This window comes from Panthera tigris, chromosome D1 (genome assembly GCF_018350195.1).
Source record: "Panthera tigris isolate Pti1 chromosome D1, P.tigris_Pti1_mat1.1, whole genome shotgun sequence".
Lineage (NCBI taxonomy): Eukaryota > Metazoa > Chordata > Mammalia > Carnivora > Felidae > Panthera > Panthera tigris.
The window spans coordinates 109,839,549-109,978,856 of NC_056669.1; the positions used below are offsets into that span (position 1 = coordinate 109,839,549).

The following is a 139,308-nucleotide window of genomic DNA, read 5'->3' on the forward strand; positions in this document are numbered from 1 at the left end:
CAGAGCCTGGAGCCTGTTTCGGATTCTGTGTCTCCCTCTCTCTGACCCTCCCCCGTTCATGCTCTGTCTCTCTCTGTCTCAAAAATAAATAAACGTTAAAAAAAATTAAAAAAAAAAATAAAATAAACAAAAAGTTTATTTATTTATTTGTATGTTTGTTTTGAGAAAGAGAGAGAGAAAGAGAGAGACATGGGAGGGGCAGGGAGAGAGGTAGAGAGAGAGTCCCAAGCAGCCTCGGCACCGTCAGCACAGAATCTAATGAGGGGCTCAAACTCACAAACCACGAGATCATGACCTGAGCCGAAACCAAGAGTGGGATGCTTAACCGACTGAGCCACGCGACCACCCCAATGTGGCTTTCTTTTTATTTCTGGCCTGAAAGATGTCCCCTACTTTCCTGCCAACTCCATCATGGCTTTAAAAAGTTGTTTTTTTTTTTTTTTTAAACTAATATTGCTTCAGTATTTTTAGGTGTTCTGTTTCAAGAGGGGCTCTCTGGATATCTAGCCTGTCATTTTGCTGGAAACGGAAGCTCTGACCACAGTTTTGCTTTAAAAATGTCATCTCAGGGACACCTGACTGGCTCAGTCCAGGAATTGTGTGACTCTTGATCTCGGGGTTGTGAGTTCGAGCCCCATGTTGGGTGTAGAGATTACTTAAAAATAAAACCTTAAAAAAAAAAAAAAAAAGTCATGTCTGCATATGTGCCTAGAAAAAAAAAAAAAGACTGGAAGGAAATACATAGCAATGCTAACAGCAGTGAGATCTCTGTCGTGAGATTATACATGATTTTTATTCTCTTTATCCTTTCCTATCTGCAGGGAGCATGAATGAATTCTATAATCAGAATACAAAATAAATCCCATTAACCTCATTGGAACCATAAGCATTGACTCTGAACCTGGGCTCCTCTCTCTTCTTTCAGCCTCACTGACACCAGCCTGAACTATAAAGATCATAGGGGCTGCCCCAGGCCATTCTCACGTTCCTCAGTTTATTGGGGCTGGCAAGGGGAGAATCCTGACTGCATCCCCGCTGCCTGCCCATTGACTTGCCCATGGCTGAGGGTCCTGGGCCACCGGGGAGGGGGGCAAGGCAGGCCGAGGGTGGAGTTCTGCCCAGTTTTTTCCTAGGTAATCTGCAAACCTGCCCGGGGGGGAAGATGTGAGGAAGGACAGCCATCAAAGTGTCCCTCAGCAGTCTCCACCTTGACTGAGGGGATTCGGGAGAAAATTGACATCCCTGACCCTGCAGAGGTCACTTGGGCAGCCCTTTGTGCAGGACTTGGAGGGCGCCGCCCCCACCCCCACAAATCCCAGCCCCTGGGGTCCTCGGCTGATGCAGGCTGTGGCTCCGGGCCAGGCCCTCAGCCTCTCTGAGCCTGTTTTCTTATCACAAAGTGGAGACACCAGAGTGTCCCTGGCGGGGGTGGGGGTGGGGGGTTGGCATGGGTGCTTGGTGGCTGCCACGCATTTCTAGATGTGTGGGTCCCCGGTGTCTACCGAGGAACAACAGGCCCTGCTTGTGAAAGTCGTGGGCGGACCAGGGAGACTCAGAGCCTCCCTGCCCTGAGGAGGACCCACCCAGGTGTCAGCAGGTTCCAGCTTGGATGCCCAGGACCCTCCTCCAGGCTTAGGCCAGGAAGCCCAGCCCTGGTCCTTGCTGCTGACCCGCCAGGGTGGGGGTGGGGGTGGGGGGGGTCCCTGAACCCTGCCAGTAGCACGATGTGTGTTACCCGGTTACCTTACTCCCCAGGCCAGCACCTGCTGTCATCCCCATTAACACCTGTTAGAAAACTGAGGACCCCAGGGGTTCAGCAACTTGCCCAAGCTGGCATTCCAACCGTGTCCACCGATCAGGGAGCCTGCGTTCTGTCCTCTTATCTTGACAGCGTCAGGTATGCGTGGCGGTTTCTCCCGGAGGTGCATCTTCTGAGACTCCCCCCTCCTATCGCCCCCCACCCCACCCCGATTTTTGCCGAGAGCGGTGTCTTTGGTTCCCCAGCGCCAGGAAGAGCCAGGCAGGGCAGGATGCTGCTGCCCCCTCGTGGCCGCATGGCTTACTGCAGGTCCGAGGACGCGCCGCGCCCGGAGCGCGGAGATGCCCGAGTCCACCTGGGCCCCGCTGGTCTCAGCTTCTTCTCCGGGGAAAGGACACAGGGCCTTGCAGGCAGCAGAGATAACGCGGTCTGCAGCTCCGTCCTTTGCTCGTTGAGGAACCTCAGGCAAGTCACCCAACTCGTCCCTGGCCTCAGTTTCCCCTGAGGGAATAAAAGGGGCATAAACGTGACCCCTTCCTTGAAGGGCTGTTGGGAGGCAAGTAGGGGCTCCGTGGGGCTCCTGGAGAATCTAGAAAACCAGCTTGAGAGAACTCGCCCTGCAGCCCCTGGCACAGGGAGAGCGGTGGGAAGACGTGTGGGCTTCTTTCTCGCAGGGAGGAAACAGCCTGGTACAAAGTCCCAGGCGGTTTGTTGACCGTGGGGCCGGGGCTTGCGCATCAAAGGCGCCGGGTGCCCTTGTCCGCTGCCCGCTGTGATCTTTGGTCGGAGAGTTACGGAAAAGCAGGAAGGACGTGGGATCCTGGCCTGGGAGGGGACGCTGGGAGGAGGCACGTCCTCCCCGCCCCCCCACCCCCCCATCATTGCCAGGCACGCCAAGCGTCAGCCTCTCGGCCGCGCCTGCTGCTCCCCATAAGGGCCGAGGGCCAAGGCCTGGAGAGGCGCAAAGGCCTGGAGAGGCGCAGGCAAGCCCGGGGTCTGACCCTCCGGCGTCGTGAGGGGTCCGTGTCCTTGCTGCCCTGATGCCCCAGCCAGTGTATCTTTAGGCTCAATGCCAGGCCCAGCCCTCCTGCTGACCCTGTGAGGCCACTGCCACCAGAGCCTAGAGGCGGAGGCTGCTTCTAAGACCTCAGCAGGGTGAGGGAGGGGCCTTCCTGGGTCCACACGGACCCAAGACCCCCTAGGCGTGTCCTCAGCCACCAGCAGTCCTGAGACCTGTACCCTCCTCCACCTCCTCTAGGCAAAGCCTCCTGTCCTGGGCGCCTTCCATGGCTTCCCTTCCCATCACCGCCCCTGGGGTGTCCACACCTCAGGATCCTACTGGGATGGAGTATGTTCTGCAGGAAGGGAGGGGCTGAGACCCACGCCGTGTCTGAGCTCGGGGAGAGTCCCCGAGACGACGCACAATATTCTGTCTGTGCAGAGCCCCCGTTAGAGGGGTCCCCTGTCGGGTCCTTGCCCCTGCGGCCTGCCGGCCTACAGGTCCCCTCCCTCCTGCGCACCCCAGACACCGGCTGCTCCCGGCCCCAGACCTGAGAGTCACCATTCCATGCACACACCCTTCTGCCACCAGGGGCACCTGGCCTCTCCACGGCTGCCCGTCCAAGCTGACCCTTTGCGAAGGCAAGCTTCACCGGATTCACCCTCACTGAGGGCTGGCGGGGCCTTCCTCCCCCCACCGAGTTTCTGCAGCACCTCCTTTCTCTTTACCCTTCTCTCTGTCCCCACCTGAGCCCGTTTGGCCTCGCCCAGTGAAAGGTGACCATAATGCTTGCAGGAGGGCAACAGCTAGACAGAGAGACCCAGGGCCTGGGAGGACAGTGAGCAGCCTAGAAGATCTGTGCCTGGCCGGGTTGGGGGAGGGGATGGATGCCATCAGGAGAAGCTGGCGGGAGCAGGAGCCATGGGGCACTGGGGAGCCATAGAGGGTTCATGCGAAGGGAGGGCCACGGTCAGACGGGCATTCCGGGACCCTCGGGCTGGTTGTGCTGACAGCCAGATTGCAGTGGGCAGAGCCGGGAGAGAGAGATGGGGCGGGGGGCCGCGGTAGCTAGCTGTGGAGAAAAGCGACGCACCGGAGAGCCGTGCCTGAAGCCGGGGAGTGTGTGGGCAGGAAGGGCCGACCGGGAGAGGGGAGAAGCGGAAGAGGGGTGGGGGGAAGATTGGAGGCGACTCAAGGAAGCACAGGAGGGAGGCCTGGGGTGGAAGAGACTGCGGACTTTGGGTTGACACCGGGAAGGTCATCGCGGGGGCAGGATCCAACGAGCAGGAGGTGAGGACAGGAGGCGGAGAGTGTAGACGGTGGGTTGGAGAGGCTGGGTGGCTGAGGGGACTGACAGGAAAGAAGGGGAATGGTGAGATTTGGCCGTGCTTTGTTAGGAGGGCAGACTCCGGTTTATAGGCAGAGCCGGGAGATGGGGAGTGAGGAGGGGTCCTGGCGAGAGGCAGGGGCCTGGGGAAGGAGAGCCGGTCACTGTAAATTGGGGGGCGGGGGGGATTAGCCTGGGAGGAGGGCCACGGCAGGGCCAGGAGACCTGGGTTCGAATCTCAACCTGGCCATTTTCCCACTTAGGGCAGGTGCCAAGGCTGTTCTGAGCGGTGCTGTCTGTCTTGAGGGGTGGAGTTCATGTGGGACTTTCCACCCCAGTTTTGCCTGATGTCGAAGGCCCCAAACAAAACGGTAAGCGCCATCCTGCCTGGGGCTCCAAGCTTTGGGGGGCCGCCGCTGCACCCCCTCCAGCCTGCCCATCCCCCACAGCGGGCATGGTCCCTGCTGCTCACCCCACCTTGCCCCGGGCACCCGGACCCCGGAGTCCCTGCTCAAAGAGCACAGAGCACGGAGTCCAGGCTGTGCGGGTGCCTCCCTGGGGCAGAGGTCAAGGGACCTCACCTGACTCTTGTCACCATGCTCCAACGTAGAACTCTGAGGAATCCAAAAAGTTCCTGCCTTCCTGGTGCCAGGAAGGTGTGTTTGTCCAGCTAGGAGGATAGAACACTCTATATTCTATATAGTCTGTGGGCTAATTTTTAAATTTTTTTTTTTTTTTTTTCAGAGAGAGAGGGAGACACAGATTCCGAAGCAGCCTCCAGGCTCTGAGCTATCAGCACAGAGCCCCATGCAGGGCTCGAACCCACGAACCGTGAGATCATGACCTGAGCCAAAGTCGGACACTTAACAGACTGAGACACCCAGGCACCCTCTCCGTGGGCTAATTTATAACTTTTTTTCTTCAGTGACCACCCATAATTTTATTAGGTTGTAAATTTGCTAAGGTTTTGCCACATTTGCGAAGAATATAAATAATGAAGACATTTGGAGACAATAGGATGTTTCTCCATTGAATAGTTTGGAAGCGATCTCCTGGGAAAATTGTCCTACATACACATAGTTTGTCAGATCTAAAAAAAATACTCATAATTCTTAATATCATCACAATTATTTTTCAAGCAGGATATGATCGGTTAGGATATCTCTTTTGCCTCCTTCTATTTAGGAAAATTCTTCTACTTAAAAAAAAAAAAAAAAGATGACATCCAGGGGCACCTGGGTGGCTCAGTTGGTTAAGCGTCTGACCTCGGCTCAGGTCATGATCTTGCAGTCCGTGGGTTCGAGCCTTGTGTCGGGCTCTGTGCTGACAGCTCGGAGCCTGGAGCTGCTTCGGATTCTGTGTCTCCCTCTCTCTCTGCCCCTCCCCCACTCGCAGTCTGTCTGTCTCTCTCAAAAATAAATAAACATAAAAAAATGATATTGATGTGTTCAAGAGGGGTTTTTAACTTTTAGGTGGCGGGCACGGCGTGGGGCTTGCTTTGTCCGTTTGGCCCGGGTGCTTGTGGGGGAGGGCCTCACAGAGGGGAGCTTGGTTTCACCAGCCCTAGGGCAGCTGACTCGTTTCTGTTTGCCCAGGACCTTCCCAGTTTGTGCCCTGAAAGTCCTATGTTCTGGGGACCCCTCAATGCCAGGCAAACCGGGATGCCTAGTACCTAATTAGCCCACTGCCTGCCATGAGAGCACAAAGGAGGAGAGGGCTTAGTAGAAAGAGAGAGAGGCTCTGAGGTGGGCCCCTTTCATCCTGAGACAGGACAAGGGGGCTCCGAGGAACCAGGGGACATATGTCCCTGCAGCTGGGTCTAGGTGGGGGGACACCACAGGTGTCTTGTGCTTGTTCCATGCCTGATAAATGAAAGGCCAAGGCCATCCCTGTAGCTGCCTGGCCAGCCACAGAACTGGGCAAAGTCCTATGTCCAGGGGTCAGATGGCATCTGAAAAATAGCCAATGTGCCCACAAGGAGCCCGAGATAGAAAGAACTAACGTTTGGAATCCCCAAAGCTACAGGCCCCCAGTCTGGTCCCAGGGACACTCGTCCCCCCCCCCCCCCCGCCAGCCCTTTCCCTTTCCCGCCCCCATGTCCTTCCCCCTGCCCCCGCCCCTACTCCAGCCCTGAGGAGGAGAGCAGAGGCCAGCTGGAGGAGGGGAGAAGCAGGGACTTCGAATAAACTTCCGTTTTGATCGTGAAGCCAGGCCTGGCATGGCAGCTGCTCACCGACGCTGTTTTGGGGCCAGAAGTGACCCGAGGACCTCAGAGAGTGACCAGAGAGGTGTGGCAGCCTTCCGGGGTTCCAGGCAGGGGCCCTGCCCCAGGGGCCTGCCGCGTGGACTGGTGGAGTCCTACGTGTTCAACTACGTGCACATTGCACGCCTGGCCTGGGTTGACCCCGGGTGCGCGTGAGCTGCTGTGCGTTTCCAAATATCTCCCCAAGGGCGCGCGAGACCGGCCACCTGCGGAGCCCAGCGGACACGTCTCCAGCCCCAGGCCACTCGTATGCAGCAGCCATGCTTGGCCCTGGCCTTCCGCTCACTTCCTCCTCTGCCTTCAGGGAGCCCCTCGCTCCTGGTCCCCTCGCCTCTGAGCCTGGAGGCCCCAACATGCGGCCTTGGACTTCTCTCGCCTTCCACGTTCCTCTGCGATCGTGGCTTCAACGCTGAAGAGTCCCACCTCTCTGCGCCCAGCCCAGCCCTCCTCCCTGATCCCCAGACGCTGCCCAGTCCGCCCCTCGGGACGCCACGCCCTGGGGTCTCTTGTCTTTCGCTCACCAACACTTCCAGTCTCAACGAGTGCCAGCCCAGCCGCCCAGGCGCTTGGGCCAAACGCTTTGACGGCATCCTCGACTCCCGCTCTCGACCTTGGTCCTGCTCTCCGTGTCCTCTCTCCCCGCAGAGAGATCCAGAACCCTACCGCCTCTCACTGTCTCCACAGCTGCCTTCCTGGTCACCACCATCTTGAACTTGGAACCCTCCCGCGGCCCCTCCGCTGGCCGGCTTGGCTCCTCTCCTGCCCCCGAGGCTCCTTCCCGCGTGGGAACAGAGGTTCCGTAACATGGAACTGGAATGCTGTGTTCCCCCCCCTGCTCCTGGCCCTCCAGTGGTCCCCATGTCACTCGGACGAGATGGCCTCCAGGACCCTGCAGAGCTGGCCCACTCCTCTCCGACCTCGGTTCTCTGTGCTCGGCTCCTCTGGCCCCTCTCTGCGCCTCTGGGCCTGTGCCCTGGCCTTCCCCACCGGCTGCAAGGCCCCCTCCCTCCCTTCCTCCAGGTGTCTGCACAGATGTTGCCTTCCTAGTGAGGCCTTCTGTGCCCCTTGACCCTCTTACCCTGCTTTATTTTTTCCAGAACAGGCATCGCCGTACGACTCCCCGGAGCACGGGAGGAAAATGTGTTTACAGAGGACCAGAGAGCAAACGTTTTACGCACCACCACCTCTGTTGCAATCCCTCCACTCTGCCATTGTGGTACGAAGACAGTTGCGAGATGATGCCCTGAACAAGCCCTCACCTCTCTGACCTCAGTTTCCCTCCCTGTAAAATGGGTTGGAGAAAATTAGGGTCTGTATTCATTGCCCGCGGCGGCTGTAACAAACCACAGACCGGATGTCTTAAAGCAGCAGAAATGTATTCTCTCGCAGCCTGGAGGCCAGAACTTTGACATCCAGGGGCCTCCGCTCCCTTCCAGGCCTCTGGGGGAGGACCCTTCCTGCCTCTCCCACCTTCTGGGGGCTCCAGGCTCTCCTTGACTTGTAGCCACACCCCTCTCCTCTCTGCCTCCGCCTTCTTCTCTTTCCCCTCCTCTTCTGTCCGTCTCAAATCTCCCTCTGCCTCTCTGGTCTAAGGACAACTGTCACTGCATTCAGAACCCACCTGGATGGTCCAGACTCTTATGATCCTTAACTTAATGCCTGCAAAGACCCTTTTTTCCAAGTACGTTAACATTCGCAGGGCCACCATTCAACCTACTACAGGTGTCTTTAAGGTGCTTAAAAAGGCGAATGAAATCAGAATGTCAACCTCTTCTTTTTATTTTTTTATTTTTATTTTTTGAGACAGAGATGGTGCAAGTGAGTCAAGGGCAGAGAGAGAGAGAGAGAGAGAGAGGGAAATGGGGCTCACCCAAAGCAGGTCTCGCGGTGTTTTACCCCGAGTGGGGCTCAAACTCACAAACCTGAGCTGAGGTCAGATGCTTAATGACTGAGCCACCCAGGAGCCCCCAAACGTCACCTTCTTAATCTGCAGTGAGAAGGAAAGCAAGGTGGACCAGACACTGGCATGGCCGAGTCGAAAACACGGTCCCCAAGGACCCAGGTTATGCGGCTGCTGAACCTTCAGGAGGGCTGGGACTCAGGGCTACAGAAAGTGAGGGCTGGTGACAGCTAGGGGAGGGAGGAGGGGAGGGGGGGAGTGACACGGAGCCAGTGCTGCGTACCCACCCTTGGGCCCTGTCTTGGGTCCGTGTTAATCACGATTCCCATTCGTGCAGGGCTTTAAAGTCTAAAGAGCATTTTTTTCTGAGTCTTTGCTTATTTGAGGTTCATATCAGCACCGAGAGATAAGAAGTCGACCGGATAGCATCACTCCCATTTCATGAATGAGGAAACTGAGGCTCAGAGAGGTGAAGTCCAGCCTTCACGCCCTCGCAGCCCAGATACCTCCATAGAAACCACGCCCACTACTGTCTAAGCCGTCCAGTGCCCACCCCCCACCCCCATGCAGCCGTGGCTGCCTTTCTTCACCGCCCTGTGCCTGTGCAGGAGAGAGGCCCGCGGGGCTCCGTGGACGTCCCCACGGCGCACCTCTACCGAGCAGCCCTTGGGAGGATGCCTGTGGCTCAGAGAGCCCGGGGAACGCTGGGAATCCGGCCCGAACCTCTGATCACAGTGGCCAGGCCTCCCGGGCAGGAGGGCTCTCGTGCCCGGAATAACTCTCTCCAGAGTCAGCATGTTCCAGCCTGGGAGGGAAACCAAACAGGCACTTTCCCCCGAGTGTCACGGGGCTGAGATGTCATCCCCTGATGGGCCCTAAATGGACCCCAATTGAGCCCCTGTCCCCGGAAACGATTAGCCCCGACAGGTGCCGAGCCCCGTTACCTCATCTGGATGGAACTTGCATCTGAGGGGCGAATTGAGAGCGAACGCTTCCAAGTGTGAGGCCTAAGAAAAGGTCGGCGGCGTGATGGGCCGTGACAGGCAGTCTTCTGGGGGAAGTAGGAGCTTAGCACGTTCTCCGGTTGCTTCTTAACATGAGTGAGGAGTCTAAAAATTACTGCCCTTGTGATGTCGGCATTCTGCAGAATCAAATAGTGATTAGTTCTCATTTGTTCTTTGCAAACGACTTTTCTCAAGGTTCTGATAGGAGTCAGGCAACCTGGGATCTTGCTCTGATGCCTTAAGACCTGGGGCTCAGTCCTTCCCTTCTTGGCGGGGGGTGGGGGGTCTCTGGTGTCTCCTCCACCGCCGGCATCTCAAGAGTCAGCACAGGAGACCGCAGGGCACGCAGAACTGGCCTCTGCCGCCCCTTGACCTACGTGGCGTCTTCTGTATTGACTGAGTTCCTCCTGCTCGGAGAGTCAAGCTTTCCACCTCCCTCCCTGAGAATAAAGAATCTCTAGGTCTGTCGGTCTGCTGATGCTTGGTTCATTTTCCTTTCCTTACGAGCTGCTCCTGTAAGTGTCCCCTTAGCGAGCCCCTACAGCGGGCCACACTGAGCCCTCCTCCCCAGAGTGTTTAGCAAGACCCATTAGCTTTTCCTAAAGCATGTCCAATCCGGTTCCTTCTCGCCTTTCATGAGCCTCCCCGCCCCGCTCCCCGTCAGTCCAACCCACCGTCTCTCCTGGCTGCTGCCATGGTGCCCATCTGGTGGCCAGTCCCCCCTGCCCCACATCCCCTCGTCCCTCCTGACGGTCCTGTCCCTACTCAGCAGCCAGAGTGCTCCTTTTATGATCGTAGGTCAGATCTTTCCACTTCTTTCTGTCGTTCAACAAACATTTATTGAGCACCTACTGTGTACCAGGCCCGAGTCTAGACTCAGAGGGGATGTATGGGGAACAAAGCAAATGAAAATCTCTGTTCTCTGGAGCTTCCGTTCTCCTGGAGAGCAGAAAGGTGAGTAAACAGTATGTCGGGTGCTGGTCAGAGCAAAGGAGAAAGGTAAAGCGAAGATGTGGAACAGGAAGTGTTTGCAAGGGTGGTGGTTTCTGGTTTTCAAAGGGGGCCAGGGAAGGCCTGGCTGAGGAACTGAAGATGCAAGGGAACAAATCGTGTGGACAACTGGGGTCACAGAGTTCCAGCAGACAGAAGAGCACGTGCAAAGGCCCTGAGGCAGGAGTGTGCCTGCTGTGCTGGAGGACAAGCCAGGAGGCCATTGTGCCTGGGGCAGAGCGAGGGAGAGGAGGGACAGAGCATTAGGAGGTTGGCGAGATAAAGGGAGGGATGCGGCCAGATCAGGCCCTTAGGTGCCATAAGGCCTTTGGCTTCTTTTCCCAGATGGGAGTCACAACAGGTTCTTGAGCAGAGGAGGGAATGTGGTCTGGCTTGTTTCAACAGGCTCACTCTGGCTGCTGTAGATGAGGCTGAAGGGGGTCACGGCAGGGAGTGGGAACCTCGGCAGGGTGTGAGAGGGGTTGGTAGTGGAGGGGGCTAGAAGAACGAGGGAGTCTGCACCTGGCGCCAGGAGAGGCAGCCAGGCCCTGACGTGCTGTGCGTGGGGCCTACATGAGGAAACAGCAAGGGTGTTTGCTACCTAACTGCCCCCCCCCCCCAATGGCTTCGCATTGGTCTTGTGATAAATTCTTGACTCCTTTTCCAGGGCTGGTATGCGCGGGGCCCCAGCTGGCTTCTCCTGAAGCCGCATCTGACCCTTTTCACCCCCACCCGCGGCTTCTGTGGCCTTGGCCTTTGTGATCCCTCCTACAAGTCCAGCACCCAGGCTGGCCCCTGCCCAGGCCTTCGCTCCTGATGCTGTCTCCGCCTGAACGGCTCTCCCCACCGCGCGCCTGTTCCCGGCTTGTACCCTCAGTGTCCCTCCCTCCCTCCCTAAGTCACAACGTCCCCAAACATTGCAGCCCAACACCACCCGTGTTCCATGGCGTTTCCTCGTAATCTGTTAAAGGTGTTCCGGTCTTCTGTTTTAAATTTATCTGTCTCTTGTTTATGTTTGCCTCCCCCTCTGGAACACGAGCCTCAGGAGGACGGAGACCGTGGCCTTGACCAGTAGCTTTGTAAAGTTGTCACAAACACACGAAGAGTGCGCACACCCTTGGCTATGTGGGTGTTCATGTGGGTTACAGCCGGCTCTCTCAGCACCTGCGAGGTGGGCACAGCTATACCCCTTTTCTAAAGGAGGAAAGACTACCTGGAGGGGTTACGTGTAGATCTGCCCAAGGGCACACCTGGTTCCAGGAAGCAGCAGATCTGGAGTTGGGACTTGGGCCCAGCAGCCCCAGGGCCAGGGCTTTGCCCCCTCTCCCCGCCCCCCTGCCCTGCGCCCCCAGGGCCCAGAGCTGAGCTGCGGGCTCAGGGAGCACAGAGCCGGGAGGATGGGGGTGGGGTGGGGGCTCCCTTCCATGTTTGCTTTCTGAACCAAAGGAGAGGTCTACGATCCCAGAGGGGCGGGAGGCATATTTGGAAGAACAGTGTGTCTGCTGCTTCGTGTACCGTAACTAATGTAGAGGGGATGTATTTGGTGGAGTAGAATAACCCGAAGTCCACCCCCACTCTCAACCCCTGCGGCTCGAGCCTCTGTCGGTCCTCAGCCTCTGTCTCTGACGTGCGGGCTCCCTCCTCTTCCCTCCTCTGCCCTCCCCGGCAAGAACAGGTGTCTTGGGGCCGGACCCCGCCTGGGCGGCCGCGGTCGGTCTCGGGAGAGCGCACCGACCCGGCTCTGGGCTCCCGGCTGCCCCGCCGCGTGCCCTTCCCACGCCCCGCCCCCCTCCCGTGCCTCAGTTTCCCCGTCGGTCGAGGCCGGGTCCCGGTGGCTCCACAGGTGACCCACCTGCTTCCGGAACTCGATCGGAGGCGGGGGTGGGGGTGGGGTGTGGGGGGGGTGGCCCGGAGCCCCCCCCTCCCCCGCGGGCTGTCGAGCCCGCGCCGACCCCGCGCCCCCGGGGAGCCCCACGGGAGGCGGGGGCGCGGGGAGGGCCGCGGGCCGGCTCCGGGGGGCGCCCGCGGGAGGGCGCGGCGGCGCGGGGGGCGGAGACGCGGCGCGGCTTCCGCTCCCGCGCCTCCTCCCTCCTCCCCCGCCGTCCTGGTCCGCGGCGCCCGAGGGGGGGAGGCGGCAGGCGCCGGGAGCCGCGCGAGGAGCCGCCGCCGCCGCCGCCGCCGCGCCATGGAGCCCGAGTGAGCGCGCGCGGGCCCGCCCGGCCCCGGACAACATGGAGGCGGCGCCGCCGCGGCTGCTGCTGCTCGCGCTCTGCTGCAGCCTGGCCCCCGCCGCGGGTAGGTGGGCGCGGGCCGCGGGGACAATGGCCCGGCGGCCAAGTGCGCGGCGCGCCGAGGCGACTTTGCAAGTTGGGGGCGAGTTGGGGCGCGCGCCGCGGGTGCCCGGCGCCCGGGGGTGGGGGGGGGAGCCGCGCGCGGGCCCTTTGTCTCGCCCGCCCGGGCCCCTCCCGGGAAGGCCGGGCCCCGTCCCGCCGGGGCGATCCCCGCCCCCCCACCCCCACCCCGGGGCCGGCGAGCGGGGCGCGCGGGCGGCGCCGACCCCGCCAGGTGCGGCGCGGGCGGGTCCTCACCTGCCCGCGGCCCCGGGGCGCGCTCGGCGGTGCGGCCGCGTGTAGCCGGCCGGGCGAGGCCGCCCTGGGACCGTGCGGACCCCGGGCCGCGGGGCCGGCGCACGGCGGGGACTGTCGGCCGGGAGACAGGCCTCGCCGCCCTGCGTCGCGGACTCCTCGGCGAGCCCGTTTCCGATGGCCGCGCGGCTGGCCCGCCGGCCCCGAGAACTGATCGAAGTTGCACAGAAAGTTCTCAGACCCGGCGCCGGGCGGCCTGGCCTGTCGCGCCGCCCCGTTTCGTCGGCGGGGCTGTCGGTTTCCGAGCGGACCGACACCTGCCGGGTGCCCGGCGGACCCGTGGGGCCGTTGCCCGCCCCCCTCCCTCCTCCCCGCGGTGGCACCCGCGGCCGGTGTCCACGCCGGGGGTGGCCTCGTGGGGCCGCCGCGCGGGGTGACGTGGTCGCGGAGCGCGGCGCGGTCGGGAAGCGCGCGGGTGCCTCACTTGTGCACACCCTGGGGGGCAGATCGAGGGCCCGGGGACCTTTCTCTGCAACTTTCGGTGTGTCCCGAGGGGTGGAGTTGAGGTCAGGAGGGCTCAGGAAACTTAAGCGTTGTGAAACGCTACACATGTTCTTTTAATTTGGAGATTGCCATGTGGTTTTGGAGCAAATCTCTCGCTACCTAAATCATTCTCTTCGGACGTGAGTGTTTTGTTTTTCTGGAGTGTGGCTGGCCGCCTTGGACGGGGCCACGGAGTCCTGGGCTCCCCGGGCTGCTGTGTTGCTGCCGGTAGCAGTTTTTTGGGGGGTGGGGTGGGAGCGGGTGGCTCAGGTCCCTTTGTCTGGGCCTCTTTAAGGCAAACAGCTGTCTCCCTGAATATTTCCAGTGTGGACATTGCAGGGAGGTGTCCCGGCCAGGCTCTGTGGTCACATTTCCCAGGGCTGCAGCCCCTTCCCTGAGGTTTGGGGGGGCGTAGAGGGGACGGTTTCCTCACGTCCGTTTGCCTCCCAGCCGAAGCCTAGAGAATGCCGGCGGTTTCACCCCAAATGTATCTCCCTCCGGAGCGGGTTTACATTTCTCAGCCATGTCTGATACCAGCAAAACAAGGTGACGACAGAGCAATGACAGTATCTGGGCAGCTCAGACCAACGCTGCTGCTTTTCTTTCCGGAAATGCCTGGATCACGGAGGCAAAAGGTTTTTTTCTTTCTTTTTTTTTTTTTTTGGTTGGGGGGGAGATGTTTGTTTTAAAGGTGGGGTTTCTCAGCCAGCCATAGTGCTTTTCACTTCGGTGCAGTTTGGGATTTCCTGTCCCTTTTGGGGTGACGTTGCTGGAGTCGGATGCCTGCCGTTTTGTGGTTCAAGCCCCCAAGGGGAAGGAATCACGTCTGTGGAGTTCAGTCGTGTATGAGGCAAAGATAGAGTTGATCATTTTTACATTAGGAAGCATGTCAGCATGAGGGCTTTAGATCCCCGGCTAATGTGGCAATCCGATCCCAAAATGGAAGGAGGAGGAAGCACCCTTTCTGCACCACTGTCTTGACTGTCCCCGATTTCTGCGTTGGTCCGGAGTCGAGCCAGTACGCTGGTACCTAATTATTTTTCCTGATTGCTTCCTGTTGCAATTTGAAGCTGTGAGCCCACGGAAATGCCTTTGTTTTAGTGGGCCCGGTGCTGGGAATGGCTTTCCCCGGCTCAGCTCCGCAGGCCCAGACCGCTCCCCTCTGGCCCCACAGCACTTGCTGTAGGGACCACCTGTCCAGGACCCCCTCTCCACCTCCCCCCACCGCCCAACCGCCTGTGGGTGGTTCCTGTAGATGCCTACTGCCCGGCCCACTGGAAGGGCCCAGCAGGTGGGGGCTGAGTTAACGAAAATGCTGGGCGGAGGCCGGAGGCCACCGAGAGAGGAGCCCCCGCCCTCCCCCACTGCCGCTGCTCTTCAAAAGCAGGGCCCACGTGCTTTTTAACTCTCCCCTTCGAACCCAAGAATGTACCCAGTCCACCGGTATGATCCCACATTTGCTGTGGAGATCCTGTCGCATTTGGAACCCATTTAATTTCAGCTGCGCTGTTTCACCGCTCAGGCATTTAGCAGAATTTGCACGCCGCTGGGGGTGGGGGTGCAGTCAGGTGAGGACTCAGCGAGGCTTCCTGCCCCGAAGCGAAGCGTGGGGGCTTTGGGGTCAGACCAGCCTGCGTTTACGCGCTCGGGAGCTGTTTGGCTTTGGACGGCTTCCTTGGCTTCTCTGTGTCCAGGGTCTTCGTCTGGTTCTCCCCACCCCCCACCCCAGGCGGTCGGGACCGTCCCCGGCCTCGGTGTGAGACTGGTGGCAGCTGAACTGCATTGCCTCTTGTCTGATCGAGTCCTTGATCTTTCTGGCCGGGACGTCCAAAAGCCGTATTTCCACAGTCTGGGTTTTTCTTCTGCAAGCGACCTTGGGTATCTAGTCCGCTGTCCTGACTCGCTTATTGCCGCAACACTGGCTTATTGTCTCTTGAGGTGATTGACACGGTGGACGGAGCCTGAGTACTCAGGGTCTGTCGTCAGCCTTGGTGGTTGCCATGTGGGGGAACTTGCGCCGCTGAGCCCACCTTCGTGTCCCTCAGTTTTCTCTCCTGTAAAATGGGATAATAATACTTCTGACCGCTAATTCAGTGAGTTAACGCCTGCCTGGCACCTGGTCAGCTCTTAGGACTCTTTGGCCCCCGGTGCCGAGTGAAGCGCGGGGCTAGAATGGTGATGAGTGTGCCTTTGCTGTCAGAATGTTCTGCCTCCGGGGGCAGACAGGCACGCAGAAGCTGGTTGTGCAGCTATGGGAGAGGTGGGCCCAGGGGGGCTTTTCCTCACTGTCTCTGAGTCCCGTCCTCGAGGACCAGGTGGTGTCCTCCCCCGAAAGAGGCCAGATCATGACGCAGAGATTGGACGTGATCCAGAAGGCAATGGGAGCTTCTGGAAGAATTTAGTCCGGGGGGATAGGAAATGCAGGCTGGAGCCAGATCTGTCCTAGGTGAAAGGTGATGAGTTGATTTTTTTTTTTTTTTAATTGCGGTGAAAATCCTGTAATATCAAATTAGCCTTTTTAAAGCATACAGTCCACTGCCCGTAAATACACGACTACACTGGGCAACCACCGCGGCAGTCTGGTTACAAACGTGTCCACCTCCCCAAAATAAAACCCACACCCGTTAAACGGTAAGTTCCCATCCCCCACCTGCCCCCAGCCTGCTGTCTGTCCCAATGGAGTTGCGTGTTCTAGATGTTTCATATACATCGTGTCATACGACACGGAGGCCTCTTGCGTCTGGCTGCTTCTGTGACCGCGTGTCACGTTTTCTGGGTGCTTCCGCCCATAGATGGATCGATCTTGGTTGGGGACCTCTCGGCAGGCGCGGGCCGCGGTGTCCCGAGTGGGGTGTGGAACAGGGCAAGCGGTTTCAAGGCCGGGAGGGAACAGATTTGTCCTGAGGTCCACAGCTCGGTTCAGAGACGTGAGAGCTGGTGGCCGAGGCCGGGGCCAAGCCAAGGGCCGGTGGCGGCCTCCGGGAGGGGCGATGCCGAGAGGTGGGCTTAGCGCTGTGTTCAGTATTGCCAAAGCCCTGAGAGACGCTGGACATTTGTGGCCTGTGCGGCTTCTCGGACAGTCACTTGACACGCTCTCGGATCGCGGAGGCGCTGGTGGCGGTGAGGGGCCGCGTCGGGGGCCTGCTGGCACATTTGCTTAGAAAGCAGTGGTGTGAGACAGGCGCCCTGGGGGCTGTCCCGGGGACAGCGTGGGTCCCAGTGTGACCTGTTGAGACAGTGGCGGGGTCCCTCCTGCTACTGTGCCAGGCTGGTCTCTGCTTTCTCTTCAGCCCTGGGAGTGGTTGGCTAGCTCTTGGCCTTGGCCTCCGTTTCCTCACCCGCAAAGGTGAGCTGTGGCATCTGGCTTGTGGGGTTCAGTGAGCCAGTGTCCGTGGGGAGCGGCCAGGAGGCTCTTCTCCCAAGACAGGCCTCACTGGGAAGGACATAAAGTCCCGCCCTAGGTTCCCAGGTTTCCTTTCAAAGTGCTGGAGGGCATGGTCAGAGTCAAGGTGAGACCGCCTTTTGGGGGGGGGGGGGTTGGGAGGGCGGCCAGGAGCGGTGAGACCTTTGAGGGGTCTGGGTGTGGCACGGGCTTGTCCCCGAGGGGTGCCTGATAGCCCTGAAGCTGGCTGCTGACCCTTCCCTGGCAAGTAAGGGTGTCGCGCTCCCCCGAGCCATGCGGGGCCCTTGTGCATATATGTCCTGCCCATCCCTGAGCAGCCCCGTCATCTGTTAACTGGGGACGGTTAACCCTCCACGACCCCCCTCCCTGCCGCCCGCCGGCCAGGGGAGCGCTCACCTCACACTCTTGGGGTGGCGGCAGCCGTGTGGCCCCGGCACCGCAGGTCCAGATGGAGTCCGTGCCCAGAGTCACATGTCCACTGTCCCGTGTCCTTCTTGCTCGAGGTCTCTCTTCCCCTGGGAGGTTTTCATGGTGAGGTCACGTCTGAGCCCTTTGGCAGGGGTGGGGGGATACTGTACTTTCTGGGTATTTTCTTACCCGCTTCTTGGTTGGTATTTAGTGTATGTTTCTTGCTTGCCTTGATGTCGTTTTCTAGCGTTTAAGGGGAAGCAAAGGTTCGCTCAGGGGGGAGAGTGGTTTTCAGCCTCTTGGGGGTCTCAGGGGCGCCTGGTTAAGGCTCCTCTCCCTGGCGGGAGCCTGTGAGAACGGCACACGCACACCGGGCCCTTCCCTGTGGGGCCCTGGGTACACTTCCGTTCCATGAACCTCAGTTTCCTTTTTTTGTAAAAGGAAACCAGCTGGCCCTAAACTCTGGAGGCATTTTCCCGCATGAAGTTTTCCAGTTTTCTCCCTTCGGGGGTCTTTGGGGCGCGGGGGTGGTCTCCTGCAGGGAGGGCCTTGTGTGCCACACTCTCTGGGCTTGCTGCTCCCTGCTCCTGTTCCACTGGGCCGTGTGGCTTCCCTGAGGGTCCTCGGGGTCCCCCTCCCCCTCCTGGGATCCTGCACTGTCAGGTCTAGAGTATGGTCTCCCCAGCTCTGCCCTCCCGGCCCATTTTTCCCCCCACTTTTATTTTTATTTATTTTTAATTTTTATTATTTTAACATTTATTTACTTTTGAGAGACAGAGAGACGGAGCATGAGCGGGGGAGAGTCAGAGAGGGAGAAGGAGACACAGAATCCGAAGCAGGCTCCAGGCTCTGAGCAAGCTGTCAGCACAGAGCCCAATGGGGGCTCGAACCCACAAACTGTGAGACCATGACCTGAGCCGAAGTTGGCCGCTCAACCGACGGAGCCACCCAGGCGCCCCTCCCCACTTTTAAATGTATGATTCTGGGGCGCCTGGGTGGCTCGGTCGGTTGAGCATCTGATTTTGGCTCAGGTCACGATCTCGTGGTTCGTGAGTTCGAGCCCCGCGTCGGGCTCTGTGCTGACAGCTCGGAGCCTGGAGCCCACTTGGGACTCTGCGTCTCCCTCTCTCTCTGCCCCTCCCTTGCTCACGCTCTCTCTCTCTCTCTCTCAAAAAAACACAAACATTAAATGTATGATTCAGTGGCATTAATTGCATTCACAAGGGTGTGCAACCATCACCACTGTCTATTTCCAGAATTTTCTGTTACCTGAAACAGAAACCGTGCCCGTGAAGGGGGTCACACCCCGTCGTCCGCTGTCTACGGCCCCTGGTAACCTCTCTTCCGCTTTCCCGTGGCTGTGGGCCGGCCGGTGGTCCCTTCCTCGTCTTTGTGGAGTCATCCCGTGGTTGTCCTTTTGCGTCTGGCTTATTTCACTCAGTGTGGTGTTTTCGGGGTCATCCAAGTTGCAGCGGGTGACAGAACGCCGTTCCCCTGTATGGCTGAGGAATGTTTCCCTGTTCGGAGAGGGCACGTTGGCTTTGCTCGTCTGTTCCCCTGCTGGCTGGGGACACCGGGCTGTCGACGCCTCTCTTGTGAACGATGCTGCTGAGGACGCGGCTGTGCACGCCTCCGTCTGGGTCCCTGCCTCCACTTTGGGGCGAGCGGCCGGACGTGGGGTTGCTGGACCACGTGTCAGTCCGGGCTTGAGTTTTTTTGAGGCTCCATCAGACTGTCTCCTTCAGCGTGCCGCCTTTTACAAGCCTAGCAGCGGGCGATTTCTCCGCATCCCCGTCACCTCTTGTTTGGTTTTGTTTTCTGTTTTGCTTCCGGTCATCCTGGTCCCGCGTTGTGGTTTTGATCGGCGTCTTCCCGATGGCCGATCGAGCGTCTCCATACGTATTTGTTAGCCGTTTTCTTTCACAAATACGTACAAGTATTTGCTTATGTTTTATTGGTGCAAAAAAGATGATGTTATTAAAGCAAGGGGACAGGACCCATGGACAGGGAGAGCTGCCGATGTCTACGGATACTTAAATGCGACACACACACACGAATACGTAGGAACGGCTGAACTATGTACCGCGGTTCCTGTTGCTTGTTTATTGCCTATGACCAGACCTTTAACACGTGTTGTAGCAAGTGGATTATGTGATTTTGAACACAGACTCCTATTTTACACATAAGCCCAATCACCGTCTGCCTGTGGCTGTAGCCTTTTTTACTTGCTAACATATCTTCAGCATTTCCTGTATCTTTACTTTCAGATCTTTTAAAAAAATTTTTTTTAACATTTATTTGTTTTTGAGAGACAGACAGAGCACGAGTGGGGGAGGAGCAGAGAGAGAGAGGGAGACACAGAATCCGAAGCAGGCTCCGGGCTCCGAGCCGTCAGCACAGAGCCTGACGCGGGGCTTGAACTCACGAACCGTGAGATGGTGACCTGAGCCGAAGTTGGACCCTTAACTGACTGAGCCCCATTTACTTTCAGATCTTTTTAAAAGCTACGTAGTATTTCATAGTGTGGATATAAAGTAAATAAATAAACTTAATAAAATTGAGTTGTTCATCTTTCTCACTGATTTGCAAGAGCTATTTATTTGGCATGGAGAGTAACTCTATGTTATATTTGTTCCAGAGTCGTCTTCTGATCTGTAGCCTTTCACCCATATTTCTGGTGGTTTGTTATTGTAAAGGCATTAAGAAGTTTCACGTAATCAAAACTCTGGGTCTATTCCCTTAAGCTTTCTGGGTTTTGTGCTTTGTTTCTCTACCCCCAGATTATAAACACCTCTTCCTTAATTTTTTTTTCCAGGACTGTTATTGTTTGGTGTTTTGGTGTTATTGTTTGGTGTTATGTTTCGTGTTCAGACATTGGTTTATCCAATTTTGGGGAGGTATAACGTGTGAGGTAGGGATCTGGACCGTCCCTGGTGTGCCCCTATAAATGGATAGGGAGTTGTCCCAACACCTTGACAGAAAGGCCCATCATATCCTCATTCATTTAAAATGTCACTGACACTTTCATGTGCAGTGTCCACAGATGGCATGGCTCCTGATTCTGGGACCTTGTGTCCTGCTCCGTTGACCCGTTGGTGTCTTTCTGTACCAGTGTGCTCTTTTTTTTAAATTAAGTTTATTTATTTACTTTGGGGGGGGGGGAGGAGCAGAGAGAGAGAGAGAGGGAGAGAGAAAGAATCCCAAGCAGGCTGCACACCGTCAGCACGGAGCCCGACATGGGTCTCGACATGGGGCTCGAACCCACGAACTGTGAGATCATGACTTGAACCAAAGTCGGCCATTTAACCGACTGAGCCACCCAGGCGCCCCTCCGGGGTGCTGTTTTAACCTCTGTACGTAGCATCGTAGTGTATTTCAGGACTGATGATGCAATTCCCCCCTTCATCGTTGTCTTCGGAAAATTGTGTTGACTGTTCCTGTACATTTATTCTTTAGTGATACGCTTCAGAGTCAGCCTATCAGGTTCCATCCTTTGAGCCCTTGATCCGGCGACGGTAAACGGTGACGCCGGACGGGTGTCCCAGGGCTGGGCTCGAGCAGTGGTCTTCGACAAGCAAGCTGATCCTTGGCTGTGGAAGTAAATTCACAAGGAGCCAGCCTTCAGGTTTTTGCTTCCTGTTTGCACGTGGGGTGCTTCCGAGGTGACATTTGTGCTGGACGGCCTGCGACGCTCCTGCTTCTGGGCTCCCTCACGCCAGCAGCCTGCTCGGGAGACAAGCTCTAATGCAACTAATTCCAGTGTTAGCCGGGAGGCGAATCTAATTACCGCGTAAATTACTGCTCCCCTCCCCTGGTTCCCTCCAGAACAAAATGTGAGTAACTTTAATTTCTTACCTGGGCTGCACCCCTTTATTAGCCCAGATGGGGAGGCGGTACCTGCCTAGCCAAACTCTTAGGAAATTGCTCAATAGGGCCGCCCGAGCGCGTGGCCCCGGCCAGAACATGTCAGCCGGGTGCCTGGGTGCCTTCCAGACTGTCCACGGGCAGCCGGGTGCCACCTTGGAGTCTGCCCTGCCAGGTGCAGGCCTTCTCCGTGACCCAAGCGACGTCCCGCTGCAAAGCGGCTTCCAGCAAGATGTGCTCTCGCGTTGCCCTTGCGGGGGCAGGCCGTTTCTCTGGACTTTCCCCCGAGCAGACTCTGTGCGGAAAGGGGACTGGAGCGGGCGCTGTCTCGGACCCCCAGGAGTCCTCCTCACCGAGGCTGGAGCGTGCGGCTCCCTCTGACGCCCCTTCTTCCTCTGCGATGCAGGCCCCGGTCTCCGGGTGCTCCTTTCCTCTCCACCCGCCCCTCCCCGGCCTCACCTGCAGGCCCCCCACAGGGGCGGGAGACTACACCAGCTTCTAGCAGGTGTCCGGGAGCCTCCCCCTGCCCGTTTACCATTCACTCCGGCCAGATGACGTCTTCCACGAAAACACCACCAGTTTCCCAACATCTGAAGTTGGAACTTTCTGGCCTGCTATTCCATGCTGCCCCCAGGCTGGCTTTAGCCCCCTCCTGTGCTCCCCCGGGGGAGTTGAGTGCTTCTCCAGACGGATCTGTCTCCTCGGAGTCCGGAACCTTCCGTGGCCAGCCAGCCCGAGGGGGCTTGGGGACACAGGCTGTCTTCACGTTTGTCCCTCCACCTGCTGTCTGGTGTGGCGTGGATGCTTACATGCTCAGGAGCTGTCTCGGGGTCCCCAAGGCCTCGTCTGTCCAGGGAGCAAATCTTACCCGTCCTTACTTCCTCTGGCCCCAGATCTGCAGCCTGGTAGGCTCCCACCGCATCACGGCATCCAGCGCTGCTGTGTTTCCCAGGGTATAGAACACCTGTCCTCCGTAACAGAAGGCTCCTGAGGCCAAGCGTGGGACCCACTCCCCCAATAGAAACCCATATTCCTGAGGTACGGACTCTGCGAAGGCCTGTGCTTCTCGAACATACTTAACCGTAGAGTCCTGTGTCCATGAAATACCTACCCTCCCCAGGGGCGGTTTGTGCGGGCTCTCGCGGTCTCACCTGTGTCTGCGCAGAGTTCTTTCCCGAGGCCAAAGCAGGATCGGCTCACAAGAGCTGAGATGCTGGATCCCTAGGCCTGCCAGGGAGCAGGCCCAGCCCAGGGGACTTAAATGTGCCCTCCTGGCCCAAGAGGTGTGCGGGGCCGGTCAGCTGTGGCCGCAGCACTGCCTGTCCCTGCAGAGCAGGTGACCACCTGGCGTGTGTCTGTGAACAGAGCAGCCCCAAAGCATGTCTCCCTTTCCCCGGCCCCCCCCCCCCCCGACCTGCCGGGCTGGGTACGGAGCGCCATGTCCCTAGGGAGGTCTCTGCCCATGTGGCCCCCACTGAGGCTTTACTCGTTCTCATTTAATCCCTACCTTCTTTCTGGGGGCTTCTGTGCCGCCAGCCCTGGAGTGCGCGGGCAGGAAGGTCAAGACCAAAGAACAGAACAGAGCAAATTTCGTCCATTTGGCTTCCATTTCTAGTTTTTAAACCATTTTCGCTTTGTTTGGAAAGATTGTGTCCTTTGAGGAAAGCACCTTTGTGGAATAATAACCTTTTCTGCTTAACTGAGTGCGGCCATGCAGGTGGCCCGGCACGGCTGGCTGGAGCTCTGGAAAGTCTGCCAGAAGCAGAGGCTCGGGGTTCCCTTTGCCCCTCCCAGGGACGTCTTCACTCAGCTCTTCCGCACCGAGAGCACCTCTCAGAAAGACCTGCTCAGAACAGGTCTCCAGCCGGGCTCCTGCATCCCCGTGTGGCCCAGTTCTTGAGACCTCTCTGCACAGCAAGGCCTGCCTGGGGCCCCACCCACCGGAATGGAATGTGGCCAGAGGTGGGAACCCCCCCACGCAGGCTGAGCTGAGCGATCCTGTTAGGGTACTGCCTGGCCGGGGACTGGTGAGAGAGGGTTTCCACGGTCTCCCGGCATGAAGTCACCGATCTTCTGGATGGCTGGCGTCTGGGACCTGGAGAAGTTCAGGGTTTTCCTGAACCTCACTAGCTTGTGTCAGCAGAACAGGACGAAGAGGCAGGCGGGAGTGCAGAGTTAGGAACGCGTTCTGATCCGTGTTCAGGGAGATCCTCCCTGTCAGAAGTGTCAGGGGACACATTTGCTTAATTGTCCCCCTTCGTCTCTTTGTGGGTGTGGGGAAGGCAGCTGGGCCTCGTTTCTTCCTGTCCGCCTCTGTCTAGTACCAAAGGCCAGCTGGGTCACCGGCGAGTACCCAGGCAGGTCACCCCACTGTCGCACTTGTGGCATGGTGTGTGTGTTTGTGTGTTTCCATCCAGCACCGCCCCCCGCCCCCCAGGCTCCCAGCAGAGTCTGTCTTGCGCCCCCCTCCCCGGGCTGAGAGCCTGCTGCGCCCAGACTCCTTCCCTGCTGGTCCCCCAGGTTCGCTGTGAACAGCTGAGGGGGTTGCCAGAGGAATCCCAGCAGGGAGCCCCCCGGGGCCCTGGGGGCCTGGAAGCCCCCCCCCCTCCCGGAGGCGGCCGCCTCCACCTGTTCTAGCCCCGCCCACATTCCTGGCTCTGCTCTCAGCTCTGGGGCCTTGGGCAAGTGAGTTAACTCCTCTGGGCCTTAGTTTCCTCACCTGTTGGGGTAATCGCCCGAGGACGTAACGTGGCTGCAAAGTGCTTAGCACAGGGCTGGCTCCTGGTGAGTGCTCAATAATTATTATCTATTAGGGCTGTTATTACAATCATAATTGTTATTCTCCGGGGAGAGGGCCCTCGGGGGGATTCTGGAGTCAGGTTCAATTCCAGCTAAGCAGTGGCTTGGCTGAAACCATCTTAGCTCAGGCTCATTAGAAGGTGGAAACTGTTTTGGAATAATGGCCATATTGAGCCCGATCACTCTGAATTTGCCACCTCGCCTAGGTAAAGCCTGGCAGGCCTGGGCTCCGGAAGCCGTGGGGCTGGGGAACAGGTGCACAGGGCTGTGTGGGGCGGGATGCTTCCTGGACCTTTGCTCTGTCAGAGGTGTGGCCAGGGGGCATTTTTGCTCTGTGCCTTCATCAGGAGCCCCCCCCCCCCCATTGATTTCTAGGTGTGGCCAGCACACCCCCTGCCTCTCCCTCCCCAGAGGAAGTTATTACGGACCCCTATTTCTTCTCTCCCTGTGCCTGTCTTCCGACAGCCTGCTCACTGGCCCGCCTGGCAGGCTCTGAGGACCGGGGCTGGGGCGACCTCTCCAGTGCGGTGGGCACCTGGCCGGCCAGTACTCCTCTCCGGTCCTCTGTATCTGTCGGTCTTCCCGCCCCATCAGCTTCTCGCTGAAGGCAGAGGAGGGAGTCCGGGCACCGAGCCTTCCTTCCCCCTCAGGTGAGGTGCCTGTTCCATCTGCCTTCCCCGCCCTGGGCTGCGGATGGTCAGTGCCTTTGCCCTGGCCTGCTGACGGGGCCCTGTGCCCAGTAGGCGCTCTGTGATTGGTGAGAGAGGCTGCCCTCCAGCCCGTGTGTCAGGCCGGGTCTCTCACTGCCACCTTCCTCTCTGGCAGAGGGGAGCAGACCCCACAGCCCTGAGCTTCTGGCCCTCCCTCCGCACCTGCCCTCTGGCCAAGAGCCGAGGTGGGACCTGCCCATCCCTTCCTGGGCCTGAGCTGGCTTTCCTGACTTCCTGTTGCCTCGAGCCCGAGAGTAATTTAAGCCTTTAGCAGGTGCTTCTGTGTGCCTGGCCCAGAACTAGGCCCCTGGAACAGGATGAACGCAGGCAGGCAGCAGCTCTGTCCTCATGGCTGGCCCAGGCCAGACCCGGGGCGGGGTTAGAACTGCCCCTCAGTCAGTAGTGACTGTGCCGGAGGTGAGGTGTGCAGGGGGGCCCCTCTCCACCCCGTGCCTGTTACCCGGGCCTGGCTCCTGTGCTATACGGACTCTGGCTTCCTCAGTATTGGTCACTCCCTCTCCGTCCGGCACGGTGGCCTCTCTCCCTGCCGCGTTTGCCTTCTTCTGTCTGGCGGGTCCTTCTCACACCAGCCCTGGAGGCAGGGAGGCTAGCCATGCCTCCCTGGTCACAAAAAGGCTCAGAGCATTGACCTACGTGTGGGGAGAGGGGAGAGCCGGTGAGGGGCAGGCACCCCTCCCTCCACCCCTGCGCTCACTGCTCAATGTGTGACAGGGACGTTAGGCCCCGTTGTGAGGGAGACATTTAGCTCCACGCGTAGAGTCCCTGAGGCACCCATGAAGGCACTGGGTGGTCCCTATGAGGGATTTGAGTGTGGATTTGCATTCTTGGGTTGCTGTGTGGGGTGTGTGTGTGTGTGTGTTTTAAAAGTAGGCTTCACGTCCAGCGTGGAGCCCAGCATCGGGCTTGAACTCAAAACCCTGAGATCAAGACCTGAGATGAGATCAAGAATCCAACGCTCAACAGACTAAGCCACCCAGCTGCCTCTGCTGTGTGGTTTTAATACTTGGTGCGCCCACACCCCCTTCCTACAGATGGGAGCGTTGAGTCTGAGGACATTCGGAACCCTGTGTGGGGTTGCCCCGGGATGACCGGTGGGGGCCTGGGGTGGGAGCCCCAGGGGTGAGCAGGAGGGGCTGCTGACCCACCAGCCTGACCTGCCCCCCACCCAAAGCCGCACTCCTCTGGGACCTACTGGCTCTCGCTGTGCGAAGCCCCAGGCTGCTGGTGCACCTCTCTGTTCCGTTCCTTCTCCTCCCTGAGGACAGAGGGGTTGTCCTGGAACAGACAACCCGGATGTGTGGTCAGGTGGTAGAGGGGCAGAGGCTGAGGGGCTGGGCTTCCTCGTTGGCACGCGGTAGGGTCACCGCAGGGCCTCGGGGGCTCGTCTGACCCTTCTGTGGGGAGACCTGGGGGTCATTCAGTGGCCCCATTATGCAGAATGAATGAATTTCGAGTACTTGTCACTGATTAGTGGAGGGTGACCTCGGGCAGGTTACCCAGTCCCCCTGTGCCTCTGTCCCCTCGTCCGCTTACCTAGGGCCCCTCCGAACCCTAATTTTGGGCTTCTCCACATGGTTATGATCCTCTAGACCCAACACATAGCTGGTTCCCAGGATGATCAGAGCTGGTCTCCGGTGCCAAACTTCATAGGGAGCCCCCAAACCTGCATAAAATATTCAAGACGGAGAGGTTCTGGCTCTTCAAGGCACGTCAGTGCCCGGAGAGGCTTCCGAGAGGCTTCAGCAGGGACCAGGAGGCCAGAGGCTAAACCACGTGGAGGATGGTTCTTGTCCACTCCGCTCTGCCTGGAACAGAGGTGTTGAGAGCCTCAGGTCTTTGGGCTGGCTCCTGGCAGCCGCCTCGAGGCCTCGGCACCCAGCGGGCTGCTTTTGTTGCAGGAACAGTAGGTCACTTGAAAGCGGAGCCTCCCGGTTTTGCCCCATAAAAAGAAGATTTTGTAGCGTGATGGTAGATTTTGGCACGTCTTTATTATTACCATTTTTTGCAACACGTAAAGAAAATAAAAGCCGGCACAAAGCTATGTTTGTCTCTGAAGTGCGTTTCCTTTCCCAGATGTTCTTTTCTGCCAGTTCCAAAATGCATCCTGAGCTCAGTTCGCGTTTCCTCTCTGCGGCGCACAACAATTCGATCTCTGTGACCACATGGGGAAGACGCCGGCTTCCTCGCCGGTGGGCGTGGGGGGGAGGGCTGCGACGGTCCCACCCTCTCCCGCCTCAGCGGAAACGACCAGTCCAGCTAGAGACCCCGCTGACGGTTGCGGGTTTTGGCGGTCTTGCTTGCCCCGGGTGGCAACTGGCAGGCTGGGGGCTGAGCGGTGCCCCGGTGTGCACCTGTGTTCCTGAGTCTCGAGTTTGCCGTGTCACCGCGCGTGGAACTCTTGTGTCTGCGTGGCCTCGGCGCGCCTGGGACGTGGTATTGTCTACGTGACTTGGGGCCAACCCGGCCCCTTCTTTCTTTCTTGCATCAGGTACCGGTCCCTGCCCAAAGGACAGGTGTCAGGGACACGGTGCAGATGCAGGGCGGGCTGGAGAGCCGGGTGGAAGCGGGTGGGCGTCACCAGACTCCGGCAGGGCCTCAGGGCTTCCTCAACTGATTGGCCTGTTCCTCTGACTTGAGACGGGTGATACGTGTGCGTGTGAACCGCACACACAGACACACACATGCTGTACTTGGGTTGATTTCTGAGGGCTGTCAAGAAACCCATAAAAGCTTGCAATTAGGACAGTTTAGAAAATGGTCTCTATTAAGAATGTTTACCGTGGGGGGCTCCTGGGGGGCTCAGTCAGTTAAGCGTCCGACTTCGGCTCAGGTCACGATCTTGCGGTCCATGAGTTCGAGCCCCGCGTCGGGCTCTGGGCTGATGGCTCGGAGCCTGGAGCCTGTTTTGGATTCTGTGTCTCCTTCTCTCTCTGACCCTCCCCCGTTCATGCTCTGTCTCTCTCTGTCTCAAAAATAAATAAATGTTAAGAAAAAAAAAAAAGAATAACAGAAATAATTAAAAAAAAAAAGAATGTTTACTGTGGGGGGCTCCTGGGGGGCTCAGTCAGTTAAGCGTCCGACTTCGGCTCAGGTCACGATCTTGCGGTCCATGAGTTCGAGCCCCGCGTCGGGCTCTGGGCTGATGGCTCGGAGCCTGGAGCCTGTTTTGGATTCTGTGTCTCCTTCTCTCTCTGACCCTCCCCCGTTCATGCTCTGTCTCTCTCTGTCTCAAAAATAAATAAATGTTAAGAAAAAAAAAAAAGAATAACAGAAATAATTAAAAAAAAAAAGAATGTTTACTGTGGGGGGCTCCTGGGGGGCGCAGTCAGTTAAGCGTCTGACTTTGGCTCAGGTCATGATCTCACCGTTCGTGAGTTCGAGCCCCACATCGGGCTCTGCGCTGACAGCTCCGAGCCTGGAGCCCATTTCGGATTCTGTGTCTCCCTCTCTCTCTCTCTGCCCCTCCCCCACTCACTCTGTCTCTCTCTCTCTCTCAAAAAATAAATAAACATTAAAAAAATTAAAAACATGTTTTCTATGGGGTGTGCATTTTTTCCTTTTTTTTTTTTTTTTTATATTTTACTCATTTTTGATAGAGACAGAGCACAAGTTGGTTGGGGGGGGGGGGGCAGGGAGCAGAGAGAGAAGGAGACACAGAATCCAAAGCAGGTTCCAGGCTCCGAGCTGTCAGCACAGAGCTCGACCTGGGCTTGACCTCACAAATTGCAAGATCATGACCTGAGGCAAAGTCAGACGCTCAACCGCTCAACCGACTGAGCCACCCAGGCGCCCCTCGGGTGTGCATTTTTCTCTGGGGTATGCATTTAACGCAATCTTTAGTTTTTGGTTAATGCATCCTGCCTCAGAGCACCCATGGGACAAATACCTAGACTTAATAAGTAAAAATAGCTCATAGTTACTACCCATTCACGGTGTAGCAGGTGGGGTCTAAGGGCTGTTCGATTGACTCATTTAATCCTTGCAGCCGCTCTGGGGACTGGGTGCCCATTATGTAGATGAGGAAACTAAGGCTAGGAGAGCCGGCAAAACTTGCTTGGGGTCATGCGGGGACTAACATTGGCAGCCCCAGGCCCCGCTGCCTACCCCGTAATTGCCATTTGAATTATAAAACTGTTTTCTTTCATCTGTCAAGGAGAAAGGCTGCAGAGCCCCCGGTGCATTTAAATAGGCGACTTCATTATAAGGGCGTGTGGGGAGGACACTGAGGCCAGAGGCTCTCCTGGGTGGCCTCACCTTCTGAGTGGCCACCTGGTGCCTGTTTCCATGGGGCCTCAGGGCTTTGGATGGAAGCCACTGCCTCCCCATCCGCTGGAATGGGCCCCCGAGTCAGTCTCTGCCATGGCCTTGGGCCACTTCCGGGAGCGGGGAGCTGTTGAACCGAAATGGTATGTAATCAGAATGCTATATTTTGTCGAAAATAAGAATGTTAGTAACGGGCTGGTTTCTGGCAAGTCAAACTGGGACTTTGAAATACATATTTTCCCCTGCTCTGCCCCAAACCTTCTAATTAGTGCAAACGCACATTGGCAGACATAAATCAAATGTCATATTTCCTACAAACTTGCCCTAGGTATCAGTGAGTTGGTAACATTCCACGGTGGCTAAATTCAGGCATGCAGAGTGAGTGTGTGCGTGCGTGGGAGCCTGTGCACACGCGTGTGAGCGAGAGCACGAGAGAGCTGGAGGGGGAGACCGAGGTGGTGAGCCCTGACCGCCCGCTTCCTTCCGGCCCCCTCACCTGTCAGCACCTGCACGGTCACTGCAGGGAAATCTATATATTTGCCCAATTAAAGCGTAGTTGGTAGAGGAGATGTGGCTTCATTTCCCTCACAGGGAAATCTCTGCGGGGTTCATAACCACACCCTGACCTCCACCACTGCTGGGCTCCATTTGTGGACTCAGTTTTGGAAAAGGTGATTTGTCTCAGGTAACTGGCCCTGCTGTGGGCTGGGTCCTCCCCTCCCTGGCCTTGGAACCAGCTCTGGGGTTTCGGTGCACTTCTGGGGCCAGGGTCAAGGACGTGGCCTTGGGTCAGGTGGGTCATTTGTGGTTCTGGGCGGTGTTGGCAGGGCTCGGATGCTCTGTTGCCCGTGTGGACCAATGTCCTGGAGCTTCTTGGATCATTTGTACGTGGGGTGGTTTGTCGCGGACGATTTCCCGGTAACCAGGTGGAGAAAGCCTCTTTGTCAGGACAGACGTCCTCGCTGGCCAGAAGACCATGTGGCCCCACAGAGCCCCCAGCCTTGGTGGACATCAGGCTTCTCGTCCACGAGAGGGGGAGGAGGTGGCTGGGGGTGGCAAGTGAGTGTGCCGAGCTGGAGATGGCCAGCACTTGGGGACCTGTGGTGTCTGCCCATTCTCCGAGGATGTGTCCTGTTCAGTTTTACCTTTGTGTTTTCTGTTTCGCTTCACCTTCAGGCCGGTATGTTTTCAAAATGTGTCCCCTGGGCCAAAACTAAAAGGTGATCTTTCATCAGATACATTCGGGAAATCCTGGGTATAGAGCATGACGTAGGTTTCTTCACTGCGGGACTTCTCAGAGCCTTTAAAATGGCAATTCCGTGCTAGACTGTGTCCCCTTCTCCCTAGGCTGGCTTTACAGGTTGGGGGGACAAAAGGTCGACTACTGGTGTGTGAGCTGGGCTGTGCCCAAAGGGACACGGGACATCACCAGCACTCTTCTTCCCTGTCACCCTTGCTTTGGGGTGACTTCTTCACAGTTGTCCCCTCTGGGCATCCTTCCCGTTTGCTGGCAGTGTGGAGTGGCCCAGCTTTGTGCCTGAATCCAAGGTCAACGTAAGCTCTTAGCCACTCATGTCAAGAGACGTGGGGTGTCTACCTTTATGTTCTGTGAGGCTGCTTGTTGGTTGCTTTTGGGGTTTATCCCCCGAGATAGATCTGGGTGACATGTGGCATGGTGGCAGGGGGTGGAGGCAGAAGCCAGCTTAGGGTTGGGGTTCTACCTCTTGGCTCTGCCCATTGCTGTGTGGGCTTCAGCTGCTGGAGGGATAACCCCCCCCCCCCCCAAATAAAGCTTGCTCCTCTGTCAGGGCCAGGGGTGGGGGTGTTATGAGATTGAACTGGGTTAAGGTAGAGGCTGAGTGGGCCCACAGCAGATGCCAGTCCCTTCTCTGCCCATCTCTCTGGGGTCTGCTGTCCCGTGTGGGAGTTGGGCCGGGGGCCGGGCTTTGGGGAGCCGGCTTCAGTCGAGAAGGGGTTTCTGGGGCTTGCGAGGTGGGAGGCTTGATGACCCTCTGACAGTCATCCCTGGAGATGTCCTGGGCTGGGGTGACCCCCTGCGGGGTGGGACTTAGGGCCGCACAGTCACCCCTGGAAGGGTTCCGGTCACACGGGCCAGGGTTGGGACCCTCAGAGAGGCCCTTGGGGGCGGTGGGCTACCCCAGGTGATACTCAGGGGTCCCTCTGGCAGGCACTTGGTGGGTCTGTGCCAGGTCCTGGGCCTTTGCTTGTGCCCCTGGACTTTCCCGAGGGGCTGAGCCCAGGCTGGTCCTCTGCTCTGGCTGCAGCATCCGCCTGCCTGCCCCCGGGCACGGCCCCCCTCGTGCAGGGGCTAGTGGGGACCCCCAGCCCATCTCCCTGTTTAATGGAAACCCTTTAATGAGCCTGTGTCCTCTAGGCTTTGTTTGCTCTGAACTGCCTGAAACTTCAGTTTCTTTGTATCTCTTGCAGCTGATTTCTTCTTTCCTGCTCCGCCCCCCGAACCTGCCCCTGTGGTTTCCTGTTCATCTGCTTCCCTGACCTTTGAAATGTGGTCCCTGCTCGGGAAACTTGCCTGGACCTCAGGTTTAATTACTCTGTGTGTGTGTGTGTGTGTGTGTGTGTGTGTGTGTGTGTGTGTGTGTGTTAGGGAGATTAGTGTGACAGCTCAGGGACGGCAGAAATGGGGCGATCGAGCTGGATGCGGGAGCAGGTGGGAGACGCCAGGAGCCCAGCAGGTGAGAGGCAAGCCTGGAGGGCAGGGCACTGACCCACGTGGCTGGGCTGGGACAGGGAAGGCGGGGTGAGAGGCCGTGGCCTTGGTTCTGCGGCCCGTGATGTGCGTCGACCTTGGGAGAGCAGCTTGGGGAATGTCCACAGCTCACCGCCTTAGCCCAGGTCGAGAGTAGGTGTTCCACTGTTCCGGAAGATTCCTCGAACTGCTTTCTAGCCTTCCCCCGCCTGCCCCGCCCCAGGAGGCACCGCTCAAGTTTTGTCGGTTCTGAATTCCCCACCCTTGTGGTTGTAATAAAAGCAGCCTTGGTTTGGGGATAGATAAACAGGCCTTTGTGATGGGTTATGTATAGTCTTATGCCAACCTTGCTGTATCTGCTCTGGATTTGAAGCGAACTGTCATATTTATTCATTATTTTTGTGCACATGTCAACACACCCCATCGATGGATGGGTCATTAGCTGGATGGCACTGGAATGGGAGGGTGGAAGGAGGGCCCTCTGCCAGAAGCCCTGCCTGCCAGGGGCAGCCTCGAAGGCTCACGTCCCCTTGGGCAGCTGGCCCATCCCTGCCCCGAGCTGGGCAGTGTCGCAGAGGACCCGGCTTTCACCCGGGCTCGGTGAGGGACCCGGAGGGGCTTGCGGGTAGGAGCGGCCGCAGGCACGGTGGTGGAGAGGGTGGGCTCTCCTCGTCTCCTCTGGTGGGAGTGGGGGCATGGAGGGGAGCCTGGGGGGTGGGGCGTGACAGGTCAGGTGAGGAGGGAGCCTGGGGAGCAGAGCCGTCCCGGAGCGCCCGGAGATGTCACAGAGGGTTCCACCCCGGCTCAGCCCATTCAGGCCGGCAAGTTTGAGTTTGCAGAGCTTTTCCATAAAAGGCAGAACATCTGTTCAGCTAAAGGAAACCGAGCATTTTATTATTGCTGTAAATGTCAAGACTCCCCTGGAGAACGTTGAGGCCGCTGCGGAATGTGTCGCAGAGCGGAGCCCGTCGTCACTGGGTAGAGGCTGGAGACGGAAGGTAAAACTGTGGCTGGGATTGTGGTCGCCGAGCCGCGAAGGGCGGGAGGGTGCGTCCCTGGTGCCGGGGGCCGGAGGCGCGGGGTGGGGAGGCCCCCGGCTTCGAGGGGCTGCCCGCGTTAAAGGGACTTGGGGCACTTACTGTGACGTCAATCGAGAAGTCGCCCTGAGAAACCAGCGGTCGGATTTTGCCGAGGTCGGTGCTCGTGGTAGAGCCACAGCCATTTTCACGTCCCTGCCTTCTGTGCTTGGCCGTCAGGTGCGTGATTCTTGCACGTGGAGGTGAGGGACTGAGCGTCTCTGAGCGCAGAGCTGGGGAGCCGAGCTCACTTGCAGTTTGGCGGCCGCACAGATTTCTCCTCGATCCCTGTCATTTTAGCCAGATCTGCGCTTTTTCGTGCATTTCCTCTTACAGGGGAAATAGAACTTTCCTGCCTGGGGGGTGGGGAGAGGCTTCCACATTGCCCTGAACACTCCTCCCCCCCCCCCCCCCCCCACCCAGCCTCAGTGCCTTTGAAGTTTCACGCTTTGTCATAACATTCAAGGGGATTCTGTAGTTCCTCTGTTAGCATCATGCTAGTTTTATTTTTTTTTAATTAAGAAAAAATTTTTTAATGTTTATTTTTGAGAGACGGTGTGAGCGGGGGAGGGGCAGAGAGAGAGGGAGACGCAGAATCCGAAGCAGGCTCCAGGCTCCTGGCTGTCAGCACAGAGCCCAACGCGGGGCTTGAACTTCTGTGATCATGACCTGAGCCGACGTCGGATGCTCAACCGACTGAGCCACGCAGGCGCCCTAAATGATGGTTTGAAGTTAAGTAGCTAGGATTATATCTAAGTAATAACGTGCAAGACTGTATGGAAAAGTGATACGGTTTGTTAGAAGGACACTAAAGGAGGCGTAGGGGTAGGAAGACAATATCCGGGAGATGTCACTTCCCACCACGACGATCTGTGGACTCAGCACGATTACACAGGGCTCCGTTCTTCCTTTCCTGTCCCGGTGCACACATGTAGGCTCCTGGCGCGTGAGGAAGAGGGGTAGTGACGGGGTGCGGCACGCGGGTGCCGGGGGTAGCAGGGCCTGGGGCTCCTGGCGTCCGAGAGGCGAGGCGGGGTGCGGCGAGCGGTGGCGGGCGGCAGAGACTGGGGGCAGTTGGGAAGTCGGTTACGTTGAGCGAATGAGTAAATAGCTTGCCAGTCACAAACGCCAGGTTTCCACTTTGGAGAAGATACTGACACACCCAGAAAGGGAGGAAAGATCAGAAACAGCCCCAGGGCATTGGGTGACATTGCAGGGGGCACCCGCACCCTCATGGATTGGTACCGTGTGTCGGACACGCGGAAGGAGATTCAGAAATGGCTCTAGGCACACGTGTGTATGAACGCGTGTGCGCGTTCGTGCAGACGATTCTCCGTGTTGGCGGCAGTCGTGGTCTGCAGGGTCCCCGCGCACGCTGGGTTCGCGAATACGGAACCGTCGTTCGTGGGGCGCAGGGTTGGGTTCCCGTGAACCCAACATCTTCCTCTGCCGATGAGCATGTGATGTTTCCCATGTGCTTTTGTTTAAAGACACCTTATTTGGTATGTGCGGCTGGTGCCTTAGTGCTGAACGCGCGGCCAGCAGCGGGTGAGTCGTGCCTGGAGGAAGCCCCTCGAACACGTGTTTTGTCTCCCAGGCACGCCGCGGCCTTCTTGCACGGAGGTGCGCTAGACGGCACTCGAGCGCTAGGCCTGGGGGCCGTTTTTAACGGTGACATCCCCCGACAAAATGCACAGAAGCGTGAACAGCGTGGCACTAAGTAGTAGATCGTGAAAAGGACGCTTGTGTGCAATGTGGGATCGGAAACAAGAGGGCGGGGCAGGTGCTTGGGCCTGTGCACGTGCATGTGTGTCTGCGGGCGATCCCAGAGGCTCCCCCAGTGACCTGGCGGTTGTGAGTACAACTTAGCGAGTGGGCAAGCTCAGAGATGGGATGTGTGGGTAAAAAGGGTGGCCCCCGCCCGTGTTTTTCTACCTCTGTCTCTGTCTCGCCCCGGAGGCAGTGACTTCCAGGTGGCGGTGAGCACGCCCGATGCCCAGGTCTGGGCTTCTAAAAAAAAATTTTTTTTTAATGTTTATTTATATTTGAGAGAGGGAGAGAGAGTAAGAGAGCATGAGCAGGGGAGGGGCAGAGAGAGGGAGAGTCAGAGGATCTGAAGCGGGCTCTGTGCTGACGCAGTGAGCCCAACATGGGGCTCAAACCCGCAAACCGTGAGATCATGACCTGTGCCGAAGTCTGACGCTCAACCGACTGAGCCCCCCAGGAGCCCCTGGGTCTGGGCTTCTGTCCCACTGTCCCCGGAGAGGAACCAGGGCTCCTCAGAGGAGATGCCAGCTCCAGGGCTGGGGCAGGGGAAAGGGCACCTGTGCCTGGAGGGTGTCATTGGGCCAGAAAGTAAAGAAATCCTCAGCGGGTAATGGGGACGTGCCAAGAGGGTGCAAGAGCCAGTGTGAAGGGACTCTCACTATCCCAGTCCAGGGAGGTATGGACATCAGAGTAAATGGGAATATTGGGTCTTAACCCATTTAATGGGATAGGAATAAATGAGTCTACACTGGATGAAATAAACGAATAGCATATCGTGGACATGCTCTGATGACTGCCCAACATCTAAAAACAAAATCCTGGGGGCGCCCGGGTGGCTCAGTCGGTCAAATATCTGACTTCAGCTCAGGTCATGATCTCACGGTTCATGAGTTCGAGTTCCGCGTCGGGCTCTGTGCTGACAGCTCAGAGCCTGGAGCCTGCTTTGAATTGTGTCTCCCTCTCTCTCTGCCCCTCCCCTGCTTGTTCTCTCTCTCTCTCTGCCTCTCCCCTGCTCATTTTCTCTCTCTGCCCCTCCCCTGCTCATTCTCTCTCTCTCTCTGCCCCTCCCCTGCTCATTCTCTCTCTCTCTCTGCCCCTTCCCTACTCACTCGCTCTCTCTCAAAAACAAATAAACGTTAAAAAGTTTAAAAACAAAATCCTGGACGAAGGCTGTAATTGTAGTTCTAAGTCATTCTTTACAGTAGCTTATAATATTCTATGCCGCCCCACCATCCGGTTTCATTTTTACTATTGTAAGTAGCAGTGTTAAAATACACATCACGTAAAGTTGACCATCGTAACCATTACACAGCGTCCAGTCCAGCGGCGTGAAGCGCATTCGTGCTGTTGTGTGGCCGTCGCCTCCATCCACCGCCCGCTGTCATTTCCCGCGCTCCCGAAGCCGGGCTTTCGCCGCCACAAGCCGTAGTGCGAGAAGCGTCGTTTGGACCTCTCTGTGCCGCCAGCCAAGCCGTGACGGTTTCGCTTTCTCGTGCCGTGAGAACCTGAAGCTTCCATAAAAAGATCCCCGCAGAGACTGCGGAACTTGGGAAGCCGGTTGTAAAATGTGTGAGGGGATGGGGAGGGGAGAGTCAGGAGGGGTCTGCTCGGTGCTGCTGCAGGGCTGGACAGGCGGACAGGAGACTAGCAGAGGGAAGGTGGAGGTGGACCCGGGAGCACCGGACGAGTGGCACAGGTGGGAGAGGTGGTGGTGCGCCTGCCCGTGGGGACGGGTGTGCGAGAGGGTAGCATCGAAACCCTTTTGGACGAACTGCCCGAAGGCACCCGGGGCCATTAGGTGTTGGGTAAGTGGCTTGTAAGCCGTCGCGAGTAAAATTAACTTAGTGCACAGGGGCATCTCGGTGTCGAGCCTAGACGTGCTCAGCATTCCCTAATCGTCCTTCAAGGCTCCGGTCTCCCTTCCTCCAGGAAGCCTGCCAGGTCCAGCTGACGGCTCGGTCTCCTTCAGGCTCCAGGCACCCCCTGACCGTGGCCCTCACCTGCCGTTTCTTCACGCGTGGGTTAACTGTGCGTGCGCAGCGTGTGTCCTGCCCCGTCGGTTTCTGGGCTCCTCGAATGTGGGCCCGCGTAGTCTTCCTTCCCCGTGGGGCTGGCGTGGGACAAAGGGTTGCTCCCGGCTGACGGATCCACAGCTCTGTGTCCAGGCCTTGCCTGCTCGGCGATGAGCAGCGTAACGCTTGGTGAGTATCACTAGGGCGTGTACTAAAAGCGTTGCTCGTTCGGTGGACGAGCGGCGGATTGGGTTACCTTGCGTTGCTTGTGTTTAGCGTCACCATGTGAACAGCATAAAATACAGGGTGTTGCAACGGAAGCCCGGACATCTGCTATGAATTCTGTGTGTAAATAGTGGATGTGCTTACACGGGGTAGCGGGGGGATGGTTGGTGCTGGGGTTTCAGGCTCCTGCTGCGGTGGGGACTGGAAATTGATCACGGGCCCTGGTACCCAAGGCCGGAGGGAGAAGGAGCCGGCCTTCGTCCCACAGCGGCCGAGCGTGCCGGGAACGTCAGACCACCTGCTTCCGGGCCCCTGGCACCACAGAGGCGTAGAGAGAGCGCAGGACTCCGTGAGGGGTCCCCAGGGTCAGGCCAAGAAGGGGCCGTGGAGACCCAGGGTCACGGAAAGGGTACTCTGTGCCTGGTTAAGCCAGCTGGGAAACCAGGACCAAGGAAGAAAGTCATGGGGGATTCCGTCTGCTTGGGAAGCCGTAGTACCTTTTAATAAAGAGCAGATCTCATTTCCTGCCTCTAAAGTCTTGCCCCAAATCTCCCGGCGACAGGCCAGGCCCGTCCGAGTCCGTGAATGTTCTTCTGGAACAGACCTGGCTCGGTGCTGGCCCGCCCGGCTGCTGTCGTGCTGCTCCTGGCCCGAGCCTTCGTATGCATCGCCCTGGCCAAGCCTCGCGGCCTCACAGGTACAGTGATCACCCCCGTCCCAGACCAGACGTCGCAGTCCGAGAGGGTCAGGCCTGAGCGGTGGGAGGGCCGACCGGCCCGTGGCCCTTCTGACGCGTGGTCCTGAGAAATGCGTTTGCACAGATAACTTTGTAGCAACCTAAGTGGAATTTGGGGTGGAAGCATAAAAAGTGATTTTACCCAGAGAGCCAACAGGGTTAGCTTTCCCTTAGTCCAGTCTCCTGTTCCCCCCACCAGTGCGTTCACGCATCGGCGGATCTCGTACAACCCGGGGCTTACAGGGAGGTGGCGTGTGGGTGTTTTCACTTAACGCGGCGTCTGACACGTTCTCTGCTGTTACCGCAACCATTTTCCCGTGATGTGTGTGGATGTGACTGCGCTGACGGGATAGTCTGGTTACCTCTGACTCGGGAGGCATTTTGTTTATTTTTTATTGCAAGTAAGGCTGCAGCAAAGCAAATACCGTGACCGAGACCTTTTTTTCCTTCCTCTGGGTGTTCCTCGGGATGAATTCCTGTAAGGGTGATCCCCGGGGAGGGGGCTTAGATGTTTTTATGTCCTTAATACCCCTTACCACAGTGTTTTCTGGAAGGGTTGTCCCGGTGTCCGCGGCCACCGGGTGACGGTCTGTTTTTCGTGGCGATGCCTGTGGGTTCTGGAGCTGGGAGGTGGCCAGGCCAGGGGCTCCCGCTCTCAGCCTGTCCTCTTCCCTCTTACGTTGCACTTTCTTCCTGTGATTCCTTCTTCTCACTGCCCGGAACCTCAGGCCACAAGCCAACGGATCGTCCCTGAGTTGAGTGACCTGGGGCAGGTCGAGTGCCTTTCCCAGAGCTACAGTCGTCTCGCCTGGGGGGCAGGCAGCTGAGACCCCTGACTCGCAGGGGGCTGTGGGATCAGAGGGTCTTGGACACATAGTTAGGCTGCCTGGCGGGAAGGAGCAAGCACATAGAACCAGCGTATGCTCCTCCCGCATGCTTCACCCCAGGACCTTTGCACTGGCTACTCCCTCGGCTGGTGGTGCCTCCCTTCTGGCCCTCCCTCACCCCCTCGGGTCTTTGCCCAGTCGTTACTTTCTCAGGGGGACTGCCTTGACCATTTTATGTGAAATGACAGCCCTCCCCCCAAACCCTTTACCCTGCTCTGTTTTTCCAAACCATAGCATTGATGTTTCAAGGCACTAACTTTGCCTTTTCTGTTGTATTTAGTGTTTATCGTCTGTTTCCCCCACTGTAACATAGGACACGAGGGTGGGTTTCTGCGTGTCCCAGATGGAGCTCCACGGCGCTCTGCCATAGCTCCGGGCCAGCTCTGTCCTAGGCTCGGTGCAGTGCACTGTCCCTCTTCACTGCTGTCCTGGGACCTTCCCCACTTCTGTGCTCCACCTGGCCCTGCCCCCACCAGCATCACCATGGCAGGCTGGCTTCTGTCTGTCCTGCCCCCTAGCGTCTCTCCACCTGGGGGAGCAGAGGGCCCCCCCCTCCCCCCGGGAGGCCCTGTCTCCTGGTGGGGGGTCCAGTTGGCCGGGGTCCCCCAGGCCCTGAGCAGGCCACCGGGAGAGTGGGTGCTGCCTTCTCTTAGCTGCGGAAGTCCCCCTCTCTGTGGGTTCCCAGGGGACTGGAGAGTGAGGTGGGTGCCTCTGGGGACTTAGGGGTTGAGTGTGCCATGCTTTCTAAACAGTCTAGAAGCAGGAGTGGCTCCTCCTGGAAAGGGCCTGCCCGCTGGGGCCGCGCCTGCCCGGGCTGCACCCACGTTTGCCTGCCGCCCACCCACCCCTGGCTTCCCAGGGTGGCTCCCCTCCCCAAGAGTCTCACTTTGGGAGAAGCACAAAAAATTGAAAAACACCCCCCCCCCCCATCTGTGGCCTTTGAAGGATACACCTGAACTGCCCAGAGTGTAAACCATGGTGAAAATGTGGTCTTTCCAGTTTGGGGAGAAAGAACAGACAGCTAGGATTTTTTGTGCCTGGGGCAGCTTCCAAGAGCTCCCTTCCTCCCTCTCCCCTCCCTGCTCAGCACCCCATCCCACTCAGAGACCTCTGTTGGGTGTTCTGGGTTCCTGGCTAACACTTGGGCTAGCGACTTGCCCCCTCCCCACCCCGCACCCCGCACCCCGCACGTCCTGGCTGGAGAGCAGCCCATTGGAGACAGCTTGTCTGCGGGGCTGTCCACCTCCCCTGCAGCCCCTCACCTGTCCTCTCCGACTTCCCCTTGATTACCTGTGGCAACAGGGAGCTCACTCCCTCCTGAGACAGATCCTGATGTATAGCAAGAGAAGTCAGCTGCTTCTCCCTGCATGCCTCAGCAAGGTCCTCCCTGGCGGGGGACGTCATGGGGCTTGGTGACAGTACTGTGTGTGTTGTGTGCCTCTGTGTGTCTGTGGGGAGAGGACCAGCTTATCAGGGAACATCGTGACCCTCAGAAGGTTAAGAACCATAGTGTGGGATCTCGACTGCGCGTGCTTGGGCAGGTCACGCCTTTGCTGGACAAGTGGGGACGAGCCAGGGGACCTGGCCGCCGGGGACTTCAGGAGCCTGGGCACCTTAAACCTCGCGGGCGGAACGGGTTTGCTGGTAATCCTTGCTCTGGGTGGCCGGGAGCGTCACGATGGTGACGAATGGGAATGTGCTGCAGGCACGCCCATCACCCTGGGCGTGCCGTGGGGTGTCTTTGTTTGCTGTGGCTTTGCCCGCTGCTGCCCCTGTGTCCTCCACATCCCACATGTGGCCCTGTTCCCAGGGAAGGCCCCCCGGCCTCTGGTGGTCATGGGTTCTTCCTCCTCTGGAGGTTCTGGACCCTCCATGGCCCTAGCCATCATCCTCCCCCTTCTCCCACTGGCTGGCACCTGACCATTGCACGGCACCCAGCTGCTGGCCAGGCCTGTGGCCGTGGGCGTCCCTCCTCCACTCTCCAGAGCCTTAGCTGGGCGTGGGGCCCTACACCCTTCTGGACAGCACCCCCCCCCTTTCCTCCACACCTCTTACGGGGCGGAGGTAACTCACCTTCTTGAAGGTGGGTGCTGGAGGCTGGGTGGGGCGGGGGAAACGTTTTACACAGCAGCTGCTGGGCACTGCTCTTACCCAGGCTGGCGGGCCCTCCTGGAGTGCAGGGTCCGCTGGGACCCTCGGCACGTTGGGAAAGATTCCTGTAAGAAGCTGGGAGAACAGGGAAGGTTCCATTTTTTAATTCCTAGAAACTTCCTGTTGAAGTAACCATACACGGAGAAGTAATACAACACGGGTTCCAGAGTGCGGGGGCTGCTCAACCTGGCCGCGCAGGTGTTTCTCGAAGTCTCATCTTCCCCTTCCGTAAGATGGGCGCGATGTCACCCCCAGCCCAGGCCCACGCACGGGGTCCCCGGGGTCCAGAGGAGCCCGCACAGCTCTGTGTGCGAATCGCAAAGAGCTGTCAGCCCGTGAGGACCAATGCTCTGTACTCTCTGTTTATACCTGCCTGGGGCAGAGATTTGGGGACAGATGTCCTTTGTGGCCATCCCTTCCTTGCGAGAGGTCAGGATGCCCAGCTCGATGCGGCTCATCACCCCCCGTTTGATCTTTGCAGCCTTCCTTCCTGCCTCAGAGCTGTAGACTGACGGGGCAGGGGCGGTGGGGAGCCCCACGGGGGGTCCTGACCTTGAGCCCTCCGGTGTCCCCGCGCGGCCTGCGGAGGCCGTGGCCTGGGTTTGAGCGGGGCGCTCGCTCTGGCAGCCTGGCCTCAGTCCCAGCGGCACAGGGAGCTGGCGGAGGGGTTTGAGCTGAGGGGTGGCATTCCGGACTGGGACACCGAGGCCACCGTCCTAGGAAGGGGCCTGAGCGCGGACAGCGGGTCCGGGAATCGCACGGGAATCCTCAGGCTCTCCCGGCCAGGACTGGTGCCCTCACATCCCCTTCCCTTGCCGTCACGGTGACTTCTCTGCGGCCCCTAGAGGCCCAGTGCGGCCGCGGCATCCCCGTGTGAGGCGACGGGCGTGGCAGCGAGAGTCACCGTGGCCTGGGGGAGCTGGCTGGCCGCCCTCTGTGATTTCAGTAACAGCGGTACCGTTACTGGGGGAGCTTCGCGATGGCCCGGCCTGGGCCTGCCCGGGCACCTTCCTGCCAGTGCTTCGGGGAGCAGAGGGAAGGAGCAGGGGGCCTGGGGCGCGGCCAGGCACGCGGTCGGTGCCCACAGCCCCCCCGTCCCGGGCCGTGCGGCTCCTGGCTTGGGCAGCGGTCCTCACGGTTTGCCTCCACCCCCCACAGCCTCACCGCTCCTGCTGTTTGCCAACCGCCGGGACGTGCGGCTGGTGGATGCCGGCGGGGTCAAGCTGGAGTCCACCGTCGTGGTCAGCGGCCTGGAGGACGCGGCCGCCGTGGATTTCCAGTTCTCCAAGGGAGCCGTGTACTGGACGGACGTGAGCGAGGAGGCCATCAAGCAGATCTACCTGAACCAGACGGGGGCGGCCGTGCAGAACGTGGTCATCTCTGGCCTGGTGTCGCCTGACGGCCTGGCCTGCGACTGGGTCGGCAAGAAGCTGTACTGGACGGATTCCGAGACCAATCGCATCGAGGTAGCCAACCTCAACGGGACGTCCCGGAAGGTCCTCTTCTGGCAGGACCTCGACCAGCCGCGGGCCATCGCCTTGGACCCCGCTCACGGGTAAACCCAGCTGCCTTCCTCCTTGGCGGGGCTCAGGGGGTCGCGGTTTCCCTCTTGAGTTCCCTTGAGCCCGAGCAGCTCTTGCAGAGGAAACCCGGCCCTCTTAAAAGGAGTTCGCCTTTCAGAGCTTGTCGAGAATTGTTTCCCCTCGATGTTCCGGGGTTGGGTTTCCGTTTTTAAACCTGCCACGTCTGAGGCTCTGGGAGCGCTCGGCCGTGGATCTGAGTCACTGGGTGTCTCTGTCGGGAGCGTGGTGGCACCCCAGCAGGTAGAATCTGGGCCGTGTACGCCTTTCCGGCAGCGTCGGCGAAGATGGGTGTCAAAGGTGAAGGCCCTGCTTCCCTGGCCTCTCCCGGACGCCGTCTGCTCTCCTCTGCTCCCTGGGCTGGCCGGGCTCACCGTGCCCCGCGAAGGCTCAGGGCCCGGCGGTGAGATCCGGGTGGGGTTGTGTGACTGGCAGCGAAGCCGGGAACGTCCTGGGATTTGGAGGCTGTGCTGGAGGGGGCGTGGGGAGGCGGCTGAGTGTCGCCGGCCGGCCCGGCCAGGCTCATGCTAGACTGTCCTGAGCGGGAGCTGCTTGCTCCGTCGGCCCTCCCCCCCCCCCCGCGCCCCCTCCTCCCCCACGCCCTTCCCCGGGCGGCGGGTGCCTGCCTGGAGGCAGCGGCCGAACCACCGTCGGTTCGCTGTCGGAGACGGACGGCTCCCTGACATCTGGAGCAGGAAGACGGTACGACCCCCTGGGTTCTGGTCACCTAATGCCACCAACTTGCTCTTGTCCCCGCCCGTGCCCTCTCTGCCCTGCGGGTGACCCTGGCCGCGCTGTGGCTGGTGTGCGGGCGGCTCGGGGAACAGGCTGGGCGAAGGGGTGCTGTGGTGGCCAAGTAAACCGCATGTCCGGGGTGCTCGGCGTGTTGACTTAGAACCCACCGGTTCCCATGTCAACCGTGTGCGCGTGCACCAGGGGCGGGATGGGCTGGGATTCACGGCCCCGAAGGTCGTGATAATCAGACTCACTGGAGTCAGGCCAGACCAGCCTGGGGCCGCCCCCCACCGGAGGAGCACCCCAGCCTCAGCGTCCTGGGGGGCCGAGCCTGACAGTGGCGTCCCTGAGGCCCCTTCTGCCGCCCCCACCGCAAGCAGGCTGAGCTGTCCGGGGCCACGCTGACCTCCCAGGATGCTCCCCATTCAGACCTCTCCTCTCCTGCGGTGTGGCTCCGCGACTCCCGGAGTCGCCGGCCACCTTTTAGGAGGTGGCAGCTGGCATGGCTGAGTCTCCCTGGCCGGGAGGGGACATGGTCAGTGATGGGAGAGGCTGAGGGTTGCCGCTTTGAGGCCCTTTTGCGCTGAGGGGAGAAGGCCATAGATAGATAGTATGTCTGAGAAGAATATGAGCCCCAGAAGAGAATAACGCAGGGCCCAAAGACAAAGAGGGTGAGGCAAGTGGCTTCCTGTAGGTCAGGAGCCTAGGAGTGTCTGTTAGCAACATTTGAGCAGAGAGATGAGAGAGAGAGAGCCATGTGGCCACACAGGGGACGGATATTGTGGGTAGAGTGGCCAGTGCAAAGGCCCTGGGGTAGGAGGAGGCCCCGGCCTGTTGGAGGGGCTGTAGTGGGGTGGTGGGGGGAGAGGGGAGGACATCGAGTGGGTGAGGGGCAGGCCCTATTTCGAGTGGAGGAGTCGCTGGGTCTGGCCCGTGCATTAAGGGGTCTCTCCGGCGGTTGGAGCCAGAGTGGACTTCAGGGTGGGGGCAGGGGGCTCATTGGCGGCCGTCACTGTCACCTGGTCGTAGCGGGTGGCGGCTTGGATCAGAAAGCTGGCGAGCTGTGGGTGAGAAGCGACCAGAGTTGGGATCTGTTTGGAAGGCAGAACCATGTGGGGTTTGCTGTTACTTTGCACGTAGGTTAGAGAGAAAGACGAGAGGCAAGGGTTGTGTGCAGCTGCTCTTTGTCTCAGTGTCCCCAGCTGTGCAGGGTTGCGACCATGTCACATGTCATGCAGGAAACACCACGAACAGTTAGTGGCTTCGGTACGTGTTGTTGTTACGCTAAAAATGCCCCTCCCCCCCCCAAACGTAGCCTCCGTGTCGGGGCACAGAAGTCTCTCTTCTTCCTCGTGACCTGTCACCACCTTGGTTGAGAGGTGCTTGTGCTCAGTTAGGAGGTACTTGGTGCCTAGTTGGGAGGTGCTTAGTGAAGAGGTGCTTGGTGCCTGGTTGGGAGGCGCTTGATTGGAGGTGCTGGGTGCTTGGTGGGGAGGTGCTCTCTTGGGAGGTGCTTGGTGCTTGATCGGGAGATGCTTGGTGGGGAGGTGCTCAGTTGGGAGGTGCTTGTGCCTGGTTGGGGGGGTGCTCGGTGGGGAGCAGTCTTCAGTCTGGCCTTGCCTGTACCATCCCCGGGAGCCGGTCAGTCTCTGGCTCTGGCTTTTTCCCATTAAAGGATTAAAATCCCGTCTGAGGTTGCCTCTGAATTCTCTCCCACACCCTGCTCTTGGGGCGACGTTGACCTTGGGTTTGACGCCCTGGGAAGGGCTTCTGGGGCCCTGGCCTTCTCCCCCACGCTTCTTTCCCCTGTGGCTAAGGTTTGAGATGCCCGTTCTGTCCCCTGAGGCGCCCTGCCGCCCAGGACGAGAGGACTCCGGGCCGGCAGCTTGATGCCCACAGTGACATAAGTCACAAGTTGGGGCTGAGTCCTGGGGACGGGACTGCCGTCCTGAGAGCTGGGACAACAGGTCTTGTGCCGCGTCCCTGCACAAGGTTGCAGGATCCGCTTTCCCCTTCCCCGTCAGAGCCTCTGTCGTTTCCTCGTGCCCTCCGGTGGCATGGTCTCCCACTGGGCTTCTTCCTCGGATGAGGGGGTACCCACCCGGACCTCCTCATCAGGAAGGAAGGTTCTCAGTCCGTCTCTGTGCACGTGACCAAGAGCCCCGCTGCCAGGAGCGCCCGTGGTCCTGACGCTGAGCCTAGCAATGCTTCGGCAGCACCGGTGGCAAAGTGCGAGCATCCAGGCGGGGCAGACGGAGGACCCCGGCGTCCCCAGGGCCAAGGTCAGGCTCTGGGGAGGACCTTCTGGCTCGGAGCACCTGGCGTGGGGGCCGCACCAGCCCCGGCCTGCTCGGCCCGCGAGGGGCTGCAGCGGCTCCTGGGTCTCAAGTTAAAGCCGGGTCTAAAACCCAACCCCTTCTTTAACACGCAAAATGGCCCTGCCCTAAAGTAACGCGCAACCACGACCCACGACCGCCCCACGACCGCGGCCAGCCTCTGCGCAAAGACCAGGCGCTCTGCTTTCCTTCGGAAGTTGATTTTCCCCCGTGGAATTTGGCCGGGCCTGTGGCTGTGTTCAGGGATCCTGCCAAAGCACATCCACGCCAACTGGTCTCTGCTGACAGAGGGGCTCGCAGATTCCCCATTTAAGGAAAGCAGCGGGCCTCTGCGATGAGACCCGGGGGAAGGAATTTGAATTATGCTCCTCGAGGAGGTCCTAAGGAGCCTTTCTCGCTGGCTGCCGTGGAGCATTCGGGAAGGGCATGAGTGGATTGCCCCGAGATTTATTCTCCCGATACCTTCTCGGCGGGTGGCGCAAAGGCTGGGCCCTCTCCAGGCTGCTGGGGGCGGGAAAACACCGGGAAGGAAGGCGTCTACACCAGGCTGGCGGGAGCCTTTGCCGAGCTGGCCGACAGCACCTGCAGGCCTTGGGCTGCCAGGAAAAGTTCACCACCGCCCCGGGCCTGCTGGCACAGGGGTGAGTCATATGATGGCCAGGCCCTGGCCTCACGCAGAGAGCTATGCGGCGCTCCCAAGCCACTGGCATGTGACGTGGGGCTCCTTTTGGAGCCTCGGTTTTCCCATCTGTCCAGTGGGAGTAGTAATTCCTGCTTGCCCTGCGTCAGCCGCGTCTCCAGGTGCAGAGGAGACTCTGCAAGGGAGGCTTTGGGGAGAGGTGTTCCGTGTGAAGGGTGCTCTCTTTTCCTCTCCGTCCCCACCGGGGCTGGAGGGCAGCAGAGCTCGGTGACAGCGGCCGGGTGTGGTTGGCCCCTGCAAGCTCGTCGTCAGGGACCCCGGCCCAGCTCCTCCAGCAGGAGGGCGTGGCACCAGCTCGGATACGACACCCCCCTGGCAAGACCGCTCGGCCTCACAGATGGGGGTGGCCCCCCCCCCCAGGCACCCGCACCTGCTGTGGCCGCAGAGCTGCCCCTGGCACACAGGCAGCAGCGGGCACGCTCAGGGTTCGCTGAAAGGGGACCAGATCCGGCCTGTGAAGGAGCGGAGCCAAGGGCAGTGGGGGACTTGCCTGGTCAAGGAGAAGCAGCTGGAAGGCAAGAGAGAGTCTGTGGGCCTGCGACGGGGCGCGGCCTCTCCCCACCTGGATCTGCGCTCCCCGCAGGCCCTCTCACAGACGGCACGGGCGGGGGGACCCAGGAGCTCCCTGCCTCCCCGGGTCGGGCTTTCAGGCTCACCGCCATCGGCCCCGCGTGGGCAAGCTGCTGGCCTTTAAAGCAGTCGCAGAGACCGAGGGTTATGGGATTTGCTGAGAGGCCAGGATGCACCTGCCCGCACCCACCCCAGCGGGAGGGCAGCGGGGAGGCCGCACCACCTGGAGAGAGAGCGTCATGGGCCACCGCCGGGAGCGGGAGAGTGAAAGTGGACCCTGCCCTCCTGGCTGCAGAGACGCGCCAGGCAGGCCAAATAAAACAGGTGTCCCATCCTCGGGTCCCGTGGCTCATCCGCATCTGACCGGAACGCGGAGGTCATGTGTCCTTTGGGCTGGTGTGGTCCGCTGTCGCTAAGAGCTGTGCACGCTGGGTGGTCGCCCTGCCTGGACAACTGGACGCATTCCCTGGGTACTGGGGCGGGGGGGTGTGAACCTGTCACCCCAGTGTCCCCGCATAAGAAGCTTTAATTGGGGTCGTTTCTCGTGGATGTGACGTGCCGCCCCTTACTGTAAACCGGGGGGCGGGCAGAAGCAGCCCAGGTCACCCCCCGCCCTCCCTGCCAGGGAGAACTGCTGTTGTAATGTCCGTGCACACCCCCATGTGGGTTTTTTTTTAATAGACTTTGTTGTTTTTTTTTTTAAGCGATTTTAAGTTCACAGAAAAATTAAGGGGAAGGTACAGAGATTGTCTATGTGCTCGTGTACAGTCTGTGGTTTTGACAAGATTTTTTTTCATTTTTTTAATGGTTATTTATTTTTGAGCAGAGCGAGAGAGAGAGAGAGACAGAGCATAAGTGGGGGAGGGGCAGAGAGAGGGAGACACAGAATCCGAAGCAGGCTCCAGGCTTCGAGCTGCCAGCACAGAGCCTGATGCGGGGCTCGAACTCATGAACCGTAAGATCATGACCTGAGCCGAAGTCGGATGCTCAATTGACTGAGCCCCCCCAGGCACCCCAAGATTTGAGATCGTCTTATGGTGGGAATCCCACGGTGTGTAGGCTTTTCAGGTTGGCTGTTTTCACTTATTAATACACTTTGACATTTCCTCCATGACTTTTCATGGCTTCATGGCTAACTTTTTAAAACTGTTAAATAATATTCCATCTTACGTGTTTTAATTGGCTTTAGAAGTTCATTTACAGGGGCCCTTGGGTGGCTCAGTCGGTTGGGTGTCTGACTTCCAGGCTTGTTGCTGTCGGCACAGAGCTGGCTTCAGATCCTCTGTCCCCTTCTCTCTCTGCCCCTCCCCTGCTTGCGCTCTCTCAAAAATAAATAAAACATTAAAAAAAAAAAGTTCATTTACAGCATTTTTGTAGTGGCAAAAAATCAGGAACAACTCAAACATCTGATGTGGAGTCTTGTAAATAATTTACAGTACTCTATCATCAAGAGAATAAGGGGGGGAGGGGACGCCTGGGTGGCTCACTCAGTTAAGCGTCTGACTTCAGCTCAGGTCATGATCTCACAATTCATGAGTTCGAGCCCCGCATCGGGCTCTGCGCTGACAGCTTGGAGCCTGGAGCCTGCTTCAAATTCTGTGTCTCTCTCTCTCTCTCTCTCTCTCTCTCTCTCTCTCTCTCTCTCTCTCTCTCTCTCTCTCTCTCTCTCTCTCTCTCTCTCCTCTCTCTCCTCTCTCTCCTCTCTCTCTCTCCTCTCTCTGTTCCTCCCCTGCTCATACTCTGTCTCTCTCTCTCTCTCTCAGAAATAAAAATGAAAAAAAAAAAGACAAGAAGGAAGAATTCTGTTAAAGGAGAGGATACCCAGAATATATTGCTGTCTAAGAACGAGTTGGGAACCCAGTATGTTCTGATTACCCAACTCTGTTTAAAGATTAACCTATTACTAACTTTCTAGAAAACAAGTTGGAAGCAATAATATCCCAGGCCCTAAGCACTGGTTATGTCGAATGGGTGAGATTTTAGGACAAATTTGGCCTCTGTTTATGCGTCTGCGGCCGCGTCGACAGGAAACAGAGACCGAAAAGGCAGGTCTGTGCTAGCCTTCTCTGCTCGTGCTTGCCTCCTCCTCAGGTACATGTACTGGACAGACTGGGGAGAGACACCTCGAATCGAGCGGGCAGGCATGGATGGGAGCACGCGGAAGATCATCGTGGACTCGGACATTTACTGGCCCAACGGGCTGACCATCGACCTCGAGGAGCAGAAGCTCTACTGGGCCGACGCCAAGCTCAGCTTCATCCACCGTGCCAACCTGGACGGCTCCTTCCGGTGAGTGCCCGCCCGGTGGTGGGTCCCCACCTTCCCCGCGGCCCCCCAGCCACCGCCAGGGCCTCGGCCGGTCCGGGCCGGGCGCTGGCCGGTGACCCTTCTTAACTCAGACCCGTGGTCTCGTCTCTGAAACCCTGGGGCCCGAGGCGTTCGAGACTGTTGAGAACCTCACGCAGTAACAGAGCACACAGCACACCCGTGGGGGGTCCGGGGTTGGGGGGCACCTGCCATCTCCCACGTGACTATGTTCACAACACGACACAGGATGCTCCTTCTCAGTGGGGTTGAAAGGCTATAACCAAGCCCACAGCCACACGCGGGTCTTGCCACGAAATGGGTAGCAAAACTCTTGCCGTGGTCAGAGTTTTTTGGATTTCAGAATCGCAGAGAAGGGATCGTGGCCCTGACCGCCTCAGGGTCCGACAGGGTTGTAAAGAGTTCGCCGTGCCCCCTTCCTCCCCGCCCCAAGTATGCATCCTGGGGTTTTTGTGTCCACCGCATTCCCTGGCCTCACCAGAGGGCCTTACGCATAACCGTTTCTCTGTAACATGGGTTAAATGAGTGAAATATCAAGGATGTTTTGTGTGTCAGGTAATTGCTTTGAGAGCTTTCGGCCCCCTACCTCATTACGCTTCAGATGTAGGAACGGTGAAGGGCACTTTATTTACCGCCCAGACTGCCTGCCAGCTCTGTGCCGAGTCTTGGGGATCCTCCTGGGAGGAGAGCCCTGTTCCTGCACAGTGGGGCTCCCGAACCAGGAGGGGAGTACGTGGGTGCCGGTGCCGTGGGCTGCAGTCACGTGGCTTAGGGAAGACTGTGCACACACAGGCAGGTAACAGCTCCCGCAGATTTGAGGGTATCGGCAGGTTTGCCTCATTTTATTCAGGACCGTGTATTAGTTATCTATTCCTGTGTAACAAAATACCCCCGAACTGGGCCACCTAAATCAGCAAACGGGATTTTTTGGGGGTGGGGAGGGGGATCAGGAATCAGGAGTGGCTTAGCTGGGTGGCTCTGGCTTAGAGTGTGTCCTGAGGTTATAGTCAAGCTCCTGGCTGGGGCTACAATCATCTGAAGGCTCGACTGAGGTCAGAGGCTCGCTCTGATGGCTGTTGGCAGGAGGCCTCATTTCTCCACTGACCTCCGCTGACCATGCCCAGCTGGTTTGGAACGCTCTCTCCCATTGTTTCTGGGATCACAGACTGGCCTGGGGCCTGGCTTGAGACTTGGAGAGTGTGGCAGCCTGGGGAGCTGTGGTCCTTGGGGAGCTGAGTGATCATGGTCGTTGTGAAGGGAGAGTTAGACGCTGGAAACGCTGCCGGCTGGGGTTCCTGGTTGAAGGATTATGACAGGAGACAGCAAGGATAGTGGTGGCATTTAAACCATGATAATGGTGGTGGTGATAGTGATGGTGGTGATGAAATGGTGGTGATGGAGGTGATGATGGTGGTGGTGATAGTGATGGTGGTGATGGTGGTGATGTTGATGATGGCGATGATGATGGAGGTGATGGTGGTGGTGATGATGGTGATGATGACGGTGGTGATGATGGTGATGATGGTGGTGATGGTTGTGATAATGGTGATGGTGGTGGTGATAGTGATGGTTATGATGGTGTTGGTGATGATGATAATGGTGATGATGGTAGTGATGTTGATGGTGATGATGGTGGTTATGGTGATGATGATGTTGGTGATGGTGATGATGGTGGTGGTGATGGTGATGCTGATGATGGTGGTGACATGGTGACGGGGTGATGGTGGCTAACCCTTCCATAGCCCTTGCTGTTTGCCAGGATATTTATCAGTTCGTTACCTGCTCACACCAACGCTATGAAGTGTTTGCAGGTATAATCCCCTATTGTGATGTTGCACAGAGAGGTCTGTGAACTCACCCAAGGCCACACAGCTAGTCAGAGTCGAGAGAAGCCAGGCACTGTGACTCCGGGGCTTACTCAGCCCTCCTCCTGCCTCACTGCCAGATTCTTCCGGCTCTGCAGGTGGCTGACACTCTGTATGAATGTGTCTAGGGCCGTTCCAGTAGGAGCATAATCTGCTGGTAAAGAGGGTAAGTGCTGGAGCCAGACGGACCTGCGTGGTCCCCTGTCAGCTGCGACCACGGCTGGGTCGCCTCACTGCTCAGAGCCTCAGGGCCTCGCATGTGAATGGGGGTAGTGGTTGTACTTTCTAGAGGTGTCCGTGGGGTCCGATACCACGGTGCACGTCAGCTCATCGCGTGGCGCCTGGACACCGTAAGCGCTCAGTAGTGGCTGGTGTGCTCAGGGAGTTCGTGGATCCAGCAGGAGGTAGGGTGCTCACGGCTGGAACTCCACCTGGAGAGGGGCGTCCTGAGAGGAGGGGCGAGGGTGGGTGAGGTGAGCCGAGGCCCGGCACCAGCTTCCTGCGGTGCCTTCAGCTGAGGCAGGGAGGAGGGACAGCCTGAGAAACGACACCTCTGGCTTTTCTGATCAAAAAATGACACGGGGCGCCCGGGTGGCTCAGTCGGTTAAGCATCTGACTCCTGACTCGGCTCAGGTCACGATCTCACGGTGATGGGATCGAGGCCCATGTGGGGCGCCACCCGGAGCCTGCTTGGGATTCTCTCTCTCTCCCCCTCCCTCACCCTTGCGCTCGCTCGCTCTCTCAAAACAAATAAACGTTACTTTAAAAAATGACAACATCACGAAGGGCAGTTTGGTGGTGCCTCGGAATGCGAACGTCGAGTGACCGTACGATCTCGCGATTCCACTCCTGGGCATCTCCCCGAGAGCGTTGAAAATCGGTGCAGGAATGAAGACGTGCACGCGAACGTCCGTAGCAGTGGTGCGAACCATAGCCCAAAGGTGCCAACAGCCCAGATGTGCGGCCACAGGTGGATAGACAAACAGAGTGTGACCCATCCACACGCGGAATGCCGTCCAGACATGAGGAGCAGTGACACATTAGCATATGTGTGCAACACGGAGGGACCGGGCAAACCTGACGCTAAGGGAAACAAAGCGAGTCACACAAGGCCACGCGTGGCGTGACTTCATTTATGTGAAATGTCCAGGCTGCGCAAATCCTTGGAGACAGAAAGCAGACTGGTGGGGCGCCTGGGTGGCTCAGTCGGTTAAGCGGCCGACTTCGGCTCAGGTCATGATCTCGCGGTCCGTGAGTTCAAGCCCCGCGTCGGGCTCTGTGCTGACAGCCCAGAGTCTGGAGCCTGTTTCAGATTCTGTGTCTCCCTCTCTCTGACCCTCCCCCATTCGTGCTCTGTCTCTCTCTGTCTCAAAAATAAAATAAATGTTAACAAAAAATTAAAAAAAAAAAAAAAAAAGAAAGCAGACTGGTGGCCGCCGGGGGCCCCCGTGGAGGGGACGTGAGGGGGAACCGCTGAGGGGGCCCGGGGTTCTCCAGAGGAGCAGCGGGAATTTAGGGAAGTAGCTGGGGGCTGTGGTTGCGTAAGTAACGTCGTGAACGTGTGCTGCGTAGCACTCAACTGTTCACTTAGCAGACTGGTTACTTTTGTGTTACGTGAATGTCGCCTCAATAAGTCTATTTAAAAAGTGACATCAAGGGGGGCAGGGGCACCTGGATGGCTCAGTCGGTTGAGCATTCGACTCTCGATTTTGGCTCAGGTCACGATCTTGCAGTTCGTGGGTTCGAGCCCCGCGTCGGGCTCAGTGCTGACAGCATGGAGCCTGCTTGGGATTCTCTGTCTCCCTCTTTCTCTGCCCCTCCCCTGTGTGTGCTCCTGTCTCTCTCTCTCTCTCTCTCTCTCTCTCTCTCTCTCTCTCTCAAAAATAAATAAACATTAAAGGAGTAACATCAAGAAAACAAAATGGAGGCATCGTTGGGTCAGATTAGGGACGGTCATGGGCATGTGGCTTTCAGTTGCTCAGTAAAACCTTGTCAATGTTCCTCTGAGGTGCGGTGCCAGGGGCTCGGCTGTGGTGGTGACCTGCCCCCTGCAGCCCTCCACGCCACCAGGGAGCCTATAGTCGAGGGAAGGTCATGAAACCAGATAATCACACACGCCACCAGGTGTAAAGTTAGAAATCTATCACCGGTGTCCACAATCTCATTAAAAACATGTTCTCGTTTGCTGGGCTTTATAAATACATGGAAGAAAGACGTTTTTTTTTTTCCTTTTTTAAAATTTTTTTAATGTTTATTTTCGAGGCGGGGGGTAGGGAGGGAATGAGCAGGGGGGAGGGGCAGAGAGGGGGGTGGGACAGAGGATCCAAAGCAGGCTCAGCGCTGATAGCAGCGAGCCCGACACGGGGCTCGAACTCATGAACCGCGAGACCATAACCTGAGCCGAAGTTGGACACTTAACCAACTGAGCCACCCAGGCGCCCCGTTGTTTTGGTATCAAGTTCGATTTGCTGTGATAACATAAATTATTGGCGTTACAGGCACGTCTGGCTCAGTTTGTGCTAAGTTGTTCAAACATCAGGGCGAGGCAGGCGTGTTGTCCCCGGCTCGCTGTCATCAGCGGTGGCTTCCTCCTTGCCGCTTCTTCTTTCCCTGCGGGCCACTTGGCCACCAGCCACTTTTCTAGAAACAGTTGGGAAGGGCTGGGGGGCCGTGTCACCGTCAAGGGTGGCGGGAGGCTGGAACTGCCCCGCGGCCGTCCTGTGTGACGTGAATGGGTCCGCGGTGGCCGTGGGAGGGTTTCCAAGCGGGGCGCGTGCAGGACCGCGGGGAGTCTGCTCACAGCTCCCACCCGTGCCTCCTGCGCCTGCAGGCAGAAGGTGGTGGAGGGCAGCCTGACGCACCCCTTTGCCCTGACGCTCTCCGGGGACACTCTGTACTGGACGGACTGGCAGACGCGCTCCATCCACGCCTGTAACAAGAAGACGGGAGAGAAGAGGAAGGAGATCCTTAGAGCTCTCTATTCGCCCATGGATATTCAAGTGCTTAGCCCAGAGCGGCAGCCTTACTGTAAGTCGGGGGCCGGGTGGGGGGCGGCTGGCGTCTTCCCTCCGCGGGAGCCCCGAGTCTGGGGGCACCTGCGTCACAGCAGTGGAGGAGAGGGAGAGGTGTGGTGGAGGGGAGGGAGGTGTATGCAGGGTGCAGGGCCAGGCCGGGGCGCAACTGGGAGGGCCCCCTGCAGAGCGGGTATGGGGGCTGCTTCAGGGGGGCCCCGCGCCCCCTCCCCCGTCCTCTTCAGAGCTGGCAGAGGGCCTCCCGAGCAAGGTTGCTTGTTGTCGGGGCCCGACAGAAGTTAAGTAGTTACTGGTGATCGATCTGCTGTGAGTCGAGGCTCCCGGCTTGGGGTCTCCATAGGGCGGTGGCGGGGGTCCTCGATGGCGGAAAGCTTGACGCCCACGGGCTCAGGGCTCCTGGGACGGGCAGCTAGCGAGGTCACGGCCCTGGGCTCGCGTCCTCCCTCGGGGACCGGGGTGCTGTGGAAGGTTCCGGCTTTGAACTTAACTGTGGGGGTGCAAGGGTGGCAGCTGTCAGCACCCCAGGGCAGGTGGGGCTCCCTAGGATGGTCTCCTGGTGAGAACATCACGGTCCTTACCGCATCCACAGCGGGGGCAGCCCCCTGTGCGTGAGGCAGCGTTAGGGAGAAGAGGGGGACCCCCCTGCGAATCTGCTCCAGTCGTTTGCGGGGGGTGGGGGGCTAATACTCCACACGTCACAGTACTGCGCCCCTGCCTGCCCTGGGCAGAGTGAAATGCCGGAAGGATTTGTTCGGTTGCGTCTTGGTCACGGGTGGGCTTGGGACAATGAGAAGGGTTGTTGTCAGCACCTAGAGTGTCCAGGTGTGGCCACCAAGCATTCGTGCAGATCCCGTGGGCTCCAAGCACATGGCAAAGACAGGCCTCTGCTCCGGGAGCCCCCCAGTCCCTACCGCACGGGCAGGTCCTGAGATCCTGGCCGAGGGTGGCCTTCCCAGAGGAGGTGCCATCCGGGGGGCCCCGAGGCTGGGAAGAGGGGCAGGGAGGGTGCCCCCACGGAGTGGCGTGTGTGGGTGGGTGGGGTCGAGGGCTGTGTTCTGGAACCTTCTCTCACCCCGCCCTGTCTTCCCCAGTCCACACGCGGTGTGCGGAGGACAATGGCGGCTGCTCTCACCTGTGCCTGCTGTCCCCGAGGGAGCCTTTCTACACGTGCGCCTGCCCCACTGGCGTCCAGCTTCAGGACAACGGCAAGACGTGCAAGGCAGGTGAGACGGGGCGGGCGCTGGCTGGGGTGGGGGGAGCCGGCCTGGCGGGGCGTGGGGGTGGGGCTGGCGGTCTCCTTCCCTCGGCGAAGGTTTCACGTGTTCGGAGCTCTGCAGCCGGGGGCACCCGGGCGGCCCAGCGGCTGGGCTGCAGGGTTAGATCTGGGCTCGGCTGCCCGGCGGGCACGTTACCGGGCTCGGGACTCAGGTCTGGTCTGTCCGGCGACCTGGCAGTGGGCCGCCAGAAAGCCGTGATTGTAGCCGAGATGCTCGCTGTCACGACTTGCCGAGCAGACACTGTGTGTGTTGTAAAAAAGGACAGTCGTGTAGGGGAACGCTGTGAATCAGGAGACGCCCCGCGATCTGCGCCCAACAGGCGTCTCCTTTCCTGCCTTCCCGGCTCTCCCAAGCACGCGCTGCCGGTGTGGGGCTGCGGGCCTCCCCGCTGGCTTCGTCTCCTGCTTTTCTGCTTTTTCCAGAAGCATTTTCCACACCGATAGGGAATTTCTGATGCATTTTCATCCTTACGTCCCATTTCCATGGGATCTTCGTGCCCTAATAACCACCCTCCCCACGGAAATTCAGGTTGCAGACACTTGCGCAGTGGAGAAAATTGGGGGTGCGTGAAGTTCAGTTGACTTCCCTCCCCCCACACAAGTGTTTCTCGGTGCTCCCCCCGCCCTTAATTTGCAGCACTTGCTGCTTCAGGGTCTCCTGCAATGACCGTCTTCTAATGATGTGTCACCCCTCCTTCCTCTGGAGCACCGTCCGAGGCTCCTTATTTCTGGCCGTCACGTTCAGTGTGCTTTTCTGGGAATAAGGTGTGTCCAGGGTGCAGCCTGTCCCTGGGGGTGTCTCGGGCCCAGCACAGCTGGGTGGCAGTGGAGTGGCCAGCGAGAGGCCGGTGAGAGACGTCAGGAAGCAGGCCGCCCCCGGGCCAGTGGCACTTGGGGGGAAGGAAAGGGAGACTGGGGGCTTCCCTGGGGACCTGCGACCAGAGCCGAGGGAGTGTTACCACTCCTTCGGGCACAGGTTTAAAACAAAAAGTTCATCCTGGCAAACAGGGAGTCTACCAAGTTCCGCGTGTCCAGAAGGAACGGCCGCGTGCCTGCGTGTGCTGCGTGCAGAGAACAGAGCGGTAAATGTGAACCTCCCCCCCCCCCCGCCCCCCGCTCCAGCCCCCTGCTCTTCCTACAGGGAATGTCCCTCTGAGTTGTGGAGGGGTCGGCAGGAACCAAGCAGGCACGTGAATGAAGAATGCGAATTCAGATTTGGATCAGAGTAACACAGGACACAAAGGAAGGGCTGAGACGCAGAATGACACACTGAGGGCGGGGGTGGGGGGGGTGGGCTGGAGGCCCGGATGGAAGGTCAGAGAAGGTCCTTCCCAGGGGACAGGCTGAGACTTGAGAATGACCAAGGAAGAGGCGCGAGGAACAGCATGTGCGGCAGCCCTGAGGCAAGAGCTGGGTGACGTCGGGACTGACTTCGCAGGCATTTGATCTGGGCGGTCACACAGAGCCCCGGCTTCCAAAGAGCCCCGTGCTTGGTTTAATGCCATTGTCGCTGACTTGAAATGCTGGATAATTCTGGGGCAGGGGCTCCCTGTGTTCAGCCTGCAGCGGCCCTGCGCGTTACGTAGCCCGTCCTGCTTTGTGTGTAGAGAAGCTCAAGGGAAACCTGGAGACGCCTCGTGTGTCCGTGTATCTTTCTCTGCCGTTCTGCCACCAGTGTCTCCGTGTATCTTTCTCTGCCGTTCTGCCACCAGTGTCTGCATTCCCCCTGACGCTGTTGCAGGGGCATCGGCAGTTAGAGGAGAGGGGCATGTGCTTCTGTAACATGAGTTGTAGCGCCTGAAAAATACTTGTCCGGTGAACCATCTTCCCCCCGGTGGGGCATTTCCGTTTTTTTGTGTCTTTGCTGTTTTCGAGTCGTGCCGCCGTGAGAGAGCCAGCCTGGGGCCTGGCCCCGGGGTTAGGGCGATCTGAATCTGGTGCTGTTGCTTGGTGATCCCCGTCCAAGCGCTGTGCTGAATGGGGAGGGGACCATCTGTTCTGGGAGAAGGACAGGCGTGGCTGCCGTCTCTGCCCGCATCTCTGCCCAGCCTGGAGCCGGGTTGCGTGTGGACCTTTGGGGAAGGAGCGGGAAAGCGGGCGGGGGGGGAGGGGAGGAGGGTGGACACAACCCTCCAAAAGGTACATCATGCAACAGCGTGCACCCCGGTGGGGAGCTGACGCAGGGGCCCCGTGAGGCAGGAGGTCCACGCGTCAGAGTTCCAGGACTGGAGTCTGGGGTCACAATGTCAGAGTCCTGGCCCGGTGCCGGTGCACAGCTGGGGAAGCCTACAGTTCCACGAAGAACTTGCCCAAGCTCCCCCGGGGGGCACAAAGGGTATTGGTCATCGGGGGCGGACAGCGCCTGGGGACTTGTCACTCTGCTTCTCTTCTTCATCTGTGAGATGCGGGAGCGGTCACAGACCACCCCTTAGCCGGGGAAGCTGGGGAGGACAGTGTTGTATCAATAGGTGCTGTGCTGGGCCCCTGGTACGTCGCGAGCACACAGTATATGGCAGTCACGTCCATCATCACGCTGGGCCAGAGGGAGAAGGGCAGGGCCTCTGGAAGCCTAGGTTCGCCTCCATCGTCCCAGGGCCCTCCCACCCCTGGGGGAGGGCTGATTGCTTTTCCAGGCAGAGGAACGGGGACTTTCTGGTTCTCAGCATTCCAGTAGCCGGAGCCCCTGTCTGAGCTCTGGGACCACTGCCTGGGGTCAAGCCCTTTGAGGGCATTTCGGTTCTTTTTGCAAACATCTGCGGGGGGCAGGGGGCAGGGGGCAGAAGAGGGGAGATGCCCTGGGGTAAGAGGGCTTCCTGGAGGAGGCTGCACAAGGGTGGGGGGACCTGGAAGCTCCCACGAACTCCCGTGGGGTGGATCCGGAGGATTAGCAGCAAGGGCTGTCCCGGTTGGAAGTCGTGTGGCAGGGGGCTGAGCCACGTCTCCTGGCCTCCTTCAGGAAGAGTGGCCGGCTTGCAGGTTACCCGCACCCCCCGCCTCCCGGGATGGATTCAGTTGCTCGGGGTCACCTTCCCTGGTCTTGTAAGAACTGTTTCTGCCTCCCAGCCGTGAAAGACACTTTCACAAATGACTCAGTGGGAGGATGCCAAGCGTGGGGACGAGAAACGCTTTTGTCGTCATTCGGAGGAGCCGGTGCGGGTGGCTGGGGGCGTCTGCACAGGGCAGCCCGGGGCCACTCTTACGCAGAGGCTGCACCTTTCCTTTGGCTCCGGCTGCCCCGTCGGGGACGTCACAGGTCAGGGAGGCTCACAGACGACACGGACAGCATGGGCTGGGAGTCTGGCTTTTGCACGAGGACGTGACCCTCGGGTTCCGCCTTTTTATAAGCGTGGTTCCCACCCCACGTGCTTCTCGCTCGCAGACTGGCCGGTTCTGGGGGCTGCACGGGGCCTTCTGCAGCCCCCCACCCTGGACCCACTCGAAGCGGAAGTGGAAAGCCGTTGGCGGTGGGAACCTGCAAACAGAGTTTCCTAAACATTTTAGTTTCAGTCGAGAAGACCTCCAGGAGCTTCTCAGAACATTTCAAGGGTTTGCCACCAAGATGGCCTTCTGGAAACTTGGGGTGGGAAGGTGGAGGGTATCTGTCCGTGTTTCTCAATCCAGAGGGATCCGGGCATGCGTGAGGAACGGGTTCTGTCGTTGAGGGGCGTTCCTTGTGCTCGGGCGACAGACACAGGGAGTCCGAGACGGGGCCGTGAGCGAGGATCACGAGGGCTTCAGATTTAGAACGCGCCCCCTCCGCTGGCAAGCTGGGTTTCGGGGTGCAGACCTGCCCTCCAGGTGTTGCTCCCTGCCACAGAACATGACGTTAAAGGAAACCGTGTGATTAGAAGCCTGTGATCCTGTCACCTGAGTACCGTGGCTGTTTTCCTTTTCTCGCGAGGCCTTCCAGGCTGCCCACGCCCCCTGGTGCATGTAGTTTTGCCTCCTGGGGGGGCATGAACTACACATGGAATGTGGATTTTGACTGCTGATGATGTGCAGGGTACTGGTTGTGAAAACGGCCTGGAGATGGTCGCTGGAAACACGAGGGTAACGTGGAGACAGCGAAACGCTAAACCCTGCAGAATGTCACCACTGACGGTGGAGCCCAGAGGTCCCGGCGGGCGCAAACCCGGTGCAGGGCACCTTCCTGGCTGGATCTGAGCAGCACCCGCGGAGGCTTCCGAGGCCGGGGTGACCAGTGGGAGGATGCGATTCAGGGGCTGGCAAAGGAGGCCCCGGGGCCACTTGTGGATCTCCTCTTGGCCCCGGACTCCGCGAGGTCCAGCATCCCAGGGGGTGAATACTGAGGCCACAGCTGAGGGCTGTGCCTTTGGTCTGTAGTTGAGAGTCTGCCAGGACTTTTGGGGTGGTGAGGAAATTCAGTCTCAGGGGGGCCCAGTCTCAGAGCAGTTTCCAACTATGGGATGGCTTTCTATGCCCAGTTATCCTTTTAGGATACCTTCACTCGTGTCCCGGCTGTGTGATCTTGGGAAAATGACTCAGCCTCTCTGTGCTTTCAGTTTCCTCACCTGTAAAAACAGATGATAATAGCACCTGATTTTGGGGGGGGGGGTGTTGTTGGGAGGAGGGCCTGACTGCCCAACAAATATGAGCTGTGCTTGAACTTGAACTTGGAGCCAGGCAGGCAGGCATGTGGGCAGTCTGGTGCCAGACGAGCAATTCTTTCCTGGACGTCTGGAATCAGAAGTAGATGATGAGGCCGGCTGGTGCTAAGAGGAGGTAGGAGGGGACGTAGGCGGGCGGGGAGCCCTCCTCGCACAGCCAGTGAGAGATGGGCACGGGGCATGCGGCTGCCCTGTCCAGGGATCGAGGCCAGCACCGGGCCGGGTGGGACTGGGGTTTGAGGCGGGGGCCTGGATGTGTCAGAATTACTCGGACCCTCATGTCACATCCAGGTTCCCCGGCCCTAGCACATCGGAGTCTCCAGGACAAGGGACGGGTGTGGGAGGCGGAGGGCTGAGTCTGTACTTGACATGCGCCCAAGGCAGGCTGATGAGCAGCAGTTGGAGAAAGTCTGCACGGCCGGAAACATCTCAAGACCTGAAGCCCTGGCCTCAGATTCCTGGGACTTTCAGTCTGGGCAGCTGGTTGTCTTGCCGTGGACTTGAATCTGAAGAAACGTTTGTGCTGTGCAAGAGTCCTGTGTTTCTCTGATTTTGAGCAAATGAAAGCCAGCCCAGTGCTGGGAGTCGGTGCCTTCCCCAAAGAGGGGGCTGGCCCCAGGGCGTGGGGGAGGGGGTGCCGGCCCAGGGCCTGCAAGCTGTCCCCTGGAGGCATGGGGCGGGGCTGGCCATTTCCCAGCTGCGGGCTCTCTCCCTGTGAAATGGGGAGAGCAGCATGACTGGGGGGGGGGGGTCAGATGAGAGGCTGTTCCCCCCACGGTGCCTGTGTGGGTCCATCCAGACCGGACGGGAGGCTCAGGACTCCCTTCCTCTGGGTCAGGAGTGTCTTGTGTCCCATGGCCCTCTGGGTCCTCCTGAAGTTTGGCCCCAGTGGGGGTCCTATAGGTTCTGAGACCAGGAAGGATGTCATAGCAAGCAGCGCCCCCTTGGGCTCCAGCTCTGCCAGCGGCTTGGTGAGACCCTGGGGCCTGAGTGACTCTTGTCCCGCCAGCCAGCGTTGGGGGGGGGGGCCGGGGTTGGGGACAGGATCCCTGGGCCAGGCTGCGATCCCACGCACCCCTCCCCAGCAGCCTGGCCGATGGAGGCGCCCAGCTGGCTTTGGTTTTCCCCATGTTTTTCCAATTATGTGGGATGGGCTAAAAACAGCAGTAGCGGGGCCTTATTTGGGAGTTGCCACCACCGTCCGAGGGAGCCTGCTGCTCTCCTGGCTGCAGTGGCGTCCCCGCACATTCCTCATCACCGGGGGCTTCTGGGCGGTGCGCGTCCCCGCTCGAGGCCCGGACGACTGGGGCAGGTGACTTACCGGGGCCGTGGCCGGGGCACGCGGCTTCGCTGCCCCGCGGTGGCCAGCCTGGCCCTGAGCATCGTCCCGTGCTCCCTCCGTGGCCTTTCCAGAGGAGGCCGTGACTGCGTGTCGGGGCGGGCGGGCGGCTCGGGCTGCATGATTTACGGGGCCGCCCGCTGCACCTCGCCAAGAAGTAGTTTTAACAGATGTTCGCAGGGACTCGGAACAAAAGGACGAGGGGATGTGGTGGGCCAAGGTGGCGGGGGGCGGGGAGGAACAGAGGCGTCACTGTCGGGTCCGACGGGCAGACTGACAACTGGGGCGAGGTCTCAAAGCCCCTCACATCCATCCGTCTCCCTGGGTGGATTAGCCGAGGCTCAGGGCCGAGGAATAAGGGGCGCGTTTGTTCCCAGTCTGGCTGTCTTGTCACTTATCGGGGAAGTAGGTCAAAGGGAAAAGAAAGGAGGCCCTTGTGGCTGAGGCTGACGCCGGCCGGGCTGTGATTGGCGTTGGCTCTGCAAACAGAAGGCAGCTGCTGTTCTCAGCCATGGACCGTGAATTTTTAATAGCAAGAAAATCAGATTGCACAGTCCCAGGAAATGGTGTGACAAGTCCAAGCACTAACTTTTTTTTTTTTTTTTTGCATTTTCTTTGGAAACGAAGGTATCACTTGCCGACGGTGAAATGCACAGATTCCAAGCGTACATTCTGATTTCGATTTGGCAGTTGTGTATATCTGCCCAACCACCACCCCCCGGTCCGGATCCGGAAGGTTTCCAGCACCCGGGAGATTCCCTGGTGCCCTTTGCAGCGCCCCCCACCCCCCACATGCCGCAGGGGCAACCACGGATTAGTGTTGCCTGTTTGGGAACGTCCTAGAAATGGAACCACACACCATGTGGTCTTACTTCTACATCGAGTAAAAGAGAAGAGGGGAGCATGCCGTATTCTTGGAAAGAGAAAACGGTCATCCTGGGCTGGGGGATGAGACCAAATGGCGCCTCCTGGGTGTGGTTAGCTCCGCGGATGCCCTGGGTCCACCGACGGAGGGCTGGATTGCCGTCACTCCCAGCACTGGCCCTGTCCCCCTGCCTCCTGTCTGATGTCTCCCTTGCTGGTGCAGCCTGAGTCCGGCTCCGGCCCGGCCCCAGATCAGCCCCTGGTCCCGCCCTCCCCACCACCCTCACCCCAGCCTGTCCAGTGTCCCCTTGCTGATACCACCTGAGTCCAGCTTCAGCCCGGCCCCAGAGCTCAGTCTGTTGAGTCAGGTTCTGGGTTTGCACGTCCGAGCCCTGGTGGAACCCCCGGGCTGCCAGAGAAAGGCCTTCCCTGTCCCCGCCCCACCCGCCGGGCACCCCTCGGGCCCCCTCTGGCTTTGGTGATGGCTGCACGCCCTCCGTCTTGCTTCTAATGACCGTGTCCTAGTGCCTCAACCTTCCCCAACCGCAAGTGTCCCGCAGGCAGTGACCTGATGGCCTGCATGTGCCGGGCGGACGCCGGGGCCTCTGGCTTATCAGCAGACAGAGGCCAGGAGGCTCTTTCTCACCCTTTGCCTCCTGTTCCAACTGAAATGGACAGTTCGGTCCCTTCCAGCCCACCGTCTGAGCACCTGCCTATCTGCCTTTGCCGGTGCTATGCCTGTTGTCTCGAGCACCTGTTGTCTGGGGCTCCTCACCTGACAGTCCCTCTGGTCTCCATTCAGACAGCCCCAGCCCCCCTGGGAGAAGTGCTGTGATGTGCTCCCACACCCACTTCGAGGGAGGGAAGCTGGGAGGGATCCTGGCTTCCCAGGGGGCCACCATCAGCCCCTGGACGAACGCTGGGATCGATTAGGTATCTTCAGGAGCATCTACCGTGGCAAGAGCTGAGGTGTTTGGGTCCTGCTAGAGCCGGGCACTGAGGACTGCGCCAAGAAGGGCCTCCCTCTGTCCCCTCTGGGGGGACGTGGTGTGGCGGGGACTGGGGCGTCTGAGTCCGGCCTTGACCCTGCACGATGTGGCTGTGACCTGACGGAATGCGGGCTCTCCGTGTCTCGTTGACCTGGGCGTATCAAATGGGGTCGTGTCTCCTGCAGGGCCTTACAAACTGTAAGGTGCGGTGCACGAACCATGCGAACGGCTGGAGCCCAACCACCTTTGAGCGAAAGCAGCAGCACTTTCTCATGGGTCACCCCATCCCGTGCATCCTGCCTGTGCTGCCAGGGCAGGGCGGGCCATAGCAGTAACAGTGCGCCTTGGGGGGTGCCAGGCACCCACACTTCTGCGTGATCTACTCTTCTGTGCCCTACGGGAGCCGGGTGAGGGAGGGTCTGTGGGCAGCCTGCTTCAGAAGTTTGGGTGGTCACGCTTGGGATCCTGTGTCTCTCTCTCTCTCTCTCTCTCTCTCTCTCTCTCTCTCTCTCTCAAAAGTAAAGAAACATTAAAAAAAAAAATTAAAAGGAGTTTGGTCCATCAGAGCTAGCTCACGGCCACAGAAGAAGGGACAGAGGCGGGATTTGAGCCCAAGCACCTGCCACGTGCCGTGGCTCAGGAGCCGTGGCCGCAGCTCCAGAGGTGCGGCCGCCACCACCTCTGGGAGCCGCGGAATCGGATTTTACAGGAGGAAGAAGGATTGCTTCAGGTGCTTATGGAGCCCCTGCTGTATGCCTGGGCTCAGGAAGGCACTCTGTGTGTTTTTTTTAGAAGAGCTGAGCCGTGTGCCCAAAGAGTGGGACCCAGCCTTCTCCATCGTGTGTCACCGACTGCTTCATAGCCTCTGACCGCAGTCCTGTGTTTCCAGCGACCCACCGGGTAGCCCACCTTTAATTTGCCCAACCAACCACACTTTGTTCTGTCTCTCTGCCCTCTGGCCTGGGACTCGAACCCTCGGGCCACGTCTCTGCTGCTGGCTCAAAGAGAGCATGGCCCAAGGCAGGTCCCCGGGGATGTGCTCAATGCCCCTGGGGCTGTGGGCTGCTGGGGCTGCTGGGGCTGTGGCCTTGGGCTCAGAGGCTCCCTGACCTTGTCATGGGACCTCTCAGCTTTGCTGGGAAGCCGTATCCACTCCTGACTCTTACCTGTGTGTAGACAGAGGTCAAGTCGCTTACCCACGGTCACTCAGTAAGGAAGTGTGGCTGAGGGTCCACGCTGGGTGTGACCGTTGGGCTGTGGCAGCCTCTGAGGGGCAGGGGAAAGGCAAGCGGCAGAGGACCACGTGAGGGGCTGAAAACCCAGGGATAGGAGAGGAAGGGGCTGGCTGCACAGAAGTCTTGAGGCTGGCACCGACCTTGCTGCTCTGGCCGCCCCAGGTTCCCGGGCAGAGGAGTGACTCCCCCATTTTAGAGCTGTGCAGACTGAGGCACCTGCCCGGCCACTCTTAGGGGACTGCAACCTCCCATAGGCTCCCGGGCGGCCACGCGGCCGACAGCTGCTGGGCCTCAGGTTTCCCTCGGAGCCAGTGCCTGGCCCGGCCACTTCCCCTGTGGTCACTCGGCACGGTCTCCTGGGCCAGGGCTCCCGGCTGTGGTCTCAGCACTCGTCCAACAGCTTGCCCCAGGGGGCAGCAGAGAAACTTAATCAATTGCTAAAAAACAAAAATAAGTCAGCTGCCTACCAGCTGTGAAGCCGTTTGTGGCCTTAGAGCCTGTGGCATGGGTGGCAGCCCGTGCTGGGACCCGGTGCTGCCCGTGTGGTTCCAGGCCCGCTCCTGAGCCCACGCGAAGCCAGGGGTGGGGGGTGGGGGGCCAGCGAGGGGAGCTGGGGCTGAAGGGAGGTGGGCACGCCGCTTCCCGAGTCCGGCATGAAACGATGCGGGTGGAAAGAGCCGCCCTGGGGTGGTGCGAACCTCTGGGCAGGGAGGGGCCTGTCCTTTCTTGGAGATGCGGGTTCTGTGGGGACAGTCCGTGATGTCCACTCTGCCTGCTGGGAAGGCCAGGTGGGGGGCGCAGGGCTTGGGGGCCCTCCGCATCCTGGGATGTGTTGTTTTGCTCATCGTGAAAAATCCTTTCCCGTGTCGGGGTGCAGAGGGGATTAACTGTGAGAACCCTCCCAAGTCGCACTGGGCGACCTGCCAATCTCCTCCTGCTGTGCTGTCAGGGGCTACAGGCCCTCTTGCCCCATCCCTTCTCCTGTCCTTCCCTCCCACTCGGCTCAGATCCTGGAGGGCCAAATAAGTCACCCCCGCATGGCGGTTTCATTCCCCCCCGCCCCCATCCCCCGATTGTCCAGTGAGAAAACCTTGTCTCAGGGCCCAGGCCCCTCCCCAGGGCAACCACGAGGCCTCTAAGTACGCTCCCCCACCCCTACCCCCACCCCCACCACATTTTAAAGTCTTGGGTTTTTTCTGGTTAAAAAGTAACATTCGTGTTCACTGTAGAAAGGAAGCCGTTACGCAAAATAACGGAGAAAATAAAAACCCGTATCTTCGCCGCCCAGAGATTGCTGCCAGCGTTTTCGCTGTTTCCTGCTCGCCTGCTCTCCACGCGCGTTCAGATCTGGGTTTGCGTGATGTGTGCATCGCGTGCGGGCCGCGTCGGGGCTGACCCCTTCCACGCCTCTGGGGTCCCTTCTTCAGAGCCCGCCGTTTAGCGCCTGACTGCGCTGTGGCCCTTCGTGTATTTGATGTTCTCGCGCGGAGGGACGTTTAGATTGTCCGCAGGTTTGGGTTTGCCGTGACCGCGAGGCCTCGGTGACCCTCCGCGAGCAGGGATCTGCCTGCGTTTGCAGCGGCTGCTTTGGACTGGGTCCTCAGAGGGGAAGTTGTGGGGTCAGAGGGTCCCTGAGCCACACTGCCGTCCGGGAAGCGTGTGCCGGGCGCAGTCCTCTGGGAGGCGGTGGGGGGCCGCTGTGGCCGTTTCCGCCTCTAGCCCCTCCAAGTGAACCCGTTTGTCGTGTTTGTTGACTGTTCATTTGCCTTCACCTGTTTGTTGCTGGGGTCTGGGTGGTTTTCTTAGGGACTTCTATGCCTGCCTTTCAGTTTACTTACAAGACAAATAGACTTTATCTCGTATGGCAGTTTTAGGTTTACAGGAAAATCGAGTGGAGGGTCGAGAGGCCCTGTGTATCCGCTCTCCCTCCTTACGCGGTTTCTGCCGTTGTTGTTAGGACGCGCCGTCTAATGCTGTAAAAGGCACGCGTCCTTCTCATGCGTGGGTCAGCGAACCTCGCTCGGCCGGTGGGCCGGATGGCTCGCTGCCTGTGTTGTGTAGCCTTTGAACAAAGGGTGGTTTGGACGTTTTTTACGTGGTGGAAAAGAACATCACAAGAAGAACGTTTCGTGATGCGGCAAAATGACAGGAAATTCAAGGTTCGGTGTCCACGTGTGAAGTTTTACTCGCACACCTTTATTTACAACGGCAGAGCTGGGTGGCTGTGACAGAGACGGTCGTGGCCCACAGAGCCTCGAGCAGTTACGTCTGGTCCTTTGTAGAAACGTGTGCAGGCCCCTGCTGGAGACTAGAAGGAAGACCGGGAAGGGTCCAGAGATAACCGCTGCGGACATTTGCGTGTGTTTCCTGCCAGGCTTTTGTTCCAGGGAGGCTTTGTTTGTCCTGTGGCTGGACTCCCGCTGCACGCACAGTGTGCTGTTTGCGCGAGGCTTCCTTGCAGACTGTCATGGGCTCAGAGCCGGCCCGGCGGCCTGCACAGGATGCTGGGCCAGGTCAACCTCTTAGCAAGCACCTGGCCTCCAAGCTCAGATCAGACTCGCCGGAGGTGTCGGTGGGTCAGCCCCGTTCCTGCCCGTTCCAGCTGCAGAAACGGCCCGGCATGCTCTGGTCTCTATGCTGTTGCCCCAAACGCCCCCTTCTTCCCGGAGTCCTCCCCCCAACCCGAACCTGCCTGTCCTTGCATTGAATGTTCCTCTCACCCTCTGCTCCCCACCTCTTATGGGTTGAATCATGTCCCCCCACCAAAGACCTGTTGGATCCCCAGACCCTGCGAGTGTGACCTAACTTGGAAATAGGGTCTTTGCAGGTGTAACCACATTAAAGTGAAGTCACACTGGAGTAGGGCAGGCCTCCAATCCAATGGCTGGTGACCTTATAAAAGGGAAATTTAGACACACAAACACAGGGGAGGAGGCTGTATGAAGACAGAGGCTGAGGTTGCAGCGGTAAATCCACAAGCCAAGGAGCATCCACCGCCAGAAGCTGAAAGAGACCAGGAAGTTTCCCCTGGAGCCTTCGGAGAGAGCGTGGCCCAGCCAGCAGCTGGGTTTTTCACTTCTGTCCTCCAGAATCGTGAAGGCATCCGTTTCTGCTGTCAGAAGCCACCCAGTGCGTGCTGCTGTGTTCCCGCAGCCCCTTCCTGCATCTCGCCTCGTCTCTATGACCTTGGGCCTGGCACAGGGACAGCGCCCTGTGATGGAGGGCGGCTTCGTCCAGATGGATGTTGGCAGGCAGGGACGGTGTTGAGCTTGACGTGCCCGTGACATTGGGCCAGGCCTCGGGTCTGCTTTTTTGTTTTCAGAACACTCGCTCTCAGGAAGGCCGTGCCCCCGCCTGGCCTGCGCCCCATGCCCCGCACTTGGCCCCAAGACAGGGGTGTTGCCCTTCTTTCCTGCGTGTGTGTGTGCAGGGAGGAAGGGGAGAGGTCAGGAGCCCGCCCTAAGGAGGCTCTGGGGACCGCTGCCCAGCCAGCAAGGGAGAGGTTTCACTTTCCTCGGCAGCACTGTGGGGCAGGCTCTTTATTTAAACAACCCCAGAGAAAACCATTTGGCCAAACTGTTAGTTTCTCAACAGTTTAAACAAACTCCTACCCGGGAGCCGCGTCTGGTTCTAGGGAGGGGGCGGGCCTCCCCCTCTCGGGGCCCGGCCCAGTGCCCTGCGCCCACCCCAGGTGGCCCGAGGCCGCTCAGACCTCGCTGCAGACAACCTCGGAGGCCATCTGTGAGCAGCAGCTCGGCCAGCGGCCAGCAGAGCCCAGGCCAGCGGTTCTCTGTCCGCAGTTGCCCACCGCTGGCCTGGCCCTGGACAGAGCACTCGACCGCCTCCCCGACTCTGCTCTCTGCATTCTTCTAGATAAAGCTCAAATAAAAACTTCAAAGGCTCTGCAGCCCAAGGGGTGTCAGACACCCCCCCCCTTGGAGTCAATTATCACCTACGGTTTTATCTCAGCGTTTAATTACTGCCTCAGCTACAGAGACTTAATTTTAAGGGATGCTGGTAATGGGGTTCCCCAGTGGTGGGGTGTGCTGGAGGAGGGCTGGGGCCGGGCACACTTTTGCCCCTGAGGGGTCTGGAATCAGGGTCACAGCCACAGGAATCTGGGGTTCTGGGAGTTGAAGGCCGGACCTCTCAGTCTCAGCCGGCCCCCTTTGGAGGCCTCCTGAAACCCCTGCTCTCCTTCCTAGTGCCTGTTCGCGGATGGTCTTCCCTCACCGAAGGCCTCTGCCCTGTGATCTCAGGAGCACCGTGGGGGTTGGATCCGCATCTGTTCCGTCCACCCCCGCCCCCAGCGCCTGGTCCAGGGCCTGCGTGAAACAGCCGCCTACAGAGATGCCGGTGGGGTGACTGAGCCAAGCTGGAAGGCACACCTGCCTCCGGCTTCTTGTCTGTGCCTCAGGGATTGACGCGTTTGTGCCGCCTTATTTTCCCACTCGCTGCTGTGTGCCCTTGAGTGGGGAGCTTACCCTCTCTGTGCATCCAGTTCCTCATCAGTAAAAAGGGACACGGTCATACCTCCGGGACAGGGTGTGAGGATCGTGCTATTTTATTTTTATTTTTTTATTTATTAAAAATTTGTTTTTCATGTTTATTTATTTTTGAGAGAGAGAGAGAGTGTGTGTATGAGTGGGGGAGGGGCAGAGAGAGAAAGAGAGAGAGAGAGAGAGAGAGAGAGAGAGAAAGAGGGAGGGAGACACAGAATCCGAAGCAGGTGCCAGACCCTGAGCCATCAGCACAGAGCCCGACGCGGGGCTCGAACTCACGAACCACGAGATCATGACCTGAGCCGAAGTCGGACGCTTAACCAACCAGCCACCCAGGTGCCCAAGGATTATGCTGTTGTAGGTGATTGTGTCTGAAGGGTCATGCAAACAGGGGTGGGGGAAACAGTCTCCACGTGTGTTTCAGGACCGAGTATCGCTTTCCCTCGGGGAGCCAGTGTTTTCTCTGGGGAGGAAGTGCTACCTGAAGTCAGTGGGGTTTGACACACAGCCTTCCGTCTTGCACAGTGAGCTGCCTCAGTCTTGGCTTGGGAGCTCGGCAGCCTCTGGACAGTTGTGCAGATGCCCTCTTGGCCGTGCCCTGGCAGGCTTCCCCCTTCCCTCCGTGGTGGCAGATGAAGCCAGCGCCCTCCGTGGAGGTCCGTCTGTGGTTCCCTTGATGTCAGAGCTAGACAGGAAGTCGGACACCATCAGGTTGGGCTGATTTTTCATTTTCGACGAGGAGACCAAAGCCCAGAGAGGGTCAGGGACCTGCCCAGAGTCACACAGTGGGAGCAGGGCCAGGAAGTTTCTGCCCTGCATTCTCCCTGCTTGTCCTAGGATGTCAGTATCTGCTCTGGGTGTGGCTTTGGGGACTGCAGAGAGCTAAGGGGACATGTGCCAGAATGGCAGGGTGTGTGTGTGTGTGTGTGTGTGTGTGTGTGTGTGTGTGTGTGTGGTCAGCTCATCCATTAGGCTGGGGGAGGCAGGAACAGCTTCCTAGAGGAGGAGGAGGTGTGTGACCTGGGCCTTGAAGGACTGGTCAGATGTCAACACCACATAGTAGGATTGGGGCCCAGGGGAAGACAATTCGTTGAAATTCAGAATTCTACCCTCCCTCCCTCCAACACACACCAAACTGGGACCAAATCTGAGTTTAGCTCTCAGAGGTTTCCAGCATACGCAGGCACTTGGGGTACCTTCTGAGCACTGCCTGCCTCAGTTTCCCAGCCCTGGGCTGATAGAGACATTGCTGCCGCGTGTACGCCCTCTAGTGGAGGACTCGGATTAGGAGCTCTGGGCCTTGGAGCAGGACAGTCCTTAACTCGAGATGCAAGGCCGGGGGCCCCAGATGGACTCTGCAAGGCACCGGCTTCCAGGGGCCCTGCCGCTGGGGCAAGAAGCTGGCGCTGGGTACAGGGGACCGTGTGCTCTTTGAGGGCTGTGGCCCGACCGGGCGGCTGGCTGCAGAGGCTGGGCCCGGGGGGCCTGAGTTTGACAGATGTGCTCAACTCGTTCCGTCCGTGTCCCCATCCTGCCGCCCCACTTGAGGTGGGTCCTTCCCCGTTCTGGGCCTTTCGTCAAACCAGGCAGGTGGTCCCAAAGTTCCAGAAGTGGTCTCTGGGCCTAATCCTGGTTTTCTGGGTCCTGGAGACCAGAAAGGACCAGAATGAACGCATGGACAGTGACCCAGCTCTGAGGGAGTGTCCAGGCCAGGGGTGCAGCATGAGGCCGCGTGTGCTGTTTCTCTGGGGAGTTCTGACAAGTGCCAGCAGGGAGGGTCCAGGGCAGAGGTGGATTGTTTATAGCCATGGGGGTGTCAGGGGAGCCCCCAGGGAGCTCCCCCTTGTCGGTGGGGTAGCCCCCCTCGTGCAGTGTCGTGTGTGGTTAGATGAGGCACGTGGCCAGAGGCAGTTAGCTGGCATGAAGCTGCTCCCGAGGGGTGCGTGGGGGGAGGGCCTCAGGGAAGAAGTGGCATCTGACTGAGCCATGAAAGTTGGGCCTGTGGAAGGTGGGGCCCCGCCGGGGCTCTGAGAAGCATGGCTGGCAGTTGCCGTCTAGAGCCCAGTGCCTCCGTGGGACTTGTATTTGGAACTGATTTGTGGCCCGGAGAGGGGCTTGCAGGGGAGAAGGGGGACCGAGTGGGAAGCAGCTCTTACACAGTGGTTGAAGCCAGGTGGCTGTGTGGCTCTCAGCAGGTTGCTTGACCTCTCTGTGTCTGTATGGTCTCATCTAGAAGATGGTGCTGGCCTCAGAGCCCTCACAAAGATGAACTGGTGACCATGTAGGGGGACCTCGGCGAATGTTACCGAGGATCACCTGCGAGGAAGCCCTGACCTCGGGGGCCTGGCTGAGCCCCTCCCCTGCCGTGCCCACTGCTGCCCTGCTGCGGGCCTCTGACCCCCACTGCTTGGCCATCCACAGGGGCCGAGGAGGTGCTGTTGCTGGCCCGGCGGACGGACCTGCGGAGGATCTCGCTGGACACGCCGGACTTCACCGACATCGTGCTCCAGGTGGACGACATCCGGCACGCCATCGCCATCGACTACGACCCGCTGGAAGGCTACGTGTACTGGACGGACGACGAGGTGCGGGCCATCCGCAGGGCGTACCTGGACGGCTCTGGCGCCCAGACGCTGGTCAACACCGAGATCAACGACCCAGATGGCATCGCGGTCGACTGGGTGGCCCGTAACCTCTACTGGACGGACACGGGCACCGACCGCATCGAGGTGACGCGCCTCAACGGCACCTCCCGCAAGATCCTGGTGTCCGAGGACCTGGACGAGCCCCGGGCCATTGTGCTGCACCCCGTGATGGGGTAAGGCTGGGGGCGGGTGGACCTCCCACCTGGCTGGGGCTGGGAGGCAGGCTGACCAGAAGCGAGAGAGACTAGTGGTTTTGGAACTGTCTCCTGCATCAGAATCCCCTGGAGGAGGGCTTATTTAAATGCAGGTGGCTGGGCCCTCTGCCCAGATTTCTGTTTCAGGAGGGCTAGGGCGGGGCCCGAGAACTTGAGTTTCTAACGAGCCCCTGGGTTCTGCTCCTGCCCGTCCGGGGACCAGACTCTCAGAAGGTCTGACACGGGCTGTTGTGTTCACGTACGGAGGGCCCCGAGAGCTTGGGCAAGTCATTTCTTCCCACGGGCTTCGCCCTTCTCACCTGTAAAACGGAACAGTTCACCAGGGTGATTTCTAGGCTGATAACGGTAACCGAAGCGATGGCCCTTACTTGTTACGTACGGGGGGCCGGGCCTCTTCTGAGCTCAGCACACACACTGAATCTTTACCTCCTCCTCCCACCCCTACCCTGAGAGGCAGGTACAGTTGTACAGTGAAGGAGGCTAAAGCCCAGAGAGGTTAACGGGCTTGGCCCAGGTCACGCAGCCAGGAGGTTGGGATTCGATCTGGCCATGTGGCTCCAACTTTCCGTTCTAGGATTCTGCGAAAACAGCTTGTCAGTCGATGTAGGAGCCCTTCTGACATCCTCAGCAGCTCAGAGGGTAGCAGCGCCCTTCCTGGGGGCTCATGACCAGGACCGTGAACCTGGCAGACCCTGAGGGAGGAGGAACAGTTGGAGCTCCTGCCTGGGGGGCGGGAGGGGTGGGGTGGAGCGAGGGTCCGCTGGGGAAGCCTCCTGCCCTCTGGGCCGGATGTGGGACAGCGTCCTGGAGATGGCCTGGAGGAGCTGGAAGGACAGAGGGAGGCGGCCGGGGAGGGCACACCTGGGAGCTGTCCCTCGTGGGGACTGGCAGAGCCGCGGCGATGGTGACCGTGGTTACGTGGCCGTGGCTGCCGTCCGCGGAGCACCCACTGGGCGTCGGGCGCTTCTGTCACTTCCCTGGGGGCTGAGGCTCAGGACGTGGAGTGACCCGCTCCAGGTGCCCGCTGGCAGAGCTGGGGCTGTCCGCCTGTCTGCCTCTGGAGCCTGCGCTTTGCACACGGGAGCCCGTCAGCTGCTTGAAGAAGGTTCTACTCCACCCCTTCCTCCTCCTTGACGTTCAGCCCGTCCAGCCTTGGGTCTCTCAGCAGGGCGTCTGAGCGGGAGATGAACCCAAGGACCCTGTGCAGTTTAAGCCCACGCTGGGGCACCGCTGTTCTCTGCGGAGCCCCTGGTCCTGCGTGCGGGGCTCGGTGCCCATCTCTGCAGTTAGCCAGCGTCTCCTGAGCGCCTCCTATGGGCGGGGGGAGGGTGGTGTCCTCGGCCCTGGGGACGCAGCAGGGACAAGACAGTGTTTTAAGGACCTGTTCTTCTTCTCCAGCCTTATGTACTGGACAGACTGGGGGGAAAACCCCAAAATTGAGTGCGCCAACCTGGATGGGCAGGAGCGGCACGTCCTGGTGAACACCTCCCTCGGCTGGCCCAACGGCTTGGCCCTGGACCTACAGGAGGGAAAGCTGTACTGGGGAGATGCCAAGACGGACAAAATCGAGGTGAGTCATCCCCTGCCTCCCCCTTCCCAGCCCCGGGCGGCGCTGGTTCATGAAGCTGTGTTAATATGGGCTGTGCAGCCTGGCACAGCCTGGCCGTCCTCGAGCCCTGAGTAGTAGGCAGAAGCCAGGCCTGGCCGCCCCTGTGGCCCATCACGTGTACCAGGCGGGCCTCAGGTGGATGTCTGTGCTTTGCTATTTGGTCAAACGGGATCCTGGAAAAGATAACGTATTCGGGTGCGTTTCTGACACGCGAGGGTCTTAAATTGTTTCAAAATACAAAAAATGACACGCACACGTCCAGCGCCCCACTTAAGACACAAAATCTTACCAACATAGTGGAGGCTAGAGGTGACCCTACCCTGAATTTGGTGAGGCATTCCCAGGCGTTAAAAGACCTTTCCTTTTACCGCGAACAGTATGTTACAGTCTTGTTCTGCGTGATTCTGTGTGATTAACGTAAGTCGTGTCGTGGATGTGTTCTTTGGCAGCTTGCTTTTTGCTCACGGGTGTATTTTTTTGAGGTGCTCTTGGCGGTACGGTAGTTAAATTTGTCCCTGTCACGGGGAAGCCCCTGACGTTCGTGCCTCTCCTCAGCGTGGACACCTCCCTCCCTCGTAGTCACTTCTGGATCATCCTCATCTGCTTCTGGTCCCATCACAGCCTTAGGCATCACCACCTGGGGGGGTCACCTTTGCTCCCCTCACGCTTCCCGGAGAGACCCCCACCAGGCAGCTTGCAGGAGGCGGGGGGGGGAGTGAGGACACCGATGCGCGTCTGTATCGCAGAGTTTCCAGCCACACTTCTGAGCAGGACCGTGAAGGGGGCTCGGGGCTGCGTGGGTGCCTCTCCCAGGCAGACGCAAGCAGTTGCAATAGTGGCCATTTCCCGTCGGACTCCCTACAAATGGCCATCTTTAAAGGGATCTTGTTGCTACAGGGAGTTTTTCTTGAGCCTCTGAGCCTGCAGACGAGACCCTTGTTTCCGGCGGGATCGGCCAAGGAGGCTTCGTCTCCTCGGACCCCACCACCCCTGGGAGCGGGCTGGGGCTGCGTGTGTCCAGCTGACGTTGCTGGACACGTTACAGGCATTGCTCCGTTTACTCCCGCAGCGGCGTGCTGGGGTCGTGAACTGCGGTAAAACAAACATGACACGAGATGACGGTTTTCACGTTCTCAAAGCGTACCACTCAGTGGCGTCTAAGACATTCACGGTGCTGTGCGACCATCATCACTCTCTAGTTCCGGAACATTTTCATCACCCAGGACCCCGGACCCAATAAGCAGCCAGTCTCCAGTCTCCCCTCCCCAGTCCCTGGCACCCACGCATCTCCTGTCTGTCCCTACGGAGTTGCCTGTCCTGGGCATTTCATGTGACTGCGGTCCTAGGACAGCCAGCCTTCTGTGCCTGGCTTCCTCACGTAGCACAGTGTTCCAGGGATCATCGATGTGACGTGCCCTCCTGTCACTCCTTTTTATGGTAGAATAGCGTTCCATCGTATGGATGGGCCACATCGGCCATCCACCTGTGGATGGACACGTGTATTTTGAGCTATATGGCATGGTCCCCATTTGTGGATGAGAAACGGAGGTCCAGGGGGACAGTACCTAGCTCAGAGTCGTGTGGTAAGTAGGTTTCTGCTTTTATTTATTTTTTATTTTTCTTTCCTTTCTTTTTCTTTATTTTATTTTATTGTATTTTATTTTATTTTATTTTATTCTATTTTTATTTTTAAATTTTTTTAACGTTTATTTATTTTTGAGACAGAGAGAGACAGAACATGAACAGGGAAGGGGCAGAGAGAGAGGGAGACACAGAATCTGAAACAGGCTCCAAGCTCTGAGCTGTCAGCACAGAGCCTGACGCGGGGCTCGAACTCATGGACTGTGAGATCATGACCTGAGCCGAAGTCAGACGCTTAACTGACTAAGCCACCCAGGCACCCCTATTTTATTTTTATTTTTATTTTTATTTTTATTTTTATTTTTATTTTTATTTTTATTTTTATTATTTTTATTTTTTTTATTTTTATTTTTTTTATTTCTATTTCTATTTTTATTTTTATTTTTTATTTTTACTTTTATTTTTATTATTTTTATTTTTATTTTTATTTTTATTTTTTTATTTTTACTTTTATTTATTTTGGGAGAAAGCAGGGGAGGAGCATAGAGAGGGAGAGACAGAATCCCAAGCAGGCTCCACACTGTCGGCGAGGAGCCCGATGCTGGGCTCGAGCTCACGAACCATGAGATCGTGACCTGAGCCGAGATCAAGAGTCGGATGCTGAACTGGCTGAGCCGCCCAGGCGCCCCTGGTTTTCCACCTTTAGAATCAATCCACAGACCTAACATCCAAGCCCTAAGACATGTCAGGTTACTATACAGAAGATAAACGTCGCCTTGTAGAATGGGCAGAGGTGCAAGGCTGGGGAGAGGTAGGAACACCGTTTCACAGGGAACCAGAGGAACTGAAAACAGCCAGCCTGGCAGCAGATGGGGACGGGCCAGGGGTAGGGGACGGAGCGGAGGGCACAGCGGCTGCGCGGGCGAACCAGGAACACGCACCACAATCCCGTTACCTATCCCTGTGGAGCTAATCACCAGAAAACCTAAAGGCAGGGGCTGCGGAATCAGAAGCGTTTGGGAATCTTGGGTCAGGCAAACCTGGAAACGCGTGGTGACCTCCCTGCAGGGTTTCTGTTGGGGGGGGGGGGCCTTTGATACTCTGAGCTTCTCTGAGGGCACCAGCTGGGTAAGTGTTCTCCAACTATATGATCCGGGGTCCCTTTCTTTCCCCGCCGTGGCTCTGGTGACACACGCTTTGGGAATGCTGACCCCGGCTGTGGGGTTTGTGCCCGACCGCCCCTCCACCTCTGCCCCAAGGGGGCCGCTGACGTGGATGGACGTGCAGACCGTCCTCCGGGTCAACTCGGTGAGTCTTTTCCTGCCCCAGACCCAGAGGTGAACGTCCTTGGAGGCGGCCCGAGCGTGGTAGGAAATTGGCCACGTGTTCTCGGGGCCGGGCCATCTTGGTGAATATGACCAACAGATGTTCCTTAGGGCAGACCTTTGGGTCAGGCCCCCAGGCCAGGTGCAGAAGGCCCCTGCTGGGGGTCACGGGAGAGTTTGAGGGCTTCAGGGGGCAACAGCCGAGGGGCGGGGCGATGTGTTTGCTTTTCCATGGTCAGGGGACGTAGAAACCAAGCTGGGACAGCCACGGCTGTCATTCTTCCGAGAAACTATGTCCAGTGACAATGAAGCAGCCAAGCCAGACGCTGAGGAGCCCGGGTGCTGGCCTTGGGCAGACGTCGTGGGGTCGTTCCGGCGGAGAGGAAGCGTTCCGTGTGGCGGGGTTGTGTGCACTGGAAGAAAGGAACTTTAGACGGTGATAAGCCGGCTCTCCCTTTGAAGAGGCCATCGGGCCCCGAGGAGGACTTTATAGGATCAGCTGCATTGGGAGGAGAACAAAGGTCTGGAAATGCCGGCCTGAGCAGACGGGGAGGCATCTGGATGGCATTAGCAGCACGTACGTGGGATTTATGGGACAGGCTGAATCGCTGGAGAGTCCGCACTGCCCTCCCGGTGGGGCCTCCTGCTGGCCGTGTCTGTGACACCTGTCCTGGACGTCAGGTGCAGGCCAGCCCCTCAGGGGGCCAGCTGGCTGCCGTCACGATGGGTGGGAGTCACGGGGTGGCCCCCACCATGGGGGCAGGCGGGCTCGCTCTGGGGGGCGGCCCCGACCTCCCCAACACGAGCGGGTTGGAGCCCTCCGGGATGGGCGGGGGCTGAGGTCTGTGGACACCGTCCCCATAGCGGCCCCATAGTTTCCCACCCTTCTGGGCTAGGAATGCCCCGGGACACCTCCTTAACCCTCTTCCTGTGTCTGGAGCCCTTGGGTTTGGAGGCACCTGCCCCGTGGGTGCCCTTAGCTCGTGCTCAGCCTTTCTCAGGACCAGGCCTGCCGCGCCCCCCCCTCCCACCATCCGCTTGGGCATTCGCCCTTCTCCTCCCTGCCCTGCGGGGCTCCCAACCGCGAGAGCACTTCCCTCCTCGGACCTGCTGCAGCTCCTAGGGCCTGGGTCACAGGGGTGTCCACTTGGCTCGTGAAAGCAACCGGACGCACTGCCTCCCTGAGCTCTCTCTCACCTGAGCTGCGCCGCCCCACACTTCTCTCTGTCCGTGCCTCCTGGCAGACGCCAGTCCCATGGCAGCCTAGCGTGGGGCCTCCCGCCAGCAGCTCCTTCCGTCCCGAGTGCCGCCGGGGCCCCCGTGCCCAGCTGCCCTCCGGTCCCCTCCCTCGGAAGCCCGGAGTTCCCTCCTGCCATGTGCGGCGGCCTCGTGCATGGGGACGAGTCTCTGTCCCCTGCGCTTGGCCACACGGTGTTGCGTCTGCCTTTCCTAAATGCCGGAGGCCGCCTCTCCGGGCTGGAAGCACCTTCGAAGCCCGTCCAGTGCTGGTGCTCCCGCTCAGTCACTGAGTCATCAGCACCATTATCGCCGTTCCGCTTGTTTGCGAGTGGCTGTTCCCAGAGCAGATGGGAGCTTTCTCGGGTGCAGCTGGTGTGGGGGTCGCCTGCTAACCCCTGGTGGGGACTCAAGACACACGGGCTCTGTGTCAGGAGTGCTCGCTCCCACGCCCTTCCATCATTCCCTCCCACACGCTCTGTGGCTCCCACTTGCCCCTTGCTGGGCCCCCTCCTCTCGTCCCTGTCCAGGCAGGTGCCCCTTTCCCGTGGCTGCTCAGCCGGTCCCTGAACAGAATTCCCGTCACATCACAGTGCCGTCTATCACGTCCCCACCCCTCGGCAAGCACCTGTTCACTCTGCAGGGTCTACTGAACGCCGCCTTGTGCTGGGAGAGCAGCAGGGCACAGAGGGCCCCCTGGTGGGGGCGGGTGTCCTAGATGGGGGCGTAGACGCGGGATAACGGGACAACAGTGCAGCACGTCGGGGGCAGTCAGTGCTCCAGGGGGACGCTGGGGAGAGGGGACGGGGTGCTGGGGGGTGACATTCAAGCTTCCCAGACGGCGCCTCAGCTGCTTTTCTGGCCGCACTTGTTCTGATGCCCTGCCTTCTCCTCCAGCTTATTTGTGCGGATTCTGGTGCCTCCTGTTTCAAGAGTAGAGGGAGGAATTGTACCCATTATCAGCGCTGAAATAGGCAAAGCATTTAAACGGCTGGGGCGCCTGGGTGGCTCAGTTGGTTACGCGACCGACTTCGGCTCAGGTCATGATCTCACAGTTTGTGAGTTCGAGCCCCAGCTGTGCTGACAGCTCAGAGCCCGGAGCCTGCTTCGGATTCTGTGTCTCCCCCTCTCTCTACCGCTCCCCTGCTCACGCTCTGTGTCTCTCTGTCTCTCGATAATAAACGGTAAACAAAAGTTTTTTAAACGGCTGGACACGCGCGAAGCAGCCTCACGTCTGCACGCTCTGTGGTGTGTGTCCGTGGGGGGGTGGTTTAAGCCGTTACTGAGTAGAAGCGAGGAGTGGTCTCGCTCCTTGAAGGCTTCGTCTGTAAAGCTCCCTCCTCGGCTCTTTCCTTCTGGGTTGCTCTGACTTGACGATGGTCTTGCAGGCCGACCCCCAGCCCCGGCTCTTCAGCCTGTCTCTGCAGCATGAAGTGTCACCTGTCACCAGCGTGTGGCTTGCCGTGGACTTGCTGGGGGCCCTGGATCGTCTGGGCTCTCTGAGGCCCCCTGCTGTCTCACTCCGGCTGGGACAGTGCAGCTGACATCTGCTGGTGCTCTCAGACAGAGTACCCAGGCAGGGCAGGCTGGCCGGCGGGCTGGGGGTAAATCACGGACTGAGAAGTTAAAAATCTATGCATCTCCCTGCTCCTGACATTTCCTGAGTCGATGGAGGCGACTTCCGGTGCCACCAGAATAAAAACTCAGTGCGAGAGTGATGGTTTCGAGGCCTGTTGGCTGTGTGTCCCTCGTCCCCAGGGAAGAAGTTAGAGCACAGGGCATCCCGGCAGCTGAGCCACGTGCACGCAAGTGTGTGTCTAAGATCTTTTTTATTACGTGGAACAAAATAACCATGGCAGTTTTAATTTATGTCTGGTTTATGTCTGACTGTGATAATGATTCCATCAGAAAACAGAAATCTTAGGGTGCTCAGGTCATGATCTCACGGTTCAGGAGTTCGAGCCCCACATCGGGCTCTGTGCTGACAGCTCGGAGCCTGGAGCCTGCTTCGGATTCTGTGTCTCCCTCTCTCTGCCCCTCCCCTGCTCATGCTCTCTCTCTCTCAAAAATAAACAAACGTTAAAAAAATTTTTTTTTATTAAGAAGACAGAAGCCTTTTTTCTATAAACGTGTGCTTTCAAAGGGTTGGTCTTGGGCTCATATCTCTTTGCGTGACTAAGTCAGTGGAAACAGAGGATTCGGTGTAAGGAAACTACAGCCAGGTGACTTTCTGGGGCCCACATTTTGTGGGCCTCCCACAGACCTGTGTGGCGTCTTCCCCTCAGTGCTGGGCTGAGCGTGGGCTTCTTTGGGACTGTGGAGTTGGCCAAGCACAGGATGGCAGAAGCCACGGGTCAGAGAGAGCAAGTTTGGCCCCCGGGTGCCTTTGGTATCTGCGTGAGCATTTTTGCCGTAACTTCCTGAAAACGACTAGTTTCTTTTCCTGAAAATCCAGGGCACAGGCCCCTCTATTCTAGAGCGGGGGAAAACTACAGCCTGTGGGCCAGATTGCCTGTTTCTGTACCATTCTCAGACTGAGAATGGTTTTTATCCTTTTAAATGATTGAAAAAAATAATTAAAGTGCTATTTCGTGACATGTGACAGTGACACGAAATTCACATTTCAGCGTCCAGAAAGTAATTTTTGTTTTCTGCACCAACGATGTTCTCCTGGAACACAGCCACACTTGTTCCTTTACACACTCCCTGTGGTTGTTCTTGGCGTTACAAGGACCATATGGCCGCAAAGCTGAAAATATTTATGATCCTTTGCAGGAAAAGTTTGTCAGCGCTTGACCTGGAAAATCTGTCTCCCATGCCCTCCCCTGGCTCCAACATTCCCGGGTGTTCAGACTCGATTCCGTTATTCCTGACTTCGTGTGGATGCGTTACCCTCGCAGGAGTCAGATGGACATGTGCCCTGTGTCTTGTCTCCCCACCCTCAGCGCCACTTAGGGCTCTAGGAAATTTGGAATATTGAGACGTGGGTGCTCCCGGTAGACCAACTCTTCTGGGGCTCCAGGACTGGCTAAAGGCCCCGTCCAGCAGAGTTAACTTTTACGGATGGTCTGGATTTGCTCATGGTGTGCTGAAAGCCGCCATAAAAAATCACTTTGGGGGGGCGCCTGGGTGGCTCAGTCGGTGAGCATCTGACTTCAGCTCAGGTCATGATCTCACTGTCTGTGGGTTTGAGCCCTGCATTGGGCTCTGTGCTGACAGCTCGGAGCCTGTTTCAGATTCTGTGTCTCCCTCTCTCTCTGCCCCTCCCCACTCATGCTCTGTCTCTCTCTCTCTCTGAAAAATAAGCATTAAAAAAAAATTTTTTAATAAGAAAATCATTTTGGGATCGTTAATTTTTTTCAAGTATTAGGAGTCTTGGTGGAGAGCCTTCGAGGTGCTTCGTGGGTTCTGCAGCCAGGATGGAAAATGATCGGGGTCGTAGAGTGGCTTCTCAGTGTGCGGGACCCTTCCCCTCCCTGGCGGTGGGCGCAGCTGGGCGGCCGAGGAGGGGCAGAGGCAGGGAGAGAGGACGGGCTGCAGCCAACGCCATCACCCTTGCTGGCCCCGTGTCCTCCGTGGGCTCATTTTCATTGCTCCTGAGCCAGGAAAAATGTACTCTCTTGCCCGAGTTCAATAGAACGTGTATTTATTTATGTCTGGAATTCCGTTATTAAAGAAAGTTGAGAAAATATGGAAAGAGTGAAGGAAGAGAAAAATCTCTTAAAGGCAATATTGACATTTTGGTATATTACAGCTTTGAGTCGTGATTTTTTTCTTTTTCTAGCTGTCGATGATTTTCTTTGTAGCGTGAATGTGCCGTCCGTGTGGACCACTGCTTCCCCGGACCTGGTTATTCCCAGCTGAGGAAGGAGGGAAACCAGAGGGGCCGGAAATAGTGCCCAGAGGTGGGCACAGAAATCAATACAACCTGAGCTCCCTCCTGGGCGAGGCTGGCAGCTCCCCAGCTCATGGTCAAGGGCATCACCTAATCTGGTGTTCTCACCTGGGCTGCACGTTGGGACCACCTGTGTGGAGCTGCATTCAGGATCCGTACTGGGGCCAGGCCTTCCGGTTCCGATCGGGGCCCGGCCGTTGTTCTTTCTTTGGTTAAGTTCCCTGGGTGACCCCAGCCACTCCTCTCAGTTACAGGTGGAGAAGTGAGGTCCACGGGGTGCAGGGACTGGCCGGGCTGGATGTGGAGCTCCCTGCCCCTCCCAGGTGACCAAAGCAGTTTTGTCCTCTGCTGTCCAACAGCAGAGGACCCAAGTCTCTTCTGTTCAGCATGAATTTGATCTGTCTTACGTTCCCACCACCTGCGAAACAGAGGATTTATCACTTTTCTTGATGAGCTGGAAATCTAATCTGGCTGCGGGAGGCCTGTTGGGACCTGACTTTCATTCATCATGTCTCTTTCATCCTGGCCTGAGAGCCGGAGAGCCTCGCCGTCGTGTTTCTGTCGAGTCTTCCTTTCAGCGTCAGCTTCTGCAGGGTCACCTGTCATCGGAATCACATCTTACCCCATTTGTGTGCTTCGGTTGGTTAAGGCGTTTTGGCGTCTGACAGTAGTTTTCTCCTCTGTGGCTTTTGTGGTCAACGCTTTGCCTCAGCACTGATTCTTCCAGAAAAAGATTGAGTTTTTCTATCTCAGAGCAAATGGCCGGTAGCGGGCCTGCCGATGGAGAGCGTCTTAGAGCTACAGGCTTAGACTCAGGGCCAGAAGTCATCAGACTCAGAGTTCGTCTGGTCCCGACCAAGCAAGAAATCGGTCCACAGACAAGTGGAAGGTCTTGCCCAGGGCCCACGGCGTGTTAGTAATCCAGCCTCTTGAAACTCGAGTCTGTGTCGAGAGAGTGATCCGATGTCTGCCAGAGCTGCGTGTGGGCAGACGTGGTCACAGCCCGCCCCTGGTCGGAGGCCCGCACTTTGGTGCTGCAGGCAGCCGCTGCCAGCAGGAAGGGAGGGGACACCTGTCGGCACGGCGGCCGCACCCAGGTAGGGGAGGCTGCGGGGAGAGCCCTGAGCCAGCTCCGTCACCGCAGAGGTCATCCGTCCAGCTGGGCCAGTGAACCATGCCGCCCGGCTTTGTATCCTGGCCCAGCGAGGGCAGAGCCGAGCATCCCGGGAGCTGTCGTACTTCAGGCAGCCCAGGCCCGAGGCCGGTTCACAGCTGCGCCTGCCATCCCGCAGGTGATCAACGTCGACGGGACCAAGAGGCGGACGCTCCTGGAGGACAAGCTCCCGCACATTTTCGGGTTCACGCTGCTAGGGGACTTCATCTACTGGACCGACTGGCAACGGCGCAGCATCGAGCGTGTGCACAAGGTCAAGGCCACCCGGGACGTCATCATCGACCAGCTGCCCGACCTGATGGGGCTCAAGGCTGTGAACGTGGCCAAGGTTGTCGGTGAGTGTGGTCAGCCTCCTGCCACGGGTCAGCCATGCCGACTGGCACAAGGGAGAAGCGGCAGGCTGTGGCCCCCCCCCGTCCGGGTGTGGTAGGGGAGGTGGAGGGGCGGGTCTCTGGGCTCCATGGGGGCAGGGGCTCTGTACTTAGTACAGCACCTCTACCTCGGAGGTGCTCAACAGACCTTTGGGGGATGAATGAATGAATGAATGACCAGAGAGGATCCATCACTTGCCCTCAAGTAGCTCACAGTCTAGTGGGTGAGACCCTCCTTAGCTCTGCAGACAGGCAGTGGTCAGAGCTGGGATGTTAGGGATGCCTGGCCTGGAAACACGAGGGAGGTCACCTGAGCTTGGAATTTGGGGAGCAGGGGGCGGCAAGGTTTGCCTGGCAGAGGGGCAGCTGGGCAGCGGCCTGGCGGTGAGGTGGGGCGGTATGGGGTGCCTCTCTGTCCCTGGGATGGGCCTTACTGTCCAACGACCCGCACTCCTGGTAAAGAGACGATGGGACTGGTACCCTTAGTTTTACCAGTCGCCTTTTGAAACGTGTTGATTATCCACCTTCGAAGGTGAGGCCCGCCTGTGAGTGTTTAAAAAGAAAAGAAAAGAAAACAAAAAATAAAACCCAACAGCTAGGAAAAAAGATGTCTCCGTGGGATATGATTTAAAGTTGAGAAATTGGGTTCGTCTCTCTGTCTCTCTCTCATCCGAGGATTTACTGAGAGGGATGGGGAAAAAGATTCTTTTATTTTAGCTGAAATACTTAACACTAAAAGCTGATTTTTAGCAGCACCCCAGCAGGTGAGAATAACAGGCTGGCCAAAAATAAATGATCATGTCAAGTGCCGTCTGCTTTTGTAAAGAAGAGACTCCTTTGGCGGCCCTGGGCGGCTCCCGAGTGTGGGAGGCTGCAGAGCATTGGTGAACTGGAGGGGCCGTCCGGGGCATCGGTCCGGTCCGCGGGCCAGGAGTCCAGGCCCAGGGAAGGGTAACTTGTCCCGTCACGTGGCACTCTTACATTTGTGCTACTTCCTGTGTCACCTGTCCCCTCTCCAGGCCTCAGTTTCCCTGCTTGAAAAACGGGGGTGGGCACGGCCCCCACCTCCCAGGCTGCTGGCCGGACGGCGTGAGTTCGCACACACCGGGTCATTGTTACCGCCCCTTCCCTGGACGGTGGCCGTCATCCCCACCTCGTGTCCCCCTTCGACGTCCGGCGGGGATGAAGGGACGTGTGATGGCAGATCGAGGCACGCCTCTCTCTCCGGGCTGCCCGTGCTCAGAGCCGCTGTGCTTCCTTCCAGGAACCAACCCGTGTGCGGACAAGAACGGGGGCTGCAGCCACCTGTGTTTCTTCACGCCCCGCGCGACCAAGTGCGGCTGCCCCATCGGCCTGGAGCTGCTGAGCGACACAAAGACCTGCATCGTCCCCGAGGCCTTCCTGGTGTTCACGAGCAGGGCTGCCATCCACAGGATCTCCCTGGAGACCAACAACAATGACGTGGCCATCCCGCTCACGGGCGTCAAGGAGGCCTCCGCGCTGGACTTCGACGTGTCCAACAATCACATCTACTGGACGGACGTCAGCCTGAAGGTACAGTCTGCAAGGGGTCCTACGTGCACGGCTTTGCCGTGAACACCTTGCCGGTGACGGCCCTGCCTCAAAGGTCTTACGTTCTCTTTTATTTTTTTTTTATTTTTTTTTAATGTTTTTATTTATTTTTGAGACAGAGAGAGACAGAGCATGAGCAGGGGAGGGGCAGAGAGAGAGGGAGACACAGAATTCGAAGCAGGCTCCAGGCTCCGAGCTGTCCACGCAGAGCCCGACGCGGGGCTCGAACTCACGAACTGTGAGATCATGACCTGAGCCGAAGTCAGATGCTTAACCCACTGAGCCACCCAGGCGCCCCACCATTCCCTTATTTTAAATGCTGTGGTGGCTTCCAGTTCCCCACCCCCATTACCACGGTCGTGAACACCTCTGTGCACAAGCCTCACTGACGTTTCGGCAGCTTCTCATCTTTTGCGTTACATTGGTTCCTCCAGATAAAATGTCACGAGGTAGATGTTTGGATAAAAGGACGTGTCTATATACATACGCGCATAAAATGTAAATGTTTAAATATCACCAAGTCATTTTTTTTCCCCCTAACAAAAAGTTGTATTTGGCTGCATTTCAAGCGTTTATTTGAAAACTGTCGCTGGTGACGATCTGGCCCCAGACGTGGTCGGTATTGCGTTCCAGGTGGGCCAAGCACCTCCTGGTTAGAGGTCTGCACAAATGCCGCTTCCTAACCCGTGGCCCTTGCCTCCTCCCCTGCCCCCAGACCATCAGCCGAGCCTTCATGAACGGGAGCTCCGTGGAGCACGTGATCGAGTTTGGCCTCGACTACCCGGAAGGCATGGCCGTCGACTGGATGGGCCAGAACCTCTACTGGGCGGACACAGGGACCAACAGGATCGAAGTGGCCCGGCTGGACGGGCAGTTCCGGCAGGTCCTCGTGTGGAGGGACTTGGACAACCCCAGGTCACTGGCCCTGGACCCCACCAAAGGGTGAGAGCCATTTCTGCTTGTCACACACGTCTCTGTCCCCTCCCACTTCTGTCTGTCAGCCGACGTGGGATGACCCGTGGCCGAGGGGGGTGGCTGTCCAGCGGGCGCTCTGTGATTCGAGCGGTAATGACCCCCGCTAGCTTTGAGGTGGCCGGTGCTGGTAGGACCCTTGGATGTATCCAGTTCATCTCACAGAGAGGAAACTGAGGCCGAGGGAAGGAGTGGCGGCCACTGTGTCGGGTGCCGCGCTGGGTACTTTTACGTGAGCTGTCTCGGCACAGCATCTGGGGGGGCCTGCGAGGGGCAAGTGTCTTTGTCCCTGATTTTACGGATGTGGAAACCGAGGCTCAGAGTTGCTGAGTGGCTTACTGAAGGTCACGTAGCCAGGGAGAGCAGAGCTGGGCTCCTTCCCCCGCCACGTGTCGCCGGACTTTTCCATCTCAGAGCCGGCTTTGAGGTCCTTGGATTCCAGCCTGCTCGCAAAGGGCGTCTTATAGGCCTCCTGGGCAGAGTTTCACCTGCCTCGCAAGGCACCCACTTTAATCTGCCACCGGCCTGGGGGCCCTGCCCCGGGCACTGGGGCCAGAGCGGCCAGGGTCGCGTCTCCCTCTGCACCAGAGTGCAGACGGACACAGTGCTCGCCCCTAAAGCATCAGTGATGTGTATGGCACGCCCCAGACCCTGCCTGTCACACGCTCTGTTAGGGAAGGAAAGATTTTAGGACGACAGCGCAGAGCGAATGGCCCAGGTTTTAGCGGAAGGGCAAGTAATACACGGTTCTGGAATGGGGCTTCCTTCTGTGGAGCTGCTGCGGAAAAGGGAAGGAGGGCCCACTGGGGGCAGGAGAGCTGAGTCCAGCAGTGAGTCCGGCAGTGCCTGCCGGCCCCGCAGGCTTGTCTTCCGCCCTCGTTGAGGGAGGGGACCCTGACTTGCCCACGTCTTGCCCAGCCTGGCTTCCCCTGTCACCGCGGCGTCCTGGCCAGCTTGATTCGCGTTTGTCTCTGCTACCAAAGTGTCCCAGCCTGGATATTCTGCTACGTGGTCACCCCATCTGTGCACCCAGTTGGTGTCTGTAAACGGGTGCGTTCGCACTTAACCTTGCAGGTGCACTGCTGTGGGAATTCGGGAGGCAGCCCGGTGACGGCATCTGGAGGGAGCACGTCGCCCCGTCCCTGCTTCCTGAAGGGATGTCACTGATGTGGCTTTCTTCAGGCTGGTGGGGGCCACGCAGAGGAGATGGGGGGGTCGTGTCCCTCCCCCCGCTGCCCTGCAGCGAGAAGAGGACGCACCCGAGCCCGAGCTGCCCTCCCTGTGTCTTCCAGGTACGTCTACTGGACCGAGTGGGGCGGGAAGCCCAGGATCGTGCGGGCCTTCATGGACGGGACCAACTGCATGACGCTGGTGGACAAGGTGGGCCGGGCCAACGACCTGACCATCGACTACGCTGACCAGCGTCTCTACTGGACGGACCTGGACACCAACATGATCGAGTCGTCCGACATGCTGGGTGAGGGCCAGGCGGGGTCCTGCTGGGCCGGGGGCTTTGGCCTGCGGCGATGGGACATCCCTGGGCCGGGGCGCTGGCCGTCTCTCAGCCCCCGCTGCACCGACCCCTCTGGCCTGCAAGTCCCGAGGCCCCACAGGAGGTGTGGACACACCCCTGGCTGTTCGTCCAGCCTTCTCTTCTCCTGGGGTTGTCCCTTTCCACCCCCTGGTGCTGTTGCCGTAGGCATGTTGACAGAGGCCCCGGGTGACAGCTCTTTCCTACACACCTACTGAGAGCCGTGTCCCAGCTAAGCCGTGTGCCAGGAGTCCGGTTTGCTCCTTCAGTATCACAGCGTAGGCTTTCATTGATGGGGAAACTGAGGCCCAGGGAGGTCACAGGATCTTCCCAAGGTCACAGAGAGATTCCAGGGCTACACGTTTAATCTCCGTTGGACCCTGGGCACCTACTGCGTGCTGGACATTGTGCTGGGACCACTCACAGGCCACACGCGACATCCTGGGATTAGGTAAAAAAAGAGAAAAAAAATGCCTCATTTCAAGTCACCCAGCAGTAGGGGCGGGGCGTGCAAGTCTAGACTCTGTTCCGCTGGAGGGGAGTGGTTATGTTAGTTCTCTCGGTAACGCACCAGGTGATGGGGCCGCCCTGTGTGAGGGGGAGAACTTGATTTCCTGATCGCTGCTGCTCCCCGGGGTGGGCGTGCTTGTGCCCATTTCACAGGTAAGGAAACCAAGGCACAGGCTGGCTGAATGGCTGAATGGCTTGTCCCAGCCCCAGCATCCTGGTTTCCGCTCCAGATGGGCTGTACCACCGCCGCCCTCCCCACCCACCACCCCCCCCCGCCCGCCCCTGCACGCTCACCGTGCCGGCTTCTGAGGCCAACGGCAAGGTTTGAATGTGTCCCCAGGCCCGCAGTGAACGACAAGAGGCTGGTTGGTGCATGTGGGGAACCAGTCACCGAACAGCTGCGGTTGCCTGAAATAATTAAGCTCAGTAATTACCCCAGAGCGAAGACACGCTCGGGCGGAAATCCACGGAAACCCTGGAGACTTGCAGGACCCTGCAGACCGAGGGTGGCCACGTGTCGTGGGCCTGGCTGGCACTCTGCTGTGGCACGCTTTCCATTTTGAATGCCACAGACATTTACCGAGCGCTCGATTAGTAAGGCCCCCGGGTGGATGAAGGGTGGGTCACGGGGCTTCTGAGAGCCGAGCAGCGCCTGGAGCACGGACCTGGGGCTGTTGGGGTGAAAGCGCGTCTCACGCATGATGGTTGTGGACACCTGTCCCTGCAGCAGGGCCCTTGGGGGTGGGGGGCGGGGAGCGCACATGTGCATTTGATGGAAGCAGTCAGGGAGCCTCTTAATAACTGGCGTTCTCCCAATGGCAAAATCGTCAGCGTAGACACTTTCCGAAAATACAGAACCATATGAAGAAACGCGAATTATTCCTAATTTTCACTGCCCCGTGATAACCAATACTGACGTGGCGGCATGTTTTTTCCTAGTCTCAAAGAAAACTTTTCTAAGATTTTATTTTATTATTTTTTTTCTTTAACGTTTATTCATTTTTGGGAGAGAGAGAGAGAGAGAGAGCGAACAGGGGAGGAGCAGAGGGAGAGGGAGACAGAATCAGAGGCAGGCTCCAGGCTCTGAGCTGTCAGCACAGAGCCCGACGCGGGGCTCGAACTCACAGACCGCGAGATCATGACCTGAGCCGAAGTCGGACGCTCAGCCGACTGAGCCACCCAGGCGCCCCTCTGAGATTTTAAGTAATCTCCACACTGACACAGAGCCCCGTGCGTGGTGTATCACGTGCGGGCTCTGCACGTGGCCGTGCTATCGTTGGGTTACCCCACGGTTCATTCCAAGGGTCTTCCGCTGCTGGGGTATAGGGTGTGGTTGCTGCCCCGGCTTCTGTCTCCAGGTGCTGGTTTTGCTGTTCTAGAACTTTCTATCCTGGTGATCATACAGCACGTGCTCTTTAGGGTCTGGCTTCTTTCAGCTGCCCACCGTTTTTCACCCGCACGACTGATGGGCGGGCATTTGGGTTGTTTCCCGCTCGCGGCTCTTAAAGTTGCTGCCGTGCGCACCCGCATCGATGTCGCCCGAGCGGACCCCACGTGCGCTCCTCTTGCGGGATAGGAGGGGAGTTGCCCGGTCACGGGGTGGGTGGCGTCCGGCTTCAGCCGGCCCTGCTCGTTTTCCAAAGCACTTGAACATTTGGACCTTGACCCGGGTGGCCAGGCAGCTTTGAACCGGTCGGCGGCGGCTGTGTGTTGCTGATGCCGCGTCTGCGTGTCTCCACGCAGGTCAGGAGCGGGTCGTGATTGCCGACGACCTCCCACACCCCTTCGGCCTCACCCAGTACAGCGATTACATCTACTGGACAGACTGGAACCTGCACAGCATCGAGAGGGCCGACAAGACCAGTGGCCGGAACCGCACCCTCATCCAGGGCCACCTGGACTTCGTGATGGACATCCTGGTGTTCCACTCTTCCCGCCAGGATGGCCTCAACGATTGCACGCACAACAACGGGCAGTGTGGACAGCTGTGCCTCGCCATCCCTGGCGGTCACCGTTGTGGCTGCGCCTCACACTATACCCTAGACCCCAGCAGCCACAACTGCAGCCGTGAGTGTCTTTCTTGGCTCCTGCACCCCTCGCCCGTGTTAAATCAGGCTGGTTCTGGGAGCCGAGGGAGAGAGACGCTTCCTTTCTTTCTTTTAACGTTTATCGATTCATCTGTTTTTTAACGTTTTTATTTCTCTTTGAGAGAGAGAGAGAGAAAGCACAAGCAGGGGAGGGGTGGAGAGAGAGGGAGACAGAATCCGAAGCAGGCTCCAGGCTCCGAGCTGGCAGCACACAAGCCCGACGCGGGGTTTGAACTCATCAACTGCGACATCATGACCTGAGCCAAAATCAAGAGCCAGATGCTTCACCAACCGAGCCACCCAGGTGCCCCTAGAAAGGAGCTCCTTTTCTGGGGGTGCCTGGGTGTTCACGGGTGGCTGAGTAGGTTTCGCACTGTATACGCTGCCTGTTACCTAGAGGCCTAGGCCTGGCTCTGTAAGTGAGTACTCTCCCCAGTGACGGTGTTTTATGTCCAAAGATCCCCCCCGTGGAATGTCTCAGCCGAGGGCTTGGCCCATGTGTTTGTGTCTTGATGAAGCAGTGGGTCCTCTGTCCAGCCTGGGCCTCCCTGCTCTTGGGCTCCCTTTGGTCCTGTTGTCCCCGTCCCCTGGGGGCCAGGACCTTGCGGGGTCAAGCACAGGTGCAGGTGACCCATCACCCAGCGGGGATGCCTGTAACTCGAGTCTCTGCTCCTGTGGCCGGCAGACTGGGGGCCGTGACTTTGTTTGAAGCCACCCAACTGGAATTCTGGCAGGCTGTGGCTGTTGGCCTCTTAAACGTTCTGAGCGGTGCAGTTTCTGCACTGAGGCCGTCTTGCTCACTGACACCCCCACGAGGTGACCCCTCCCACGCCATCGTTCACCTCATACCATTCACTTGACCACCTGTGGGCCTACGGCAACTCACACACTTGTCCAGGCAGCAAGTGCATTTGTGGGTGGGAGTGGACTATTTGCTACTATTTCCCTGCTTCTGTCTTAAGTCTTGGGAAGTTAAAAATCAGTTGCTATCTGCTTTAAAATAACTCATGCACTCACGAGATACTGAAACAGCAGAGACACGCATCGTGCAGAGAGGAAAATTCCCCACGGTCCACCCCCGGAAGTACTTTTAGGTCCTTCCAGCACTTTCCCCGCCGCGAAGGGCGACGCGGTCCATCCCCGCCGACCCCGTCTTTGGCTCTGGATGCTGACGCGCAGCCCCCTCATCTGTTTGCCTTGTTCTAGCACCCACCACCTTCTTGCTGTTCAGCCAGAAATGTGCCATCAGCCGCATGATCCCCGATGACCAGCACAGCCCAGACCTCATCCTACCCCTGCACGGGCTGAGGAACGTCAAGGCCATCGACTACGACCCCCTGGACAAGTTCATCTACTGGGTGGACGGGCGCCAGAACATCAAGCGAGCCAAGGACGACGGGACCCAGGCAAGTGTAACCCGTTGGGGTGTGTGGGGGTCACTTCCGCGAGGAACCCACCATGGCAGTTCCATCCCCTCCCCTCCTCCGCTTTGCTTTGCCAACAGAGCACAGCTCGCGTCGACAACGGCTTGGGTTCTAATTATGTCATCGCAGGGTATAATCCTGAGCAGTGGGAAACCCTTAGATTATATGCAGAAATGCGATTTTCTTTTTCTTCCCACAGTGATTTCGCGCAAGCCTAGTTGGTATTGGTTATTCTGGATTTATTTTTAGTTCGTAGGAATCGTACAGTCTGTTTGCTTTAACGCAGCATCTACGTTCCTAAAACTCACTGCACGACACAGAATCACACAGGCAGACGACAGGGCGATGGGGGAAGGGGGCGAGGTGCACTGCACTCTGAACTCTCACCGGTGACACGTGAAGAAAAGATAGGGACGTTGTAAATACAGGTGCACCTTTCTGCATACGTTCAGTGGTTCAAGACGGAACTCCTAAGTGACTGTGGCGCTTTACCTTGAAGAGACCTGAAGTTGCTGAGGACGCGGGGGCGCAGGGCTGCAGCTCGTGGGTGTGCGTGAACCGACGGGACGGCGGGCGGGAAGTCACGAGCCCAGCGCTCACAGGCGTGACGCCGCCCACGGGAGATGGAGGGAGTTGGGGAGGGGGGTGTGTGTGCTCGTGTATCCCTGCCCTTCTCTGCGTTCCCCGAGCGTTTCTCACGGACGACCTGTGCGTTGGCAAGGGTGAAATCTCTGTCGCGCTCCAGCCGTCCCCGGCGTATCACTCACTGACCCCGACAGATTCGCCTTTTCAGAATGCTTATTCCAGCACAACGGATGGCTTCCGTGCTAGGTTTCTGTGGCCTGTCCCATGAAGGACGTTGTCACTGCAGCCTCGGGGCCCACTCAGAGTCTCCACACGGCAGGCGGCGGTGGCCGGCATTCCGTTCGTGTGGCATTCGCTCACGGACGCGCCTGGCTCACCGTGCCTGTTTTCAAGGACTCCTTTTACAGAAGCCACGGAACCAAATGTTGACCTGCTCCGTGGCCACGGTCGGGGTAGGCACGTAGGTTGTCACGGTGAAATCTCGACACTGTTACAACAGCGATGCAGAGAAATGCTGCCGGTGGAGATTTTGGGGTGACTTTTGTGTCAGTAAAGTTCACTTGGCCATTTTCTACCCCGAACTGGGTGCTAGGGCTGTGTGTACGGGCTCAGCATCGCTTCTGGCAAAGTACTGCATCCAACGACGATGTGAAGTTAACAGGCTGTCCTCTGAGGTCTGTGTCCTCGGTTGGTGATAAAATCCCTAGCCTAGGGGCGCCTGGGTGGCAGTCGGTTGAGCGTCCGACTTCGGCTCAGGTCATGATCTCACAGCTCGTGAGTTGGAGCCCCGTTTCTGACTCTGTGCTGACAGCTCAGAGCCTGGAGCCTGCTTCCGATTCTGTGTCTCCCTCTCTCTCTGCCCCTCCCCTGCTCCTGCTCCGTGTCTCTAAGAATAAGTGAAACATTAAAAAAAAAATAAAAAGCCCCAGCCGAGGGGCACCTGGGTGCCTCAGTCGGTTAAGCATCCGACTCTTTCGATAACAGCTCAGATCATGAGCTGAGGGTCATGGGATCAAGCCCCAAATCGTGCTCTACACTGACAGCATGGAGCTTGCTTGGGATTCTCTCTCTCCCTCTCTGTCCCTCCCCCACCTCTCAAAATAAAATAAGTAAACTTAAAAAAAAAAAAAAAAAAAAAAAAGCTCCAGCAGAGCCTTGGCAGCTGTGTATCATCTCTGCGGGAGCAGAGCTGGTGAAATGGTGGGCATATATTCCTTTCTTCCCTCCACCATGCAGGTGACAGTCCCTTTGAGTCCTTTGGAGAATGGGAGGTGTTAATTGATGATGGGTGGCTTTCCTGCTGAGAAAGGTACCAGGCGCAAATTGCCTGAAAGTCTCATCAAGAGGGTCCCTTCGTTCGTGGTGTCCTGCAAATGCGAGGGAAGACTTTGAAGGAAAAGTCCTTTTAAGAAACACCTTCTGGGTTCCTACTTCATTTGGAAAACATCTGTTTCCCTCCCTGTGCATCTTGTAAAACTCTACCCTCTACTGGCTTCGATCCTTTATTAGGGGCATCCCTGAGCCCCAAAGACGACGTTTTAAGTTGTTACCTACTTTGGCTAAGTTGTTTTCCTAGTAAACTTTTTCAGGGTAGTAAATATACACAAAAGTTATCATCTTAATTATTTCCAAGTACACAGCTCAGCAGCGCGAAGCGCACACATTGTCCTGTGGCCGTCACCCCCGACCATCTCCAGATCTCGGTCATCTCCCCAAACTGGAAGCCTGTCCCCATGAAACACTGACTCCCCCTCCCCCTCCCCCACCCTAAGGCAACCTCCCTTCTCCTTTCCGTCTCTACGAATCTGACTATATTCTAAGTACTTCATATAAGTGGAATCATGCAGTGTTTATTTATTTGTGTGTGTGTGTGACTGGCTTCTTTCGCTTAGCATAATGTCCTCAGGGTTCATCCGTATCAGAGCAGGTGTTAGAATTGTCTTCCTCTTAAGACTGAAAACGCTCCATTGTGTGGGTGGACCACGGTTTGCTTCTCTGTCCTTCCACTGATGGACGCTGGGTCTTTGGGCTGTTGTGACAGCACCCCTGTGGATGCCCCCACGTGGCTAGGTGCTACTCTGTCCTGGGGAGGAGGTGGGGTGTTGACTGTGGCCTCGAATAGGATTCTATTAAGAAATCTTGCATTCGTGGAGTTCCGGTTTTATAACTGGACAGTCATCCGTCTGCCTGAGGACAGGTGTGGGCAGCGTGTCACCTCACACCCCGTGCATTTCTCAGCTGCCTGTTCTGATGGCTGGCGTCCCAAAGTCAGGGTTGATGCCCGGGACACGGCCGGGGCTGGGCTGCAGTCTTGCTTCAGTCCCAGCCCGTCAGTTGCCCTGGGCTGTGGTCTCAGGGGCCAGAGTCTGTGCTTCGGGGGAAAGGGATGTGCCCAGTTGGAGCAGATGCTCGGCTCCCAGAGCGCCCAGCTCTTGGGGAGGTGGGTGTTATCACCTGCAGAGGCACACGACCCTTTAAAGAAGGGCTCTGTGTTCAGATGTGAGTCACACACTGCTAGCCGCCCAGTGGGACTGTGTGTGTGTGTGTGTGTGTGAGTGTGTGTGTGTGTGTGTGTGTGTGTGTGTGTGTGTCGGGGAGGGGGGGAGGTGTACCCTTCCAGCTGGGTTCAAGAGGCTGGGCCTGGTGAAGGGGCTTCTTTTTGGCTGCAAGCCCCTTCTTGCCACCAGGGGACTTCGTTTCAGTGACTGCCAAAGAGATAAAGGAAGTTTGCAGTGAGCTCTTGTGACAGCATCATCTTAAGGATGCCCTCAGAGGAAGGGACTTTTCATCCAAACCATTGGTAGCAGTCCGGGGAAGCCCGCCCTGCACCAGCTCAGATCACCTGAGAACCTGAACACAGTCTTTCGGGGTAACCCAAGGGGCCCAGATCCACCAGGGAGTGAGGCTTCTGGTCTGTAAGGCAGATGAGGGTGACCTCGGGCTCTCCCTTCCTCCGCGGCATTTCATGGAACCCCCTGAGATACAGCAGGTGGCACAGAGTCAGGCAGAGTTCTCTGGCAGGGCAGAGACCCAGAGAGTGTAGACAGAACCACTGCCGGGGGGGCGGCTGGCCCCTTGCTCGGGACAGGCACTGCGTGTCATCACGCACCCCCACCCGGGCCCACACCCCCGGCCTCTCCTTCGGGGAAGGGGCCGTGAGAGGTGGAACTCTGTTCTGTACACCTGTGGTCCTGTCACCCTGAGTTGAACAAATAACAAGACTTGAAGGTCTTACTCCCAAAGCATGAGCCCAAGACGATGAGCGAGAAGAGAGATGTCTCTCGAGAAGGAGGCTGTGCCCCTGGGCTGACTGTCGAGCCACCAGGCGGCCCTTCCGGGGCAGGAACGGGACCCGGAGGGCGTGGCAGCGGACAGTCCGCCGGGAGTTTGCCGAGGGGTGGGCTGGAGATCCGAGCCGAGGGGCGAGGGCCCTTCTGGGACCTCTCCGTGATCAGGTTCCCTCTCAAGCGGGCACGTGGGGGAGTGCTGATCCGACAGGAAAGGTCGAGACGCAGGGTCGGAGATCGACTTTCAGTCTGAACTCGGGCACCGAGGCCTCTGCCCTCCCGTGACGCCCGTAGCCAACGCCCATCTCTTCCTGTGTTACATGCAGCCCTTCGTTTTGACCTCTCCAAGCCAGAGCCAAAACCCGGACAGGCAGCCCCATGACCTCAGCATCGACATCTACAGCCGGACGCTGTTCTGGACGTGTGAGGCCACCAACACCATCAACGTCCACCGGCTGAATGGAGACGCCATGGGTGTGGTGCTCCGTGGGGACCGCGACAAGCCACGGGCCATCGTCGTCAACGCCGAGCGAGGGTGCGAGGCGGTGGGGTGGGCGGGCACCGCGGTGTGGGGTGCTGCACCCCAGGGCAGGGAGACCCGGGAAGGATAGAAGTTTTAATCCATAGGTTCTGCACCATCCCCATCAAATTTGAACCCTGAGCAAAAATCCCTTCCATAGCATCCCAGCTGGGGGCTGGCTATTTGAATACGTCTCACCACCGGGAGCTCACTACCCTCCTGGGCACAGCCTCGACTCCCGGGAGCTTCTTCCTTCCACGAGGAGGTAGACAGACGTGGAGGGTCCCAAAGGGAATAATAACCAGGGCGAGGGGGAGCCTTAAAGCCACGTGCCGTAAAGCTCAGAAACAAGGCTGAGCGCAGGAAGGTTCGTGCACGGCCGCCGCCCCAGGCGGGAGTCAGATTTTTGGGGGCTCCGCTTGGTGGAGCTCGTGCCGGGCAACGGCCAGCGCGACCCCACGTCCTGGGCCGGGCAGACCCAAGTTGGAATCCTGACCCTGTCGCTTACTGCCCCCGTGACCCCAGGCAGGTGGAGTGACCTCAGGGGTGCGGTGTCTTCTTCCGAGAAGGACGATGGTGATGTCAGCCCCCGCGGCACACGAGTGCTCAGGGAGCACAAGCCTAGCGGTTCTTCCGCAAGCTGATGAGTCTCCCTCGAGGCTGGCATCCACGGAGGCAGGGGCTCCTTTGCTGCAGCCTCTGGGGTGGGCGCTGGTCCCCAAGGCTGCCGCCGCAAATGACCACAAGCCGGGGGAGGTGAAAAGAGCAGATGTTTGTTCTTTCACGATTCCAGAGGCCAGAAATCTAACGTCAAGCGGTGGCAGGGCTGTGCCCCCTTCAGAGGCTCTGCGGGGATCCTTTCTTGTCTCTCTTCCAGCTTCTGGGGGCTCCGGGTGTTCTTTGACCAGATGGCCTCACCGTAACTGCGTTACAAAGATTCAGCTTCCAATTATGGGTCCCCTTCTGAGGTTCTGGGTGGATGGGAATTCTCGGGGGGACATTGAACCCCATAGGGCCTGGGGGGCGAGCCCTGGGAGGCCGGGGCCTTGTGCCTGGTGACTTTCCAAAGCCCGGCTGGATGGCCGCGGGGTCAGGGGCTGGTCTATCTGGCGCCTGGCGAGCTCGTTCCCAGTGGGGGATGGGGGGGACTCAACACCCTTCACCTGCTCCCCTCCCCCAGGTACCTGTACTTCACCAACATGCAGGACCGAGCCGCCAAGATTGAGCGAGCGGCCTTGGACGGCACCGAGCGTGAGGTCCTCTTCACCACGGGCCTCATCCGCCCCGTGGCCCTCGTGGTGGACAACAGGCTGGGCAAGCTCTTCTGGGTGGACGCGGACCTGAAGCGTATCGAAAGCTGCGACCTGTCAGGTAGGCGCCCTGGGGCCTCCCCAGGGATCGGGTCCCTCGGCAACCCACACGTCTGACCTTCCCGGGGACACCCGGCCTTCCTTGTCATCGGGAACAGTGGGGGCAGCCGCCATGTTCGTCAGGCGGGCGACATGCTGGGGCTTTATGTCTCTACCGCCTACTATTATCATCTGAGAGTTCCAGGACGTGGGTCCTGAATGATCCCCGTGTGGCGGGGCAGAAGACGCGTCTCAGAGAGGGTGGGTGACCTGCCAGGGTCCCACACTGTGGGCCTGGACAGGAGTCTGACCCCTCTGCCTCCAGCACCCACCCTGTGGCCGCTCTGCCCTGGGCCGCCTTAGACCCGGATGCCTCTGGGCTGGAGACCTGCTTAGAGGGGCTTTTCTTCCGTACGCGGGGCAGGGGAGGGGAGGGGGGGCAGCACTGTGCTTGCAGGGAGGGGTCAGCCCAGGTGCCAGGTCGGCCAGCTTCCTGGGAATCCGCTCCAGCTCCTGGCCCCGGCCAGAGCACAGAATCCACCCCCCCCCTCCCCCCGCCCTCCCCTGGCTCCCTGCGGCCCTGTGTTCCGAGCTGAGCGTGGGCTGAGCGCTCAGGGTCAGTGGCCACTCGGGGGGCACTTGTCCCACTTGCAGGGGCCAACCGCCTGACCCTGGAGGATGCCAGCATCGTGCAGCCCGTGGGCCTGACCGTGCTGGGCCAGCACCTGTACTGGATTGACCGCCAGCAGCAGATGATCGAGCGTGTGGAGAAGACCACCGGGGACAAGCGGACTCGAGTCCAGGGCCGGGTGGCCCACCTGACCGGCATCCACGCCGTGGAGGATATCAGCCTGGAGGAGTTCTGTACGTGGAGGGCGGGCAGTGTCGTGGGCAGGTCCCCGACCGACCGGAGGGGGGGCACCTGTGCAGAGCCCTGAACCGGCCCCTCGGAGAAAGTAGGAGGCTGGCCAGTGTGAGGGCTGCGGGCTGACCGGCTGTTGGCAGAGGCCACTCTCGGGTCCTCAGTATGCCTCTCCATCTCAGCAACAGATCCGAACCTGACTTCCTCGTCTGCTACCAGCCGGACAATCTGCTCGGCTTTTCCAGGGTCCCCTGAGAGTCACCCACTTTTAAATTAGCGTCCCCTTTCATTAATTACAGCAGAACCCCATCCGCCGTGTTGGGGATTAGGCTGGGAGATTGGAGGCATTTTAGGATTCTGCCTCCGACAGTCTGGGCTGTGCCCAAGGGCTGGGAGATCAGGACCCCTACACTTGGGACCTCTGGTTTCTCCACCCGCTCTGTGTAGGACTATAGGTGGACACAGGAAAATGTATCTGTCTGTCTGTCTTTCTCACTCTGCTTTCAGTAAATACACCCCAGCTGCCAGCTGCTTGCGTGGACAGAGCGGTGAGCAGGGCCATCGCTGTCCCTGTCCTGCGATGCCCCTGGTCTGGCCATCTTCGAGCTCCCTGTTTTCAAGGCCCGGGATGGGGGGGCTGCCCCACCTGCCGCCTCACCTGGGCCCCTCACGCTCCCGCTGGCCACGTGTCCCGTCCCTGGAGTCCTTGTCTCTGCTCGCCTTCCTCTGCTCTGAGTAACTCCTGCTACTTCCTCGGCCCCCACCCAGGGTCAGGTGTGGCACTTTGCGTGGATAAGCTTCTCTCGGCCTCCCTGCTCTGCAAAGCTGCTCTGACCGTTTAGCCCCCAGGCCCTGTGCTCAGTGCATCACTATGTTGCCTGTGTTGTTTTGCCCTAATTCTGCATTATACCTGAGGAGGGCGGGGCTTAGAAAGGGTATTAACTTCCCCGTCAACGGGCTGATCAACATGGCAGGGCTTGGATCTGAGGGCAGAGCCCCTGTTTCTTCACTGGCTTTTCTGAAGCTTACCCCCAGTGGGTTGGGCAGATCAAGTTCATCAGAGTTATGTGTGGAGTCCAAACACGTGGCTCTGAGTGAGGTCGTGAGGCTCCCTGCTCTGAGCTTGGGGGCGTGACCTCCGATGGAGCGAATTGGCCACTTCTGTGTTGACTGCCGGGTGGCTGGTTTCTGTCCTTGTGGGTTCTTGGCCAGGTCCTGCCTAAGTGAAGTCACTGGGCCAACGGCTTCCGGATAGCTGAGGCACCCAATGGATAGGGGTGAGAATGCCTGAGTTTCCCTGGCCCCTTACACCATTCTCAGGGAAGCCACTGATTACTGGGTGTCACAGCCTTCAGAACCATTCACCATGGTGAACACTGAGCCCACGAATGCCCAGACCTGCCGGTGTTGGCAGAAAGCCAGGCAGGCCGACCAGCAGGTCCTTGGACCTGAGGGGCTGGGAGAGCCAGGAAATGTTTAACAAACAGGGATGAAACTGGAAACTGGGATGTCCCCATGAGTGCCAACGTGTGATGTCTAGGGAGAGGCTCCTTGTTTTGGGTGAGGGTGGGAGATCCTTGAGTGAGCGCTCCCATATTTACCTGGGACGTGGAGCACCCAACCTGCTTACCCACGAAATTCTACAGCTAAACTCTAAACCAGGCGTGGCGCTCCACAGCCCCTGGGCCCCATCTGGACATCACCTGATCTTATAATAAAGTTTTATTGGCACACAGCCACGCCCATTGGTTTGCACATCACCCATGGCCACCCTTGTGTTACAGCTGGCAGACTTGTGACAGATGGTCTGGCCCATCGAGCCCAAACCCTTTACTTTCTCGTTTAGAGAAAGTTTGCTGACCTCTGCTCTAAACCATGACTTCTGTCACTTTAAACTCTTAACCCCCGAGGTTGAGGCAGGACACTGATTTTTCCGTGGGGCGGGGGATAGTGCTTTTTTTCCTTTCCTCTCGCCTGGGGGAGGGCAGCCACCCTCCTCGGCGTCTTCCTGTTCAGGTGTTGGGTAATTCGGTTAATTGAATCGAAAACCGCAAGTTCCCTGGGGACGTGCCGTCCTGCTATTTATCCCCATGTGTATTTGCTTCCTGTGGTGGCCATGACAAGTCTTCACAAACTGGGTGACTTAACACAACAGAAGTGTGTTCTCCTACAGCCTGGAGGCCAGACGTCCGAGGTCAAGGTGTCAGCAGGCCTGTGGCCTGCTCTGGGGGCTGTGGGCTGGGGCGGCTCTGTGTGTCCTTCACATTGTGGTGATTGCAGGTGCTCCTTGGGCCCACATGGTTCCAGTGGGGCTCCAGAGAGAGAGACAGAGACAGAGACAGAGACAGAGACAGTCCCTGCACAGACTTCTCCCCTGTGTCTGTGTCTTCACCTCTTCTGGGGCTCTTATAAGGACATCTGTTGTTGCATTTAGGGCCCACCCCGAAAATCTACGATGACCTCATCTCCAGAGCCTTAATTTGATTACATTTGTGAAGACCCCTTTTCCAAATAAAGTCACATTCACAGGTTCCAGGCATTAGGACGTGGACATATGTTTGTGGGGGGTGGTGCACTACACCGTGAGAGACAGGCAGTGTAGAGTGATGGTTGTGGGAGCAGTGGGAGCTAGTGTAGACGGGCTAGGGTGTGGTGTTGGGCCAGTTCTGTGAGTGCTTTCAGCCTCTCGTTTTCCTGTCTGTAAAATGCACGTTAATGGAAGTAGACTCTGTCAGCTGCCCCGGGAATTAAGTGGGATTAACTGCAGGGGCCTGGCCTATAGGAGTGACCATTCTTGTGAGTTCTTGCCTGGCCCTAGTTTCCAGCACCCTGGGGCTACAGGCCTGAGGTGAGAGGCCGAGCCTGACCCCCTCTCTCTCTTTGTCTCCGCAGCGGCCCATCCATGTGCCCGGGACAACGGTGGCTGCTCCCACATCTGCATTGCCAAGGGTGACGGGACACCACGGTGCTCATGCCCAGTCCACCTCGTGCTCCTGCAGAACCTGCTGACCTGTGGTGGTAGGTGTGACCTCAGCACTTTCTCTTGGGACACCGGACAGGGACTTGATTCCCTGCCTGCCAGGTCTCTGCCCAGCATCCTTTTAAAGTCACACTCAATGTGGCATCCATTCTCCAGGGCCAACTCTCCCTTCATCTGCCTTTCTGTTCCAGGGTATGCATTCGGGGCTATGAATTTCCCTCTAAGTACTGCTTTTGCTGCATCCTACAAATTTTGATAAATTATATCTTCTTCAATTTGTTCACATGTTTTAAAATTTCTCCTAAGACAATTTCTTTGTCCCCTGAGTTATTTAGAAGTGTGTTGTTTAATTTCAAAATATTTGGGGATTTCCCAGCTATTAGTCTGTTACTGATTTCTATTTAATTCCGCTGTGGTCAGAGAACGTACTTTTTATGATTTCTATCCTTTTAATATTATGACCCAGCATGTGATCTTTCTTGGTGAGTGTTCCATGTCAGCTTGAGAAGAATGTGTCATCTGCTCCTATTGGGGGAAGTGTTCTGTAGACATCAGTTAGATCCAGTTGACGGATGGTGTTGTTCAAGCCGTCTGTATTCCCCCTGACTGCCTGTGAGCTGTCAGGCAGGGGTGCTGAAGTCTGCAACTCCAGTAGCAGGCTTATCTGTTTTCTTTTTGTAGTTTTGTCTTTTCTTTCTCCTTCCATGCTTGATTCTCTTCTTTCCCTAAAGCTGAGTGGGGAGTGGTCAAGGATATAAGCTTTAAGGTCAGACAGACCTGGTTCAGATCCCAGCCCTACCACTTCCCAGCAATCCCGAGCTGGTCACTTGCCCTCTCTGAGCCTCCACTTTCTCTTCTGCAAAATAGAGCAGTCGAGAGTGCCTACCTTGGAGTTGTTGTGACATTAAGTAACGAGCACTTTGCATGGTCCGCAACGTGGCACACGGGAATGCCAGCTGCTATTACTTGTGGGACACTGGGCAGTAGTAAGAAAAAGGGACAACTGTTATTGTCACTTGTGATGAAGCCCAAATCCTGGGGCTTCCTCTCTGCTGCCCTCAGTGTCCCCCAGGTCACATTGGATCTTCTCATCTCCCCTTCTCTTCTGTGAGCTCCTGGGGGCTGGTCTTTATCCTGCCCCTTTTCTGCTTATCCTCACCCCTTACGGCACCCACACTGTGTCTTACACAGAAGACAGCACATGCCCACCAGTACAACACAGATGCCTGTCCTCAGCTGGCCTTGCCCCTGGAGAGACTGTCCATTGCCAAGGAGCTCAAGGGGTAGGGCCACAGGAGCTTTCGCTGGTCCTTTCTCACACTGTGAACCCCAGAGAGCTTTGCTGAGAGCAGAGGGGACATTTTGTGGCTGTCCCTGCTGGGGGCCACTTTGACCCTCCTGAGTGTCTTTATGGCTTTTCTCCCAGGTTCCAGCCCCAGGGCTCAAGTGGCTTTGTGGCCTGAGTGGCTCTGCCACTCCCACAGATGTCCAGGCTGCCCTGGAAAAGAGGGGGCTGCACAAAGGGGGCTGCTCTGCTCTCCCTTGGACCACAGCCCTGGGGCTCCTGAATGACATGCCCCTCTGCCCCTCCCCTGCCGTTGGCCCTTCAGACTTGATGCCTGGCTACTTCTCTGGGGACAGCACAGAAGGATAAGAGCTCCGAGGGGCTCTCAGGGGTGACGTGGACCCTCGTGCCTCGTGAAGTGGCAGGAGCCAGACAGCATTCTCAGCACGCCATCGTGAAAGCTGTTTGAGCCCTTCCCGAGTCGGCACGGCCACACACATCTACACTCACCTTGCTGTCCCATGAGGCGCGTGGGTCTAGCGTTGCCGCTGCTGTTTCAGAGACGAGGAAATGGCGATCGGGGGAGCTGGGGGGGGGGTTGTCTGGTTATACAGTTGCCGAGGGGGGCTAGGTTCAACCCCAGACCTGTCCACCTCCCTCCTGTCCCACCCTGCGCCCCAACCATGTCCTGGCCTGCACTTGGCCTGTGCTGAGGAAGTTGGATCTGAGGAGTGGAACGACTCACCGTGGTCAGCTGGTAGGAGGTGGCCCCAGGTCTCCTCTCCACCCACCCAGCTCCCCATCTTCAGGTGACTCCCTCCATTGGGAGCCTTCCTACTCCTCCTTGCACCCCCTCACCGTGGTATCCTCGCCTTCCTGCCTCTCCTTAGCTCACTCCTCAGCAAGGCACCCTGCAGGTCCTCCACCGGCCCCCGCCGTGTCCGTGGGTCCCACCAAGTCCCAGTCCCACTGCAGCAGCTGCCCCAGACCTGTAACAGGTGCTGGTCCTGAGCACCTGCTTTCTGACCCTTCATCTCCTAAGGGGTGTGCATGTGTACGTGCGTGTGTGCGCACAATGGACACTCAGGTGTGGCCAGGCGGACGTGCACACGGTGCAGCAGACTGGCAGCCCAGCCTGGGACCCCAGGCAGGTAAAGGCAGGGCTCCAGTTGGGGGTACCGTGGGCATCCTCAGAAACCCAGTGCCCTGAGTTGCATGTGAGGGGATGGAGACTCACACGAAGGGGTTGTGCCCCGGCTTCTCAGCGGTCGGGGTCGAGTTTCCAGCCCAGAGCGTTTTCTGCTCAACTTGGTGTAGTACCTGCTGCTTCAAACCCAGGTTCCCGAACACCCCCCTATCCCCTCTACGGTAAAAAAAAAAAAAAAAAAAAAAAAAGCAACAAAGAAGATTCACGGCGGCAGGTCACATTGCAGTGGAGACCGCGCGGGCCTCCACTGATTGAACCGCGCATGGCCCGGCGGGGCGGGGCGTGATGGTGTTCCTGTTCTCTGCAGAGCCTCCCACGTGCTCGCCAGACCAGTTCGCGTGTGCCACTGGGGAGATCGACTGCATACCTGGGGCCTGGCGCTGCGACGGCTTCCCCGAGTGTGACGACCAGAGCGACGAGGAGGGCTGCCCGGTGTGCTCGGCGGCCCAGTTCCCCTGCGCGCGGGGCCAGTGCGTCGACCTGCGCCTGCGCTGCGACGGCGAGGCCGACTGCCAGGACCGCTCGGATGAGGCGGACTGCGACGGTGAGAGCGGCCCCGCCCTCGCCCGCTGGCCCCGCCCCCGGCACCCCGTGGGGGGGATGGGCACGCCTACTGGCTCGCCCCTGCCCGCTGGCCCCGCCCCCGCCTTTGCCCGACCCTGGCTTGGACCACGACCCTCACAGGCCCTGCCCCACCCCCGCCCTCCCCTGCCTCATCCTGGCTGCCCCCTTCCTGAGATTCTCCCGCCCCCTGCAAGCCACCTGTCCTGTCGTCCTCCCGGAGCGTGAACCCAGGCTGGCCACGCAAGAGTAGGGTAGAACGTTTGTCCCGAGCGAAATCGCTAAATCCTCAGGTTGGGAGAGGAAAATGTTATTCGTAGGCCTACCGAGGAAAACTTTGCCACCCACCCTGTCCTGCCAAGTAGTTTGGCCCCAAGGCAGGCTGGGAGAGTCGACTTGCCTTCCGCCCCTGGCTCAAGAGTTTCACAAAAACCCCAGGCAAATCCAGTAGTCAGCTGGATAAATCCCCGTCCCCAAAGGCAGCGCTGCCCTCCACAGGGCAGTCTGTGGGATAATGCTTGTTCCTGGGTGGTTTCTAGCAACCCGGTGAGCCGAACGTGACAAAAAGATGTGCTTCAGTCATCTCGGTCCACTCTGACCAGCAGGATCTTCCTTTAGACCTTAGCAGTGAGGTCTTAACCTCTGTTTAACCTTAACCTCTGTTTCTGGGCGTTCTCTGAATTTCCCTTTTATAAACGACATGCTCAGTGGTTTCCTGCCACAGAGCGTCAGCACCACGGCCCCACGACTGCCACTGAGCTGTTGATGGGCTGCTCTGCCTCCTCTGTAGCCACCGGCTGCTGTTGTGAGATAACCCCCAGCTGGTGGATCACCGTCTGCTGTCCCCGTTCGTGATGAGCAGCCGTTTATGGAAGATGAAGGCCCGGGGGTGGGGGCTCATCTCCTCAGCTGGTCCTGTACAGCCGCAGATGTTAAGTCTTTGCAGCTTATGGACCCTCCGAGAATTTGATGGCGGTGGGAGGCCAGGGGTTGGCAGACCGCGGCCTGAGAGTCAGATCCAGACCGCCACCAGGTTTCGTCAAGTTGCGTGAGAACACAGCCAGGCTCGCTCGTCTACTTGCACTAAAACGATAGAGACCCATGGCCCTCAAGGCCTGAATACCTGCTGCCTGGCCCCTGGCAGAGACGTTTGCTGAGCCCAGCCATACAGCCTTGCCGTAGCACGAGTGTTTAGGTGGCCGTCTCAGAGGACGGCAGGAGCCCTGGCTGGGAACCGTCCCCCCCGCCTCTCCCCCTGTAATGTTTCTCTGGGAGCAACGTGCAGCACCCACAGCACGCCCTAGTTCAGGCTCTGGGCTGCACCTTCTCTTTCAGAAGCTTCCTCTCCTTTGTTACCAACAAATTGTCCCACCCGCTGCGAGGACAGGGTCCTCTCATCTCGGGCTCCCAGGGAGGGGCGCTTGGGGTGGGGCAGGGTGGCTGAGAGCTTGGATAGCAAGCACTGGGGGTGGGCGATGGCCGAGTCCCCTGGGCAGTGCCCTCCTCTGCAACGGTAGCTCCTTCTGGGTTGGCATTCTGGAACACGAGGGAAACAGGGCATGCCCAGCCTTCCTCCTCTTAGTCTAAAAGGCCGTGAGCTGCCTTTTCCTTCCTGGTTGAGCCCTGCTCCCCCTTCCTTATCCTCCACCCTGGGAGCTCTGCCGAGACATCACCTGCCCCTGCTCCCACCCATTCTAGGTCATTCCTCTAGTTGGCTGTCACCTCCCCATAACTCAGGAGAGCCTCGGGGCAGGGGCTGTGTTAGTCCTGGCTCTGCATGGGCCTGAGCCGTGGTAGGAGCCTGATAAGTACCTCCTGGGAGTCACTGAGGTCCCTTCCCTGCCAGCCGTGCCTAGACCTTGGAATAGGGGTCGTCGAGGGGAGGGTGGAGACCGAATTTGCTGTGGCCCTTCCCTGAACCCATCCTAGAAAGAGTCCCGTTTGTCCGTTCTGCGTTTGGAACCCAGACCTTTCTGTTGGGTCTCGGGGGCGGGGCGGGAAGCACCTGTTGGCGGCTGTCCACTTCGTCCTCCTGCAGCCTCTCTGAACGCAAGCCCTCCCCCTGCAGCCGTCTGCCTGCCCAACCAGTTCCGGTGCGCCAGTGGCCAGTGCGTCCTCATCAAGCAGCAATGCGATTCTTTCCATGACTGCATCGACGGCTCGGATGAGCTCATGTGCGGTGAGCCAGCTTCCCGTGGAGGGTTCACCCTGGGCTGGGGTGCTCCCCACGAGTGTGGGGTCTAGAGGGAGAAGACATGCTGGGGGCCTGGTACGCGGACAGAGGAGGCTGGGAGGTTGGGAGCACTTGGCCTTGGGGGAGGCCGGCAGGGAAGCCTGCCTGGAGGTAGGGGCAGCTGTGGGGCTGAGCTGGGAGGGGGAGGGGGGCGCGTGAGCCCATGGGGGTGTTTCCGGCTGGGACGGAGACAGGCCCCTGTGGTTGGGGCTGACTGTGCCTGAGAGGGCACGCTTCTGCCCGCCAGGACCTCACTCGGCAGCCTCTGGCAGGCATCCCCATCAGAGGATGGGGGTCGGGGTGGCCCTCTCCCTGCCAGCCTGCTCTCTGGCGAGGAGGTGCATGGCACTTCGTGCCCCGTGAGTGACGTGGCCTGTACAGTCAGGGGTACGGCGGCCACGGGATGTGAGGCCAGGGCAGTCAGGGAGGCTTCCTGGAGGTGGTGGCTCTTGAAGGGCCGTCTTTGACTCCGACGGGGAGGGAGCCGGAGTCTCAGACAGGAAGTGGGAATGTGTGCGCACGTCTGAGGACGTGGGCTCTGCATTCACTGTAGACGTATCTGGGCTGAGAGCTGACTACGGGAGAGGGGTGTTGAGAGCAGGGAAGGAGGAGGGCTCCCTGAGCACGTTGTCCCTTCGTGTGAAGCAAGGTGAGGCACCTCAGTTAGCGTCTCAAGAAAGTGAGTGACCTGGGGCCGGAGGGCGGCCGTGGGTGCCACCGGGGGTCACGCCCCCACCCCTTTGCTGGCAGGCGCCAGTCTGACCGTGTCTCTGTTCAGCCTCTGGCATGATGGCGCCTCCGGCGTCAGGGGCGACATTTATCCAGAGTCTGGTCCGGTCGCCCAAGCCGGCGGTTTTCCTCCTCTGCTTTGGGTTCTGGCTGGCAAGAGGGGACGCGGTGGACGGAATCCTTGGGCCTGATGGGAAAGTGAACGTTCTTTTCGCCGAAGTTGACTTTAGAGTCTCCGTGCTCCCTCCCCAGGGCGGGGGGGCAGCCTGAGGAGCACCCCCCCCCCCCGCCCCCGGCCTTCGTCGCCCCGTCAGGATGCCCAGAAAGACCCTTGGGCCCTCGAGCCTGGGCTTGGCCCCTGCCCCTCCCACTGCCCTCACTTGGGACCTCTGTGTCAGCAGGCGCGTGGGGCTCAGCGAGCCCTGCTGGTGAAGGCCTCCGGCCCCCGGGGTCTCCATCAGCCCAGCTCTGCCCCTGCGCGTGGGCCAAGTCCCCCGCTGGCGCGGCTCGGAGCCCCCGGGCCCTGCCTGCCTGCCCCCACCCCCGTGGCCCCTGTCAGCTCCTGGTGACCGTCTCCAGCGGCCTCCTGGCCCACCTGACTTGGGGGTGTCACCGGGCCTCCAGAGAGCCCTTGGACCCTGGGGGATGAACCTGAGACTGCAGTTTTTTTTTTGTTTTTTTTTTTAATTTTTTTTTTTTAACGTTTTTTATTTATTTTTGGGACAGAGAGAGACAGAGCATGAACGGGGGAGGGGCAGAGAGAGAGGGAGACACAGAATGGGAAACAGGCTCCAGGCTCCGAGCCATCAGCCCAGAGCCCGACGCGGGGCTCGAACTCACGGACCGCGAGATCGTGACCTGGCTGAAGTCGGACGCTTAACCGACTGCACCACCCAGGCGCCCCCTGAGACTGCTCTTGAGAGCTTGTCGGGCAGCGTGGAGAGCTCCGCCAGGGGTGGGGTGGAGGGGGGAGGGTGCTCCGGGCAGGTCGGGGAGGGGGGAGGCGTGGCGCCCCAGCACCCAGCTTCTCCCTTCCTCCCGCCCTCCCCCAGCGGGTGCTGTGCCTGGACCGCAGCGGCCCCTCCAGGGCACACGGCATCCACCCCCCGCGGGAGGGCCTGTCCTTCTCGGTTAACGTCGACCGTCTCTTCCCGCCCGTCCTCTGGCAGAGATCACCAAGCCGCCCTCCGACGACACCCCGGCCCACGGCAGTGCCATCGGGCCGGTCGTGGGCATCATCCTCTCGCTCTTTGTCATGGGCGGGGTCTACTTCGTCTGCCAGCGTGTGGTGTGTCAGCGCTACACGGGGGCCAACGGGCCCTTCCCGCACGAGTACGTCAGCGGGACCCCCCACGTACCCCTGCATTTCATAGCCCCCGGCGGCTCACAGCACGGCCCCTTCACAGGTGAGGAGCCGACGTGCGCGAGGGCCCTGGGCACGGCTGGGGTGAGCGGGGAAGACGCACCCTGGCGGTGGGCAGGGGGGCCTGAACCTGGGCCTGGGGGCCGCGGGAGCCGAGGAGGGTGTGCTTTGGGGGGGAGGGGGGCCGGCCCCTGAGCCACCTCGTCCCTCCCCCCCGCGGCAGGCATCTCCTGCGGCAAGTCCGTGATGAGCTCTGTGAGCCTGATGGGCGGCCGGGGCGGGGTGCCCCTCTACGACCGGAACCACGTCACCGGGGCCTCGTCCAGCAGCTCATCCAGCACCAAGGCCACGCTGTACCCGCCGGTGAGTGGGCACGGGAGGAGGCCCGGCCGTCCGGGGGGGTCCCCACCATCGGTGGCCGGCCAGGGGGACCCCTTCCTGTGACCTCGGCATTTCTGGAATTATCAGCTGTCCCGCCGTCACAGAGAATGGTGACAGCGTTCACTTTCCTCCCTCTGCACGTCTTGTCGTTTTTCCCTTGTGACTTTTTTTTTTTTTTCTTGTTTAGAAAGGGTGCTCCTTGTTCGTGGTGGCTAATCTGGAAACCCATAACAATATCAAGGGCGGAGTCTCCCCCATAACCCCACCTCCCGGGTTGCCGCCGGGCATTTCAGTGTCCTGGGGATTGTCTTTGGCCCTCACAGGCCCACCCTGTCCGTGACTGTGTCTCTTGTAGGGCCTGTCTGGACAGGGTGCTCCCAGTGTGCCTGTGTGACTTTCTCCTTGCTGTCCCTGCCAAGAGCACCCGATGTTCCCTCCCAGGCCCTTGCTGGGTCCCAGAAAACAGCTGGGTTGTTTTCCTAAGGGCTGGCACTCACAGGTGACTTTTGTGGCTGAGCTTCCAGAGCCGGAGTGGGTGAGGGCCTAGTCCGAGGCAAGCCACACGCCAGAGAGAAGCGGTCACACAGAGGGTGACACACAGAAGCCCCCAGCGCCCGAGCCCCCTACAGGTTCCTGCCAGGGGACCTCTCCCGAGGCTGGGGAGGACATTCCCAAGGGCACAGCCCCAGGAAACGGGGTGAGCTTGATCCACGAGTGTGAATCTGTGTGTACAAGCATCGGGGCTGACATTACGTGGTTCTGTGCTTTTTGATCCTTAAAAGCCCAACTTCCTGCAACAGATGCTCCTCTAAGGTGACCTCTGCCTCTTGCGCTCTCTCTGGGGGTCTCCAGGAAGCCCCACCCGCCAGGGCTGGGTGTTGCTGCCCTTCTTGTGTCTCTCATGTCCGGGCCTTCCCCTCCTTAGCACATCTGACACTGGCAGGCGTCTGGGAGGAAGGGGGCAGCAAGGGTCGCTGTCGCGGCCTCACCTGCTGGGAACCGCGTCTCCAGGAGGCTGCAGGCCGGGGCTGCGTCTAGGGGCAGCAGAAGCCAAGAGCCGAGAGCCTGGAGTTTAGAATACTCCCCACCGTCTGTCTGGTCCTCTCTGCCGCTACTGTCCCCCTGACATTCACGTGTGCCACATGACCAGCTGGAAATACCGGCGATCGTGAAAGGCCGAGCTCACTCCAGGACAGCCCCCTGGGTCCCCCATGCAGATACCGGGAGGCTCAGTCCCCTGGCTTCCCGGTCCTGTGGCTCTGCTGGGAGCTGAGGGGAGGGGGTCTTATTAGCAAGAGATGACACTATTACCAACCACCTATTTTTTTTTTTTTTTTAAGTTTATTCAGGGAGAGAGAGAAAGAGAGCATGAGCAGGGGAGAGGCAGAGAGAGAGGGAAGAAAGAATCCCAAGCAGGCTCCTCACTGAGGCAGGGCTTGATCCCATGAACCCTGACATCATGACCCGAGTTGAAATCAAGTGTCGGATGCTTAGCAGATTGAGCCACCCAGGTGCCCCCAGCCAGCTGTTTTTTTAAATTAATTAACTTATTTATTTTGAGAGAGGGGGAGAGAGAGAATGAGCAGGGGAGAAGCAGAGAGAGAAGGGGACAGGGGACCCAAAGTGGGCTCTGTGCTGAGAGCAGACAGCCCAATGTGGGGCTTGAACTCACGAACCGTGAGATCATGACCTGAGCCAAAGTCAGAGGCTCAATCGACTGAGCCACCCAGGCGCCCCCCAGCTATCGTTTAAAAACTTTGTTGAGATATAACGTACATACCACACCAATCACCCGCTTACAGGGTAGAATCTGGCGGTGGTTAGCAAATTCACGGACACGTGCGAGCATCACCACCGTGGATTTTAGCACATTTCATCACGCCAAACACAGACCCTGCACAAAGCCGCCTATTTGTAAAATAACTACAAGGGACACCTGGGTGGCTCAGTCGGTTGAGTGTCCGACTTCGGCTCAGGTCATGATTTTGCAGTTCGTGAGTTCAAGCCCCACGTCCGACTCGCTGCTGTCGGCGCGGAGCCCGCTCTGGATCCCCTGTCCCCGCCACCCCCCTCCCCCGCTTGCCTTCTCTCTCAAAAAAACAAAACAATAAATTAACTATATTGTTTCACATCAGAAATATATGCTCATGGTACAAAATTCAAAAGGTACCGTGGAACGTACAGTGAAAAGACGGTCACCCCCCTCACGCTGAGCGTGAACCCCTGCCCCCCAGAGGCACATCCGTGGTGAGTTTCTTATGTGTCCTCGGGGTAATCTGTACACAGGCAGGTATCCAAGAGTATGGACTTTATTTTCCCAGCCGAGAGGGTGATAGTTTGGCTTTCGGAGATCATTGTAAATTCACTTGCGGTTGTAAGAACAGACAGAGACCTCCTCTGTCCTTCACCCAGATTCCCCCAAAGGTAACGCCTCGCATAACTAACGTCCTCTTAGTCCTTCTGTGCTGCTCTGACAGAGATGACGTCGGCTGGGTGGCTTTAGCACCTGCTTGTCACAATTTTGGAGGCCGGGAAGTCTGAGATCCAGACGCTGGCAGATTTGGGGTCTGTGGCGTCTAGTGGGGGCCCAGTTCTGGATCACCGACGGCCGTCTCCTCCCTACGTGGCGGAAGGGGTGAGGTTGCCGTGCGAGGTCGGCGGCCGGGCTCACGTGGGCTCCCCGCTCAGGACCAGATCAGCTCCCGACAGCCTCGCCTCCCACTATCATCACTCGGGGGTTAGGACTCGACATAGGACCTTTGGGGACACAAACGTTCAGTCTATGGTAACAGCACAACGGAAGTACTGGGCCGTTGGTGTCATATTCTTTGGCCCTATTCAGATTTTACCAGTTTTACAAATGTGCTTTTTTGTTTTAAAGACTTCCTTTTTTTTTTTTTTTTTTTTTAATTTTTTAAATGTTTGTTTATATTTGCGGGAGAGAGAGAGACAGAGCATGAGCAGGGGAGGGACAGAGAGAGAGAGACAGACAGACAGAATCCAAACCAGGCTCCAGGCTCCAGGCTCCCAGCTGCCAGCAGAGCCCGACGTGGGGCTCAAACTCATGAACCGTGAGATCATGACCTGAGCCGAAGTCGGACGCTCAACTGACTGAGCCACCCGGGGGCCCCAAAGACTTTTTTCGTACGAGCAATTTTAGCTTCGCAGCAAAATTGAGAGGAAGGTACAGAGATTTCCCACACGCCTCCTGCCCATCCTGTGCCAGAGTCATGTAGTACTTGATGGATAATAGTCATTGATGAACCCCGTGGACACGTCACAGCCGTCCAAGGTCCAGAGCGTGTAGTACGGTTCACTGTTGGCTCTCGTACGTTCTGCGGGCTCGGACAGGTGGACGGTGACCCACAGCCACCATCATAGTATCCCACAGCGTAGAGACACCGCTTGCCGCGTTGACCTGACCAGAAGGAGGCGCTCTCCCGAGCCCAAGTCGCTGAGGGGCTGCGCCCGTGGAACGTGGGAAGACCAGCCCGTCAGCAGTGCGCCGGGGGGAACCAGCTCTAGTCCGATATGTGGGCAGAAGAGGAAACGGGCCCCCAAGAGCTGGGGTGTGGGGGCACCTCTGGGAGGCCCTCTCCGCTAGGTTTCCCTGCCTGGTCTCTGCTCCCCCCTCTGAATGACACCCCCCTCGGTATCGTGCCCTCCCAACTTTGGGGTCAGATCCTGAAGGCTCCCCAAGGCCGGCTATTTGGGCTGAAGAGGACCCTCCGCAGAATAAGGAGCGTAGGTTACTCACCACGTGTCACCAAGGGGCCCACTTTAGAGATGGGGAAGTAGAGGCCCAGAGAGCTGAAGTCCCTCACCGGTGGGGGGCGGGGGCACGCTGCAGCCGGGGGGTGATGGAACAGGACCCGCACACATCTGCCTGGCCACAAAGGCCCTTTCTGCTGCCTTCAGGGACCTGGCGGACTCCAGCCCTTCAGGTGTGGGCCTGGGGTCACGGCTGGTCTGCGGGGTGATATTTGGGCCACAGGCAGGGTTGCCTCTCACCGTGACAACCTTCAGGGGGGACAGCTGTGGCTTCCTGTCCACTCCCTAAGTCTCACGAACGCCGACTCGGAACCGTACAGACCGTGAGGGGCCCGCGGAGCCAAGCGGGCCCCTCCCAGCCCTGCCCGCCTGCTCGGGCCGGGGTGGGAGCACCGTAGGGAGCACCTGCTTCCGTCAGGCGGGCATAACCTTCGCTTGCTTTCCTCAGATCCTGAACCCGCCGCCGTCCCCCGCCACGGACCCCTCCTTGTACAACGTGGACATGTTCTACTCTTCCAACATTCCCACCACTGCGAGACCCTACAGGTACGAAGTTCCTGCCACCGCCCTCCATACCCGTGGCCGTCTGGGCCTCCAGACAAGCCTGTGATAGAGCAGGACCCCCGGTCCCCGTTTCCCGGGTCAGGAAACCTGGGAAGAGAGGTTTCGGGTGCTGGTGGGCTCTCCCAGCCGCTCAGACCATACCTGGCTTGCTTCCCCGTGGGGCAAACCGGGCCTACCTGCTGAGTCCAGGAACCAAACCCCATGTTCTGAGCAGGCTCTAGAAGGTAGATGTAGCTCTGGGTTGTTTTGTTTTTAAGTCGGGACGTGCCCGGGCAGGCGTGGCCTTGAATGGCGCCACCAGGGGATTCCCACTGTGGCATGGCCAGGTTCCACTGCCTAGGGAGGCCCGTGCACAGGGGCCAAGGTTTGACTGTGTTTGAATCCAGCTGCGGGACTCTGGCAGTGATGCCCACCTCTGCCGCCTCCGTCCCGTGAGGGCCCCAAGTCTCATGAGTGCAAGGGTGGCACCTGCCGCGGAGGGCCCTTCATTGGGATGATCCTCTCAGCCCCCTGGGGGGGCCGTGTTGGGGTGGCACACCCCACCCCCCTGGGTTGGGAGGGGGCCCTTAAGGGTGCTGAGAAGAGGCATCTGGGTGTGCTGGCCTGTGTCCAGGGGCCAGGTCCGAGCCTGGGGTGACCTCCAACCCGGTGGCCTTAGCCCACAGGCCTACCACACAGGTGCATGGGGCCGCTCGCCCCAAGGGGGAGGCAGAAGCTGGAGAGTGGCCCGCACCTCCCTGCTCCCTAGAGCTGCCTGGAGTGGGGAAGCCTCAGAGCGTGTCGCGCCTGCCCTCTGGTGGCCACTTCAGGGACTCCGGGCCCAAAGAAGAGCGAGCCACTGCCCTAGTCAAGGGCCTGCAGTGCTTCCCCCGCCCCCAGTGCCTCAGCGTCCCAGTGTGTCCCCAGCAGCCTTGTGGGTGGCTGTCCCCAGGCTGTCACATCCACGCTGGCCAGGCCCCTCAGTCTCTGCTCTGTGTCCTGCCTTTCTCATTATGTCCCATTTTTATGGCACCTCTTCCCTCCCCCTGTCTCAGGGTCCCTTTCTGCCCCTGGGGTCCTATGAGGCCTGTCCACCTGCTCTATGTTCTCGGCACCCGCTGCCCCTCCCTGGCCCCAGGGTGCTGGCTCCACCTTCTTGCCCTCCGTGAGCCCTCTGGGGCCCTCAAACATACCGCGATCCCCACCCCCAGCTCAGGCCGTGCCGTGGCCCTGACAGAACCTTCCGGCGCAGGAGACGTCTGGGAGGCGTCGTCACGGGGAGCTTGGAGGCACCGCCTGGGTCAGATGGCTTTAGACTTCCAGGGTCACTGGTCCCCGGCACTTACAGTAATAATGATAAAATGGGGAACAGTCTTCCAGCGCTTTCTGGTGTCAGGCACTGTTTCTGGCACTTTCCACGAAGAATCTCATTTAATCCTCACCAGCCTCTTTGGAACTGGGCACTGTTTTAGCCTCCCCATTTTCCCAATGAGACACTGAAGCCCAGAGAAGTTAAGTAAGCTGCCTAAGGCCCCCAGGCCAGGTAGGCTCTGCAAGCCTTGTTCTCCATAAAGGCAAGCAAAGGGCGCCCGGGGGGGGGGGGGGGGGGCTCAGTCGGTTAAGCGTCCGACTTCGGCTCAGGTCAGGATCTCGCGGTCCGTGGGTTCGAGTCCCCACTTTGAGCCCTGGGCTGACAGCTCGGAGCCCAGAGCCAGCTTCGGATTCTGTGCCTCCCTCTCTCTCTGTCCCTGCCCGGCTTATGCTCTGTCTCTGTCTCTCAAGATTAACTACACGTTAAAAAAAAAAAGGCAAGTGTGGCTCCCAGGTGTGTCGGTGCAGACACGCCCACTTTGGACGTGGGGAGTGTGGCTCAGAGGGAGCGCACAGCTGAGGGGCCCCGGGGGTCTCCCCGAGACGAGGTGCCACTCCCCTCTGTCCCCTTCAGGCCCTACATCATCCGCGGCATGGCGCCCCCGACGACGCCCTGCAGCACGGACGTGTGTGACAGCGACTACAGCGCCAACCGCTGGAAGGCCAGCAAGTACTACCTGGATTTGAACTCGGACTCAGACCCCTACCCGCCGCCGCCCACGCCCCACAGCCAGTACCTGTCGGCGGAGGACAGCTGCCCGCCTTCGCCCGCCACCGAGAGGAGCTACTTCCACCTCTTCCCTCCCCCTCCATCCCCCTGCACGGACTCGTCCTGACCCCCGCCGGGCCACCCTGGCCTCTCTCGGCGCCCTTGTAAATAGTTTTAAATATGAACAAAGAAAAAAATATATTTTATGATTTAAAAAAAATAAATATAGTTGGGATTAAAAAAAACAACAACACGAGAAATGTGAACAGTGATGGGGTGGGCCGGGCCGGGGAAGACTTTGTACAGTGGAGAAAATATTTATAAACTTAATTTTTTTTAAACGTCACTGCCATTCTTTTGTGCCATGTGTGCTTTTGAGCTGAGCGTCCCCACCCCACGGGGCGAATCCCGTGTCCTCCCTGGGACAGCTGTCAGAGTTGTGCACTGATCCTCCTGAGCACCTCGGGTCCCCGTCAGGCCCCCACGGGGTGGGCTGAGCCTCTGGGCAGAGGCGGGCAGGCAGGATGCCTGACTTGTGCCCTCGTGAAGGGCCCCGGCTCCACTGTTACCATCCTGAAATTCTAAATGGGTTTTAAGAAAGAGACCCTGCGTTTCATTTTGCCCTGGGCTCCACAGATTACGTACCTGTGCCTCGGGCTATTCCTCGGCCTGTCTGACCTCTGTGCGTGCTGGCCCCAGTTACCGCCTGCCGTCCACGGAGATGGTGCAGGGACAGAGGGGGGGTCCCTCCTGGCTGTGTATTCCGTGTGGACCCCCAGTGGATGGGGCTGCCACGGTCGGGTGGGAACCTCCCAGCTCCTGTGCCCTCCCCCGTTTCCATCTTGTCCTTTCCAGCACACAGGCCCCCAGGCCCTGGGGACCTGCCCCAGCCTGGTCCCCGCAAGGGCAGTCAGTCAACACTGCCCCCAGGCCCACTGGGTAGGTACAGGAGGTGTCGGAGAGATAAGGCCTGCTCCCCGCCCCCGGGGGTGGGGTGGTCCCCAGCCTGCTGAAGGAGACTGACCAGTTGGCAAGTCATGAGGAAGTTAGGCTGTTCCCCAGGTGCCAGGCAGGAAGGGACTAACCTCACTTGGAATGTCACAGGGAGGTCAGAGGAGAACTACCATTTTTAGTCCCGGGGACACACTCAGAAGAATCGATGCACAGCGATCTGGAAGAAGGGCCTCCCTTTGGGACTGGAGATCGAACCCTTGGCCAGCCCCCAGGGCCTGGAATGCGGAGGTGACAGTCTCCAAGATGAGGAAACCCCAGAACACTCAGACCCTGGGGCCCCAGTGCTGGGGAGGCGGAATGGGAAAGGTGGTGGCCCTCAGGGCTCCCCAGACTGCCTGACCAGGGGACATAGCTGGGGTGTCAGGCATATGAGTCTGCCAGGCTGATTTCCTGAGACTTTCGTGGAACTGTCTCCCCTGCTCCCTGATTGTCCAGGAGTTCCTGGAGGTCACGGTCAGCACTGGCGGTGACAGGGACTGGCTGGCGGACTTGTTGGTTCTTGCTGCCCCTGGAACCAAGAGGGCTGCCACCGGGGGGTGGGGGGTGGGGGGGGAGGGGGGACCTGTGCTCAAGGCCCCTTTGCAGAAGGAGGGACTGGATCTTCCTGGGAAGGCCAGCTTCACTTACTTCATCCAGCTGGCCCCATCTGGTAAGGAAGGGTGCTGTCACCCGCCCCTGAGGACTGTCATTTAAGACATCCCGCTCCAATGGGATCATGCCTGTTGAGAAGCCTTGCCCAGTGAGCGCCTGGCAAGGAGCAGCTCCTTGGTAAATGGAAGCTGTGACCTATTAGAGCCCAGAGACATGACGTGCTTGCCCAAGGTCACAGCGCTAAGGACCAGCCCTAGAGGGTGCACCCAGAGCTCTCGGGCCCAGGGTGGGGTCCCCAGCCCCAGAGAGCTTCTTGCAGGGGTGGGGTTGGGGCCTCCCGAGCACTCAGGATCCCCGTTCTTCCAGGCTGGGCCACAAGCCCTGCGATGCCAATGAAAGCCCTAATCTCAACGTGGGCAGACAGGGTGGGGGGTGGGGGGACTTTGCCGACTCAGAAGCAGGAGCTGCATCACGGGGGGCTACCGGGACCCCCTCCACTGTCCTGCCCTTCCGTTCAGTCGCGCATTGAGGGTCCCCTCTGTTCTCCTAGGGCCAGCCAGGGTCAGGCAAGAAGAGAAGCGGCCTGTGCCGCTGACCACTGGTGACAGCCTGCATGGGCTGAGGGGAGGATTGAGACACCCCCCTGGCATCCCAGGCCTGTCTCCAGAGGCCACTCTGCTGGACCGTCTGCTGCCATGAGGTCAGCTAGGAGGAAGGGGGGCCAACCTGCTGGCTTGTCGAAGGCGCGGCCGACAGTTTCCAAAGCTGAGGGGGAGACAGCATTGTGTTGAGATATCCTGGGGCCCAGAGAGAACATCCTATGTAGATGGGAGGGCAGGGAGGGCTTCCTGGAAGAGGTGCTATCTAAGCTGTGTCTTAAATGAAATTAACCTGGCTTATTTCATTTAAACCTCACAACGGTCCCACTAGGTAGATGGTGTCCCCAATTCGCAGTTGAGGAAACCAAGGCTTGGGAGAAAATAGATTTTTTTTTTTTTTTTTTTTTTTTTTTACTAATTTGTTCAATCGTTTCTTTACACAACAAGCAATACTGACAACCAGACACTGCTCAAGTGCCCAAGCCTTCCAAACCATCTCACCTCTGCAGTGACACCCACTACTCCCCAAGTCTCTGTCGCCCACCCCCGAGTCCTGCGGGGTCTCACTCCTTACTGGTCCGATCATTTGCTCCGCTCAGCCCTCCCTCGCCTCATCCAGAATGGGTGAGGGGCTCCTCCTTGCCCCGGGTCCAGCAGCCCCCGTGGGTCTACAGCTGCCCTGGACACTTGAACAAAATCCAGGTGGCCAGATCTTGGCCATGTCCGCCGCCAGGCAGGACGCTAGGGAACCGGGATTTGGCAGGTGTGGAAGTTTCTGTCCCCAAGAAACCTGAGTGCTTTGGGGAGCTGGGTGAGACTCGGCTCTTGCTGGCTTGTCCCCTTGGGGGCTTCTCCCAGACTCCCATACCTACCCCCCCCCCCCACTCCGCCTCCCCAAATGCCCTCTCTTCTTTTCTTCCCTGCTGGATTGGACAGGTTGATCATTAGCAACGCTAGTGGCCGCCCTTTCTACCAACCCTGGGGCCACGAACAGTCCTTGGTAGGAAGTACAACACTCCCCTCCTTGGCAACCCAGACTGAATCTTAACGCACTGAAAAAAAGGAGGAGAAGCAGAAGAACTTAATTTCCATGTTAAAACGGATTGACCTTTCCTACCTCCTCGAGCTCCCTATCTGGCCCCACAGCCCTCCAGCCTCAACACATGACCTGGCCGGGCACCAGCCTGGCCTTCGAGGCATTGTCCTCTGCCAGGGTGGCCTCACTCCAGCCCTTAGACCAGGTCTGAGCCCTGGTGACATGACATGAGGAAGGACCATGGGGGAGGGGGCGTTTCCCCCAAGTTGAGCTTATTCAATTCAAAGCCTTTTTCTGAGTGTACGTATGGGTTAAAATGTCTTTTCTTTCATGAAATCATGGTAATAGCATAAGGTGTGGTTTTTTTAAATCACTACCTAACGATTTTTTATTTAAAAATCATTACTTGATAGAATTGAAATTTGGCAGCTCTGTGTCTGTTCCCACAAGCTAAGGGGGTGATAGCTGGGTATGTGGGCATTCATTACACTTTTAAATTTAGATGGATTGAAAATTTAAACGGTGAAAATGAAACCATAAAAGGATTAGGGGGAAAAGGGGAAGGTGGTGATCCATGAACTCTAGAAGTTTTAGGATACTGAGGCCAATGCAAAGGTTCAAAATCACTCTCCTGCTTAAAGCTTGTCAATGGCTCCCTAGGGCTCTCAGGAGATAGGCTGAGCTCAGATGCCTCCAGGAAGTCCTCCCTGACTTCAACCCTTCCAGTTAGGTTAGCTCATCATAATTGGAGACTTTTGGGGCCCACTTATGTTGGGGGAGGTACTGCATCATTCACTTAATTATAGTGCAAATGTCCCTGTGACCCTCCTCAGGGTCTGGGGTGAAAGAGCCTGAAGCGTGTACAGGCAAGTCCTCTGATGATGAGTGAGTAAAGGGATCTCTGTGTGGGGCTGGGCTCTCCCCAGGCTCCCAACCCTGGCCCAGCCCTTCATCTCAGGCGCCGCCCCCCTGTCCAGGGGTTCCCTGCAGCCTCTTCCCGGGCTGCTGGGTCTAGCGGCTGGGGCCTGGCCCTTTGGCCCGGTGCGACTTCTGTAGCAGAGATTTGCTGCCCTTGCTCTGTCCGTCCTTTGCAAGGTGGGGCCAGCCCTGAACACGCCCCTTCTAACTCAGAAGGTCTTCCCGGCCCTCAGTCTCCCAGCAGAAACCGTAAGTTCCAATGCCTCCCGGAGTCCCTCCCAGTCTCTTCGCCCAGACCTCAGTCATCCCTACCGGATCCTCTGCACCGTCCTTCTGCAGTTTTCTCAGCCAGGCCGGCCTGCTCCGGCCCCACCCCAGGTTATCTGCATATGTCTCCTCCCCCTACCCTTCCGCACCAGCACACCTGAACCGGTTTCAACCTCGACCGCGTGGACTGCGTTCCTCACTAGCTGTGTGGCCTTTGGCCAGGCCCAAGGCCGCTCTGAGCAGCAGGATCAATGGTGAATAGTATCTGCCCTTGGCTGCTACCTCCCTAGACGTCCAGCACCCTTCAGGGCACGGACACAGGTTAGTAGGTATTATCAGTACTGTACTTTACAGATGAGAACTGGAGAGTCAGGGAGGTGCGATCACCCAGCCGAGCTCACTCAGCCAACACGGCCCACACCTGGTGCCTGAATGCTTCCTGGGCTTCTGTTCACCAATCTATAAAATGGGGACAATAATACCGTACCGTAATAGAGCCACCCGCCGCAACGTCTTTCGAGAATCAGCGTCAGGCTCTGCTGAAGCGGTGGGCTGGGGGAGGGGCATGTTTGCACCAGAGGCCCAGCTTCCAGGCACTGGGGTTGACCCAGCTCCGCTGGTTTTCATTCTCCCTGTGTGGCATGGGGGCTCAGAGGGCGCCTGAGTCCCTGAGACGGAGGGAGCTGGGGGCCGGCTGAGGTGGGTGCCAAGGGTGGGGGTATGGGCACAGAAAGATCCTGAGCATCTATCTGCAAGGCAACCTGGCGGCCGCTCTCCTGGGCCTGCCCTCCCTACCCGCAGTGGCCAGATTATGTCACTTTTCTCAGGAGGCTTGGGGAAGGTCACAGAAACCAGCCTCCCGTGAGCTGGAGTGGCCATCCCGGACCAAGCTGGCACCACTGGAGTGAGCTAGCTGCCCTAAAGACTCCAACCTCCCTGCATGGAGCCCCCGTTATGACGCCCGGCCTGGTGCCCAACCCAAGTCTGGGCACTAGGGATTCTTGTTTTTTCCTGGGCACGGTGGCACTGTCCGCAGGGCCCTGCATCGTGCAGCCACCTCGGCCACCTCCTCTCTGGGCCACGTTCCTCTCCCACCACAACCGAATCGTGCCTGCCTCCCCAGCGCTCCAAAGCTCCGCCCTGGGGTCTCTGGTCTCTCTCCCCGCCACCCGGACCCAGGAACCCACGGTTCTGTCCTCCCTGTTCGGGGGCTGAAATGCCACCTGCTCCCGAGGGGCCCCCGCCACTCTGCGGCCTGTGTTACAAGGGGTGTCTGACCGTCCCCCACAGACCGCCAGAGCCAGGACCCTCTGTGCCCACGCACCCGTGCAGGCTGGGCACAGAACAGTGCTCACCGGAGAGCGGCCCACGAGAGGCCAGCACTCCCCCCGGGGCAGCCTCGCGAACGCGCGCGCTCGCGTTCTGCCGACTTCGGGCTGCGTTCCACGCCACCCTCACCTCGCCTGCGCTGCTCAGCCCTGCCGCCAACTTCCGCCCTCCTGTCGATTTACTCGTGACTCTAGACGGAGCTCCGCCACCTACTGAGAAGCCAGACGGGTTATTAGAAGGTGTCTAAGATGGGCCAAGGTGGGCTACTCTAATGTGTCCCGGCCCCTCCCTGCCGGGGAGGCCGAGCAGTGGATGGGGGGGCCTGGGCGAGCATTTTGGAAGAGGCTCCGGTGTGAATCCTTCTGTAAGACAAAAGGGACGCCCCCCCCACCACCGCGCACTTGTGGACGCACAGCTAGGGTCACAGACCCCTGGGACGCCGGGGGTGGAAGCAGCCATCCCCTCACCTTGACCCCAACTCCCGGCCCGGCCACCACTTGAGCGAGGAAGGGGCCGAGAACGGACGACCCCCACCCCACCTCCCTATAAAATGCAGCTGTGGAGAATGCGGGCATCGATCCCGCTACCTCTCACATGCTAAGCGAGCGCTCTACCATTTGAGCTAATTCCCCAGCTCGGGGCGCCCTCCACTGCGGGGACGTATTGTGGCTCACGTCATCACGGTCGGCTCCTGACCCTCCAGCCCGCCTGCCCCGCGGCTCTCGCTACCTCATTGGTTCCCTTACTGCTCCCAACTCCATGGCCAGGATTGGTTTGGCTCAGTTTAGTTTTAAAAAGCATTGGCCATCGGATTGGTGGTCCGCAGCGTCCGTCAAGCGGAGGCCCTGCTGTTGCTACGGCGTAGGGGGACCCGGCCAGGTTTCTCCCGGTTTCTGATTTGTTTCTCCAGACTCCGGGGTCCTAGAGGTTCCGGATCCGTCAAGTCCATGGGAAAAGAATGCTCCCCTCGCGCTTGACTGACGGGGCCCGTGAGCCAATCGGCGTAGGCGCAACCGGGCCGCCGGGCGATCCAATAGGCTGTAGGGGGCGGGAGAGGAAGGCCAATGAGCGCGGACCTGGGGGCGGAGATAGGGCCGCGATTGGCTGCGAGGCGGCCGGAGGGAGGGCGGGGGGAGCTCAAGGCCTGCTTGATACGTCCGCCATTTTGGGCGCTTCGCTGATGGTGTCGGTGAGCGCGTTTCCCGCCTGAGCGCGACTAGCGGCGGGTCGCGGGCACCTCCAGGTAATGGGGGTGGGGGTGGGGGCGGCGGAGCGGGCCGCGGCGCGGGGGGCGCGGGGGGCGCGCGGCGCGCGGGCGGCGACGGCGAGGCCCCCTCCGCCCGGCCTCGGCGGCGCGGGGAGGGAGCGTCCCGGCCCCCTCCCCTCCCCCCCGGAATTCGCCGCTCGGCGGCCGGGGAGGCGCGGCGCCCGGGCTCCGCGGCCCGTCCCCGCCCGCGCCTGTCAGCCGCCTGCTCGCCCGCCGCGGCCCGCGGGGGCCTGGCGGCGCCGGGCGCCGGGGCGGGCCGCGGGCCGGCGGCGAACTTTGCGCCCGGGTTGGCGTCCGCGGCCTTGCGCGGCGGCGGCGGCGGCGGCGGCGGCGGCGGGCGGGGCGCGCCCCTAACCCGGCCGGGCCCCGCTCGGCTCCGGCCCGCCCCGGACAACTTCTCTGGGCGCGGGCCCGCGAGCGTGTCAAGTTGAGGCGGCAGCTCGCCGCAGACTCTCGAAGGCCATTGTTGGGCTCCGTTCTGCGGGAAACAAGTTCTGTGCGTTTGTGCTCTTTGGCCGCAGAGTCATCGGGACACGCAGAACCCGGCTCGGAGTATGTAAATGGCCTTCCGAGCGGCTTTTTAACTCCGGTGTTGTGACTCGAAGGTGGACCTGGTCACGAACGCCTCCCCGGCGAATATGAGCGAGGGGGGTGGTCCTTCGTGTGGCTGGAAGTACCTCCCTCTTAAAGCAGCCCATCCGCTGCGGACTTGGAGGGCTTTCCTCCCGGGTGCCGCTCGCTCCCATCTCAACTTGGACTTTTCGGTTGTGAGGGCGCGGAAGGAGCCCTTGCGAGCATCCCTGCGCCCCGACGCTTCAGCCTCCGAGCTTCCCGCGGCGTGCCCGGTCCTTCTTAACGTTTCCTAGCGGGTCGGCTAGAGCTTTGTTTATGTTTTGCTTTTTACGTGGTGGTTTCCTCTCGTCCCCACAGCACCCGTCGGCGTGGATGTCGTCCCACTCTGCTAATGGGAAGTTTACTTTGGTTTTTGTCCTCAAGGTCACGTTGCAGGGAGGCGGCGAGTGGGAGAGGGGCTCCAGATGTCCAGCCACTCGAGTGAAGGTCTCCTAAGCGGTGGCGGGATCTCAGCTTTTCTCTACTGCGAAGCTAGAGTGCCTGGCTTGAGGTCTTGGCTTCACCACTTGCTGGCTCTGCGACCTTGGACAAGTTACCCCGCTTGTCTGCTTTGCCTGTAACACGGCAATAATAATAGTCCATCTCCCGCGTTTGTGGGGAGGGAACGAGTTAGCAACGGTGCCTGGCGCGCAGAATCAGCTTGGTGCGATTAGTGGCTATTGGTGCCAATTTAAATTTGATTTTTGAATGTTTGGATTACCGTTAGGAAGTCGAATGAGCGTGTAAGCCCTGGCCCTCGGTGACGGTCTCCAGAAAGCCCTGTGTGTTTCACCGTCAGCTTTGCGGAGAAAACAGGCTGGAAGTTATTCTAACTTTTCCAGGAGAGGGTGGCTGAAGATTCGCTAAATCACCAGTGTTTCCTGAAGTGATAAGCTCATGCCGGTGCTTCGGAGTGTTTTGTCTGAGAGGTGGGTAATTGAGGAAAAGCCCGTCGGGAGCTCGGGTCCGATTCTCTTCCTGCCTGCGTGGGGAGACGAGGCCCTCGGTGCGATTGGTCCCCGTGTCTGTCAACTCCAGTTTTATGGTCCCGGTATCTGTTCGTCCGGGTTCTCCGGGTTATCGAGGTTTGCAAGGGTGCTGCGTGTTGAGATGTACTTCAGGCCTCATTTGGGAAGTCACCGTTCTCCCACGGACGCTTCGGAAGTGTTTTGCCTTCGGTGTGTCTGATTAGGGAGTCTGGAGCCTCTAATAACAGAATGCCATCCGCTCGGTCACACACTTACTCACAGTCTCTTAATCCCTGCTACTCGGAACCGTGGTGCCCTTCCCTCGGTGTCACTTGCTTGGGACCTGGCTTGCTTCGCTTGCACTGGGGCAGTGTTTCTGTGCACTTTTTTTTATTTTTTATTTTTTTTTTTATTTTTTTATTTTTGAGACAGAGAGAGACAGAGCATGAACGGGGGAGGGTCAGAGAGAGAAGGAGACACAGAATCCGAAGCAGGCTCCGGGCTCCGAGCTGTCAGCACAGAGCCTGACGCGGGGCTTGAACTCATGGACCGCGAGAACATGACCTGAGCCGAAGTCGGCCGCTTAACCGACTGAGCCACCCGGGTGCCCCTGTGCACTTTTTTTATTTTTTAATTTTTTTTTTAAGTTTATTTATTTTTGACAGAGACAGAGAGTGAGCATGAGCTCGGGAGGTGCAGAGAGAGAGAGAGAGGGAGACACAGACTCTGAAGCAGGCTCCAGGCTCCAAGCTGTCAGCACAGAGCCTGATGCGGGGCTCGAACTCACAAACCGTGAGATCATGACCTGGGCCGAAGTCGGATGCTTAACCGACTGAGCCACCCAGGCGCCCCTCCCCTGTGCACTTTTAAGTAGAGGTGGGCATCTCGCCTGGGGTAACTTAAGAATAGGGTTTTGGATTAGAAAACTTTAGCTTTTGTGTGAAGTATGCAAAACAAAACAAAAACTTGCTGGTTTGAATTAACTACTTGAGAATTTGAGAATCAGACCACAGCTGGACAGAAAATGAATGGTGGTAAGATTTGACAGAGTGACGTTCGCTCCTTTAAGGTAACTTTTGCATTGCTTTGGTGCAAAGGCATTGTGCTTATCACAGGCAAAATCTCTCTCTCTCTCTTTTTTTTCTTTCAAGTTTTAAATTCCAGTTAGTATACAAAACCTCTTTCTTAAAACAGTATTTGTCACTGGGGCGCCTGGGTGGCTCAGTCGGATGAGCGTCCGACTTCAGCTTGGGTCATGATCTCGTGGTTCATGGGTTCGAGCCCCACATCAGGCTCTGGGCCGACAGCTCAGAGCCTGGAGCCTGCTTCGGATTCTGTGTCTCCCCCTCTCTCTGCCCCTCCCCCACTTATGCTCTGTCTCTGTCTGTCTCTCAAAAGTAAGTAAATGTTACCAAAAAAAATTTAAGAAAAAACAACAGTATTTGTCAGGATCGGTATTTAGTTTGTTGCCGTTGTGAACTTCTTTCTTGAAATGTCATATTTTGGGCAGTTGAGAGGCAGCTTCAGTATATGTTGGTCCAAATTTTATAATGTTTTATTACCCCTAAGAAGAATACATGGTAGTGACAATGCAGTTCTTCTAATTATCTACTTACCTGAAACTCAGCCTTGAGTTTATTTCATGAAAAGCAGCAGAAGCTGTGGTTTGGTCCTCATGAGTCAAGAGCTGAGTCCTTGTGTGGGCCGAGTAGTGTGTTAGCTACTCTTCTTAGGTGAGATGGACTGAAAAAAATAAACCTGGACTCTTGGCTTTAAGCATCTGTCTTATTTCTTCTTTTTCCTTAAGAGAATCTCAAGTAACTGGTTTTTGATTTGCTCTAGGTATGTGTTTCATGGTTGGGAGGCAGTTTTGCCCCTAAAGAAACATCTGGCAATGTCTGGAGACATTTTTGCACGTCCTGCCTGTGGGAGTGGGCAATGTGCAATTTGGCTTCTAGAAGATAAGAGGCCGGGGATGCTGCTAAACAGTCTGTAATGCACAAGATAGCACCCTAAAATTACCCAGCCCCCAAAATTAATAGTGTAGAAGTTGAGAAACTGTGTTGTAGATAGATGCTAGACTGGCACACATTAGAATCACTTAGGACTTGTTGTTGTTGTTGTTTTTTAATGTTTCTTTATTTTGAGAGAGAGAGAGACTGTGTGTATGTGAGCAGGGAAGGGGGGGGCAGGAGAGAGGGAGGGAGAATCCCACAAACCACAAGATCATGACCTGAGCTGAAATCAAGAGTTGATCACCTAACCAACTGAGCCACCCAGGTGCCCCTGGGACATTTTTAAGACCAAGGATGATGGACCCCACCTCTGGAAATTTGTGGTGGTATTGAGAATGTATTTTTTAAAGTTTTATTTATTTATTTTGAGAGAGAGAATGAGAATGAGCCAGGAGGGGCCAGAGAAGCAGCGGGAGGAAGAGAATCCCAAGCAGGCTCCTTGCTGTTAGCGTGGATCCCGACTCACGGCTTGATCCTATGAACCATGAGATCGTGACCTGAGCCGAAATCAAGAGTCAGATGCTCAACTGACTGAGCCACCCAGGGGCCCCAAGAATATATTTTTAGAATGCTCCCCAGGTAGTAATGAAGTGTAGCTAGGTTTTGGAACCACTGCTCAAGACCACAGACGGTAATGACCACTTGGCCAAGGAATCCTTCAGGTGACCTGTGAGCTCTGTCTTTGTGGCACCTAGATCCTACCTAGGAGATCACTTAGTAGTGGGGATACTTGGTGTACACACATTAGTTTCAGGTGCCTCAAGACTGGACTTTAATATTTACTTATTTTTTTAAGAGAGAGAGGGAGCGAGCATGCGAGCAGGGGAGGGGCAGAGAGAGAGGGAGACCCAGAATTGGAAGCAGCTCCAGGCTCTGAGCTGTCAGCACAGAGCCCGACGCGGGGATCAAACCCACGAACCGCGAGATCATGACCTGAGCTGAAGTCGGACACTTAATCAATCGACTGAGCCACCCGGGCATCCCTGAAGACTGAACTTTAAAAGAAATTTTAAGTGAATAGATTTTATAATATAATTTAGAAACTTTTCCTTTACCTCGTGAGAATACATCACTGTGTTGTGCAGCTCTCAGGTGTTCAGGGCTGTTTTCTCCTACTCCTAGAACGTGATTTTTGAGTTTTATATCCTTTGCTCCCATCCTGTCAGTCAGTTGTCAGTTCTGTTTTGAGATGCAAGCTTCATCATTATCTTTTTGTTGTTGTTTTTTTTCCTTTTGTAATGAAGGCCTATTTGCAGAGAGTTAGCCCTGGATCTCTTTGCCAGTTCTGCCTTTTTAGGGCAAGAGAGAGGCATACTCCATGCGTAACATTTTAACACAGAGACCCTTGCCTGCTAGGAAAGGAGGCTCCTCTGTGCTCTGGACTCTGACCCAAGTGGGGGAGTGTTTCTCTTCCTGGCGGTGGAGTTGGGGAGCGGGAAGAGGTGCGTTAGCAGAAGGGCAGGGATCCTTTTCTTACACATACTTACAATTTGGATTGTCTTGTTTGTTGAATGGAAGAACACTGGTTTAAAAACTACAGATTTCCAGCAATCGAATGTAGTATCTGGGCATCTAAAAGGGAGAAAGAAGATCATGGTGGCACCTTCTAATCTTTCATCCTGAAATCAGCTTATGGCTGCTGTTGAGAAGGACGAACGACCCCTCCCCCATCAACTTCTTCTAATCTTCATTTATTTGATCAGCAAATAGAGTAATTGAATCCTTACTCTGCCAGGAGCCGTATTAGGGACTCACTCACGAACAGGCACTTAAGGACTTGCACTCTGGAGGGAGAGGTAGCAATTATAAAAGGGATGCAGTTTTGGCTGGGAGGCCAGGTAACAAAGCTTGTTAGAATTGTCCACGGAGTAGGTAAGTAGGCTCCTCAGGGAGGCCCTACAAGCCTGGGCAGAAGGAGCTTAGGTTTTGCTCCTTGGGGGTTGAATTTGCCAGAAGTCTCTTGCCACTTAAGAAAATAGTTACACCTTTGTTTTTTAAGTGTATTAAGTGGTTACTTTGCCTTGCTTCTTTGGTTGGTGTGTCTTAGAAAGCAGTGCCGTTTCTGTGCTGGCGAAGCTGTTTTGTAATGGCGAATAGGATCGGTCTGTATTGGGTTTTGCTCCATAGATGATGGTTGTTGGTCAAACCGGAAACACAGACTGCTCCCGTACCGATCAGAGGCTCTGTGTAGGTTCTCACTGAATGAACATCTTGAGCATCCTTGGAATTGATTGTGTCTCTAATGGGAGTGTTTTTTTGTTTTTCCTGCTGCAGTTGGGTCTAGGCTGACTAGAGGTTGGTTTCTGTGGCCTTTTGACTTTGGCTTAGATTTAGTTGCCACGGAAAACCCCTTTCTTCCTCTCTCCCTCCCCATTTATTTTTCTTTACTTGGAGAGGGTTGATAGTTACTAGTCGGATCAATACCCAGTTTATTTCAGGGCTTAAATGATTGTGGACTGACCTCTGGATACCAGGAAGATCAGCTCGTGAAGAAGCAAGTAGGAGGAACCTTGGTAGTAGTTGAAAGACTTCTCACCTTAATGGAGACAATTTCATGTCCTGGATTTAGCAGTCTGGGCTTAGCTCTGAGCAGAAGTGTTTTACTACTCGTCACTCACAGCTGGCTAGTGTTGACCTGCTTTGTAATAAGTATTAGTGAAGACGACACAGTCATCTGTGAATTTATACAGATGAAGTTTGATTGGTTCTGAACATCTTTTTACTAATATAAAGAAGCTCTGATTGGTTTTGTACTTCTTGGTGACTTTGGAGAAGACTAGGGTGGTATTTCTTTCAGTGGGAATATATATTGACTTGAATGGCTTGTGTGCCCCAGAGGTTGACTGCCATGAAATCTGGTAACCCAAAGGAAAGATGAATTACAGATTCTTATTTTGGAGTTAGAAAGTAGAACACAAAGTCTGCAGAAGTAAGGGTGTGACTGAATGTCGAGTCAGATTTGGAGAAAGCTCTTCAGATTGCTGGTTGGAGCCTTGAGTTCCCCGTACCCGGATACAAATCTGAACGGCAGTGCTGGCACCAGAGACGTACTTTGGCAGGAAGAGAAAGGAAAGCTTGGGTGAGCATGCGAGGCACCCCGAGACCCTGATCGGGGCAAGTAAGGCGGGCGTGCTACACTCCCCGCTAAGTCACGCTCCATGGTGGCCTGGTGGTTCATATGCATTGGCTGGGCCTTGGTGAGATTTGGGCTTTCTGTCTCTAGATGGGGGCAGTGGCAGGAGGAACATTGAAAAGACTGACTTGATTGGCTCTTTGGGGTTTCCTTTCTTGAAAGTCATGGTTTTGGAGCTGGAACAAAACTTCGAGGTCATTGATTCTTAGAGAAGAGTGTAGGCCATGCTGGAGAATGGAGCCATAGGCAGCAGATAGATCTCTCTGTTCCTGGGTGATGCCTTCCGGTTTTGGTGGCCCCACTAGACCACAGTTTCTAGTGTCATTTGTTTCAAGAGTGACATCACAACTGGATCTCACTGAGAATTAAGAATAAATGCTTAATTTCTGAATTGTTTCCTTTTGGTGGTAGTACTTGTCAGTTTTCTGTCATTGTCGTAGACGAGGGGACAGTGTCTCCCTGGAGGTACAAAGGTTTTCTGTTGCCTCTGGACAGCGGGCATGGGGCATGTCTCGTCTGCCTCTGGTGCCTGCTTGCCAAGACCCTGTCCCTTCTGGTCAAAACATGCCCTTCCCATGGTAGACCTCTCGTCCTCAATTTATTACACCCTTACATGAATTCAACAGCTATGCTTTTGGCGCCTGTCATGGCATAGTATCTTAAACTAGGGGGTTTCACAGATTAATACTGTTCTCTTTCCCCGATTCAGAGTATGTCGTGGAGGTCAAGAGTATGCAAGGACCTAAAATAGCTGCTTTGAGTCCTGGCTCCCAAAGTCTTCCCAGCTGTGTAACCCTAATATCCGACGACATCTTTGTTCCTTGGTTTCCTTATCTGTGACATGAATATTAAATATAAACTCATTTGCACAATGGTTGGAACAGAGTAGTATTTTTATTGGTATTACTGTTCTCAGTCTTCTTCATAATAACAATAGAAGTAAGTACAGAAATGTCTCTAATATAAGGTGTAGTGAATGCTCTAAAGAGGTAAAATGCAATTTTAAGGGATCTTACAGGACTTTGAGGTCCGACGAACTGCTCTGGGGTGGTCCTGGGTGATAGTGATACGGATGAGGGGGGCTTATGGCGTTAGTGTTGCTCTGCATGTTTTTTTTTCAAATCTGGATTATATTATATATGCTTAGGTAAATGTGATCATATTTCTTTGATGGGAGTAGAGATCATGTATTTGAGGTTTTGCACTTTGCTCTCTAAAACGGTCTTTAAAATCCCTCTGGCACTTGGGACATTGTAAAGGTAACTCCGTTTGCTTTAGAGTGTCCTCTGTTTCGTAGAACTGTATTTTTCAGCGTACTGTGTTCTTGAAGAAAATCACACAGGCCTTGAGGGATCGATGTGTTTTAACATACGATTGGATCTTTCTTTATTTTGCACTTAATTTCTTTACAAATTCTGCATTACAACCAGACACCTCTTCTCTGTAGAGGACCAGTTAGTAAATATGTTAGGCTTTGCGGGGTGTAGAATCTTTAACGACTCAGCTCTGCCGTTGTAGCATGAAAGCAGCCATAGACAACATGTAAACAAATGAGGCTGGCTGTCTTCCAGTGAAACATTATTTACAAAAACAGTGCGGAGTGTGTAAACACCAAATCACTATGTTGTACGTTTCAAACTAGGATAATATTGTTTGTCAATTACATGCTAGTGAAAAAATAATAAAACTATTCCAAAAGCTAAAACCTCACAAGAGGCAGGTGGTGGGGCTGTCCTGCTCTAACCTGCTTTTGTATTTTAATTTTTTATGAGATCATCAATTCAGAGAGAGTGGAGCGGTGTGTGTCCACGGTAAATGTTAAAACCAGCAACTGTGTAGCCAGTAACCAGCTTAAGGAATAGAATGTTGCCAGTACCTGTGGCTCTCGCTAGGTCTTTCTCTGACCACCTTTTCTTCCGACTTCAGGAGGGCAAGCACTACCCTACCTGTCTCATTTTCTTTGTGGTGTTGCCATATGTGAATGTATCCTTATATAATGTAACTTAATTTTTTGCAATCTTTAAAGTATAGGAATTGAATCATTTTGTTCTGTGACTTCCCCCTTCCCCCACAATGTGTTTTGAGATTCCTTCATTCAAATGTTTGAGTACTTACTATGTCTTAGGCGCTAAGACCTATGTTCTGATGCTGGGTGCGCTGGCATGAGTAAAGCGGACGAAAGTCTCTGTCCCCATGGAGCTTACAATTCATTGGGCAAAGATAGTTAACAGGTAGGTCAAAGCTGCGGCAGTGATATGGTGAGTGATATCGTAGGGAGGAAAGCAAAGCGGGGAGGTGGGATGGTGGGGGCTGTTTGAAGATTGAAAGGGGGTCAGGGTGGACCTCCTTGAGAAGGAGGTGAGGCAGCCCTAGGGCCGGGGCTTGGAGGAGCCTTACAGGCAGAGAGTCAGCTGGGGGCACGAAGAAGGGTCGTGCCTGCTGTGTTGAAGGGACACTGGGGAGGCCCGCTGGCTGGAGGGAGAGCCCGGGGAGAGTGGCAGAGGTGCTGGTTGCGAGCCAGTCACACGGGCCAGCATTAGGATTTTATCTTTTCCTCTGAATGAGATGGGAGGTCCCCATAGTGTTTGGAGCAGAAGTGTGGCACGAGGCCTGACTTACGTTTTTGGAAGAGTCCCCCGAAGCTGTGAGAACAGCTGCCCCGGTGCTGCCACAGGACCCGTCAGCAGTAGTGGCAGCTGGGACCGAGGGGCCCTGGGTGGCCGTGAGAAGTGGGTGGGTTCTGGATGCCTCTTGAAGGTAGAGCTGACGGGGTTTGCGGGCAGATGGAATGGGAGCGTGGGAGCAGAGTGAAGGGTGCGGGGCTTTGCTGGCCGTGGGGGTTGTCACCTGTGAAGAACGGGAAGACCACGGGAGGTGCAGGGTGCGGACATCTTACCAAAGGCTGGGGAGAGCTCGGACCTGGTAAGTCTGTGGAGCTTTTAGAGGGCCAGCCGGACACGTGCAGGGTTCGGCTGTCTGCCCTCGGGGGGAGAGGTCTGGGCCGAGGACGGAAATGTTGGTCTTCTGTGTTGTGAGGGCACCTGGGAGCCCCAAGGTGGAATGGGGACACTGAGGAATGAGGACCGAGTCGGCAGGCACGACGGGAAGGCGGCCTCCGAGGCGGAGGAGGAGGACCGGGCTGGGGGACCTGTGGCCAGTGCTACTGCATCTGGTCAAGTGACATGAGGCCCAGGCCTCGCTGGGTGGCTTTGGCAGCACGGAAGTTGTCGATGACCTTGACGAGAGCAGTTCCCACGTGGCGGTGCACGAGAAGCCTGGGGGGGGAGGGTTCACGAAGGATGGAGAGAAGAGGAGAGCAGGTAGAGTTCTTTCTGGGCGTGTGCTGGGACACTGAAGGGACATTTGGGACCCCGAGAAGGTTTTGTCGAGATGGGAGAAATGACGGCATTTTGTAACACTGGGGGAGGCGATCGATCGTTCAGAGAGTGAGCGACCGGTGACGCAGGGGGGACTCGGGCCGGAGCCGTGGGCTCCTCCTTGGGGGGCGCAGGGCAGTGGGAGCACGTGGGCATTTCCCTCTTTCTTTCATTTCTTGGGGAAATAGGAAGTTAGCAGCAGTCCGTGAACGTTAGGGTGAGTGGCGGCTGGTGGGGCGAGAGGAGAGGAGGGAAGGTGCGGAAGCCGAGGGAAAGTCGGGCCACGTTCAGGGGGGAGCAGCGCTTGCACTTGCCTTTGTCTTAGCAGACACGAGCAGGCCCCGTGGGGTTGTGGGTTTCCTGGAGCCTAAGTGGCAAAGCCAGAGGAGGTCAAGGGAGGGGCTGTCGTGGGGGGCCACGGAGCTGCCCCTGGTGGGGGGCGGGGGGAGTGAGCGTGTGTAGACGGGCAGCTGCGGCCACCCTTGGGCACGTGGCCGTGCTTCACGCCTCCCGGCTTCTGTGCTCTGTCCTGTTGCTCACCGCGTACGTACGTCTCATCTCGTCTTTGTCCCAGCACCGGAGGGTAGGGTTGTTTGCAGTCGAGAAACGGTGCTGGTGCCGCTTTGAACAAAGGCAGAAACGTTTCTCCAGGGCGTAGGCCTCGAAGAGCGGTGCAGCGAAGTACAAGTGCGGGACCTGAATGTCTTTAACTTGCGTAAACGCTGCAGATCGTATTCCAGGGCGGCTGTTCCACTTACCTTCCGGCAGGCACTGTTGTCCCGCATCCTTGCCAGCGCTGGCTTTGTCACACTTTCATATTTGCCAATTTGGTGGGTACGAACCTACATCTCGTTTTTAAAAATATAACCACCTTATTGAGATAGAATTCACATATACGCTTCATCCATTTGAAGTGTAGGATTTAACAGGTTTTCGTGTGTTTATAGGATCGTGTCAAGAGTGCCACAGTCTAATTTTAGAACGTTTTCATCCCCCCTCTCGCCCCCCCCCCCAAAGAAACCTTGTCCCCTCGAGCAGTCATTCCCTATTTCTGCTTACCTCTTGGCAACCACTGTGCACCTTCTCTTTCTGTAGATTTGCCTGTTCTGGACATTTCATGTGATTGGAATCGCACACCGTGAGTTCTTTCGTGTCTGGTTTCTTTCGCTTAGCAAAACGTTCTCAAGGTCCGTCCACGTTGTGGAAGGTGTCAGCATCGGTAGTCTGTTGCTTTTTATTGTCCAGTGATGTTCTGTTGTATGGATACACCACGTGTTGTTATCCGGTGGGTTGTTTCTGCTTTTTGACCGTCGTGAGTGGTACCGCTAAGAGCATTTGTGTACACGTCTTTGGGCGGACATAACGTTCTTATTTTCCTCCGCGTTTGCTTAGGAGTGGAATTGTTAGGGATCGTGGTAATGGCATGTTTAACATTTTGAGGAACTACCAAACTGTTTTCCCAAGGGGCTGCACCATATTACGTTCCCCCCAGCACTATATCAGGGTTGTAGTTTCTCCGTGTCCTTGCTGACATTTATTATTTTCCGTTTCAAAAACATTAATAGCCAGCCTAGTGGGTGTGGAGTGTGGTATCTCCCTGTGGTTTTGAGCTGCACTTCCCCGATGACTCATGCTGGTGGACAGGCCCACGTGTGCTCACTGGCTGGTTGGCTGTCCCATCCCATCCCTTAGAAGAAAGTCTCTTCAGATTCTCATTTTTGCATAGGGTTTTGTTTTGTTTTTTAATGTTTATTTTTGAGAGAGACAGAGACAGAATGTGAGTGGGTTAGGGGCAGAGAGAGAGGGAGACACCGAATCCGAAGCAGGCTCCAGGCTCCAAGCTGTCAGCACAGAGCCCGACGTGGGGCTCGAACTCACAGACCGTGAGATCACGACCTGAGCCGAAGTCAGACGCTCAGTCGACTGAGCCACCCAGGCTCCCCTCATTTTTGCATGGTTTTACTGTTCTTTTCTCTGATTACTGATGAAGTTAAGCATCTTTTTGGTTATTTGGATTTCCACTTCTGTGAAATGGCTGTTTCTTTCTTTTTTTTTTAAACTGAGTTCTTTGTTTTTTCTTATTTGTAGGAATTCTTTTTTCTCTCATTTTTTTTTAAAGTTAACTTTACACCCAGTGTGGGGCCTGAACTCACAACCCTGAGATCGAGTCGCACGCTCCACCACTGAGCCAGCCAGTCTCCCCTGTAGAAACTCTTGTGTATTCTGATTAATAATCTTTGATTGTGTGAAAAATGTCTTTTCCCAATTTGTGACTTGTCTTTTTACTGTGTTTGTGGGACTTTTTATTTATTTATTTTTTTTTTTTTAAGATTTTTTTTTTTTTTAACGTTTATTTTTGAGACAGAGAGAGACAGAGCATGAACGGGGGAGGGACAGAGAGAGAGGGAGACACAGAATCGGAAACAGGCTCCAGGCTCTGAGCCATCAGCCCAGAGCCTGACGTGGGGCTCGAACTCACGGACCGTGAGATCGTGACCTGAGCCGAAGTCGGAGGCTTAACCGACTGAGCCACCCAGGCGCCCCTGTGGGACTTTTTAAAAAGTGTTTATTGAAAGCATGGAATTAAAGGACAAAACAGGATGTCAGTGTCTTCTGACACTGTACTGGCCAAATAGAAGAGGAAACAGACTTTTAGTTTACAGATAGTTGTTTTTTTTAAAAAAAATTTTTTTTTAATGTTTATTTTTTTCTTTTGAGACTGAGAGCATGAGCAGGGGAGGGGCAGAGAGAGAGGGAGACACAGAATTGAAACTCCAGGCTCTGCGCTGTCAGCACAGAGCCAGACGTAGGGCTTGAACCCATGAACCGTGAGATCATGACCTGAGCCAGAGTTGGATGCTCAACTGACTGAGCCACCCAGGTGCCCCTGGGTAGTTGTTTTTTAAAAAGTTTTGTGGTGTTTCTCCCTACAAGTCTTACTCATCTTTTGTTAGGTTTATTCTTTGGATACTTTTAGTTTTTGTTGCTGTTGGAAATTTTTAAAAAAATTTACTCATCTTAGAGAGCGCGTGCGCGAGAGAGCGTGCACACGTGCGCGGGGGAGGTGCAGCAATAGAGGGAGAGAGAATCCTAAGCAGGCTCCTTCTGTGAGCAAGGAGTCTGACACAGGGCTCTATCTCACGAAATGTGAGATCGTGACCGGAGCTCAAACCTAGAATCAGATGCTTAACCGACTGAGCCACCCAGGTGCCTCGTGAAATGACCTTTTTTTTTGTTCAATTTTCTATCTGCTGCCGAATGGCATTGCGGTTGCCTTTATATGCAGCTCTTCTGTGCAGCAACTTCTCTAACTTAATAATGTGCCTGTGGACTCTTGTGGGGTTTTTATGTGGATGGTCATCTCATCTGTAAATAATGGCGGTTCGTTTCTTTCCAGTACTTTTCTCTTTATATCTTACTCTAGTCTTAATGCGCGGCTTCAGAACAGCCATTGCAACGGAGACGATAAATGGTGGTGGCAGACATGATTGTCTTGTTCCTGGGTCTAAAGGAAATGCTTTCAGCTTCCACTATGAGATGAAACGTATGGTACTTTTTCTTTCCTCTAGCAACTTGAGGAAGATTCCTTTGGGATTTGTTTGCGGAGAATTAAACAGAATCACAAGTGGGTGTTAAGTTTAACTGAATGCATCTTCTGTGTCTTACCAAGATGATGATAATAGGATTTTTCAACTTTTCATCTGGTAAGGTGAGAAAAATACGGTAATTTTGAAATTAAGGTAATATTGAAATTGACCTTACATTTCTGGAACAAATCCGTCTTGATCGTGACATATCTGAAAAAATACTGTCTTAAAAATTTTTTTTTGGTGTTTTTAAATGTTTCTGACTCGCTAATATCTTAGGATTTATGGATCTCTGTTGATTGGTCTGTTGTTGGTCTGCAGTTTTCCTTTTTTGTATCGAGTTTGGTAAATTCCATCAAAGCTTTTCTAGTCTAATAAGATAAGCTATAGTACTTCCTGCTGTTCTCAGAGAGTTTATATGTAAAATTGGAATTACCTGTTCCTTCAGTGTTTGATAACATTTGCCTGTAAAACCAACAAAGCCTGCCTGGTGTTTTCTGTCTGACATTTTAAAAGCACTGATTTGTTTGGTTTAATATTTACAGGATCATTAGCGTCTTTATTTTTCTTGAGTTCCATTTGGTAATTTACATTTTTCTAAAATCTGTTTATTTTGTCTTCATTTTCAAATATATTGGCAGAAATTTTTAAATTTTAATTCCTTTTGAATCTCTGCCTTATGTGTAATTCATCATTAATTTTTAACTTCTATTTTTACCTTTTTGAATAGGCTCCACCAGTGCAGGGCTTGAACTCATGACCCTGAGATCAAGACCTGAGCTGAGATTGAGTGTTGGATGCTCAACCCCCTGAGCCACCCAGGGACCCCACTGATTTTTAATTTGTTAAACAGGATGCTTGTGTCATTAATATTTAGCTTTTTCATATGCTTAAGTGTACATGTATTTTTTTAAATTTCTCTTTCTGATAGAGACAGGTTGCAAGCAGGGGAGGTGCAGAGAGGGGAAGGGAGACACAGCATCCAAAGCAGGCTCCAGGCTCCGAGCTGTCAGCACAGACCCCGACACGGGGCTCGAACCCACGGACCGTGAGATCATGACCCGAGCCGAAGTCAGACGTTCAGCTGACTGAGCCACCCTGCATACGTGTATTTCTATATAAAGTAGTAATTTCCGCCAAATACTACTTTAGCTACATTTCAGAAGTTTTGCTATGTAGAGTTTCTTTTAGTTCTGAATGTTTTCAGATTTTCATTATGATTTCTTCCTTGATTTAAGAGCTTAGAAAAAGTATGTTGAAAACTTTTGGTGTATGTATGTGTTTTTTTAAAGCTTTGTTACTGATTGCTAGCATACTGTGTTAGTAAAACATGGTCCAGTGTGATTTTGATGTTTCTGAATTTTGTTGAGGCTGTTTTAATGGTGTCCGGTTTGTGGCAGATTTTTATCACTGTTCCAGTGTGTTGAAAAGCTGGGGTGTGTTTCTCTTTTTAAGGTTAGGTTTCCTCATACGTATTAGATGAAGCACAGTAATTGAATTCACACTCAAACTGGTAACCTTAACTAGTTGTCTGCTGTCATGTCAGTTACGGAGGGTGTGGTTGAAGGCCCCTGTTAATGATGGGACACTGGTCCCATCTCTGCAGCCCTCTCTGATTTTGCTTTGTGCCTGTAAGTTTAGACTCATTAAATTCCCAGTGACCGGCACACTTTGTCATTCTGTTGTGAATCTCTCAGAATGCTTTTCTATTAAAGGATATTTTGTCACATTGGTATAGCTGTACACCAGGACTTTGGTTAATGTTCGCCTGATATCTATTTTTCTGCCTTTTCACCAACAGGTTTTTTTGTGGCTTTGATGCTTTAGATGTGCCTTTTGAAAGCAGCACCAACTAGATTACATTTTTGTAATTTGACTTTAAAGTGATGAGTTAGTCCATTTATGTTCATTGTGATCAAAATATTTATTTCTACTACCATATTTTCTGCTTTCTAACTTGGCTTTTTGTTGTTCTTTTTCTTTTCTTCCCTTGTGTGTTGTAGGATTTTTTTTTCTTTACTCCTGTCTACCCCCTGTACCCATTCCCAGTAATACGGAGATTAGACACTCTTTTCTTGGTAACCGCGGACGTTTCATATTTAACTTAACAGCCTATAGTTAATTGATGTCTTTGCCCTGACAAAGAATTGGGAAGGAGTGTAGACTAGAGCATTCATTCGGAGGTTCTTACCCTTATGAGAACCTCTGAATGCTCTGGTCTATATTCCTTCCCGATTAATCTGCTGCTGTTACCTAGTTTTCATTTTGCTGCTTTTAAAATCCCACAGATGAGGGGTGCCTGGGTGGCGCAGTCGGTTAAGCGTCCGACTTCAGCCAGGTCACGATCTCACGGTCCGTGAGTTCGAGCCCCGCGTCAGGCTCTGGGCTGATAGCTCGGAGCCTGGAGCCTGTTTCCGATTCTGTGTCTCCCCCTCTCTCTGACCCTCCCCTGTTCATGCTTTGTCTCTCTCTGTCCCAAAAATAAATAAAAAACGTTGAAAAAAGATTATTAAAATCCCACAGATGAGACAGTACTTTTTTTTAATATACTGTTGTTGTTTTTTTTAACGTTTATTTATTTTTGAGAGAGAAACAGAACGTGAGCAGTGGAGGGGCAGAGAGAGAGGGAGACACAGAATCGGAAGCAGGCTCCAGGCTCCTAGCTGTCAGCACAGAGCTGGATGCGGAGCTCAAACCCACAAACTGTGAGATCGTGACCTGAGCAGAAGTCGACGCTCAACTAACTGAGCCACCCAGGGGCCCCTAATATACTGTTATTCTTGAAAAGCAGTTTTTTGTCTGATACCCAGTTCTAGATTGATGATTATTTTCCCTTAGCACTTTGACAGTATTTCCTGTCTTTTTTCCATTGCTTTTTTTTTTTTTTTTTTTTTAATGTTTTTATTTATTTTTGAGACCGAGAGAGACAGAGCATGAGCAGGGGAGGGGCAGAGAGAGGGGGAGACACAGAATCCAAAGCAGGCTCCAGGCTCTGAGCTGTCAGCACAGAGCCCGACACGGGGCTTGAACTCATGGAGTGTGAGATCATGACCTGAGCTGAAGTTGGACGCTTAACGGACTGAGCCACCCAGGTGCCCTGACCATTGCTGCTTTTGAGATTAGCTGGAAGTTAGCGGTCAGTTGTTCCTTATCCGGGAATTTGAGGTGTTCTGTTCCTAAAACACTCATTATGTTGGTCAGTTCAGCAACTGTGTTTAGTGTCTTTCATTTTTAGGTTGGTGGCATTATCTTTTATTTTGGATTATTCTTTTGGTCTTGTTACCTCTGAATAACCAGGTACCAGAAACATGTTTTTGCATACATGTTGGTCAGTATTCAAAAAACCTGAGAGGGGCGCCTGGGTGGCGCAGTCGGTTAAGCGTCCGACTTCAGCCAGGTCACGATCTCGCGGTCTGTGAGTTCGAGCCCCGTGTCAGGCTCTGGGCTGATGGCTCGGAGCCTGGAGCCTGTTTCCGATTCTGTGTCTCCCTCTCTCTCAGCCCCTCTCCCGTTCATGCTCTGTCTCTCTCTGTCCCAAAAATAAATAAAAAAACGTTGAAAAAAAAAATTAAAAAAAAAAAACCTGAGAAATTACAATATAAGATGTTCATTTTGTTAACAGCTGGCAGATGTGAAGTTTTTTCTGTTAGTGTGGAGTGGTCCTGTGTCAGTAAGGAATTTCTTAGAGATTTTCTACTCTTTCACATTAGTTAGCTCATTTTTATATCCAGAAATGGGAAAGACTTCAAAGATAATTACCTTTTTAACATGGAATCATTTGATTGCTAGAAAACATTTGTGTGAACCTTAAATGTGACTGGCCAATACAGAACACCAAAAATAATCTGGAAAAGGGGTAATGGATCAAAACAGATAATGAGCCAAGAGAAAAAGGAAAGAGTGCATTTCAGCATTTATAACACATGGCCTATCGTGAGGGAGAGAGGGACTGTTGTGTACTTATTTCTTTACATTAAGTCTTTTCTTACTTTGACTAATGAATGAAAGAGGGACAATCAGAAACAAAAGAGGCATCAGTGGACTTGAGGGTGTGTAGGCTGGGCTAGGGTTGAAGTCGCTTTGTGGCCCTGAGGTTCACAGGCCCCCAGATTGTGGTCCTGCTTCCACCACAGTCCTTCTCGGAGAGGGCAGCCGACGTCAGGAACAAAGACCTAATAGCGGCTTCTGGTCCTGTCCCAGTGATGTTTCAATGAGGACAAAGAGTTTGAAATGCATAGACAGTGTCACCATTGTTTTCATCAAACTTCAAAAACCAAAGCTCGATAATCTTCCAGGGCATTGAGGAAAGAATGAG

The 139,308-nt window shown here is 57.2% G+C and overlaps 1 protein-coding gene and 1 long non-coding RNA gene across 2 annotated transcripts; one reads left to right on the forward strand and one right to left on the reverse strand.

Moving 5' to 3' along the window:
- The first annotated feature begins 12,421 nt into the window (after positions 1-12,421).
- LRP5 (LDL receptor related protein 5) lies at positions 12,422-114,621 on the forward strand. The gene is made up of 23 exons (XM_042957788.1): positions 12,422-12,538; positions 41,580-41,976; positions 48,434-48,631; positions 53,363-53,559; positions 54,656-54,787; positions 70,819-71,215; positions 72,656-72,827; positions 82,196-82,412; positions 83,713-84,002; positions 84,736-84,962; positions 86,285-86,469; positions 88,777-89,100; positions 90,327-90,526; positions 94,743-94,951; positions 96,117-96,307; positions 96,940-97,149; positions 100,040-100,165; positions 102,927-103,163; positions 105,249-105,359; positions 107,312-107,548; positions 107,729-107,868; positions 112,106-112,203; positions 114,146-114,621. Exons 1-23 carry the CDS (start codon positions 12,475-12,477, stop codon positions 114,405-114,407), a joined length of 4,821 nt encoding a protein of 1,606 aa, XP_042813722.1. The 5' UTR covers positions 12,422-12,474; the 3' UTR covers positions 114,408-114,621.
- Positions 100,557-103,073, reverse strand: LOC122231014. The gene is made up of 3 exons (XR_006208121.1): positions 102,987-103,073; positions 101,923-101,998; positions 100,557-100,858 (listed from the first exon to the last, which is right to left on the reverse strand). It is a non-coding gene; the product is annotated as an uncharacterized LOC122231014 (long non-coding RNA).
- Positions 114,622-139,308: the final 24,687 nt, after the last annotated feature.

Bases quoted from the DNA above. Each gene is read 5' to 3' on its own strand.
- LRP5 (XM_042957788.1), top strand. From the start codon at position 12,475: ATGGAGGCGGCGCCGCCGCGGCTGCTGCTGCTCGCGCTCTGCTGCAGC. The intron at 96,308-96,939 runs GTAGGCGCCCTG...TCCCACTTGCAG, and splicing joins CGAAAGCTGCGACCTGTCAG to GGGCCAACCGCCTGACCCTG. The intron at 107,549-107,728 runs GTGAGGAGCCGA...CCCCCGCGGCAG, and splicing joins ACAGCACGGCCCCTTCACAG to GCATCTCCTGCGGCAAGTCC.